This window comes from Aphelocoma coerulescens, unplaced genomic scaffold, assembly GCF_041296385.1.
Source record: "Aphelocoma coerulescens isolate FSJ_1873_10779 unplaced genomic scaffold, UR_Acoe_1.0 HiC_scaffold_171, whole genome shotgun sequence".
NCBI lineage: Eukaryota > Metazoa > Chordata > Aves > Passeriformes > Corvidae > Aphelocoma > Aphelocoma coerulescens.
The window spans coordinates 28539-137372 of NW_027183519.1; the positions used below are offsets into that span (position 1 = coordinate 28539).

At 45.0% G+C, this 108834-nt stretch overlaps 2 protein-coding genes and 1 long non-coding RNA gene across 15 annotated transcripts; 1 reads left to right on the plus strand and 2 right to left on the minus strand.

Moving 5' to 3' along the window:
- Positions 1-2836: 2836 nt before the first annotated feature.
- LOC138100939 (endomucin-like) lies at positions 2837-62405 on the plus strand. Of its 8 annotated transcripts, XR_011146975.1 has the most exons (8): positions 41190-41204; positions 41577-41609; positions 44316-44381; positions 45925-46020; positions 47711-47735; positions 48769-48830; positions 59373-59435; positions 60666-62405. XR_011146975.1 is itself a non-coding variant. In XM_068998768.1 (6 exons), exons 1-5 carry the CDS (start codon positions 2893-2895, stop codon positions 59429-59431), a joined length of 312 nt encoding a protein of 103 aa, XP_068854869.1. In that variant the 5' UTR covers positions 2857-2892; the 3' UTR covers positions 59432-59435; positions 60666-62405. The 8 variants fall into 8 exon arrangements, 5 of the variants coding, with proteins under 5 accessions (XP_068854867.1, XP_068854870.1, XP_068854868.1 ...); XR_011146973.1 differs by lacking the exons at positions 41190-41204; positions 41577-41609; positions 44316-44381; positions 59373-59435; positions 60666-62405 and adding exons at positions 2845-2962; positions 53186-53283; positions 53422-53527; positions 53672-53862; XR_011146974.1 differs by lacking the exons at positions 41190-41204; positions 41577-41609; positions 44316-44381; positions 59373-59435; positions 60666-62405 and adding exons at positions 2844-2962; positions 53422-53527; positions 53672-53862.
- On the minus strand, positions 17186-26243 carry LOC138100938 (sel1-repeat-containing protein YbeT-like). Of its 6 annotated transcripts, XM_068998764.1 has the most exons (6): positions 22782-23347; positions 22237-22309; positions 21108-21249; positions 20906-20951; positions 19262-19348; positions 17186-18181 (listed from the first exon to the last, which is right to left on the minus strand). In XM_068998764.1, the coding sequence occupies exons 1-6, from the start codon at positions 22784-22786 to the stop codon at positions 18085-18087; spliced, it is 450 nt and encodes a 149-aa protein (XP_068854865.1). In that variant the 5' UTR covers positions 22787-23347; the 3' UTR covers positions 17186-18084. The 6 variants fall into 6 exon arrangements, 3 of the variants coding, with proteins under 3 accessions (XP_068854865.1, XP_068854864.1, XP_068854866.1); XM_068998763.1 differs by lacking the exons at positions 22237-22309; positions 22782-23347 and adding an exon at positions 25770-26243; XM_068998765.1 differs by lacking the exons at positions 22237-22309; positions 22782-23347 and adding an exon at positions 21630-22230 and having other exon boundaries at positions 17187-18181.
- LOC138100942 (uncharacterized) lies at positions 28652-33141 on the minus strand. The gene is made up of 3 exons (XR_011146981.1): positions 32977-33141; positions 30849-30969; positions 28652-29866 (listed from the first exon to the last, which is right to left on the minus strand). It is a non-coding gene; the product is annotated as an uncharacterized lncRNA (long non-coding RNA).
- Positions 62406-108834: the final 46429 nt, after the last annotated feature.

A 108834-nucleotide genomic window follows, 5' to 3' on the forward strand; every position in this document is an offset into this window, starting at 1 on the left:
TTTTAGGTAATTGGCAACACATTGAGTGTTTAAGAATGGGTGGGGATGACTTCCCACTTTTCTGAGTCCAGTGTCTGGGACCTGAAGCACAGGCTTGTTCCGGTCATCATATTTGCATCCTTCATTTCTCATACTCAGTGCTTTGAGACCAGTAGGAGCTGCTTAATTATTTATGTATTAAATTCATATTTGGAACTGCTTTAGCATATTAGCATTTTCATGCAAAGTATTAAATCACCTTTAGGATTTTTCTTATCTAATCCTCTGCCCTTTGGACCCAACATTTTTGGAAAGCAAAAGTGTTTAAACAGCTGAGGTTGTCTGAGTGGACTCAGTACCATGTGCATTTTGGGACAGGACTGGATGGCTTTTAGAAGAAATGTGTCATCATGGGTAAGGGACAGGGGAGCACTGAGGAAGAGGGGCAGCTTTCAGTAAGTCAAACATTTGAAGGCTCTAGGGCTTGATCTCCCTCATCCCCACTGAACAATGGCAGCAGGGGCTGGGAGACCTTTACTGTCAAGCCCAACACTTTTTAATTAAAGATCCTATTGAAAATACTTATCGCTCAATGGTGAGAGGGAGAGAAATTTCCTGCCCCTTCACTGCACATCCCAGGGAAGCTGCAAAGGCCACATTCCTGTTTCATCTCCTCCCATGTGGGTCAGCTTTGAAGCAAGGTGTAAGACCTTTAAACACCCACTGCCTTTCCATTTCAGGAAGGAAGAAGTTTTCATCTATTACCTTCCAAAAATAAAAGATTATTTATAGCCAACAGCCTAAACTAAGCCCAAATTGAGCTGGCTTGGTATACTAATCACCTGGAGGTACAGCATCAGTGTTTTGCACATGATTAGCTACAGTTTGCCAGGAATTTTTGGCAGGAGAAGACACCTCAGGGAGTGAGAAACCCAGAGTTCACTGGACAGGGGTTGTCAGCTCTGTACTCTCCCAAGTCAGGGCTATCCTGAGGATCAGAGCAAGGGTCATGAAGTAATTTAAGAAGGGTGAATGTAGTATAGGATATTGTATATCAAAGTAGTCCACTGCAGGGCAATCACTGATGACAAGAAAACCTACAATGGCATGAGAAAACCTGCTTTCCACCCCAGCTGGATCAATGCTGCCTCTCTCTCTGACTCACTCTCTTTATTAACCAAAATTATTTTGATCTGAAGGTAGACAAATAACTGGATTCCACAAGGCAGCAGAGGTCCAGCGACGAGCCCAGTCCTTCAGTCCCATGACCATGGTTGTGGTTGCCCACAGGGGTCCTGCCCATGGGCAAGCAGGTTTCACTACCAGGCAACCCAAGTGAAAATGGGATGCATCACCCTCCCAGGCTGCCAGGGACATATGGTGGGTTATTAGTGGGAGGCAGCCAGACACCTGGCTTCCCACACAGGTTGGCACAGGAGCAGGTCTGCACTCTCTAGAGCAACCCTGCAGACCAGTCCCTCTAAATCCACCATAGGGATGCAGGGAAATAGCAAGGATTACCAAAAGAAGCCCCAAAAAGATTATATTCTTGAATAATGATAATTTTTACTAGTCTCACTGAGGATTGCATTTTACTTCACATGTCAAAATGTGCCTTTGCTTGACTCTAGCAATGGTTGTGACTTCAGGGTATGTTTCCTCAAAGTGCTGATGGATGGTCTATTAGAGAAATACATATTAACACTGTTCAGAGTAAGTAAAAACATTTTTTACCCTCCCTGATGGTAGGCAGTAGGGGATGGCTTGTTCTGCAGAACAAATATGTCTCTGTCTCTGATTTCCTTTGCTCATTTTTTTCTAATACTCCTCAAAGGTTTGAAATTCTTCCACAGAGTCTACATGGTCTTGAAAGCTGAGCAAGATTTGTAGCTTGCTCTGAATCTGAGACAACATCTATGAGTGTGCTTGCAGGGAAATGGGCTTTTCAGGCAGTAACGAAATGGGGAATGTTTTTCCATATATAGCCTATGTTGCTTGTTCATACCCCAGGCCTAACACCAGGAAAACTCATTTTCGTAAATTGCTTTCTTGTGAAGGCAGGTATCATAAAGCGTTTTATACAGCGTTAGGCAAAAATAATCTTTAAGAATTGGGTCACTGTGGTAACCACTTCTTATCTCAAAATCAAATAGCCGTTATGGCTGTAATTAAACAATATATGATTTCTACTAAGAATTATTCTGAATTATAATTCATTTTCTGTCACAAGCTGGAATTATTTTTATTGCCCCCAAGGGCATCAGCATTTGATCTAATTCAGCAGTGCAAAACTTCACAGAGAGAGACTATAACCTGCTTTGAATCTACTGTCAGAAATCATGGTCAATGCCTTCAATCTCTTAAATACTTCAACCAACTCCACAAAATATCAGTAATAATTTTTGAGGAAGGCAGAAAGTAAACAAGGTCTCCTGAATCTTGTGTTTCATTGCAGCTAGCCACATGTCCTGAGCCCAGTGGTGCACAAAGGGGCCAGGGCTGCTGCCGTACACAGGTGAGTGGACAGGCCACAAATTCAGATTTTCCCTTGGCTTAAGCAGAAACTTTATTTAAAAACAATAAAAAAATATTTTGAAAATAAGAAAACCTCTCCGTTTTTCTTCCTTGGGCATTTTTACCTGTCACTTCTGTTCTTGGGATCAAGGTCATGCACAGAAACCTTGGCAGACTACTGGGACACAGTAAACATCATTCACAGGTGAATCACTGTGACTGCCTTTAAAACCATAACATAAGTAACAGGAGCACGATGCTCCACGTGGAGCCCAATCAAGCTGTTTTTCAAATAAAGGGGAAAAACCCAGCCTTGTGATTAGGTGAGCTGCACCAGCTGGCTCTGATGGGAGTTGTCCACAGGTGGCTTCAGGGAGGAGCAAAGCCCCCACTGCTAATATGAACCATTTCCAAGGGAGTAGTGGTAGGGTGGTTCTGTTCTTTCCTTCTTGGTCTGGAGCTGTACCAGGTCAGGAGGCTTTTAGCAGGACTTTTTGGTACTCGCACCTGGGAGTCCTTTTTTTTTTTTTTTTGGGTGGAGGGCTGCAGATGGTTTGTTCTCTAGCTAACACATTATGGAGCAAATATATGCCTATGTTCTATGTAAATATTAATAGACTTGTTTGCCTGAATGTTTGGTTTTTTTTTTTTTTATCTCTCTCTCTCTCTCTCTTCAAGAGAGAGGCAAAACAAACATTTACTTTCCTAAAAACCTGTAAATTTTTGAGGCACTTGTTTCCCTATAATGCAGTTGTGAATCCCTGTGGGCTCCTGAGTGTTTTCTCCTGGAAGTGAATTTACTCCTTAGTGGCTGCAGTTATTCCAGAAAAAAAACATGGAAAGCCTTTTGGTGCTTAAAATGAGGATTTTTCTCTTCCTGGTCTGGAGGAGCAGTTTCCTGTGCTCCAGATGAGCAGCAATGTTAGTTTAATGAGCCATGGACTAGTATTTTTTATTCTTTTGGAGCTATTCTGGCCACCCATCTACCCCAATGGCTCTCAGTGGAAAAATATTTACAAATCATCAGGCTGCCTAAAGACTTTCAGGAAAGAACCCTGTAGAAAACCCCAGTCAACCAGAAGAACCCAAATATGTCTATGGGGCCTGAGCATTGCACCCAGGACAGTGGCAACCCTGCCTGCAGTGGCACAGCCACTGCTTGTGTTTTGGGTCTTGCACAGGGATGCTCTCAGCACTGACTACAGCCTCCCCACCACAAGGGTAACGCTGTGGGCTTTCCAGGTGAACCTTTTGAGTGGTGAATGGCTTCATTAAGCCTGGACTAATAAATAGTTTAATTTGCTGAAGCACAGCTCAACAAAGTGCAGTTCAAAGGTGAGTTAGCTCCAGCATGCTGTGCGGAGGGCAGTGGAGGACGCAGGCAGTGGGAGGGCTCTGCAGACTCCTGCAGTGGTGCTTCCGTAGGCATGGAGTGACACTGAATGGAGGGGCAGCATCAGAGGAATGCCCTTCGCGAGAGGGGCATTCCTGACCCTGCAGTTTTCCCTGTCACTGCTCAGGGACAGGACTAAGTGTAAGGCGGCTCCTGTGGCAGAGGGATTAAGCCTTCTGGCCTTGAGGCATGTCTGTGGCTTTGCCCTGGGCATCCATCCCTTAGCTCCACTGCAGAGCATCAGTATTTTGACCTTTCCTCTGTTGGCTTTTTCCAGAGCCTCCCTGTTGGTTTCTCTGTTCTTCTTTGACAGCTCAAGCTAATGGTTTTGTCCCCAAACCAGTGTCTGATTTTTTTTGTCTTCTCTCTTCAATTTTTTTGAAATATCCAGCAATTCTCCTTTTTCTCCTGAGCTGCTGCAAAAGAGTCATAGCTGAGCTGTGGTTCAAGCTATGGGAAAATATCCTGTGCCCACTCCCCACCCCAGCCCCCAGTGCAAGTAGGTTTTAGTGTCAAGCAGTGTCTTCAAGTGGGATATCATTGGCAGGGGCTGGATCTTTGCACTGCCATGAATTGTTAGCCTCCTCTGCCACCCTCATTTCTATGCTTGCTGGCATAGCCCTACCCTTAGATTCAAGAAATGAACTTGTCTGTGTTGACACTTGAGACTACACTTTTAGTTTTCAACAGAGGGTGTCTGCAGTGTGAAATCCTGCTCACTACCAAGGACGTGCTTCATAGTCCCAGCCAGTGGGGACAACAACTCCTCCCTTGTCAAGCTGCTTCATGAACAGTGGAGTTGAGATGTGCTGCAAGCAACACGAAAAAATGGTGTGTTAGTGCTGCACCCTTGAAACTGAAGAAAGGCCTTCTTTCTTTATCCAGCCTTCTTATTTTGAGCTGATCTTCCCTTCCCAACTCTCCCAGCAGCACTTGGGGTCAGAAAGAGTTTTGAGGGAGGGGACTCCTCTGCAGCACTGCAATTTTGGCAGTCCTCGTGCTGAACTCTGAGGAGCCCTTGGCAATAATAATTACTCAAGATTGCAGAGGCTATGTAATCAGAGCCATGCGAAGCTTGGAGGAGCCTACTTCAGTTTGAAGTACATTAGCCTGCTCAGAACTGGAGAGCAGAAACCAGCATGAGGCACCCTCATGCCATGAAGTGAGAAACAAATCCTGTTGTTTGAGCTGGCTACCAGGATGAGGTGGCCCTTCAGTTACCTTCTCACACTGAATTCATTTCCTCATCCTCTGGAGAGGGCAGGACACGATGGCCCTTGCCCATCAGAAAGGAGGAAAGAAGAGAGATTTGCTCACAAGACAGAAACAATACATTGCCAAGGTAGGAACCACCCATCACCTCTCTTTTGGCAAACAGAACATCAAGCAGAGAAAAACTCTCCTGAAATTCCAACATTCACTGCACTCATCCCCTACTCATTGTCTTAAAGATGAGGTAATGTTCTTAAAGGGCTTCCCTGTGCAGGAGCATCTACCCTGCAACCTGCTGGTAGAGCAGTTCAAGAAACTGGGCCTTCACGCTGCTTTTTCTTCTCAAAATGACATCCTGCCATGCTACGGCTTTAGAGACTTCTCTTAGGTATGGCAGTGGGCTGGTTAATGGGATTGGAGGAGGAAAACCAGGCTGAAAGAGGTGACCAGGAGATCCAAGTAATGAAATGTGACATCAGCAGGGTCCCTGCCTCTCAGCAGAGGTCCTTCAGCCAGGTGTACCTGTGAGGGAGAAAGGACCTATGGATGTATCTGTTCCTGGTGCCTCTGATAGCTGTTGTGTGTGAACAGATTACTTGCACTGAAAGATGAGTACCTGAATGGTCAGAACAGCCTTTACAGTTCCCTGAGTTTCAGACTTCAGAGGGGACTTGTTGGGGTACCCTCTCCTGTGTCTCCTTTGTGCCCAAAGTCTGTTTGCAGTTTCAGCCACTGCTGTATCAGTTTTACAGACACATCCCAGATTTCTGGTACCAGAATGCCTGGGCCACAGGCAACCAGGTGCTCTCTCTATAGCTGTGGGCATTAAAGCACCTGTAACTTCCTTATCCATTTACAAAAGAAGAGTTTGCTCCAGGCATCCTGGGTGGATTACTGTTGGTCTCATGGCATTTCTTTAGTTAATAAAATGCCCTCATCTGGGAAAAGCCCATGCTCTGTGACCCTGCAATGTAAACTATACATTCAGGCTGGTTTATTTAGAGAGCAGACACAAGCACAGGCCTCCTCTTGCAGCACCTTTATTCAAAGGTAGATAGTCAAAAGACATTTGCCACTTGCCTTTACTGAGGGAAGAGTCATTGTAACCACATGATGCTTCTGCTGAGGCTTAGAAAATTTGTAGTCTCTTGCTGTCTTCCCCTCTGCCCAAATCTGGTTTTCCCTGCTCTCACCAACATAAGTACCCTGTGCCTCTATGCTGAACAAATGCAAGAGGAAAGGGAACTCTAAAGGGTTTCCTCAGGCCAGTGTTTTCCTGCATCAAGCAAAAAAAAACCCCAACCTGTTGTCTTTTGCCACAGGGATGCAAACGGTGGTCAGAGCAAACCGGAAAATTGGGTGTGTTACTTTTGCAAGGCCTGAGGCAGCCGTGGCTGGTGTCCACGGCTTCTGGAGCAGAGGAGTGTACGCAGCTGGGAATTAGGAAGTACAATAATAGTTCCTGCACTATGATGTAGGGTGTGTATCTCATTCACAGGTGCTGCTGCCCCCCCCCGCCCCCGATTCATGCTGTGCTTCTGCTACACTGAAAACTGCCCTTGCTGTTATGTAAGAGGTAACAGGATGCCAGTAGATGTATCAGTGAACTCTGAGGTTTATGTGACTGCTGGTTTTAAGATGCTTAAAGCCTATCAGGGCTGTGTTATTTTGTCTGGTTGAATCAGGGCAGTGCCTGAAGTCCCCAGGTTACTGCTCAGACCTGCTACCTGCCAGGACTGGCTCAGTTTAGTGTTGATGTTATGGAGATGGGAGTTGCCTTGGTTGTTTTGTCTCAGCAAGTTAGATCAAGAAAGCTTTAAGAGGAGTTTCCAGCAAGCTTTAGGACAAATGGACGATAGATTTAGCTCTGCTCATCTGCTGCAGTGTGGTCTTGCTATTTGGCCAAGACACCTGGGTGCTACAGCAGTGGTGGTGAGGCAGAGAGAGACATACACAAAATTCCCATCCTCAGGAGCCAAGGTGAATACAGAAGAAATACCTGAAAAGAAATTTTGCACTATCTGAGCTGCCCATTTATAAGGTAGTGATCAGCTGGGATTGCTGGGTAAATGAGTGCTTGCCAACTTCCAGGCAGGTAATTTCTATATGTGAATGAGGATGGCAAAGGCAGGTGCCATCGTTGTATACAGGCAAGAAACCAAGGGATCTTCAGGGTCTTTGAGTGGCAACTTGTCACCGCTCCAGCAAAGTTTGCATGGAAACACATCACAGTGGCTTCGTATTTACTTATCCAACAGGATTCTGGTTTTTGGTTTGAATTTTATTAGCTATTAAATGGGACTTATGGAGCACCAGACTGCATCCTTGACAGGTTGTGAACATGCGTTTTATTCACAAAACTCATTCCCCTCGTACAGCCAGGTGTAAAGGTGGTCAGGAAAGGACCAGCTGGGCTGGCAATGCTGTGCCAGTCCTCAGTGGCACTGGAACCTTTCTTCCATCTCTCTGCTGAGCACTCATCCTTTGGATGATGAGAATTCATTTTAGCCAGCTTTTTCTAAACATTGGAGCATCTACAAAAGGCTTTTCACGCTACAGTTTTTCATCCATTATATACATAGGGGGAAAATTATCCCAAATCTTATCTTTCAATGGGTACAGGAAACTACTTACTGGTCTGGTTCCCACCTCATATAAGAAGGAGGATGTGTGCAACTGGGTTTTCTCCTCATCACTGAAAAGGTGAGTTCTGTTACAGTTGTTACTGCTGTTTTGTCAGTAAGCTTTGGGCAAACAGCCTGGGAACTGCTGAACATGCCAGAGACTCAAGGCCCTGACTCATTTGTTCATCCCACTTTGCAAAATAATTTAATAGAAAATAATTTAAGTGTGGACTTAGCTGTGTTGCTGAATTGAGACTTTGGGGTAAAGTCCCTGCTGGATTCAGTTCATCTTAAGCAGATATTTATCAGAGCTTGGGCAAAGCCACTGACATTTTGCTAAAAGTGCTTCATAAAAATGCTGCTGCTGCTAACTTGGACACAATCACATAGGCATTTTGGGAAACAAATGAGTACCAATCAGTGTTGTGCTGGATGAGTCATATGGGAAAGGGGGAAAATTGGCTGATTTTGCTGTTTTTAAGGCAGTCAGCCATACTGATGTGAGTGGCAAATAGGAGAGCCAGGCAAAAGTCATCTATGATGGAGTCTATGATAGCCTGCTATTCATTTTGGAGGAAAACTGGCAGTAAAAAGGATCATCAATGAGCTCCAGCAGAGTTTATTCTAATTTTGTCAAGCTGACTCCTTAATTAAATGGCTGTTTTATGGGGAACTGGAGAAGTATTGGATGTGTGGTAGCAACAGGTAGAGGCTGTCATCGCAATTCATCTATTTTTTCTGAACTCTGAGAAAACACTTTCCACCTCTGAGAGGCTCTTCTCCCAAAATCTACCAATCCTTCCCTGAGCAGACAAGATTAAAAGTGTGCATCTGGGGGTCCCCTTGTTTCTATCATAGCCACCTGCTGCTGTACCCCAGCTACAGAGGATAATTTTGCTTTTAGTTTCCAAACAGTGCCCAGACATTTTTCTTTTCCTAAGGGATAATTCAATTCCTTTTGTGAACTCATTTTGGGTCATACTGCGACTATACTTCAATCCTCTTATTAACCCCATATTGAAGGCAAGCATAGTACGATTGGAGAAAAAGAAGTACAGTTTGTTTATCTTTACTGAAGGTCTTGTTTCCTTCTCCCCATGCCCAGGGCTTTCTCTGGGTTTCAACTCAGCAGCCCCTCCATCTTAATGCTCTTCTAGAAGAGCCACAGGACATGCACCAGGGCACTTGGTGGAGCAGAGAAGAATGAACTGGGGGGTCCACAACTGCAGAGGTGCCACCTTCACAGTCGCAGCCAATTAGTATTAGTAACCTGTCACAGGTAGGTGTTTTCCAGACTCCTTGTGTGGCATGCAGTGGGTTTTTATCTGATCCCCCTGCCTAATCATGAGCAAACTGGAAAGCAGATGGCAATTATCCACAACACTAAGGGAGGCTTGGGGGGAAGGTGTTGTGCCTTTCCTTCCCGGTGCCTCAAGTGTGAAAGAAAGGTAGTGAGTCCTTGTTTACTGGGGTGAGGCAAAGCTCACAGCTAGCAGGGGTGCCCTGATCTCCGACTTGTGACTGAGAGAAAACAGCTGCTTGGAAATGGGTTTGAAAACATGGTGGTGCCTGGTTCAAAATGTCTAGCTTGATGACGTTGTGTTTTCAGGAAGTCCCAGTTAAGATGTATAACACTGGAAGATGCTTATTCTGCCTGCACTTAAGTCTTTCCCCAAACAGGTCTTGTTGATTGCTGAAGAGTATGTGTTGACATACCTGGTAGTGATAAATTTCACAGAGCTGGAGAATCACAGATGCTTTACTGCCTTTGGGAATACCCTAAGGATAATTGCATTTAGAGTTAGTATTCTTTATATATTTTACTGTCCAGTGAAAAACTCTGCTCCCTGAGGTGTGGATCCACACCTTTCTTCTGGTGAGGCAGAACTACAGTCTAATTCATTATAAAGATAATTTGGCAGCAGGAAACTCAGAGGCCCCTTGATAATATCAGGGAAACTGACACAACCTTAAAATATTTAGATTTTATTTTGTGATGGAGGCTTCCATGCAGCCTGGATTTTTACATTGCACTGCTTTTCCCCCCTGTACATCCAAGGCAGGGGATGAGGCCAGACACACCTTGGTGTTTGCTTGTAAGGCTGGGCTTGTGCTGTGGACTTGTGATGCAGAGCTGCACTGGGGCTGACAGTGCACTGCCAGCTCTTGAGAGCTGCAGCATCCCCTGAACCACTCAGCCTCGTGCCAAGATGTGTTCCCAGGGAGGCCTGAGGGCTCACACCCACCTTTAATTAACACTGCCCCATCCAGGCTTTGGATAACCTTGAGTAGTTTCAGGCCTTTGCAACTTTTACCATAAAAAAGAAAAAAAAAGGAATTTGCCAATGGAGAGGGGATGTTGCCAGGTGCTGTCCCAGCAGTACCCACTATGTGGCAGAGATGGTTTTACAAAAGGTCCTAAATCCTTCTGGGACCAGTTGCCAGGGAGCATCCCATGCAGAACATGAACCAAGTAAAAATGCAAAGCTCATCTTGCATCTGTCTTACCTTAAGAAATTCTTAGGGCACTAAGGACATAGTATTACAGTACTTGTACCTTTTTAATCCATAAGTGAAAGCGATGTGGGTTATCATATGTGGTAATGTTTGAGAGCTGAATGACAGAGCTGTCAGCTGTGGGACACTGAAATGACAGCCCTTTAAAGTGCTGTCAGGTCTTGTCAGACACTTTTACCATAACACTTATTTTAGCCTCTGGAAGACAAATCTATTGTGTCTTCCATTTCTGGGGGTCTCCTTAAAGCACTGCTATTCAGCAGTGGGATGTTTAACAAAATGGCTTTCTTGAAGCTGTCTGCAACTGTAGGTAAGATCTCCTCCCTTACCAGATACAGGAACCCCACCAATGCCATAGTCAGGGGCTTTGAGCAGGGTTCCCAAGACACAGAGACATTTTCCAGGCCTTGTGGCTTCCACAAAATGCAGAGATCTGTGTGCGATGCTCTGTGATTGCCTGGTGTTTGCATGTGACCTGCTTGGGCCTGCATGGGATCCCCCTGTCTGGCAAAGCCCACCACTTCCCAGGCCCCGACCTCTCTGGTGCAGAACAGCTTCATACAGCAGTGAAATCTGCTGGGGCTTGGCAGTGTGTTGGCCTGTGCACTCATTGGAGTGATAAGGAAAGAGGGGACACTCTCCATAATACCACCAGTGCTAAGGTGGGCTGGGCAGAACCTCGCTGCTCCCATCCAAACACGAGTGCCAGTGTTTGGCCTCGCCTTCTGCCCTCCTGTGAAAAACGAGGTTCACTCTCCTGTGAGAATTTAAAGGGTTTAATATAAAGGCAATAAGAGACACATAAAGTAAAGCAAAGGGGTAATGGCTGGGTGCCTTGGCGCTCTGCCAAGAGCACACCTGATGCTAGAGGTGAGTCCTTTTTATACCATTTTTACTGTCTGTTCTTCATCCATATTAAAACTTTTCCCGGAGTATTACCGCAGGCCTGGTTCCTATGGTATAGCACCGTGTCCCGCAGCCATAGGGAGGAGGAGGAGGAGAAGATCCAGCAGGCAGGAGTTGTGCAGCAAGATTGATTTATTTAATTATTTTACAAACTCTTTTATAGACTTTTTTCTTCATAGCCTAATTGGACAAAGGGCCAGCCACCCCTTGGGGGTGATTGGCTAAAATCCTAAAACATCCATTGTCAAAATATTTTTCTACTATACCATAAACAAGACTTTTCAAGGTTGCAGGTGTCTGGGTTGTTTACATTCCCTGCTACCTCTTCTGTGAGAGAGAAAAGTCTCTCACGGACTTAGAAAATAACAAGAAAATCCTCGCTAGCAGCATTTTTGTATCTACACCGGAGCTGTTCTGCATGGCCACTCCTTGGTTCCGCCTTTTTAGAGCATGCGTAGTCTTCTGCCTTGTGGTTTTATTTCTCTTGATTCTTGGGGTTGGGCCTGCTAGGCAAGAGTCGATGGTAGGGTGGATCTCTTAATTCTCCAGACAGTCAGGGCTGATTGCAGCTTTGGGCCTCTTCGTCTCTCCAGGCAGAGCGGGGATAGCAGCTCTCGGACTCTCCTGGCCACCCGTTCTCCGGGCAGAGCAGCCTTTGGGCCCTTTTGCTCCCTGGACAAGGTGTTGATTAGCAGCTCCTTGGGCGTCATCCTCTGTTCGCTTGGAGGTTATCTTACTTGTTCACACTTGCTAACATTCTTGCTAAAAAGAGAGAAAACTACATCCACACAGCAAAAAGCATTTCTAACATTATATAATATCGACCTTTATACTTTGCGAGAAGCCAATATAATATATGTTTAGAACACTCCCTTCCTCCATGTGGAAGTTGAGCCGTGGTCTTCATCTCAGTGCCAGTGAAGGGCCCGCTGTGTTTTGTATGGGGGGGCAGCTGGGGTGTCCCATGCCCTTTCAACATCTGATGGATGCAAAAAGTGCAAATGATCTGCCTAATCCCACTGCTGGCTCCTCTCCCACGGGAAGAGCCCGGCTCCTTGCCAGCTGGAGGAGGTTTGGTGCAGTGTGGCAGTGCCACAGCAGAGCTTCCCCTAAAGCTGCCCACGCCCATTAAGTCTCCATTACAGGACCCTGAATTCACTCTGCAAATGAAAGATAATGTCTCCTGAGGAAAATAAACTAAAAGCAGGGAAGGGGATTGACAAAACAAAAACAACTCTTCCTACTGCAGTAGCACTTGCAATTAAGAACAAAACGGAGCAGGAGGCTTTGAAGCTTGACTTTGGGCAGAAAGAAAAGGCCCTCTCCGAGAGCCCTGGGTTTCTGTAGGCACAGCACAGCGGCTGCTGTCTTCATTTTACGTCAGAGTGTTAATGCTGTTGTTTTGCCCCTGGTATCAACAGAGCTTGCCTGGTAGGTGGGTGGGGTATTGGGATTTATATTGTAGACAAATTCAGGAAAGCTTCAGCCCTTTTTTTCTTTTTTTTCCTTTTTTTTTTTTTTTTTTTTCCTAACAAAGCTTTTGAAAGTCCACTGGGGACCCCTAATGTTCAGCTACTGCTGAAGCAAGCGCTTCAAAGCCAGAGCTGCACAGCTTTTTTAGCCATGTATGGGTTTGATCATTCTAGTGGGCTTTTATTAGAGGCAATAACACTCCCTTCCCTCTGCTAAAAGTCATTTTTCTGGGAAGCTCTGAGAGCTCCTCAAAATGTTTGGTAAAACAGTATTTCTATGGTCAGCAAACATGCCAGCCAAATCAAGCCAGGACAGCCCTGGAGATGCTTTGGGAGGCAGAAACCTCTTAGCCACCTGCATAGCAGGTAGGATCCCTCCCTGCCCTGAGCTGTGGCAGCAGACACACCTTACATGCCCAACAGAAAAGTCCACAGAAGAAAAGTGGATTGAAGAAATGGTTATTGTAAAAGGGGTTGGGAGGAGTAACCCTGTGGAGATTTTTAAGGATGTCGGTGACAGACTGTGTTAGCCCTCCATAAACTCCCATTGCCTAGTCCCTATTCCCACACATCTCCCCATGGCTGCCTCCTTTGCCCCCCAAAAAAATCTCCACTGACCACTTTCTAATGCCCGTAATGAGTTAGGCAGCCTCCACTGATGCCTTTAGTTTTAACTTTTATATTTTTCAAGTTCTGTGCTGCTTGGTGTGTGACTCTGAAGTTTCTTGTAGCCTGTTAATTTCTGCTCTCTCGTGCTAGGTAGACATAACAAAGCCTCTCCGGCCCTTCTTTCCAAGGACACCAAGCCTGTCCTAGGCCCAAAAGTATAAACCAAAGAGCCGCTAAGGGGGGGGCAAGCTGAGGGGAAAACTGAAGCTTTAATTGGAGAATTAACCCTGATATGCAAATGAACCAAACCTATAAAAGAGTGAAGAACTTGTGACCTGTTGTCCATCTTGCAGTCCATCTTGAGAATAGCTTCAGGCTCCCCAGGGGGTACCTTCGAAGGCCTTTCAAATAAATACCTACTTTTATTCCCTTACTCCTGTCTAGTCTCTGTTTCTGGGAGGCCTCTTAAGGCATCACCATGACCAAAACCTACAGTCCTCCCATTGCCTTCAGCCAAGGCAGACGGGAATTGCTGTTACCACAGGGGTTTTTCTTGGTTTCCTAGTGCCTCCGCTGGTGGGACTAAATAGGACACACGGATACCTCCACAACAGCCTGGTTTAGAATTTTTTCTGCCAGATTCCTGGAGTCAGCTTTTGTCTCTCTTATGACAGGAATGTGTTGTCTTTCCTAGACCAGCATTAATGTAATTCTAATTTTGCCTCTCAGCCAAAGGCAACAGCATGGTCATTTACTGGGAGAGCCACACCAAATGCACTTGGAAGTCTGGGCAGAAAAGTGTTAGAAATGCAGCTGGAGTAAGTTACCTTCCTCTCTTTCATGTCTCCATCCCTGATTCCAAGTAAATCAGAAAAAATCGTGCCTTCTAAGTGGTTTCCAACATAATGAAAGTCAATTAGAGTGATGCAAAAGGAGCTGATAACTGCAGGTTTTCATCACTGACTCCGTGCTAAATATCTGCACTGTGGGGTTTGCAAGGAAGTAAGGGTGCATGGAGAGGAAAGGATGGGGTTTTTAAAAGCACTTAAATTACCTCTAATTAGCAACACAACTGTAGTCAAAACATAATGTGAGGATAATAAATTGATATTTGCATAATGGAAATACTACCAAACTGTACTTCAAATAAGATGAATTAGATTGTAATTAGAGCTGTGTTTTGGGAAAGAAAATCCTTCTAATTGCCTGAGTACAGGCAGTGCCAAGGAGGGGAGGGCTGGCAGCTGCCAGGGAGGTTCAGCCAGTGCTGTCTGGGACAAGTGCCCCACAACTGGGGGCCATTCCCTGAAGAGGGGACAGGGTGCCCACACCTACCAGGAGCCAGCACAGCCATGGCAAAGCAGGTCTGGGGAGAAAAAGGGAAAATGCAGGAGGAATGTGTATGTGTGCACTCTCAGTCATCAACTGCAAAACCATGAACTGAAAGAAAATCCAGGGTGAAATTGTATGGACAGCAATTAGGGTGGGAGGCACCTGTGTCTCAAGGGCAGGTGGTGCAAGGGTAAAAATGCAAGCCCTGATCCTGCAAATTGCAGGAAAACAGTGAACATCTTTTTCTGGTAAAATCTTATCTCCACATTGAGTTGCAATGGCTTCTTCCTGCTGCTGTTTTATAACTGACTTTATTAAAGTAAAAGTTGTTTTCTTTATGTTGAATCATATGCAAGGTTGCTTGTGATTTATTGTCCAGCTCTTACTGATCTTTATTACAAAAGAGGCCACCTGGAGAGCACTGGTCACTCTCCCATTGTACAAGACCATGTACACCAATAAGGAAATTACAGCTGATACCTTATATTCCAAAACAGCTTTTTTTTTTTTTTTTTTTTTTTTTTTTTTGAGAAAGCAAACAAAAGAATTATACCTTGTCACTGAAGCGAAGGCACCTTGAGGCTGGATTGTTGCCTGCTAGCTGCAGAATCTTATGGTTGGTGCTAATGGCCATTTTGATGCTGGGCAATGACATTGTTCAGGTGGAAAAACTGATGAGCATACAAAAGCCTACTGTCTCATTTCGGCTGGGGGACAGAAAAAGATGATTTCTTAAGTCCTGTGTGTACTGGGTTTGTGTGGCCATATTTTGATAGTGAGGGGGCTATGGGATGGCTTCTGTGAGAAGCTTCCAGAAGCTTCCCCCGTGTCTGACAGAGCCAATGCCATCTGGTTCCAAGACAAATGTGCCACTGCCTAAGGCTGGCCCACTCAGGAATGATAGTAATGCCTTTGTGATAACATATTTAAGAAGGGAAAAAAAAGTTATTGGACAGATGTAATTGTAGCCAGAGAAGGGAACTTTTCATGCACCCCATGAAAAGGGACCACACTGGAGCAGTTCATGGAGAACTGTCTCCTCTGAGAGGGATCCCACACTGGACCAGAAGGACTCCCCTCCCTGAGGTGGAAGCAGTGACAGAAACAGTTGGGCTGAACTGACCATAACCCCCATTCCCCATCGCTCTGCACCACTGGGAGAAGAGGAAGTAGAGCCACGGAAGGAGGGAGGGATGAGGAGGAAGCTGGTTTTAAATTTTACTTTTCATTATTCTGCTCTGATTTTTTTAGTAATAAATTTAATTAATATCCCCAAGTTCAGTCTGTTTTGGTGAGTGATGGCTCCCAGTCCTTATCTCAACTCATGACCCTTTTGTTATATTTTCTCTCCCCAGTCCAGTTGCAGAGGAGAGTGACAGAGTGGCTCTGATGGTGTCTAGCATCCAGCCAGGGGCAATCCAGCACACTGTGAAATGCAATGACCCTGCTCACCAGGCTCTCAGCATATTTGCTCCTCACATACTTAGGTTAGTACACCTTAGCTCACTGAGGTAGTGCCTTATGTCACATCTGGGCCACTAACAGCATCATCCTGGAGCCGGTGGCAACAGGAAAGGTGTGTGGATTTGGCCATTGCTGGTTGACAAAGTGTGCAACAGGATATGACTCTCTGCAACCACGCTTGGATGTCCCCCTGACATTGGCTGCTGTGGTTAGGGAGGATGGAGAAAACAAGGAGGATTATTTTGGGGGTAGAGGAGTGGCAGCACACACTGACTCTGGGTTTCAGTGGGGTTTTTGAGACAGCTCCTCATGTTACTCGCCGGGTGGGTGCTGTTTTGTGGAGACAAAGACAAGGTTTTCCTGCTCCCAGGCATGGAAAAGGATGCTTGATGCACTTAATTGGTGCATCTCTCTGCATATGAGACATAAAGCATAGGTCTAGTTTCCAAATCAGGAGCTACAGCTCATGCATGTTTACTATATGAGAAACAAAAGAGCAGGGTATGAGGCGTGATGCAGCACGAGCCTCACATCAAGGGAAATATTCCCCTGTCTTCAAAGGGTCCTGGCTCAGGGCACCAGTCCACAGCCACTGCAGAGGCCATGGAAATAAGCTCCTTTTTGAGCTGGCAAATGTTGTCTTGTTTTTCTACTTGAGGAGTAGAAAACAGAAACTCACCTAGAGCTCTGCTCTGCTGTGCAATTTGTGGTACCAGATTTAATAAAGGGCTGTGTGGGAAGGAGTGCAGAAGGGAAAGAGAAAGGAGATGAGTGGGGGGAGCAGGCAGCTGCACTGCACCAGAGAGCATTGGTCTGCAGCATGCTGCCAGGGACAAGTGAGAGAGGCAGGACAGCCAGGCCACAGGTCTCCTCTTTGGCTTCTACTGTTGGGAGCAAGATGCGGAGCTGGCCCTGAGGAGCCCAGCCTGGGGACAGCCAGGCAGAGAAGAGGCAAAGCCCGGCCATCCCTTAATGTGTGGCCACCACACAGCCTCCACCAGGCTCCACTGTGCAGGGTGCTGGCATGCTGTGCCTGTGGGATGCCCCTCAGTTGTTGCCAGGATCACCCTAGAAAGATACTGGGCCTGGCACCCAAGAGGGGACAGGAAAATGGGAGCATGGATAAAATCCTTCATCCCTTTGCCTACAAGACATGGCACAGTAGCAATTCTCAGAAACTGAAGTCTGGACCCCACCCTGGGCTTGCTCAGTGGCAGCCCCTTGCTTTTGGGCTCACCAGTGTGGCCTCAGGCATCCAGGGGGAGTGCAGGATATTGTATCATGCAACAAGTGAGCTGAATAATCATGGTAGGAAGAAGGGAAACATTGAACACCAACAAAAGCCCTGGGAAACTATTTTATTGCTAGCAAAACTCTGCCGGTCTTTGTTTTGTGAGTGCACTTCCCATGAAATGCAATTGCTCACTGTGGTTTTAAACTGAGACCACCCTGAAAAAGAAGGCAGCTTCCATTAAATTGAATCACTTTTCCCCAGAACTGGAATGACAGTGGTAATGTTGATAAGGAACAATAGCTGTTAAGTGAGAGCATCCTTTATATTTCCTATTAAATCACTGTCATTTCCAGCACAAATGGATCACGCATGCATGTCATGCTGATTTACAGTGATAAAGCCTTAGTCGTGATCAGTTATTGTAGTGCCTAAGCAGAGCATGAAAGGTGGCACAAACATGCAACTACACTGCACCAGGCCCAGACCAATATTTGGATCTAACTTAGCATTAGCAGATGAGCTGGTGCAACAGTGATGGGAATTTTTTCAAAAATGTTCATATGCCCATCATCAGTGTAACCTTGAAGGCTATTGATCTTCTCCATCTCCCCTTTCCAGCGGTCTTCAGAAGTGGAAAGGCAGGAAGCAAACGGAGAAGGAGCAGCAGCACATGACTGCCATAGATCTGACCATGGAGAGGCAGCACAAAGCAAATGTAATGTCCAATGAATGATTCAACCTAAAGACTAGACATCAGCAAGGAGAAAGTGGGGTTGCTGAGTGCAGAAGAAGGCAAGGTTGGACGAGCATCGGTGTTGCAGCAGTCATTCAGGGAAGGTTTCTTCTCTTGAGGATGTTTTCCAAAAGTTGCTGAGCTTCTTGGAGCCCATGGGCTGCTGCCACACTGAGCAGTTTCTCCACTTTCCTGAAGGACATGAAACCTTCATCAAGAAAATCTAGGAGGAAGTCCTAAATTCAGTCCTAGCTAAATTTTAATTACCCTGGCTTTTTTAAGAGGAACAGAGCTACTCAATCTGAAAACATCTGTAAAGTTAACTTTCCCTTATTCAGAAAATGATCTGATTTTCCTTCTGCTTTTTCCTGTGGTCTGAGCTCGTATGTTCTAGGTTTGGTGATTTTCTCTTCTTAGTTGAAGGACAAATAGCTTTGGAGTTCTTGAAATACCACCAATATGTGAGTCTGATCATGAAATATGCAGTGGAGACTGAAACAGAATTCACTGGCTTCAAATCACAAGGTTTACCCAAACAATGCTTTCTTAGCTTTGTTTAGCTTACAACTGCTCTTTTCAACCTCATTTTTAATTTTCAGTCTTGGAGCAAATGAAAAGACTCAAAATGAAACAATACACAAAATCACAAAAGGGCTGGGTTTCACTGTGATGGGATCAGTTGTTCCAGCTTCACTTAGCCCCAGAACAAGCCTCCACAGTGACTGTACAAAGCACAAGGCAAGTCTTCTTTGTCTGCAGGCCTTGCTGGGAGCACTGGTGTGTGGTGTGTGCACTTGCACATCATGGAGAGAAACTCATCCCAGGCAGTTTCAACCCACCCCCAGGCAGTCAGCAGGAAACCTCTCATTGACCCCACTGAATGGAAGGAGGGTGAAAAGGGAACTCCTTTAAAAGAGAAAGGCAGGTCTTTATAGCAGAAAATTCACATATCACTTCAACAGCTCTTTCTACACCAGTACAGATCTTGTCCCTTGCCCTCACTGGGAAATCATCATGGAAAAACATGTGCAATCAGACCACAGGCATTTTAGGTACTGAGACACCTAATTTTAAAAATGTCTTTGGACTAACTGTGGTTTTCCATTTCCCTGCTGCAGGTAGGGCTGCATTACTGACAATACAAAAAGAGGGCATTAGAAATGCTGGAGTAGCTTCATGCATGGAGTACCTAGAGCACCAGGTTTCCCTCCCTCCCCAAGAGGAGCTGGGAATTGAGATGTAATAGGAAGGAAGACGATTATCTCAGGTTACCCTTCTTCAAGTGCCATGGTCATGTTTCTGAGTGTCCCCACTGCCAGGTTGAAGGAGGAGTGGGGATGGCCCTGCCCCGCAGCTTGCCTACAGCCAGGAAGAGACAAGCACAGAAAATGGTAAGAGAAATACAGAAGAAAAAAACCTGAGTTTGAATGTTTTCAAGCAAGGTAGGAATTGCTTTTGGCTGAGAGAGTTACTTTTCTTCCTAGCAGCTGGTACAGTGCTGTGCTTTGGATTCAGTATGAGAATAATGTTGGTAACACACTGATACTTTGGTTGCTGCTGAGCAGTGCTTACCCTAAATCCAGGATTTTTCAGTTTCCCACGCTCTGGCAGCGAGCAGGTGCACAAGAAGCTGGGAGGGAGCACAGCCAGGACAGCAGACCCGAACTTGCCAAAGGGATATTCCATGCCATGGAGCATCATGGGCAGTGTATACACTGGGGAGGTTGGTCAGGAGCTGCTGACTGCTTGTCGGGGATGGGCTGGGCATTGGTCAGAGCATGATGAGCAATTGTACTGGGTATCACCTCTGTTTCTTGGAGTTTATTCCTCTCTTTTATTAGTATTGTTATTGTTAAATTTTACTTTATTTCAATTATCACACTGCTCTTATTTCAACCCATGGGTTTTACCTTATTCCAATTCTCCTCCCCATCCCACAGGACTGGGAGAGAAGGGGAGAAACCAGTGAGCAGCTGCATGGTACTTAGTTGCTAGTTGAAATTAAACCATGACAGAGCAAATAAGGAAAAAGTTATGTATCATTCACTTTTTGAAATATGACTCCTTTGAAATTTCAGGCCCTGATTTGGGAAACATCCTTATTCAGAAACGCATGAAGGCTTCAGCGTTTCTCTAGGTATGGATGTCTTTAATGATGCCTTCTTGATTTACACCTCCTGCTGCCACAGGCATAGTTATTTCCACCCTAACAGTCCTGCAGCTTGATGCTGTTCTCTGCCTTGAGCAGGCAGAGATAACATCCAATGTGCCTACTTCTCTCCCCTTGCTTTTTGGGTAGCATAGTAAATCTCCCTCTCCTTAATCCTTCCCATTTCTCACCAAGAATGGGAGTATTCTGGGAGATGCAGCCCAGGCTTCCACCGCGAGTGTAACTACTATGGGTACCACAGCAAATGCACACACAGGCATGGCTGCATCACTTACGTGGCAGAAGCCTCTTGGGAGGGTGTGCTGAGAGCAGGAAAATAATACACTGCTGTAACTTGATTTCCTGTTGCCTCAGCAGCTCCTGGCTCACTCCCATCCTGCACCTGTGCATTTTTTCTGCTGCCCACCTGCAGTGCAAACCTTCCCATAAAGCCACACAGCAGCACCAGGATCCCTCTGCACTCGCTGCCAAGACACTTCCTTTTTTCCCACTGATTAAAAAAAATAATACTAGCAGGTGGGGAAAGTGGAGCAAAGCGTATAATACAACCCACAGTGAGAAGTCAGGAGCTCCTACTGTCCCTGCTGCCACCTGTGAGCCTCCTTCCCACCAGCACAGGACAGCTCAGTGCAGCTTTCCCCCCAAAGCACTGCCAGCTTTTTCCTCCTCCCATACCACAGTAGCCTTTCCCCAGAAGAAGCCAATTTCCCATGGCAGGAATTTCTTGGGGGATTTTTGTGCCTCACCTGAACCAGTGCATGGCCATGTCCTCATTTTTTTCCACTCCAGCTCCTGGGTGTGAGACAAGGCAACAAAGTCACAGACAGGTTATAACATACAGTGTCCAAATCCAGCAGTGTGTTGGTACCACAAAGCCACATTTGTGGTTCTGGCTTATAAGCACTCACACTCTGGCAGCAAGTTAGCCGCGGGTTGGAGAAACATCACCTTGCAAATACCTCTGTCCCAGGATGTGCTGGGCATTGGGGTACCCCAGACGAGCATACACATGAGCCACATGGAAATGGAAATCCTCATAGCACAACGGGATGTAGAGCAGGAGGAGGCCAGCAGTGATTACAGCTGCCAACTGTAAAAGAGAGGAACAGTCACAATGCAAGGAAGAAAATAAGCTGAGGGCTAGCTACAGCAAATACTTTATCTGAGTTCTGAAGCCTCCCAAAGCTATTCCCCACAGAGAAATGGGAGGAAAGGCCCACACAACCACAGAAAATCAAAGTCACCTTTGATAAAGAGCCGGTTCCAGAACTTCCACTGAAGCTGGCAGAGAAGGCTCTGCTGAATTCAGTGAGCAGTGTATGAACTCCCGAGTTAATTTCCCCTTTAAGCTCTGCTACAGCAAAGGAAACTACAATCATTTAATTTTCTAGTGGTCCTCTTGAAGAAAATGGGGAAAAAACCCCTAAGGTGCCACCAGGCTTTTAAAAACAATTCATCAAAGACACATACCAGAAGGAGCCTCATTCTCCAGGCACCTGGGGACTTGTGGCCCATCACTGCCCACATAATTGTCATTCAGATGTGAACATTCACAGAATCACAAAATGGGTCAGGCTGGAAGGGACAACAGGGTGTCATCTGGTCCAACCTCCCTGGTCAAGCAGGGTCATCCTAGAGCACATTGCACAGGATTGCATTCAGACAGTTCTTGGATATCTCCAGTGAGGGAGATTCCACAGCCTCTCTGGGCAACCTGTTCCAGTGCTCAGTCACCTGCACAGTCAAGTTCTTCCTCATGTTCAGGTGGAAGTTCCTGTGCATCAGTTTCTGCCCATTGCCCCTGGTCCTACTGCTTGGCACCACTGAGAAGAGCCTGGCTCCATCCTCTTGACATCCTTCCTTCAGATACTTATAAATGTTGATGACTTCCCCTCTCAGTTGTCTCTTCTTGAGGCTGAACAGGCCCAGCTTCCTCAGCCTGTCCTCATCCCTTAATCATCTTCATTGCCCTGCGCCAGACCTGCTCCAGGAGCTCCATGTCTCTCTCTCTCCCTTTGTGAACATCTGCAGCTCCTAAATCCTTTCATTCTGTGTTAAAGTGAGGACATGCCTATACCTGACAGGAGAATAACCTTGAGTCTGAAACTCTTCTTGCATCCAAGGTATAAATCAGTGAAAAGTCTGATGAACTGCACCAGCAGGGAAAAAAATATGAGAGACCAGAATTAGACTGTTTGCTTTTTTTGGTGCCAAGTTGGATTTTCTTTGGTCAGTGAGCTAGCTATTAGATTCCAGTGAGAGGAGCTGGCAACTTATGCATCCGCATCTTGGCAGAGTCAGATATCCCTGGCTGGGGGAAGAAGAACATACTTAGGAAAAGGCTGTAGGAGACCCATGTGGAGCCTCCTGCCCGCAGAGGTTACCAGAAGCCCTTTGTCTCCCTGCAGGGGAATGCAGCGTGTCTTGCCAGTGGTTGCCAGCCCTGTAGAAGGTGAAACCCTTCCCTAGTACAGGGGAAAATGGAGACCAGGTACAGTCCCAAGTGGAAGACATGGTTCTTTGAAAACATCAAGGAGGCAAGTGCTGATTAGTCTCTCTCTGCAACTCTGTGCTGAAAGAAACCATGTCAGTGGTGTGGGATCTGGAGGAGACCACTCATACCTCATCCTTCAGATCTGTAGCTTTGGTGAAATAGTGATGGACTCTTGGACCTGATGTTTATGGGGACATGCTGAAGTGCCTGCAGGTGCTCTGCATGCCACAGTCCCTCCCTTGTGCATGCAGAAGGAGAGCAGACACAAGTAGCCCTTTTCAACAGCCAAGTCAGAAGTAAGCTCCAGGGCCTGTCCAATTGACCACAGCTGTTGCAGAACAAGGTCACTTTTTCATCTGGGCATAATTTCTTGCTACAGCTACTTGTGCATGGTGGCTACAGCATGTGTGTGGGTTTGTCACCATGTCGTGTTCAGAATGAGCCAAGGGGACAAGAAGCAGCTGCAAAGGATGACGAGATATAAGAGCTTTAATAGTCAGGGGCTCTTCTGGCCACTATGGATGGTTTGATGCAACTGATACAGACAGGTGCAAAAACCAACTCCCCCTCACTTTTTTGGGGGTAGGGGGAGAGGGTATAGTGCTCGAGATATACACAGACCATTGCAAAGTAAATGACACATTTAGATCCTGATCTGCTGCTCAGTTGTCTATATAGCTTGAGCACAGAGGTGATGTGGGTTTACAATTCCTTGCTGTTTCATGGGGGCTCCTGCGCTCCCACACACCACGATCAGCTACAGGGATTTCTGGAGGCAGCAGATTGCCAAGAGCTTGTTATCTCCTAATTGGGACCCAGGTCCTGGTTTGGGCCCATCCTTAATTGGGATTAGTGAATGCTGGGGATTAAATTAGCCTAGTTAGCTAATTAGGCTAAGGAGAAAAAATAGGTAAGCAATAATGACATACAAATGCTCCAACATTTGATTTTCTGACTGATAATCTTAGGGATGTAGGAAACTTGGACACACACACCCCCATTCAGCCTGTGTGGTGCTGTTCTGAAAGTGCTGATGGCAATGTAAATCCCTGTAAGCCAATAGCAAGTCCAAGAGGAAATGCAAGTCCTAGATCAAACTGGTTATTGCTGAATGCTTTTGATCATATTTAAAAGGAGGAAATTATACTCCTGGTAAGAAGTGCTTCTTGCTGGAAACATGGCTGATGTTAAAGGTCCAGCTCAGGCAAAGCTGAGTACAGACCTGTGGTGAAGGGTAGGACAGTGTTTCTGAAGCAGCGCAAAAGCTGATGAGTAAGGGTCTGGTTTCACACAGTGGCCGTGGGCTGTTACTGTGATATTTTGTCACTGTTGCAGTGGCTGGGGCTGGAACATGACAGGGAATGTTTCATGCAGCTGCAGGAAATAGGGTGCACCATATTGCAAGAGGCAGTGGCCATGCTTTTATAGGTGCAGATCTGTGACCTGCAAGATGCCCACAGCTGCGGTGTCTCCCTTGTGCTCCATGATAGGTTGTCTGAAGCCTCAGGAAAGGAGTAGGAAATGTGGCATTTTGGAGGAGCTGTTTCTATTGCAAGTCTGGTACAGCCAATACATGTAACAGCGAACAAATGACCAAGTCAGTGAAAGGGGAAAGGATATGGTGGGACAGGTGCTGCAGGTCACAGGGGAAACCTCTGTGACCATGCTCCACTGCCATGGGGGGACAGCCTGACATATATGCTCTCTGTGGGACACCACCTTTCCACAACGATGTCCATCATGATCAGCCATGCCCTGATGGCAGCCTCTACCCTCACTGCTGCAGAGATGCTGTGTCTGGCTCCTCTGAGGCAGGTGGCCCAGGAACCTCTGGATGTTCACTTTTTGTCCCAACAAAACGGAGCAGAGGGTAGGCTTTCAGCTTTTTGCAGTTGTGTAGGCACTGACATGTAGGGCAAGTTCACATTTTACAAGGGAGTTCCTTTAGAAATCCCCCACTGAGCATCCCTAATCTGATTTGCTTGTTTGTTTGTGTTTGGGGTTTTTTTTCTATTTTCTTTTCCTAAACAGCAAGAAAAACTGAGACCTATGCATGACAAAAGGCAGGTGCACAAAGTACTGGACTGCACTGATCCCAGCTCAGGAAGATGGTACCACAAACAGCTGTTGCTTGGCTGCCCACCAAATCTGAAAAGGCATCTGCAAGCACACAGCTAGTCCCACACAAGCAGAGACATTAGCAAAAATACTCCTTTGTCCTCCACTGTGGTTACATCTGAGTTCAGGTAAACGTTGTGCTATTTTAAGTGTCTCCAAGACCAAGAGAGGAAGGAAACACAGCTGCTGGTGGAGGGGGCACTTTGAAGTAAGGTCTCCCTGCAGAAGGGATGTAAGAAGGAGCTGCAAGTCCCCTGGGCTTCCTCCAGGTTGATTGTCTGCAGCACTTTGCCCTCACAGCCAGCACCAGGGACTAAAGGCACCAACAGTCCCTGATCCAAGAGTTCCTCAGGGACCCCAGCTGGGCAACAAGTATTACTCTACCTCAAATGCAGGAAGGAACATGGGCAACCTGTTGCATTGCCCAGTGCAGAGATGTGAAGCAGATCACTGCCCTGAAACAACCTTTGTAGTCTTGGGTGACAACTCTCAGTTGCTCATCAAACCCTTTTCTTCTGTGGTGACTCATCAGAGACTACTTTGCATGTTTGAACCCTGCATCCTTAGGGCTGCTCTAAAGCACAGGGAAGCCCAGTGGTATTGTTGGGGCTCTGCTGGGGAATCAGGCAGTGAGGGAGATAAATCAGGCCGTGCATGTGTATTTATGCAACCCGGTTCCTATGCAGCAGCTCCAGCACTTTGACTGTACCATCACCCACGTGCCAAAGCCAGGTGAACAGGATCAAAATTATGACCAAGAGGAATGCCTAAAAATCCCACCCATAATCACTGCCCTTGAAGATGCCATATTACTGTGTGCTAGCAAAAGCCTCTGCTCCTCAAACTGAGAAAGGCATCACCAGCCTTGCAATTCTGCGAGGCTGTGGTGCGCAAACAGCTCCTGTGGCTTTGACTCTGGCACCAGTGGCTTTCAGAGGCAGGGTGTGACATAACACCCACTGCCAGCACTCCCACCCTGAGCCCATCCCCACACTTACCTCCCAGCTGCTCCATGCCAAGCTCGGAGGGTGGGGGTTCCCACCCCCCAGAGAAGGATTTGCCCCACAGGTATCAGCTCTGCCCCTTCCCTGCTGTCGCCACCGCACTGCAGGCTTCGTGTCCCCCATCTCTCCCTCCCACAGGAAGTCCGAGCACCTCGTTTTAAGCTGCTCTGCTCTCTCTCACCAGGCACCACCACCACCCTGCCGTAACTCTTACCCGTCACCATCCCTTGGTTTTGCTCCTGATTTACAGTAGCAGTAGCCCAGCTGCTTCACTAAGATAAGAGGGATTGGATACACACCCCCCTGAAGTCACAGAAAAGAAGATGCTCCTGACGAAAGCCTTTCAAACCACCGATGTTTAACTCTCCCCGTGCTGAATATTTCTCTTCTTTCAGACTGCTCCCAAGTGCTGCAAGGCCTCACCAGTAAATTGTTGTATTTGACAAACTTGTTTGCATTTTTTCTGCTTTTTACATGCATGGATTTGGGACAAATGCAGGACCATGCAGGCCCAGGCCCAGGTGAGAAAATTAGAAGAGATGCAATGATGTATAATCAGAAAGTTACCAGGACATACAAAATCCCCACAAAATTTGATGGGATGGGAGGGGTTTTTTAAGCCAGAAAAGAGCTTACTTGTTAAAGTCAGTCATTTTATAGCTGCATAATTATGCCCCTATTCATCTGCAGCAGCCTCACCTAGTGAATTTTACATGCTAGATTTTGTTTTGCTTTCACATCTAAGAAAAAAAATTCTTTTTACCACAAGATCCCTAATGCATGTTATCTTTCCTGCTCCAAAGTCCTAGCAGAGGATCTTAACCAGATGGCTGCCAGGCAAGGTCCATCTCGTGTGAAATGCTGACCTTGCCTGGTCTCCTGACTGCGAAAAACAAAATGTTTTTCTTTCCAAATTTGCAGCAATATGAGTGCTGTGCTTTGGTTTTAACGGCAATCCCACCCCCAGAGAACACTGATACCTCTTTGGTGATGATGACTCAGCCTAAAAAACCTTATGAAGAGGAAACCCTTCATATTTTCGTATTTTATTTCTTATGTTATGCTGCCACCATTGGGACAATTTCATCTGGTCAGTCAACAGCCCCATTACAGCTGAAGAGATTCATCTCTATAGCCCTGATCAAAGTGTGACTCGTTTTCACAGTATATCAAATTTAATTGAGCAGTAATAGTCATACTGCAAGATCAAACACTTCCAAGTGCAAACCTCTGCACTAAGGAAAGTTGCAAATGTCCAAAACAAGGCCCTTCACTGCAGCAAACAATAAAGAAGGGATGAAAGAAGGTGAGGAGTCTACTTACCTACTTACCCTTTTTTTTCTTTTTTAGGTACAATTATTAAAACTTAAAGATAAATTTTAAAAAACAAAACCAACCTCTCTGGGAGTTACTCTTCTTGGGAATGAGATGCCCTTAGCTATAATCCCAAATTTTGGCAGAAGTGAACTCTGTTAATCTTATTGTTGTTTGTGAAGGTGCGTTGGTAACAGTTATATTTGTACTGACACCTCAACTCGCTCTGAGAACTCGTGATTTCTCAGTATAAAACAGGCCCTGGGGCTTGCAGTTCTTTGTTGCAGATGACTAAAAATGAGAACATATTATTAATTATGTATAATTCAGTGAGGGCTAGGCTGTCTGTGTCACAAGCCAGGTGTGGTAAAGGATCTCATTCCAGTTGTCTGTGTCACAAGCCAGGTGTGGTACAGGATCTCATTCCAGTTGTGAGCTTCAGTTACTTCTCTACAAAACCCAATTTACACCATGAGGAATAAATGATAGCTGTAGTAGCTGCCTCCTACCACCTAAGAATCCTTCTAAGATCCCTTCTACTTGCAATGACTTTGGCAAGGAAAGGGCAAGCCCCCCAGTGAATTTTCTCTCTGGACTTCCAAAGAGCAGATGGCATTTCTTTTTTCCTTTCATTTTTACAAAACAAGTTGTGTAGAGATTTTTCATTTTGTTTGAAAACCTGGAACAAGCCACCTTCAGGAAAATGCAATTTTCTTCCCATTTCTTTTTCACTTTTTCCAGGTTGCTTTCTTAGGAAAAGAAATTGGTGTAACAAATTTTCTACAGCCGGTAAAAGCCTATTTGATTACAATGTCCTCGGGACATAGGTATCACAAGGCAAATTAGATTCACCTGAGAGCTCCCCAACTTGAACATAATTGGAGTAGGCACTTGCAAATGACTTTGTAGCCAACACAAAATTCCAGGTAAATATAACTTCAGTTACTATGTTGAACAGAGCTCAGATATTGGTAAGGGGGAGGACCAAAGCAAACAGCAACAAGAGAGTGTTGAGGGATAAGTTTTGGTGTAAGACAACGGGAAGGATGGGGTTAAGGAGTTCTGGCTGTCACCATCTCTGACAGACTTCACCTTGCCTAACTAGCTGTAGTTTCCTTTCAGAACTGGCTAAACAAGACCAAGATAAAAATCTATTCAGGCTAGTCATTTTGACACTATTAATAGCAAATACAAGGGTGTACCATGAAAAGCAGTGTAGATGTAGGGGTAGTTCAAGTCTTTCTGAAATCAGTATGCAAGTGTTAACTGCAGAACTATTACAGAGATCTGTGTTGCGTTAAGAGTATAGACATTTATCAGAAAATAAACTTTCCTGTTTTCCAGCTAGTCCTTAGAGAGGCTGGGTGCAGCTAGGTTTAATTTTTTTATTATAACCAATTCAGCACTGTAAGTTAAGTTGCATTCATTAAGATCCCAGATGCACCAATAAAGTGGGTTACATCCTAAGTCTCATTCACAATCAGAGATTTACAAATAGTGAAGCTTCCCAATGAGACACTGTAAGTCTGGTTGGGTTCAGAAGAACTTGCATGAACACAGACTCACAAACAGGGCAGTTTATTGGAACAACAAGTTGTAGATACTTTTAGATTGGCAGTGATAGATTCACTAGACGTGCAAAATATAAATATATAGTACTATGTACAAGTGTTTCCAGGTATGTTCTAGAGGTGTAAATCTTACTAAAGAGGCATCCCGACTTTGGGGAAGGAGACAGGAGTAAGCCCTTTGACTTGTCTGCAAGGTGGTCGTATTCTCGTCCTCTGCCATGGAGTACATCAAATATGGAATTACATTTTTTTGTAGAAGTGGAGGTGAGAATGTAGTCAAATATTCTGTTAGCTGCTGTCACAAAGGGGAGGGGCAGACACTTTATACCTAAATGAGGAATACTGGGAGTTACAAAAAGAGAAATTACAAAGGCTGTGTGTCTTGGGCAAGGGCGGAACAGAACTGTGACACTTTAGTGTCCCTCCTTCTTCCAGCTGGATTGCAGTGATGAGAATCACCTGCAACCTATAGATAAACTATCACCCCATCGGCAGGCCATCATGTCTATGGTAATCCCTTCAGCACATATCTCACACTCTATCTCATTCCTACAATGAGTGAAGCTGTTTAGAGATAACAAACAGATTAATAAATGTATCTGTTAAGCCGAGCAATTGAAGCCATTCATCACTACAAACAATACAACAGAGCAGCCAGAGAGGGTGGGATTTTCCTGAATCCAAATACAGCAGCCAGCAGAGAGACCTAGCCGAGCAGAACCCTGTTATTTGATAGAGATCCTGGAAAAAGGCAGAAGGGAAGCTCTCTGCAATGGGAAAAAACCCCGGGGGCAAATACAAGTCATACTGGAATTCATCTCACCACAAAACCTAGAGCCTAAATTCATTTAAGTGGTGACTAAAAAAAACCCTAACAAACTATATTACTCACCTAAGGGGAGTTAGTTCAAAGTTCGGCATACTAAAACCTCTGACTAAAAACTGTATAGTAAAAACTAAACTGTGTAGCTGTCACCTAAAAAAATTAATTTCTCAAATACTTTCTGCTGCCTGGCTTTTGAAGTTCCACAGATGTCCTGTGAATACCATGGCAGAGCTGAGCACCTAGAAATGTGTCTTCCACTTAAACTTGTGCGGGATCCAGAAATTGTATAGCTCTGAAGGGTGTGGTACAAAGAGATTTCCGGGAAAAGCTTCATCGGTCTACTAAAGATGATCTCCACGACTTCTGCAGAAACTCAGATCCTGAAAAAAATTAATTCAAGAAAGTCCAAATAACATCATGTTCATAGTGAGGGGTGAGAAGTAGTACTTGCTTTAGAAAATGTGTTTCTATTTTGGAGGCAATTGGGAATAAGTGCTTTTGTTACAAAAAGGATAGGATATTGGATTTTAGAAGTAGTAAGGCTAAGGCTCTGCTAGGCTGTAAGGCCTCAGGTGTAGAAATAGTTCTCTTGGGAAACAGGAATGGAATGTGCTGGGTGGGGAAGTTAGGAGTAGTGTATTAGCTGGGCATGGAGAACATGTCTAAAAGTAAATAGTTCTGGGTCGATATATGTTGCATGCAAGGGGGATTTCAGTGGTGGGAGTTCAATTGAGCATTATCTAAGACTAGACAACCATGAAGATATACGGCTTGGGGTATGATTATCAATTGTTAATGTTTTGTATGTGTGCCAATGTTTGAAACTGTATAAAGAGCTGAGTGAAACGATAGGTCTTTGGGAAGCCTGATTTGGGACACCAGTCCCCAGGTCCCCGGGCCCTGAATAAAGCACCGCATAAACTGACTCTCTGTTGGTTTGTGTTTGTGGTCGGTGGGCAACAGTTTTCTGGCGACCCAGGTGGGACTCCGGGGGTCGTAGGGGCGGTTCGCGGGGTGATCTGCTCCGTGCCGGCACCAGGTGATTTCTGGGGAGACATCAGCCCGTGCCCGACCCCGCGTCCGACGGACAACCATGAGGTAAGCCCACAAGGTGCTTTTTTCCTTTTAAACCGGTGGTGGTAGCCTGCCCGGTAAGACGAGTCTCTACTCGCAGGGTTGGGGCATTGGTTTGGGATTATAAAGCCTAGGCGCTGGCCGTCAGACAGAGCGAAAGCTTTGCAGAGCCAGCCCTTGCTTCTCGCGGCGACGAGATAAGCAAGGAGGGAATTGGATATTGTGGTAATTGGTATTGGTATTAGTCTGTGTGTTATTAGTTGTGTGCGTTATTGTGTGGTTGCATACCTCTGGAATGATGCCGTTGCGGGTGTTTCGGGCTTTGTCAAGTTCAGATAAGGATATTCCGGAGGATTCTCCCCTCGGGTGTTTGCTAAGTCATTGGAAGGAGGGTAAATTGGGACGGGAACTGCAGAAAAGAGAATTGATTGATTATTGTAATAAGGTATGGCCTGAATATGAAACTGGGGGGATGCAGTGGCCGTGGAATGGCACTATTAATTCTGAAATTATAACCCCCATGATGCGGTATTTACGGGAAAATGAGAAGTGGGATGAGATACCCTATTTGGATTTGTTTTATCAGCTAATAGGAAAAAAGGACTGGCAGAGGAAATGTGGAATGATGGTGTTAGAAACGGAACCAGAGGAAACGGGGGCAGGGGAAGAAGTGGTTTCGGAGGTTTTGTGAATCAGAATGTAGGGAACCAGATGATGGGTAGGGGTAGAGGTAAATTGGGGCCCAATCAGTGCGCCCGATGCTTCGCCGAAGGTCATTAGAAGAATGAGTGCCCCCTCAATTTGGGGATGGGGACACCGATGAGTAACTTTCCAGGAGGGAATCCCATGAATCAGGGAATGAATGCGAATGATGGGTTAAACCCTTTCGCGCCAGGACCACAAGGTGTCGCTCAAGCCTTTATGATGGGGAGCTATCAAAATCAGAGCTGACTAGATAAAGATCTAAAAGTGGTCCTGGAAGTTGACGGGGGGCCCAGGGAATTTAGGGTAGATACAGGAGCCACTTTCTCTGCAATCAATGAACAAATAGGACCGTTAAGTGATTCAGTTGTGAAAGTAGTAGGGGTGTCGGGGGAGGTGGTGGAGAGGTCATTCTTGCGGCCACTGGAAATCAAATTTGGAAACAAAGAATTGGATCACCAGTTTTTATATATGCCAAGCAGCCCGGAATGCTTGTTGGGGCGAGATTTATTATCGGCACTGGATGCAAAAATCATATTTGAGAAAGGGCGTGCTAAACTAGAAATCCCGGAGGGAATCCGGCAAAACTTTTTGTGATTAAAGAGACAAAGACAGAGGAGATACCCCAGGAAATAGAGCAGGCAGTAGTCCCGTGGGTATGGGAAACAGGGACCCCGGGCAGATCCAGGGTAGCCGTTCCTGTGAAAATTGAATTAAAGGAAGGGGCACACCCGGTAAGAGTTCGACAGTATCCTATCAGTTTGGAAGCCAGGAAAGGAATTGCCCCAATGATCACGCAATTTATAGCATTAGGGATTTTACAAGAATGCGAATCGGAATTTAATACTCCAATCTTTCCGGTAAGGAAACCAAATGGGAAATACAGGTTGGTGCAGGACCTGAGAGCAGTAAATGCAATTGCCAAAGATATACACCCGGTGGTGGCCAATCCATATGCATTGTTAACATCGATTTCTGAGAATTTTCAGTGGTTCACAGTGATTGATCTAAAAGACGCCTTCTTCTGCATCCCACTGGCCCCCGAGAGTCGACACATTTTCGCCTTTGAATGGGAAAGCCCAGACACTCGCCGCAAGCGACAGTTAACATGGACCAGGTTGCCACAAGGATTTAAGTGTTCACCCACCATTTTTGGAAACCAGCTAGCAAAGGAGTTAGAGGAATGGAAAACTACCAAGGTAAAAGATTCTCCTTTTTCTTATGTTGTTTTACAATATGTGGATGACATACTCCTGGGAACAGAGGAGCGGGGACTGTGCTCAAAGTTAACAATTGAACTATTAAACATGTTGGGTCAGGCAGGATACCGAGTATCCAAGGAAAAAGCGCAGCTGGTGCAACAGAAGGTGATTTATCTGGGATGTGAAATATCACAAGGAGTCAGGAGAATAGGGGTGAACCGCATTCAAGCCATCTGTGCAATCCCTGTACCACGAAATAATCAGGAACTAAGATCTTTTCTAGGAATGGTCGGCTGGTGTCGCCTGTGGATTCCGAATTTCGGACTTATGGCCAAACCACTATATGAAACAATCAAGGAACCCGAATTCAAGTGGGGTAAGACACAGCACAAGGCCTTTCAGGAATTGAAGCAAGCACTCAAAGAGGCCCCCGCTCTGGGTCTGCCTGACCTGACAAAAGACTTTCAATTGTATGTGCATGAAAGGCAGAGATTAGCTTTAGGAGTACTCACACAGCGATTGGGGTCATGGAAGAGGCCCGTGGGGTACTTCTCGAAACAGCTGGACATGGTGAGCGGAGGGTGGCCAGGGTGTTTGCGAGCAGTGGCTGCTACGGTAATCCTAATTCAGGAGGCACGGAAACTGACACTGGGAAAACACATCACGGTATATGTACCTCACATATATGTACGTCTTGGAACAAAAAGAGGGGCATTGGCTCTCCTCCAGCAGAATGATGCAGTACCAGGCTCAGTTGCGGGAACAAGATGATGTTGAATTGAAAATAACCAACCATCTCAATCCAGCAGAATTCCTTAGGTCCACCCAAGAGGAAGGAGAACTGGAGCATGACTGCGTGGAGGTGATCGAACAAGTGTATGCCAGCCGTGAAGATCTGAAAGATGTCCCGATGGCAGATCCCGATGTGGAGCTGTTTACGGACGGATCCAGTTTTATGGAGCATGGAACCAGGTATGCAGGGTATGCTGTGGTGACACTCCAGGAAATAGTGGAAGCTAAAGCACTGCCTCCGGAAACTTCAGCGCAAAAAGCAGAAGTATGGGCGTTGGTAAGGGCATTGGTCCTTAGTAGAGACAGGAAAGTGAACATTTGGACTGATTCAAAGTATGCATTTGGTGTAGTTCACATCCATGGGGCTCTGTGGAAAGAAAGAGGACTTTTGACCTCTCAAGGCTCACAGATCAAACATAAGGAAGTAATAATTCAGTTGTTGGAAGCTGTACACTTACCTAAAGCAGTAGCGATCATGCATGTCCGAGGTCATCAAGCAGACTCCGGGAAGGAATTTCAGGGGAATCGGATGGCAGATGAAGCTGCGAAAAAGGCAGCCAGATTGGTCTGGACTCAAATGGCTCTGATACCGACAAGAGAAAATCCCGCTGCACCTTATTTGGAAGAGAAACCGTGCTACTCTCCAGAGGATGAACGGTTGGCACAATTCACTGGAGCAAGAAGGAATGTTGTAGGATGGTATGTAACACCGGTCGGACAAGTTATACTGCCAGTGGAATTAATGAAAGTAGTCATGAAAACTGAACATAACAAACTCCACTGTGGTGCAGAAGCATTGGTAGAACATCTAAAGAAAATAGTACTCTCTAATTCGATGATAACAATGGCCAAAAGAATAAATGCCACCTGCCCGATTTGCATTAAAAATAACCCGTTGGTTAGAAGACAGGTCCAAATGGGGAAAATACGTGTAGGGCCACAACCAGGGGATTACTGGCAAATAGATTTTTCCGAGTTACCAAAATCTCAGGCATACAAGTACTTACTAGTTTATGTGTGCACCTTTTCAGGATGGCCCGAAGCTTTCCCTTGCAGAACGAACCAGGCCAAGGAGGTAGTGAAAACCCTTCTCAAGGAAATTATTCCGAGGTTTGGGGTTCCTTTAGGAATATCATCGGATAGAGGACCACATTTTACTGCAGGAATCGTGCAGGAAGTTTCTACTATTCTGGGAATTCAGTGGCACTTACACACCCCCTGGAGACCTCAATCTAGTGGTCAGGTGGAACGAATGAATCAAACTCTGAAAAATCAAATTAAAAAGATTTGTCAAGAAGCTAAAATACAGTGGCCCCAAGCATTGCCTCTAGCCCTTCTGAGGATTAGGATTAAACCACGAGAAAGGATGGGGTAAGTCCGTATGAAATTTTGTACGGCAAACCATATCATGCTGTAACCTATCAAGGGGACCCACATGTAATTGGGGATCAGATGATTGTAAATTATGTTTTGTCTTTAAATAAGACCCTTGCAGCACTGAGATCCACGCTGGAGTGGAATTGACCGTTACCTCTGGACACTCCTGCTCACGACATTCACCCAGGAGACCAAGTTTATGTGAAGAACTGGTCGGTGGAGCCTCTGAAGGAAACATGGGACGGCCCCCATCAAGTGATAATGACAACTTACACCGCCGTCAAGGTCGACGGGATCAACAGCTGGATCCATTACACACGGGTCAAAAAGGTCCCCTCCCGATGGTCAGTGGAACCCCTATCTCCCACAAGAATGGTGTTCAAAGCCAAAAATTAATGCTGTTGTTGTTACTCTTGAGTAAAATAATAATTGTTGAAACCTTTGTTAAAATCACAATACCTGAATCAAGGGTGTGGGTACCGGAGAATTCAAATGTAAATCTCACATGTTTGTTTGTCGATGACCAGGGAGCTGGATGGGACAGAGTCGGGGCACGATGGAAATGGATCACCAAGGATCAAATTCAGGATAAAGGAGTAGAAACGGTCTGGGATGAGAAGCAGCAAAAAGGTAGGACTACCCTGCAGATATCCAATGTAACAAAGGCCAGAACAGGAAAATATGCTTGTATAGTTTGGATAAAAGGGAGTTATGATTATGGATTCGTAAATCTTGACATTTTAAATATCTCCCAAACAGAACCGGAAAATAAGGTCCAGGTGACTCTCCCAAATGGGAAAGTAGATATGTGGGACGGACCTCCTCTCAGAATAAAATGTACTCACAAAATTGAGACAGGGTGTCAGAAACAGATTGGAATGAAATGGTGGAAATGGAACACGACACAGGAAATGTGGAATCCACAGGTACAAGGGACAAGTTGGTGGACGCAGGGAAATGAAAGCAGAGGATGGTTGAATATAACGAACTCAGAGATTGGTAGATCGGAGGGTAAATACCTTTGTGTTCTCATTTGTGGTAATAGGGGAGGTTATGGGGTCAGGAAGGTAGAAGTGGTATTACAACAGGATCGAGGAATCAAGCCTGAACAGGAAATATATAACGCAAAGGAAGGGCAGGATTTGGTTTTAAGATGTAGGATACCAACTGAAAGCTACACTGAGTATGAATGGTGGTTTGGAGGACAGAACTTGGTGGCTCAAGGGAAATATCAAATTAGAAGAAAACCCCAAGAAATAGTGTTAGTAATTAAAGAGGTCCTGGAACAGCAAGATAATGGACAATACTGGTGTTGGGTTGCTCGAGATGATTGGTGGGCAACCGGGATGATTAGTGTTTATGTTGAAAGAACAAGGGTGACTCGGCAGGTACCAGAGGATGAAATCCGAACCAAACCAGAGAATCTGATTGTGGGTTTAATTAGGGATTTTGGGCAAACACAAAATGTATCAGCAATCACTGCATGTCTGCCTTTGCCCCATGCGGCAGGAGATCCTATACCATGGGGAATTATACCAGCTCCAGACATGCCTGCATCTAATCGAGCAGTTACCTTAAGTTGTACCCAGGAGACTAGGATCCGAACTAAATTGGTTAATTGGACAAATGTGATAAGGAAACGCTGGAAAACCCCGGGGAACCGAGCAGATTGTTACAAGCTTCCGAATGCTGTATTTACCAAAATCGGAAGATTCCATGGAGTAGGATGGTGTGAATACGATGAGAGGCAAACGCTAGAAGTCCCGGCAACTGAACAATATTTTGAAATAATATGCCAGAATGTTACAAACACAACTACCATGGAGCAATGGCAGACAATCTGGGGACCTAGTTTGTTAGAAACCTATCGTTACATAGGAACAGTTCAATGGTGTATTTATTGGAAGGGACGGAAAAATCAAACTTACTCAAAGACCTATCAAGGACAGGGTAGTTGGAGAAAAGATGCACCTGGAATGACCGATTGGAATTGCACTAAGGTCTTCACTTGTGACAGCCCAAGTGAGTCTGTGAGTCTACTGCCTGTAAAGGTACTTTTGAGATTTGGCTGTGAATGTAGGGGATATAACCACACGATAAAAGACAAAAATACAGAAGGAGAGTTAAACTGTAAAACTACATCAATCCGAGCTCCAGGAAATTTAGTTTGGGTAATGGGTCACGGACACTGGACCACTCATATGCCGGTAGACGGTCCAACTACACAAATTACTTTAGGAGTTCCAACTCTTTGTCCTTTTTGGAAATCGACAAAATTGACGGCCTCAGAAATACAAATGAGACATAAGCGAGATGTAAGTCAGGAAATTGGAGACATAGGGTTAGAAGAAGGGGAAGATTGGCATGGACCTTCTTCAGGAGTTAAATTTACCCACTCTTCAGGAGTGGGTATTAGAATCTCTCTTTGCACCAATATCATCATATCGAAACAGGGAAATGTTGTACAAATTGTTGGGGCAAACAGAAAGGTTGGCGGCTGTGACCAAGAAGGGATTCAAGGACTTAAATCTGCAGTTACAAGCTTCGTCTAGGATGACAATTCAAAATCGGATGGCTTTAGATATGATATTGTTGAAGGAGCATGGCATATGTGGATATCTGCATGGTAGAGATGATCATTGCTGCATTCACATCCCGAATGTTACACAGGAAGTAGAAAAGGATATAAGTCAATTAGAACAGATTGAAGGAAAGGTGAATAATATTCAGAAAGAGGCAGAACATAATTGGGTTGGAGAACTGTTCAGCTCCCTGGGAATTCGGATGTCCGGATGGATATCCTCAATTGTACAGTATGGAATCATGATTGTTATAATCATTTTAGTTGCCTTAATAGTATATAAGTGTCTTTTAGGAATGATTGTCAAGGAAGGTCAACACTCTCGGCGAATAATGAAGGCGATAATGCGAAGAGAAGTTCTGGCAGAACCAGCCACTCCACCTCCTGCTTATCGCGAAAAGGCAACATGAATTGTTGAGCATCCTTGCGAACCCAGAAGAAGCTCGAAGGATGCTCAAAAGGGGGGACTTGTTACAAAAAGGATAGGATATTGGATTTTAGAAGTAGTAAGGCTAAGGCTCTGCTAGGCTGTAAGGCCTCAGGTGTAGAAATAGTTCTCTTGGGAAACAGGAATGGAATGTGCTGGGTGGGGAAGTTAGGAGTAGTGTATTAGCTGGGCATGGAGAACATGTCTAAAAGTAAATAGTTCTGGGTCGATATATGTTGCATGCAAGGGGGATTTCAGTGGTGGGAGTTCAATTGAGCATTATCTAAGACTAGACAACCATGAAGATATACGGCTTGGGGTATGATTATCAATTGTTAATGTTTTGTATGTGTGCCAATGTTTGAAACTGTATAAAGAGCTGAGTGAAACGATAGGTCTTTGGGAAGCCTGATTTGGGACACCAGTCCCCAGGTCCCCGGGCCCTGAATAAAGCACCGCATAAACTGACTCTCTGTTGGTTTGTGTTTGTGGTCGGTGGGCAACACTTTTTTCCAAGGAAATATTACCAAGTAGTAGGCAGAGTAGAAAAGAAAGCAACACCACACCCCAGTTCTCCTGAGGTCTGAGAAGGTATCCAGGCGGTTGAAGGTCCTTCAGGTACAACTCTGTCTCCAAGGCAGAGGTAACCTTTACCCAGGAGCTCACAGTGCAAGGCTGGTGGCCTCTCAGCAAGGACCTGCCCCAAGCCGGCCCAGCAGGGCACCAGCAAAGCCACCCGGCTTCCCGGGGCAGGTGGGAAGTGCCGCGGTCCAGGACAACGCAGCAGCAGCCCGTCCGCTGGGCTGTGTGCGAGGGACTGCAGCAACAGCAGGTCAGGCACAGGCTACCCAACACAGGCAGCACTTCAGTGCCCACACAACATCTGTAGGAGAAGCACCAGAAAAACTTCGTAGTAATAAAGCAGGGGCACAAGGGCTGGGTAAATGATGCAAAGCCCTTCACCGCTGTGGCCTTCAAAGGAAACAAACAGTCGCTTGGGGATAGGCTTGAGGTACAAATACCATTAGGAAGATGGAGGTGGTTAAGTGCTCCCTTTGGCTCCTTTTGTGCATGTGGGATTGAGGTTGAGTTATTTGCGCTAACAGCTGGGTCTGAAGTTGCTTTGGGATTGTTCCTGTGTACCTAAGTTTGCTTCAATTTATCTCTTTGAACAACAGAGAGGGGAGTTCAGGTTGTGCTTGTGAGAGAGTCTTGTTAGCTGACATAGGGTGATCTGAGGCTAGTTTCATGTACTCTACCTGACATGTCCCTAACCTGATCTGTATGATAAATATACATCCTTGCTTTAGCTTAACCTTTGGTGTTAGGATGCCTTGCCTGGGTAATCCCGGCTGTAAGGAGCTCCGAGCAGCTGAAAGCGTGCAGCCAGAGGGAGCCGTCGGGAAAGCTCACGTGTGAACCAGGGAATGTCTGTGGCAGGGATTATCTCTATCTCATAGGAGGCCTTTTTGTTCCTCTTCCTAGCACTTCTGTGGACAGAAACCAAAGAGAAATTTTTTTTTTCTTCCTACATCTTGAATGGTGTTCCCACAGGGGTCTTATGGCCTGCAACTTGGCTCCCCTTTCCTGCAAGGTAAAGGGCAAATGGATTCTTGATTTTGAACAGAAATTGCTTTTAAACAGCATGTTGAATGAAATCTTAACTTCTGCAGGCTTTTGTAAAATGTTGAGGTTTGTTTTTAAACTTTAAAAAAAAAAACAAAATCCTTCAAACCCTCTTATCTTCTTTCTTGCTGAAGGAGAATAAAAACAACTGATGCTTCAAATAGACAGAAGCACCAGACAGTTACATAAAAACAAACTGCCAGATCCCTGCATGTAGGAGTGTCTGCTCTCAATTCAGTCCTGCCTCTCTGTGAATGTGCCTGGAAGTAGGTCTCCCCATCCTGAGGCGATAGCAGCTGGGACTACTAAATGCCCGAACTGAAACTGGGCGCTGAAGGCACTGATGATGTGGCCTTAGGCTGCATAGAGATTCAAGCAGAGTCCTTCGTAGCCAGGGGACCAAGTATTTGCAGTCAGACGTTGGAGAAGAGCCACAAAGTTTTAAATCTTTACTAGTTCTGTGAACAGCTCGAAAGACCTTTAAGCGAAGCTCTAGGGATCAGCACATATCCTCCTGTCTTAAAGCTTCTTAAAGTATTTCAATTGTTGTAGACCTGAAAAAACTGGAAAAGTTATGGCGAGGACAGAATCCTCATGAGAACTTTATGCCCTCAGCTCTACCTCCCTTTAAATGTCTGGTTGTAATTGTGCTCAGGAGCCTTCAATATCAAGGTAGAGGAAATACAAGCTACACCTACTAAAGTGGTGGGTTTGTGATCAGATTGTTAAAGTGCATGACAGATCCAGCTCATCTTCCCTCTGAAGAGCTATTCAGCCATCTAAGGGCCAGGGTTTCTCCCTGAGCTCATTGCATGCTCACAAATGGACAGCAAATCACTCAGATAACACAGGCTTACAGTGTTCTGGAAGAGCACAATGAATTGTTACTTTTTTGAAGCTGAAAGAATTGGATTAACCAAGAGCACCCTTGAGCTGAGCTCTGAGGTTAAATGATAATGTACTGAAAATGGCACCCCGAAAAACCAAGGAGGTTAAGGCTTCATTTTAGGGAAACACAGGCAGGGATTCCAAGTGCCCAAGATGAGGAAATTTGCACTGCATTGATTGTTACACTTGGAACAGAATTCATGATAAACTGCTTTTAACTGTAGTTTGTGAAATATCTGGCACCACAAAAGAGTCTGAGGCCCTAGGTATTGGTGCATCCCCTGCTTAAGATAGAGGTAAAAAGAAAAGTCAGCCCACGTGTGTAGAGTTGTTGGCACTTCCCCACCCCCGGAATCTTGAAGAGTTGATGGGAGCTTTATTCGACGCCCCTGGGCAGCCTCGTGTCCTCGGCAACGCAGTGCAAGAGCCCCTCATCCCAAACCCTGAAGGAAGATAATCTCCTTCAGGCTGCTCCTGGGGCGCTTAGCACACAAAAGCCAATTAACTCCATTGCGGAAAGAAGGCTTCGCCGGCAGTGCGGCGGCTCTGGTGCCATCTGAGCACACAGGCGAGGCTCGGAGCCGGCGCGGAACTTGGCGATAAAGAACCCCGGGGAAATGAGTGGAGTGACTCTTGGCAGGGCCTCTCCCGCCGGTGACCCCACGGAGCCCCATCCCCAGCGCAGGCCGGCGGCGCCTGTGAGGGGGCTGAAGCTGGAGAAGCCCCCACAGCGGGGGTGACAGGACCGAGACACCCCCTCAGCCCCGCTGTCTCTTTAAATGGGGGCGGGGCCTCTCCCGCTGCCCGCCTGGCGCGGCCGGCCCCGCCCCGCTTCGCCATTGGTTGTGCTGCAGTCTAGACACACAGAAACAGCAGCATGCTAACAAAAAATATGTGTTGTGCCCCAAAAACTTGTGAAGTAGCTAGGGGAAGCTGACAGTAATGAGACAGTAAGCGTCGTGCCCAGTGCTCTGTAAGGTCAATTTCTTCCTCATTACCAGTGCCTCTTACTCCTGCTGCTGGGCAGTCTGCTAGCCAAAAACACCAAGGTAATAAACAAAGATTTATTTTTAAAGGCTTTTGTGACTCTTGAAGATATGTCTCAATTAATTTCTTTTATTAAAACAACTTACTTCTCAGTTAAAGGTCAGCTATTCATTCCCAGGCACTTAACTTGGTTTTGAAAGGAGGAGTTCTTTAAGAATGTATCAATTAATTCAGGATTTTCTTGAGCAGAATAACAACCTAGCATAGGCTGGGCTTCGGATTCTGCTCCCATGTATAAGGGATGTCACAGCTCAGAGTTTCTGGGCTTGGGAATGGTGTTGGCATGTTGCTAGAGCCTGCCAGTTTGCATGATGTGAAGACTCTGGACGTCTAAAACAAATACTAACAAAACTATTCCTTCTGTTTTATTGCAGGCCTTCCCGTGAGCTCTCCAACAAGTTTAACAAGCAAGAGCAATAGAGAGTTTGCTCTATGCACACCGATGGAAAAAGGCTGGTGTGGGTGGGAGAGGGGCAGTCTGAGGAAAGGAAATGTTCAGGGAGCAAGAAGGATCTAGGGGAATAATGAACCTGACACACAGTACAGAGAAGCAGAAAAGTGATGTTCAGCTTGTAGCATTGAGTAACTTTGCTGTGATTTCAGCTGAGTACCATGTTGGACTAGCTGATACTGGAAAGAAAACACGGTGGGACCACAAAAAAAATCAGGCCTGGCATATTACGTGATGCCATGGGAAGCTCATATAAATAGTGTTTACCAAGGCACTTGTTCTTGCCAGGCTCTTGTTCCTCACCCTGTAGTTAGAAGCAGCAAGTCCCAGAGTAAGGCAAGTTTCCTGTGCTAATGAACCTGTATTGTCCTATTTTCCTTTCTCTGGGCTTATCAGGAAACAGTCTCTTCTGTACTGGTCTCTGCAGTTCTTGCTGCTGCTGCCTGCAGAATCTTGGCCCTCCTGTTACCATGATGGATGTATTTCTCCAATTCATTTTTATTCTGATCCCAGATTATTCCATAACTGGAAAATACCTTTGAGATTCAGAGAAACTAGACAGGAGTGGCTGACTTGTGAGACACTTTAATGAAAGAAGTGGGGAAATGAGCTTAAGGTTTTAGTTCCTCACTCTGTTTTGTTCAGTAATGTTTCTTTTCAGCTGTCATGTTTCTTATTGATGGTCACAAGTAGTTAAAATGCTGACCTATGTTTTTTTCTTTCCTTCATTACTCACATCTTGGTCCATTAACACATAACCAGGAAAAAAAACCCAGTGGATTTCAGTCCTCAGTTTTTCTCCTGAGGAGAGGCACACATCTCCTGCACAAATGCAGGGATACGTATTCCTGTTTTTCAGTGCAGTTTGTTTCTGTTGGCATTTCCAGTCAGTATCCAGGGTAACTCATTGCTGTGATAATTGCCTGCTTGCCCTCTATATCATGTAGTATAATAGATAAGGTAAAAAAAAGGCAGTAGTATTTCCTTGGGAAATCTGAAGCAATCACATGGAATTAAGAATTCATAGGAATTATTTTAGTCACTTGATGATGGCTCAGTTTCCAACCTTACATTATCACCCCTCAGCAGACAGGCACCGAGGGAAAGAGAATTTCTGCTTTAAAGAAACAGTCATTTTTCAGAGATAAAGTCTTGGGCAATGATTGTTTCCTGCACTATAGCATCAGAATGTCTCAGTTATGACTGTATTTTTTAGGCACCACACAAGCACTTAGTAAGTGATAATTTTTCCCCAGGAGGTTTCTGACTGTGTCCAGACAAATAAGGGTAGAAGAGTGGGGAAGGGGGAAAGAAAACAACCACAAAACCATTTTTTAATAGTGGGCATGAGTTTAAAATCAGTTTTGCAAGGAAGGGGAATTCCTACACGGTTGGGAAAAACAAACCTTATTTGTTACTGTAACTCCATGGATTAGAGTTACATGTACTGCCTATACAAAAGTTTCTGTAAAAACAGGGACGTGTCTTTCAGAGACTTAGTAGAACAAAATTGTATTCTAGACCTCAAAATGGCCGTAAGAAATTGGTTTTAATGACTTAACTAATTTCATAGCTTCCACCCAACAATTTGAGCCCTCTTCTGTTCTTTGGAAGAGGAACCATGCAATCCTACAGGTGTGGGTTGTGAGTAGGTACCTGAGTAACAAAACCTCAGTGGCTGTTACCATGTTCTCACCACTTATATATGGAGCTATAACCTCTGCTAGGACCCCTTTTCAAGAGATCACCTTCCCCAGATGCCTTTGTTTGAGAGCCACTTCTGATATTTAGCTGGGCAAGGGAAATGCTTGACCTTGCATCGCATCTGTCCAGCCAGTCAGCTCCTTCAGTGGCAGTGAGCACTTGTCTGCTCAAGCCTCCATCCAATATGGAATGCAATCCCATGTGTTATACATTACACCCAGGGAAACACCGATATATGCAGTTTCTGTTTTCTCTCTGGAAGTTTAGTCATTGTTTTTTCATAGGCTCTATGCAGACAGGTAATAAATATTTTGTGTTGTTGATACCTGACTCAAATTCACATTAGCACCTGAAGGTAGAAATGTATTCCTTTAAACCCAGCCCTAAAAAATGTCCCAGAGGCTCACAACAGTCACTCCAAATGTGGCAGAGAGCAGACACATTCATCTATAACAGCACTCAAGAAACTTGCTATCTACAAATATTGAACCTCTTTGGAATTCTTCATCTACTATTAGCACTTTTTTTTTTTTTTTTTTAATTAGCAGTGAATATTTTGGTCTTTCTTCTGTTGGAGACAGGTCTAATTTTCACTCTCTTTCATGTTTATTTACTTGTTAAAAGTTCTTTTCAATGTTGAACAGTACCATAACCTCCTCAAAGTGAAAAACTTTGTAGCTCACAACCTGTAAGTGGACAAGCAGATGATCCTAGGGAAATCTGCACCCATACAAAGTGTGTGTTTCTTCTAGGCCATGCTAGATAAACTTTTCCACCCCTCTTGCCAAGTTTTCCAAGTATTATTGAGAAGAAATATAGATGTGAAGCACCAAGCTGAAGCTCCAGAACTGGGGACACAGAAGTTGTTTTGGGAGGGTGATTCTTTCAGAGGGAGTTGTTTGGGGAATTCTGGCAATACACGTTTACCTGAAAGGCAATATTTCTTTTGCATGTCTAGCTTCTGGAAATCCTAAAAGCAGTTCTGGAAACCAGACTCAGACAGGGAGTGATATCCGCTATTCTAGTGAGTATTCTTACTTAACTGTATGGCTTTTGAGTTTTAGCTGGTCAGTTTTGCTTTTGATGAGTGATTGGCACAGCAGACAAATTAAACTGGCATTTTTATTTGTAGCCTTACTGGACTTAAGCCCTATCACAAACCACTTAAATGCTGGTTACAAAACTCCTCTCAAAGAAAAACAGAGCTTGATAAGTTGATACCACTCTCACTGTAGAGCAGCACAGGACTGATTCAGAGTGGTAAAATTGAAAAAAAAAAAAAGAAAAAAGAAAAAAGAGAGAAGAAGAGTCATCCCCTGTGAGAGAAGACACAAGGGATACAAAAAAGTTGCTCATATACATGTTGTACATATTATATGAGCGTGTTGTTGTGAATGTACGATACGCATATACTATTCCTATCGTCATGGGAGGGAAGGTCCAGGAGGCAGTCTTCTGCAGACCCTTTAAGCACTTGATATCTGTGTGATGCATGCTACTTAATCTTTCATTTTAATATTATGCATCTCTGGGGCAAGAGTGTTGCTGCAGATTTGCTCTTTCCTACCCAGCATACTGACTAAGCAAAATATGTTTGATGTTTTCCCCCTGTAAACGGTCTCCCTCTAGTTCCATAGATGCACAGACACATCTATATGAATATTAAACATTAATTGCATTGAGAGCCATTGAATGCAGCCTCCCCCTGACACAGGGCTTAGGCCAGCAGGTGGAACAGTGCCTGATAAGTTTGAATGTGGCCGGTTGCTGCCAGAGAAAAGATAAAAAGGGAGAAGCTGGGTTTATATGTTTCCCTGGGAAAGCTCTTCTTCATTACATAATTCTTTCTTTTTTTTTTTTTTGCTTCTTGGCTGGGAAACACCTGTCAGGAAATGGCAGATGGTGGGAAATAATAAAAGGAAAGAAATGTCCTCATTTTAAAAGGAGATCTTGCATTTTCTATCCCAGGTTGTAAGTGCTGTGGGGAATGTTACTGAATTATGTAATTCCTTGGTGTCTTTCTGGGTGCACAATGCTAAAAGCAAAACAATCACTTCAGTTGCTGAATTTCAGACAGGTCTCTCTCTCTCTTTTTTTTTTTTTTTTTTTTTTTTTTTCCTTGAAAAAGAGGAAAAAATAAATTGCATGTTCAAAAAATTTGTTTCTGGAACACGACTTTCTCACAAAACCTTTGGAGGCCATCAGCATTGGGGTTGAATGACGAGTGTTTTCCTCAAAATTAGGATGGGCCCAGTGGAGCAGGTGCTGAAACTTTGTTCTTTTACTGAAAAATGGGTGAAAGCAGTTCCACAGGGCAGCATGAGTGTCAGGGAAGGGGTAAGGGTGGGAGAAGGAAGATGCTTCAGTCTTCCCTCCCCAGAGAGTCCAAGCCTGAGGCTCAGTGGTTGCAGGAAGAGTAACAGGAGCAGCAGGTTACCCTGCTCCAGAGAAATGGGTAATGTTTGGTGAAATGGAGCTGGAGGTGCCTCTCAGTGTGTGTAAGTGCCTATACACAGAGGCAGTGTAAGTCAGAGGCAGCAGCCAAAATTGTTCTCCCTCTTTTGCAGATGTTATCTTGCCAATTGTCATCACCCTGATAGTCATTACCCTCTCTGTCTTCTCACTGGTGGCTTTGTACAAGATGTGCCAGAAGAAAACTCCAGGTATTTGGTTTGCTTTCTCTGCAGGGGATGGGGGGGAAATCAATGTGCTTTTCATTATTAAAAGATCTCTTTTAGATTACCTTAACCATCACTGTTGTGGCAGTCTGGTGGGAAAGCCTTTTGTATTTTGAAGTGTTTTGCCTAATGTGGGAAACTAACACTTCATTTTCAAAATCAGGAGGAAGAGCAGAGTGAGCAAAAATGATTTTTGGAGAACATATAATGCTGTAAAGCCTTTTGTTCGTGATTTTGCAGCTACAAAGAGCTAACAAACACCTGTGCTAACACAATGAATCAGATAGAAATAGACAGTGAAAACTAAATTTGAAGATGTTCAACAAAATCCCTTTATGTATTTTATCTTTCTTCTAGACACAGGCAAAGAAATATCAATGTTTTCTTTTGGGATATACCTGATACATACACACACACACACATGCACATGACACATGAGTAAAATTTTCCAGTTACAGTATAATGTGCAGGGAACAAAATCCCTGAGCAAACAGTATTTGCAGAAATAGTCATTTTGACAGAGCAGCTAAAGTCAGTATCTCTTTCTTTGTTGTCCATTAAATACTTAAGATAATGGGTTATAGTTCCATCAGAGTCCATTTGACGAATATTTCAGGGCTGCCCAGGCAGGCCACAGGTAAGTGTAAATCTCCATTAAGTGAAAACCCAGATCTGAATCCAGACTGTGGTTTTTCTGTCCCTGTGAGCTGGTGTGAGTTAGGAGACCTGTGCAGAGCTGTGAAATCACCCGGCCTTGGAAATACAAAATCACAACAGGGTATTGAAACTGTAAACCAAGACAAACAGTGTGTCACAACCAATTTAGCCAATGACATGGCAAAACAGACCCAGATAAACAGAGGAAGGTATGATCCTTACTTAGGGAATTACTGAATATTCAGAGTTGGGAGACAAAGATGTGAGATGGAGAACATTTCCTTACCAGCCTCCCCTCTGTGCAAATGTCATCAGGCACTGTATTAGCAAATTCATTTTGAAGATAGAGTAGATACCTGTGGTGCTTCCTGTAGGATTTGCCCAGACCCATCCAGTGCACTTCCCCTGCAGATGGAAAGCCCTGTACTTGGTGCCATGGAGTTGGTGCCGTGTCTCTGATGTAACCCCCGGCCCCTTGTATCTGCCCACACTTGCACGTAAGCATAAAATACATTCAGCATATGATTCATTTTGGAGACAAACCTGTTCCTCATCGATGGGGATGACAAACTCTGTTCTCGGATGTCGTGCCAGGTTGTACCCCACAGGGGGTACGGCCTCAGGAACACCCTTGTTCCCTCAGTCCCCTCACCCCGTATCTTTTAGCTCAGTTGTTGTGTACTCAAGAACCATCGCATGCTCATGTCCTCTGCGCCAGCTACCCAGGGATTTGGGAGCTGCAGGGAAAAAAACGTGCTTCTGTTGTGCTCTTGGGCAAGTCCTCTGTCATTCTCCCTGGTTTCCAGAAGTATCAGTAGGAGCAGCATCAGTTCACTTCCATAGATGACCAGAAAAATAACAATTACTATTCAAGCTGATTGATTGTGTGAATGAACTTAATGCAATACTGCAAAATTAGAACTGAGCCTTGTGCCAGCAGCTGCAATAGTCATGTCTAAATGTCTGGGGTTTGAGTTCCAGCAGTCAAAATGGTATTAACTTTTTTTTCTTCTTCCAGAGAGACAAGAGAACGGTGCTGAACAGTAAGTTGAATCCTTTTCATTGCTTTGAGATCTATCACAGGGCACTTGTAAATGTAGCAGATTTTGCATAGGATTTTCTTTCATCTTTCTCTGTTTAAACATAATAATCAGTTGCCAGCCCAAAGAGAAATATCCTGTTGAAAGTGCTGCACTTGCAGTTATTGTAGACCTGTATGCATGATAAGCAGCTGTTTCAGCATGGGTAGAAATGTGGTGACTCTCAACTGTTTTGCAAGTGGTCATTTTGAAATGGATAAACAGCTTATACTGTGCCACAGGACTCATTGGCCCAGTCTTTTTCTTTTTTTTTCCACTTTTTGCCCCATTGATCCTTCCCCTCTCCCCCCACATCTTTTCCCACTCCCCTTCTTTTGTTCATGTTTTCTTTCTTTTTATTGTGTTTCCTTTTTATTGTGGGTTATTTTTATATTTACTTATTTATATTTATATTTCTTTTGGTCCCCATTATATCATGCTCCTCTGTCCCATCTTGTTTCCACTAGACCATTTGCGTAGGCTCAGTTGAAATAGTAGCGGCATAAGGAGTGTGAGGAGAGGGAAACTGAGAAAGATCCATTAGAAGATACGTGCTAAAGGCCATTGAGCTTGGCAGTGGCCACTTCTATGACCAAAAGCAACATTTGGGCTGCTGATTTACTTGGTAGCCTTGACTCCCTGGGCATCTGAAGTGGTCCTTCTTTGCAATTCAATATGTCTAAAGGGCTTGCATTGACAGAAAAAATATGACTCCTTTTCCCCAGATGTATCTCCTCTGTGAAGTCCTAGATTAAGCCTGGAGTCATTAAACGTGATTTATTACATATTGTAAGAGAAAGGTATTTTCAGAGATACTGTTATATGGTGTTTTCCACCACCAAGATTTCCACTTCATGACCCCATGCAAAGCCTTTTTTAAGCCTGCCAGTGTAGACTGGAGTAGATGCTGCCTCCTTGGGACCATCATTTTAGAGTTTTGTTTGGCTGACCAACATGTGTGCTGACTGTCTGCTTAAATGTTTTCTGACTTCAACAGGGCCCAGTCAGACAAAGAAGGAGTCAAACTTCTTTCTGTGAAGACAACTTCTTCTGAGACTGGTGAGCGTTGCCTTTGTGTGTATGTCTGTTTCCCTGTCTGAGCTCAGAGAAGAGCAGTTTTTGGGATGTCATTTCTTATAGCAAGCCCATGTTCACTTCCTGTCAGGTCAAAGTCGCTGCAAACAATTCCTCTACAGTGCAAATGCCCAGACTGGGAGCCTGTAGAGCTGCAGTTCAGCTGTTCTGTGTGTGCTGTCAGTACTTGGGAATGAGAAGTAGGACTGGTTTAGGAAAACATTTTTTAAAATCATTGATGGTAAGCGATCTAGCGAGGCATGTTCAGGAGTAACAGTGATCACAGTATTTATCAGCTAGATCTGGCTGTAAAAGGAGGTTTGAGGACTGGTAATATCAAAATCACAGAATGTTCTGAGCTGGAAGGGGCCCTCAGGTGAATTTAAGTGAATGGCCCACATGAAGATCAAACCCATAACCTTGATGTGGTTATTACCATGCTCCAACCAACTAAGCTAATATCCCAGGGATCAAAAGGTTTGGAGTCAGTGCTGTATGTAATCAGGGTTCTGTTGGAGTTGGTGTCAGTCAGTGTACAGTGACTGAGCCCTGTACTCAGTCACCCTTTGCATTCAAAATCCTACTCTCATTGCAAATCCCTCTGTCCTGTGCTTCAGGTTCTTACAAAATAAGTGATATAAAGCCTAAAGGAGCAAAGGTTATTCATAACATGCACAAAAGAAAGCAAAGTCTCAAAGGAAAGAGATGGATGGAGTAATAGATTCTGCAAAAAAATGGAGTAGCACAAAATAAGACTGAGGCAGAACAAACTTCTGACTAATGAATCAAAATCCCTAACTCTCTCATGGTAGAGCTAGCCATGGTGATACTTCACACCTTCACCCAATGCTTTCTCAGTCATGTAGGTCCCCCCTCATCTGCAGAAGTCTTTCCATCGCTTACTTCCTACTTTTTAGGTATAAAGCTCTTTTTTTGTCTTTAAGCTTTTTGGCCATCTGTTTCTCCTACTGACATTTCTGAGGTTGACCAATCGCTGCTTTCTCCTTTTGTCCAAATCCTTGGGAAGTCCTCTGAAATACAGCACTTGATCTGAACTATCCTCTGCTTGCTGGAGAGGCACAATTTGGACTCTCCAGCCTTCTCTGCAACTCCCAGAACTTTTCATGCAGTCTAAAACACCTACAGGGCATCTCTGGCAGCCGTTGCAACAAATCAGAGTCGGGCAAGGTCCCTCCCCATGGCCTCATGACACAGAGCTAGGGGTAGAGTGGCACAGGAAGGGCCTGCTCCACCACAGGACACATAATTCTGCCCCACTGTTGGGTTTTTTTGTTTGTTTGCTTGTTTTTTAAACTGAATTAAGTTAGAAACTAATTAATGGACATTTTTTGATTGATTCTGCCCTCACGCCATTTCAGAAATAAAGTGACTTCATTGACAGTAGCAGAAATGTTTGTGGCTTACAGCAGGGTAAACGAGAAAAGACACAGGCTCACTTTTTTTTTCCCCAGATGAGCTCTGGTGCTTGTTAATCAGCTACTGGCTCACGGATTATCTGAGCATCTTCCATCCAGAGGATGCTTGATATTCCTTTATACTGAAGTATGATTTGTGCATGCTATAATTAGAAGGTTTGAGTCATAACCACTTAGAAGACAAGATTCTTGCCCTCTTCTCATTAATACAATTCATATTTAAACTAGCTGCCATTTTCTCTTGAATTCTTACATCATCATATGTTTCAAAATTAAACATGCTTTCACAGAAATTGAAGTCCTGCTTTGCCCAGGTTTTTAGACTCACTTACTTCTTAAATTAAAAGCACTCTGGCAGAGGGCTCTCTTTCTTCCAGAAATATCTGTCACTCATACAGGTATTTCAAATATGTTAGGATGCCTCCCCATTGGAATCAGATTTACTTGCTTCGTTAAAAGCTCAGGCATAAAGGCAAATATTTCTTATAGTACAGACACAAGAACTGTCTGACTCATGGGCCTTCTCACAGCTACTGACAACAATTGCCCTGCATAAAACTTCTTTGCCTGTGTTCTTTCCTTGGTCCAGCTGTTTAAAAAGTGTGTGTTGTGGCTGTCTCTGCACATACCAGCAAAACTACAAGGAGCTGTGAGTAGAAAGACTAAAATTAGAAAGATCTAAAGAGCAGCCTAAACTTTACAGGCAGGGCTACATCATCCTCTCACTATCAATAGGCAGCTCCTCCCTAAGGTCAAGCATATATACAGTGCAATTCTGCTTTGATATGTATTCAAATTAAGCTTTATTAGAAGTATACATTGGGGGTTTTTTTCATTTTTGCTTTTTATTCCAAACAGAAGACTTTGAGATTATATAATTTTGTAAAATATATACAGGACAAATACGGACCTACAAACTGTTCAAGCTAGCAACTTAGAAAGACCCTGTGTCAGTGTTGTGCATAGATCTTGATCAAAGGTTATGGTGAGTTTAATCTTGCCTTATTTTATCTGTCTAAAAACTAGGCCAGCTGCACATAGTTGAAAGAGATGTATGTGTCCAGAGGGCTGTTTATCCCATCTGCCTTGAGCTGGAACGGGCTGACCTGTGGCAGTCCATGGACTACTGAAGGATCCTATTTCAGGACTTCTAAAATTAGGTTCTGAATATGAAATGAAAGGAAAAGGAAAGACTCCATTTTCAGAGACACAGCTGAATTCAAGAGTATTATTTCAAATACCTACAATTAATGTGAAAAGAGTACAGGAAAAGAATGGTTTTCAATTAAGCCTGGACTTATGTAATGTTTTTAATGGTATTACACTAGGTAAAATGGAGCTTTAATATTCTCATTTTTTATAAGTCTTCTTAGAAAGATGGAATTGCTAATGGCTTTGAGCTCTAAGGCACAACTGGTGTAGAATTGATGTAAAGTAAAAAAACCTGAAAACTAAACTAGACTCAGTAAATTTTTCATGCATGTTTGTCAGTGAACTGCAACACCTGATGCAAGATAAGTGCCTCTTCTTGCATCTAACTTGAAAACTCGTCTTGGGTAAAAATGCTCAGGATGCTGAATCGTCTCAGAAGTTTTACACTAAAGTACAAATGCAGGACTTATGGCAGCCATTTCATGTTGGCTGTACAGGCAAATTTAGGGTGACTCTCCCTAGGGAGAATAAATGGTCTTCTACAATACGGCATTCTAGAAAATCTACCTGCAAAAATATTTATTTGAGATTCAACATAGCCCACAGAACTGCACATTTTGCTTGTCAGTGACAGTTATATTTCCTGAGAATATAAGATGAAGGGTTTTAATTGATGACTAAGAGATCAATACCATCAGGCATGAGGTTAAAGTATTGCCTGTCTTGAAAACAGACCTAACCTTTTCTGTAAGGGTTCTTGTGTATTACACTGAGAAACAGCAAGGGTATTGATCACCTTTTTAGGACTGATGAAAAACATCAAGGAATGAAAATTGTTCAGTTACAGAAAGGATAGTAAATAGAAAATTGGGTAAGGCTACTCCATACAGGTGTATGATGCGTGATAGAAGTATTGATACCTGAGTAATGACTTGACAATTTTGTTTTATGGCCCTTGCCTGGAATAACTATTCTAGAGCAGGTAAAATGTATGAAAGGCCTTTTAATGGAAGCACACCAGTTCAATATTCAATGTAAAGTCTTGCAGGGATGTGCAGGTGACATAATATTTCCGGCATGGGTATAATCTTGGCACCTAAGCATAAGCTGATCCAATAAAGCGTGATTTATGACCAGACTGAGCTGTTTTGAGGTGAAAGAGTAGGATATGACTTACTTGGCTTGTAGGGGTATTGCCTGTTCTGCACTGAGTTTGCTGAAAGGCACCTGAGGCTGGAGAAGGGTCTGTGGTACTTGTCTGCATTAGGGCTTCCAAGGATACCAATTGTGGACAAAAATGAAAATTCAAGTGTTGCTACTAAACAGAGATGAGAAAACGTACCAGGCAAAGATGGATATTTGGGAGACACTTAACCTGGTCCATTTGAAACCCCTTTAACCTATTGCAATCGTGCTGGGGAAAGAGACCGTTTAATACCTAGAGGTGCTCTGAGATGGCAGTGCAGTGCACGATAGCATGAACCGAGGAAGCAGAAAAACTTGCATTCTCCATACGCTCCACATCTCTTCCAAAAGCTGCTGCTGTTCAACAGGAATGATGGCCTTAGAGCTGTTATCTGCTTCTTCAACTGAATGTACCTCAAGACAACCCACTGTGGTGCTAGGGCTTGGACATGGAAAATCCTGTGATGTTCTGAAACAATGTGGTGGGATGACATTGTCTTTGTCACTGCTTTCCACAACCCTCCAAATGCTGAGACTAATTGTTCTGCCTCACTCATCAAACCACAGATGTGGTTTTGGAACAATGGGACAAATCAGGAGCTGGTGCAGACCTTGTTTCCTGTTATGTTGAGTACATCTAAGCACAGACCGTGACATTTAAGAAGGTAAGAAATCTTTGGGGCTTACCTCATTATGGACCCAACCAAGGGAAATTTACCCCTGTGAGGGGGTATAGTTCCATAGTGGGCCATGAGGTTTCTCAACATGCATTGGGACTTTGACCTCTTTTTCTTTATATCTAGGATCCAGATGTCTTTAGGAGCAGAAGAATCTGACCCCCTAGATGAGACACTCTGTCAATGGAAATTCCCTTCCCTCTTCCAATTACTTGCAAGATAAGCAGTGTAGGTCAGTGAAGAGCAGTCTGCTGGCATGCTGCATGCTTAGGAACAGTAAGAGTGGGTGTTCCTGCTAATGTAGGATATGATACTGATTTTTTCTGTTTCCTATTCTGAGATGTAGTTTCAGGGTCTCATGTTTTTCCCCCTGCAGGTAGAACACCTAGATGCCGCTTTGTAGGAAAGGTTCGCCTTGCAACAGAGAAAGATGTCAAGTACCTCCCTCCCTTTCCTTTTCTTTCTCACTTTCTGATACTCTATTTTTTTAACCTTGTATTGTATAATAGCCTGAAGTTGTGTTTCTTTCTTCACAGAAACTGTGGAATAAACTTTCTTAGCTCCTTACAGCTTGTGGTTGGACTCTGTTTGTGTTTACTCTCACCACCAAGTTCTGACTGCACACACTTCCAGCTGAAACTTTTGGACAAAACCATAGTCAAAAACATAGTCAAACTGTAGTTAAAACAGCATATGCTTCCTGCTGTATTTCTAATTTGACTTGTGAGCTGTGCACATTTTCAAGGGTTTTTAAAGCAGTCTTAGATTCAGACTGCTGAGGGTCAGGTGATGTTTTCCCCTGTGAAGCATTTGCTGACTTTACAGCCTGCAGTTTTCTGAGATGCTCCTCATGAGGGAGCCACCTCCCACTCTTTGCTGCCCATTCGGCAGCAATTGCCTTCCTGTCCTTCACCTGAACTTTTCCACACACCCTCTCTCTGCCATGGGGAATTTTTCAGATCCTTCTGTCGTGCTAGCCATAGCGAGGAGCAGTTTGCAGGGAAATGGTGAAGTGTGTGGCAGGGGAGCTGCAGTACATTGCAGGTGCTGGACCCACTGGCCCACATCAAACCTAGCTACTGGTTCCCAGTTAATGCTGTTCTCCAGCATCTGTAATACACCCCTCTTTCTTTTATTTCAGCATGGTAAAAACAGACATTTTTTTCCCTGTGTCTGCAGAGGTAGTTTTATACTTTTATAAAAGATAGGCTTCTGCAATCAGATTTTATGGAAAGCTTGCTTTAATTCTTTGCTCCAAACCTGAGTGCCACTTACCAGCAATTTCTCAGCAGCAGATATTACAGTGAAATAACAGCACAATTAATTTCTTTCTTACAGACAATGTAATTTGAGATGCGGTACAACCTATTTTTTATGTGAAAGACTGTTTTTGCATCCTTTTTCTTCCAGCTTTCCCAATAATGTCAGAGGGCTTTACCCAGGTCAAAGGCTTTCTGTACTCATAGTACTCAGTCTGTACTCTCTTTTATGTCATGATGTTCTGCAGTGTGTGTGTATTCTGAATACTATATTCAGATTCTGAATCAAATGTGGAGGGGCAGGGGAAGAGGGCCAGTTGTAGTGAGATTAATCCAATATCCTTTCACAATGGTGAGACAAAGAAATGTTTGTTTCAGAGCTTCAAAACTGACCTTATTGTAATCTGTAATTTCAGTTGATTGTACCCATTACTTATTCAGGTACATGGGCATCAGGATGCAACATTAATAGTTAGAAATGGATATATTTGTGAGGGAAAAATCAAAACAAATACTGCACAAGTGAAATTTTAATTAGGAATAAAACCCTGCATTTTCACTGCAGCACTATTTCTTTCCTGGCTATCTTTCAGCTTGGAACAGCCCTCAGTATCCATGTACTCAGTCTACCTTCCATGAACTCAAAACAAGTACGTTGAAGGATGAGGATTTATGAGTACAAAAGTTGTTTTTTTTTTCTTTTATGTCTTCCTTATCTTTATCCTTTTGAACCACGGCCTTGTTTTAGAGGAGAATGTGTGCAGGGTGTATCGGATCAGGCCCAGTGCTTACGCTGCCAATTTCTTTGGGTGGATCAGTGACCAAGGCTCTAGCAGAAGTGTTCAAAGGGTAGCCACATGGAAGCTGTGTGTATGAAAGACCTGTGCTGTATTGTAGTGGTTGCTGCAGCACTGACTCCTTTAGTACTGAGGCTAAGAAACCATCATCTGAGCCAGCTGTACCTGCTCGGACCTTGGATCTATGTAGCCTCAAATCCTGTCACTGAGGGTGGATCACATGAGGTGTGAAAGGAAGCGTGACAAACAGGAAAGGACTCCAATAGCCTGTCCTCCACCATAGTCTTTCAGCAGTCCGTGGCTTGGAGACATCCTGAATCAGACTTTGTATCCTTGGTGTTTCACAGATTTCAGTGGCTATTAATTCCACAAATTTGTCTGGTTTGCTGTGATATCTGCAGCCTCCTGCAGCAATGAACCTGATAGTTTGACTAGAGATCTGTCTGTTATATGACAGTAATAGTTAGAGACCTCATGATGCCTATGTCTTTGTTTTTGCAATCCAATTTCAGACAAAAATCAACAAACAGATGCAACACTGGAGTATGAGAGGGAGAATAAAAGGGGTAATGTGAGGCTTTGCATGTCAGCTAAAACTTCCACATCAGTATCTGACTTCATTTTCCAAATATTCTGCCTAAGGCCTCTTTCTCAAACTGTGCATCATTTCTTTCAGTTTTTGTAGAAGTGCGTGATATATGTGAGGTTGGCTTCTCACTGCCCTCTGCCAACCTATCTGAGCCCACAACTCCTCCTCCATCAGGAGAGGTGTCACAAGGCAGGACCACAGGTAAAGGGGGTCACGTAGCACTTGCAGCTGTGCAGTTGGTAGCACTTTAAATGCACCAAATACTTTCTTCCAGTTCCCTTCATCTCCCATTTTTCTGAGGCTGCACACTTACTTTTCAAGGTGGACAAATGTACAGTGAATTTTCAACCCATTATCAGAAAGTTATTGCCATACTATCCATCAAATTGGATCAGAATATCAGAACACCAACCAATACCTTTATTCAAGATGCTGAATACCTATATAGTGAGCAGCTGACAGTTCAGGTTTCTCCTGATACCTTCCATCTCCTGCTGCACAAAACTAGAGTTTGTGTATCATCTTTCTCTAAATGCATAATTCAGAATAAATAAAATCCCAGTTTTTCACTGACGATGTTGTGCAGCAATTTTGCTCTTGTTGGTATATTTTGTGGAACTGCACCCTTTCTCTTTCAATGATGGCCTCAAGTTGCACCAAGGTAGTTTAGATTAGATATTAGGGAAAAATTCTTCACAAAAAGGGATGTTGTTGAAACAGGCTGTCTAGGGCAGTGACAGAGTCATCATTCCTGGAAGTGTTCAAAAATGTGTAGATGTGGCACTTGAGGACATGGTTTAGTGGTGAACATGGTGATGTTGCTGGGTTGATGGTTGGACTTGATCTTAAAGGTCTTTTCCAAACTTAACAATTCTATGATTCTGTGACAGCCTTCAAAGGATCCAGGTAATCTATCTGGACTGGTTGAGCACCTCCAGTGCACCCTCTATTTTCTCAGTCACCAAAAACTTCAGTATGAAATAATTTCTTCAATCTATTAAAATGCCATCTGTTCTAACAAGCTACTGAACACAAGTATTTAGTTTTCATTTCCTTTCTGGGAAGCAAGGTTTAACCCATTTGTTTTGGTGGGTGATGGTTTGGGGGCAAGTTTGGGTTTTTTTCAGTCTTGGAACCTGTTTGTGTCAGTTAAGGCTGTTTTGAGATCAATATAAATGTCTTCTTACTTGCACCTAGTCTGAATGTTCTTCTTGGTTTGCTCTTTGAGTTGCATCTGGATATTTAGCAGAACATCAAACTGCTGAACCATTGAACTCCCAAACTGATCTGGACACGTCTCTGTGCAGTCTCCGGGCATACTGCAGCCCTGTATCTAAATCCATCCATTACCCTTTTATCTCTTGAACAGAGAGCATCTGTGACCACTTCTTCTCCAGTGTATAATCATTGTCTCATCGTCACTGAATTGTTGGCTGGCACTAATGATCACAGACCTTAGGACAAAAATATCTTCAGGCATATTTGCAACCATGGAGCAGCCATAACTTGGTTTCGTTTCACAAGTCTTGCAGGCTCCTGCCCTCTTGGATGTGCAAAGCAACATAGAGCATCCCTGCCTGCATCCATTCCTCACCAGACATTGATATTATAGGGGGACACTGTTCACTGTTCCAGGGATAAAGTGTGTAGCACCAGGAAATCTGGATAGGGCGTGAGTGTCTGTGTGCTGCAGTCTCAGGGTGTGCAGAAAGGCAGAGTCACCCTCCCTGGCCTGGCTACCGCTGTGGGCAGGTACCACTCAAACACTCTGCCTTCTGCAGCCAACGCTGCTTGCCCATTTCATACTCTGATCCAAGGTCTAGTGGCATAAATGGGATGTAATCAGGGAGCTACGTTGACTCTGGAGCCTGCCCTTAGACATGTTATTCTCCTGGGGTGCTTCCATGTGAATCTGTCTGCAGAAAAAACAGCTGAGAGTGGAATTGATAGAAAAGTACTGATATTTATTACCACTATTGAGTATCTTCTGCATGGTAATATATTTCACAATTAATTTCTCCATCGCCTTCTTTTTTAAATAGTTTTGCCAACTTCTCTCTTTCATTCTCTATTTAATCTTCTATTTCTACATATTAAGCAAGGAAAGTAGAGACATGCAGAAGGGGAAAAGAACTAAAAAAGAAATGAGCGTTCTTGAAAATATCATTCCTTTGTTAGTATAAAACTGTGCAATATTTGAACTGGTTCACTTTATTTTAGCTTTTCAAAACAAGATTTTTATCTAACAAAAAATATGCCTTGTTAAGATGTTTCAGTTTTTTTCCTAGAAGAAACCTGTGATTCCCTTTTCTCTACCTGAAATGTGACATGATCAGAACTTCTGAAGCTCTATCTTAGCAACACTTCAAAATTACTTTAAAATATTTTTTTCCAAAATTGAACCCTTGGGAAGTGAACACAATTCCAGCACATTATTGTTGAACAGTTTTTAGCAGATACCAAGTCTTGTACTCATCTCCAAAAAGCTGGACTAAATTAAAGAGCCTTTTTTGCTGTGAAGAAAAGCTGTTGGAAAACTATTGATAAGTCTTTTCCATTCTCTTCAGGAGTGCAACTATTTAATTTGGCTGCTAATCATTTAAATGCCTAATCAGTGAATTTTTCTATAATCCTAACTTGTATTACAATTTGCAACCCCAGGCCCTTGATCATTTGTAGCTTTTTAACACATATTCACTTCTCCTGGAATGTAATACATCACTTCCTTGCCTCTCATGTGTGCATGAGGAATTAAATTGTCTCCTGCAGGTGAGCAGGGAGGCAGAAGGCAGTTTCCTGGAGGCATTTGGGTTTTCCCACCCTCATGCCTATCTCCATGTGGCTCTGGACAGTCTGTGAATGCCACTCCCTGTTCATCTCCATGTACAAATCTCTGACACAAAGTAATTCCACTGCCATTCCTGAGTCATGCCCTTGGAAACGGGACATCTGTAAACACGTCCTCATCTGGATTCTTATTTGCCTGCCTGTAACTGCTGGTAGTGCCTCTGCTTCTCCAGGGAAGGAGGATTGAGAACTGTGTGAAGTTCTTAAATATTCATCCTTCTGCTTTGGAGGAACTGAGCTGATGTCAGTGTTACTGGCAAAAATTAATTTTATAGTTCTATCTTCTTATTTTTATAGTTCAATGTTCTAATCATAGCTATAAATTAATTAAAGTCTTATTCCTCTTCAACCTTGGAAAATACATTGTGGTAGTAACCCACCATTTTTGAGCAAATCACAGGGGAGATAATCGATAAACTAGGAAGAGTACTAAAAATCTATCGTGTGAACAATTTTTGGCATTAAGTAAATCTGACAAGGAGACTGGCTGGTTTGTACAGTGGTCAGTGATGTGTTCCTGCTAGACTCATTGGTCCTTTTGTCTTTCCATGTTTATCTGATGCAAATATATTTTCTGTTTCTTAGGAGAGCACTCATCTCATGGGAAGAATAAAACTCGGCAACTCTTCACATCTCAGCAATAAATATGTAAGTTCATAGCCTTTGTTTTCCATCCCATAACATTAGTGATTGTCAGTCCCTTTAATACTTTTTAGTCTCAGTATTGTGCCACATAACTAAAAAAAAGGGTTAAAAATGCAAACCAAAAAGAGCAATGACTTAAGTTGGCAGCAGCCTCAAGGAAAAATGTCTTAAAGAAAGCTCAGCTTGAGCACACCATCGTGACCAGATTCACAGGCAAACTGAAGAAGCTTCCAGCTCCAGAGACAGACCTATATAGGCAAGAGCATGTGACTTTAACTGTTCAGCATTTCCTGGATGTAAATCCCTGAGTGAATTTTCTTTCTGTTTGTGTGAGAAAGAATAGATTTTTAAAGGCAGATACCTATTAAAAAAAAATATTTGGTACCCAGAAATTTTTTGCTCCTTTTTTTTTCCATGAAAAATCTGAATCTTTTTCACTTCATGAAAAAAGCCAGCACTTTGATTGAGGTAGTTTATTACCTCTTGAAATCCTTGGTGGTTAACATACACAGCAAGTGCTGGATGCTATTTTTATGTGTGAGAGGGCAGAGAGCATCAGAGCACCTCTGAAACCCAGGTTTTGATGTGGGCACTGCATTGTCCTTCATGTATGAAGCTTTCTCAGGCACCACAATATCCACTTCCCATGGAGCTGCTTCTCTCGCTTGTGGAGAGCTGTGGTCCTTTGCTGAGGGAGAAGGAAGCAGCTGTGGGAAGGGTCCTATGTGACCAGGGTAGAGCAGGAGGTAAGGGAGAAGGATGCTCTGAGGAGCTGGGTGTCCCAGCATGTGTGGGATGGACCCAACAGAGGCTCTGGCAAAGCCCAGCCTCCCACCAGCACTGTAGGATGAAGCCCCTCTAGAATGGGTCCCATCACCCTCCACTGAGAAATACCTGGCTGACCAGAGATGTGAGGAACATCTTTGATGGTTTTGACCTATTCTCATTTCCTCTAGCATGCAGAGACCGAGCTTTCCTGATGCCAATAAAAAGGACAAAATTACCTCCTTTGTTCCTTGAATTAGAGCAGCAGAACGCAGTTTTGCCTACATTATTGAAAACCCAGAGGTGGTTCAGTATGTGTGGATGCAAGACAATGGCCTGGACAATGAATTTAATCCTTATTGTCTAACCCATATTGGATTTATTCTGTGTCTTCCATTTTAGCTTGCTCTTATGTTCCTGAACAACCTTACCTGGAATAATAATCCTGAGATACTCTTGTCATTTCAGATGTGAAGCAGCCTGTTTTATCACGATATCCAGGAACATCCCACCAAAGTTGCATTTCAATGGGAAATGTGGAGCAGCTGAAGCTTTTTACCATCAGGGCACTTGTGTTAATGACCAGGTTTTGACTTCTAAATCTCAAGCATCTCCTTTCCCTTCTGGAAAGACATGTAATTTTTTGATGGCTTAATTACTGGTATATCATATATATTTATTATTTTCACATATAGTAAAAGCAGGGAAACAGGTTGAAGAGAATGTAAAAAGAAGAAGGGTGAAGATAATGTAAAAATTAGGTGATGTTTGCATAGTAGCTACTAAAAATGTTTTCTGCACACAGAGGAAGGAATATGTCAGTATACTTTGTTGAACTTATGGTAGCTAGGGATCTTTTAATTGTATGTAGCAGAATACAAACAGGGCCTGACCCTTGAAACAGGACTGGGCAAACAGCCACTATGAAAATTAATTCAGTGTTTTCCATGAGACTCCTCACTGTAGCACATGCTTTGCTTGTCACAAATGTTTACAGGGTGGGATGCCCGGCTAAGATGCTGAAGTGTGTGCTTGTTTTCTGTGAAGGGAGGAATATACCTTGCACTGAGGCTCTTTTAAATTCTGTAAATTACTGAATATAATCCTTGTAATGTAGCAGGCAATAGTTGGTTTTCACCTGTTCCTTGGCTAATTGCATTATGTGTGCTACAAATATGACTCCCATATAGCCTGGGGCACACAGTGGGAATCAGCAAGGGAAGCAATTTCACAGATGAACCTTCGTCCCTGTGTTCTGAGTAATGCATTGGATTCCTGTGGGTTATTGAATAACTCTGGAAGTTTAGAGAGTGTTTCAAGTGCTAATTACAGTAGCTCTTAATTTGTACAGAGCTGGCAGTTCCAAAATATCAAGTAGTGCTTCTATCTGCATGTACCCTACCTTTCTAGAACTATAAATGTTTGAAAGTTATATTACTGTGAGCATCTGCTCAGTCTCAATCCACTGACTGGTAGCATTCCAAGAATTACTTTTTTTTAAATTGAAAATTGAAAGAAGACAACTGTTGGTCTAAGTGTAGGACCACGATCCAGGATGATCATCTAAGTTTTGTTACCTATTGATGCAACACTTTTGAGGAACTTCTCTCTCCAATTTCCTTCTCTGAAATATTAAAACTTGCCCAGCATTATGGTAAGAGACTGAGCAGATTTATTAGTTCATGTCTATAGACAAATCTGAAAAGTGTTTTTTTCCCTGTGCTTGGCCATTGCTCTTACTTCCACTTTGTTGGATCTGACAATCTTCTGTCTTAGTGGCACCATGGAAGACTTTTGATGAAGCTTGATCAAAGATGGGGAACAAACAAGTGTCCATGCTTCAGCTGAACTTACGTGGTTCATTCAGGTATTCCTGGATCACTTGTGTTCTTCAGGAGCAGAGGAGTCTTGGATGCCTACTTTGGAAAGGTCAGGCCATCTGAAATATGCTAGTTGGCATCTACAACTATTCTGGTTCCTGATTGATGAAGTTTCCTTCAAAAAAAAAGCAGTCACTGTGGATTTTCATGTTGATTAAAAACCCAAGATATTTTGTGGTATGTTGTACAGTGAAAGGACAGTAGAAAAAAGCAGAGAAAGATTGTGAAATACCTGTTTGTGTTTTTGTGCAAAATACTTTCAGAAAATACCATGTTGCGTCAAGAAAAAAAAAATGTACTGCCTATTAAAATGTATTATCTTTATTAAGTAGCTATCCTTTTCTGTTTGCAGAAATGTAATCCGTTACCCGTGTCTAGCACAACTATTGTCCATTACTCCACATTCCTGTATCACAGAATGAGCTGGACCCTTTCTGACAAGCCTGGAGAGCAGGCATTAGATATTCTGGGCATGGTGGTGGCAGGAGCGCCATGAAACCTTGCAGAAGGCATGCTGGAGGTGGCAAGTGGAAACTCCTCCTCATTACAATCAGTGATGGGGAGAGAGCAGGCCTCTGCAAATCCTGATGCTGGAAAAGTGAAAAACACCAAAACAGGGAAGGTGTTTGGGCCCTTCATGATAAGGGGCACGGCAGACAACCAACTCATCAGAAGGCTGGGAAACATCTCTCAAAGGGACTGACTTGTGCTGAGTGTGTATCAAGTAAAAGAGGTGAGTTTAGTGGAGAGCGGAAATAAGAGCCTGAGATCCTCTTAACCCCTGAAATTACAAAACTTGTAGTAAAGGGAGACATATGAACTTCCATGCTTGTTAAAAATCACAAGGGAATTAATGTTGGTATGAAGGAGAGAAGACAGATTTGCTTGAAGGATATCTGTAAAGCACAGAAAGGATTTGAAAGAATATTTGGGGCACTTCTGCAGGGCTGGAGGTGCTGGAATTGGCTTTAATGGGAAGTGATGAACTGTCTGCAGAGAGAGCTCAGTATTTAAAGAAGTTACATGCAATGGATCAGGTAGATGAAAAAGAAATGAAAAATCAATTCAGGTTGTCTGGCTCAACAGCTCCACTGTAATACATGTCTAAAAGAGCCACTACAGTTTTTCTAGCCACTAGTATGGCAAAAAAAGCCCCCAAAAGTTAAAGTTGGTTCTCCACTGTGAGTTTCGTCTGTATGAGAATACCAGGAAAATGGATCTATATTTGTAAAAGTCTTTTCACTAAAGTTTGGTTAAATCCTCTGTGGACAGTCCTATTTAAATTTTGTGTTCTTCAGCTTCTGTGTCCTAATTTGCTAAAGCAGTAAATGACATCCACTTCACTGTGGAATGAACATGCCCACAGAAATGATATTGAACTGGATCTGCTTACAAATTAGTTCAGCTCGTGAGTTACTTGTTGAACAAGTTTGTAGGTCGAGTATATAATTCTGATCTACATGTTACAATCCAAGACTAAAGAACGTATTTGGGTGGCAAAGACTTTGGGGTATCATTAATCACTGCCAGCAAAGTGTGCAGGGCTCAGTTTTGCCAGGAGAAAGTGTTTTCAGCACTGCTTATCTCAGGCTCAACTTGGGAAAGCAAGTCACTGTTTTCAAGCACAGAAAAGTTTCCCTGGGCTCTTCCCAGAGTCTAACCCTGCTCAGTAAAAAGCTTTGCAATATTTTGGGAGTGACCAGTTGCAGCATGCTGGGATTTCGGACCCAGCTCTAAACAAGACAAGTGGGCACTGAAGGAAAAGAACCAACCAAACAAAAAACCCCATGTGGCACAGTCTATTGACTATTGGCTTTCTACCCTAAGATGCTGTATCAAGTAACTTATCTGACTCACAGACAGAAAAATGCTTTTGTCATTATTTACAGGGAAAAGGTCTAGAAATGAGAAAAACAACATAGAAAAGTTGAAAATAATTATTTCTAAAAGGTAAATGCTGAAGAGGTAGGCATGAAATGCTTTTCAAGCACAAGCAGCTTATTAGCCTTCTAAGTACTTACATTTTATTCTCACACGTTTGGCCGAGGGCCTCATGTTGGCTGCTTGTGAATGGGCCAGTCTTCTGGGGTTTATTCTGCTTATTGGATCACAGGAATGATTCTGATCCTTGACACTCCATTGTTTGTGGACAGAATTATTTCACAGGCACTGCTCAGAAAGTTGTTTAAATGAAAAATATTCCTTGGCCTGTTTGTTGTGGGAAAGTTGTATGGCCTGCCAGCAAGGCTGTTGCAAGGGAAAGCAGTAGCCCTGTCAGGATACTTCACCTTCCATAAGCCCCAAAGGCACCTGTGGTTTTGGAATGACTCCACCCCACTGAAGAGGGGTGAACCATTTCACTGCATACCAGTGCACAGTAGACTTAGAGAAAGGCATAAAGCACATCAGTCTCACTGGCTCGGGACAGGGAGGCCATTGGCAGCATCTGTGACACTCCTTGGTTGTCAGCAGCCAGCAGATATGGCTTTTCTGCAGTGCCCTGTGGTGACAGCACTGCCTTCACAGCCGTCCCCTCAATTTCTGGGCAGAGTGCTGGCTATTGATTTGCTGTTGGATTTCTGCAGTGCTCCTGGGAGCTCACTCACCAGCGCTGAGTGAGCCTGGCCTCAATGCTGTGCCCCGGCATGCTGGGCATCTCCAGCACGCTGCCTGCAGCAAAGCACTCTCCTCAGGACGCTTTGAACATACATCTCAGGACCTCTCTGGCACCATTAATTACGGCCCTCAATTTTTTCCAATTAGAACCCTATATGTAATAAAATAAAAGAGCTTAAAGATTGCTCTATTGATTTCCAGTTGAGGCAGCTTTCCGTTTATAGACAATCTATAAAACACAGACTTTAATTAACCCTGGTGAGTGCAGCTGACATGAAATGTCAATACCCTCAAAATTTTCAGCATAGACAGCTGAAGGATCTTCTCAGCTCCCTCACATCCACTCTGCATGTTCCCTGGGTGGAGAGCCACAGTAGAGGCACTTCCCTATCAGGCTGCACTGGAACAAGGACAGAAACCTCTCTGCTACCACAAACATGTTTATTGCTGGCTGTGCTGGCCGTGCCTGTGGATGTGCCTCTGTCTTTGCTTCATCTTGAGGGCTGGACAAGACCTTAAAGGTCCCTTCCAACCCAAATCATTCTGTGATCTTCTCCCCCCATGGCTTTGCAGGTAGGCAAGACAAAGACCCACAAGTAGCCTGGTGGTGGCCTACAAGGGACACCCAGCAGGTCCTGCTGGGTCCTGGGGACCCTGTGCCATGGTGGGCAGCTCTGGGGCTGTTCTTCAGGCATCCACAGGTAACCCCTTCGTTCCACGGCTGTCACATTGTGGCCGCTGCGCTGTGCTGGGCCTGTTCCCTGGAACAATGTCCTGTAATTTAAAGGTGTTAAGCTGCATAGAGCTTAGTCTGTTATTTGAGGTCAAAGCTACTGAGGTGCCTCAATAGGGTAGCCTCATCAAGAGTTCTGATGCACTTCAGGACCTGCGTGGGTGGCAAAATTCCAAAGAGAGGAGCAGCAATCAGGACCTCTGGCTGGTCAAGAGTGAAACACAAACCTGCCTGTGGGAAACTGCCTCACTGCCTTGCATGGAGGGGCTTCTGTAGCAGCAATGTCAGCTTTTGGGGCCACATCATGGCACTCAAAGGAGCAGCACTAAACAGTGCAGCTACAGAACTCAATACCACAAAAAACCACGCTAAATAAAACTGGGAAGAAAGGTAGTGCTATGTGGGCAAGGAGCATTTCATCGGTTTCCATCTCTGCTTTCCACAGAGCATTTATTTTCTCCAGATTTGGTGCTTTCTGATAGAAAAGCAACTGTGTTACTGTGTTCTTTAGTATTATTAACAACTTTCACCTTTCTCATGTCATCAGTAGGACACTTCCCTGGTCAGGGCTGCTGTTTTTCTAATGAATGTGGCTCATTTGTCTGTTTCCCTCCCTCCCCGCTCTGCTTTTTGTCTGCTTGCTCTTTGGGTAGTAATTTGATGTATTGAGCTCTCACCACCTCCACTGCCCCCGGGGCTGAAGTTCTGACAATGCTAAACAGTTAAAATGCAATGCAATTAGAGGCAGTACAGAACAGCAGAGAATAAGCCAGCAAAAATTCAGTCGTGCATAACGCTGTGGAGACTGTGTGGCTGTCAGTCTCCAACTCCAGGAGATAATTTGGGCTTTTTAAGAAGCAATAATTGAGCCTTTTGCATATGCTGCGGTTATGAACTAGTCAAAAGTCTGTTTGCTCTGCACCCTGGAGTACCAGATGGATTGGATTGTCCCTGCAGGTCTTCGGGGGCTGCCAGCTTCATACTTCAAGACTTTTCTAGCTCCTGTACTTGTAAGTTGTTCTTCTGACAACTCTTATGCATACAAGCACCTTGTCTGAATTTAGCTGGCAAAGTGAGGAAGGAAGGGTGAGGAAGAGCATACCAAACTAAATCCACATAGCTTGGGGAGTTCAGAGCCAGAGCTGAACTCTGCTGCCACATCATCCAAAGAAAAGCTGCATGTGAGAGAGAAAACCACCTCAGACCTTCAGCCCTCAGAGTATGGTAAGTGCTGTGTGCTGCAGGTCAGGCTGCAGCTGTCCCATGCCAGCCAAGCTGGTCACACTCGGAATCTTTCAGTCCTATTTTCACAAATCCCACGTGCGCATTTCCAAAGAAGACTCGGTACTAGGAAGCTCAACAAAGAGCTGCTACTAGAAAAAAAGTAATCGGAGGGAGACTTTTCCCTTGGGATTTAGCAGCTGACCTCAGTGGAGCACGCACCTGATGGAAAGAGCAGAGAGCAGCAGCTGCTCTGCTGACGATCGGGGATGATTGGAGTTGCAGGTGAAATCCCGAAGGTGAGTTACAGAAATGTCTAAATGCCCCCCCCCCCCCCTCAGTCAGAGCCCCTGCTTATGGAATGGGGAGCAGGAGGCAGGATGGGAGGAAAAGCACCTACTGGGTACAAACCCCTTATCAGCCCCAGGCTTGCTGGGCTTGCTTACCACACTCTCCCTAGGTCGCTTCCTCACATCCCCAAACCTGTGGGCATTCGTTGCAGAGAGGGATAGAAAAGACTTAATCCTACTGCACTATAGTTTTAGTTCTGCTCAGTGCTCGGCATGAAGGGCCTGGCCTAAACCTCTGGAAGATGGAGATAAAAGGGGCCAGGATATGAACCAGATTGCACTTTCATGCTGCTTAAGCCAGGTGCTTTTAGGAGCCATGGCAAGCTGTCACACACCTGTGCCAGACTGTGCATGGCCAAGGGGCTGGGAGAGACACCAGGGGCCCACTCCACAGGGAAGCTGGCCCTGAGGCACTTGTGTTCCCCATCACCCCAATAATTTCTTTCAGGTGCCACTACTGTGTATTAACTGGGAAGATTTTGCCTCCCATCTCACCCTCCCTCTCTCCCAGGTAGGTTTCTTATTGTTGGGTCTGCTTTGCACCCTCCTAAATGCTTCTCTTGGCAGAGGATGGAGGCTTTGGGGCATCTTCCATCCTCCAAAAACCTGGACATATTTGGGTCCCCTTCAGTTGCCCAAGCTTGGCTGCCAGCTTAGGAGCAGGAAGGCTGAGCAGTGGGAGGAGGGGTTTGCTGGGGGTCTGTGCAGTAGTTCAGTACATTTCAGTTCCTAGTGCTTGGCACGGGATGATGATGGGTCTCAGTGAGGGGGAAAATTGTTACTGTCCTGTTGCCGCGTTCCTTCCCTTTGGAGAGGTGCTGCTTTCATCTGCTCCCTCAGGCAGGCCTCTTCTAAAAAACCACAGTGTTACAAAGGACAAAACATCCACCCCTCTCCAGGCTGTGCCTGCTGCCCTCACACAGCCATGAAGGTGTCTGCACACTGAGAAGAGCCCCCTCCACACGGCCAGCATCAAGCTCTTTACCTAAAAACATACGGTTCAAAACTCCATTTTAAGATTGGTGTTCAAGGTGGGTACCCAACTCCCTGTTCCCAGTGCCCAGCTTCAAAAACCTGTACATGATGCAATCCAGAGTGATGCTTGCCCCTTCAAACAGTTCCTCACAGCTCATAATTTTTAGACTTCTTTTAGACAGCATTTTAGCGGTTCTTTGAAACTTTGCTGGCCTGAAGCAGTAGCATGCACAGGACCGCAACACAGTGAAGGTGATGGAAGAATGTGGAATGAGAAGCATAAACAGGAGTTGGGCAGGTGGGGAGGGGCCAGCCTGCTGCTTCATGCAATGTCTTGAGAGCAAAGGTAAGGGGTGGCTTTTGATAAATGAAGAATGCCAATATGCTGCATCTCTGCTTTCTGGGCTTTCAAAGCTCCAAAAAAAACCAATTCTCCTGTGCCTACAGATCAATAATGAATGAGCTGTTTGGGGATTGTCCCCTTGGTGAGGTGTGCCCCACATACTCCTTGGAGGAACTTCCACAGAAGTCATCCCTGTGCCATCTGTAGTCTGGAAAACACATCCCAGCCTTCCTCCACGTGGCTTTGTTAAATACTGCCCTCTTCAACACAGCAGGGCTGGGTCAGCTGTGATGGTGCTTTGTGCACACACACAGTTTTCTACCTCCATACAGGTCATAAATTAAAGTATAAGGAGGAGGAATCCTGACACTGAAAAAGTCAGTGGGGTCCTGAATCCCTGGGGCAAGCGGGTGTGAATTTATGTACCTGTGCATCGTCTTGGGGAATGAAATTAAAGTGTGTCGCCCTCTATTTTCCTGGAGTGCACCAGGTGATCTGATAAGATTGTAGCTGTCTCTGAGGGACTGCAAGGCAGATGCGTGGGTCTGATGGGGAGATAAAGAGCCTTGCTTTCTTGCACTTGGAAAAAACTTGTCTGAAAAAACTGCAGCTTTCTGAGCCTTGCCATTGATTGCAGAGTGGAGGTGACTTCTAGATCCAGAAATGCTTGGTTTAAAATATTCCAGACTTTTTTTATTTCCCTCCTCATTAAATGAGGACACCTAATGTGCTGGTTTACTGTACCAGTTTTAGGAACAGAATCATTAGGATTCAGCTGCAGCACAAAGACAATGCACTAACTTCAGCTGAGCCTCAGTCATTAGGTACATATGGTTTCTATTTTCCATAGCTGTGTCTGACATATTAAATTAGTTATTTTGCCCCTGTGTGTTGGAAGCAGCAGGAATTAGTGTAGAGTTTAAACAACATGCCTGGTAGAGCGAAATAAGGAAAAGTTAATGACCACAACTACTGAAGAATTTTAAGTATTCAAGGTTGTGTTCAGGGAAGAAGAAACCCTACTATGGATCAAATAATCTCATGGCTTTCAGAGAACTCTTTCCAATAGAGCACATGAGTATTTAGAGTCTGTGTTTTGTAAGAGAAAATGAGTGACCTTATTCTCACGTTACCAAGGGAAAAAACAAGACTGAAAGTTCATCACGTTGCCAAGGCATGACAGGTGCCTGTGGTGGGGACAGGGACAGCTGCCATCCAAAGGTGACTCCTGTTTTGCTGTGCAGGTTTCATGTCCAGGGAAACACCTTTCAAGCCTGAAGTCCTGCAAGTGAAATAGAAACCAAGGGAAGCTGCAAGGGCCAGTCATCCAGGCTAATAGTGGGATAATGTTAACCCACCCTGTTTTATTTTTGTTTTTTTTAATTTAAATGTAATTTAACTTTTTAATTGTTCACCCCTCCATGTTTTTGTGGCTTACCTGAAGCTACATGACAGCAGGTGCCTTACCAGAAATATTTGGCAATCAAACTTGTTACATCAGCCCCCAAACTGCCTCTTGCCACCTCAGAGCATCAATGCCCCAACCACCACTCCCATGCCATTTGCTTTCATCTCCCACATTAATCAAAATTGGTTTTAGCTAAGCTGACTTGCAATCTCCAGCACACCATAGCAAATTGCTAGAGAAATACTGAAAACTTCTGGGGCAGGTGTAAAACAAGCAAACAAAATCAAAGCAGTGGTTTGGATCTGTTGGAAGAAGTAAATGCTCAGCACACAACCTATGAAATCTATAAACTTGCAATAGAGAACTAAAGAATTCTATCCTAAAAATACCTGTTAAAAAGTTCATTTACAAAAGGAAGCAGAGCTTTTTGTATTGGACAACTTGCAGCACATGTCTCTCTTTTAATCCAGAGAGACTAGAAATGTCAGTGTAACAAAGTAACCATCTTTTTCTTTTCTTCCTCCTCAAGCAGCAAGAAATTTGGTGTTCTGATTGCAAATGCCCTTAGATGAACCCTGGGTGCCCCACTTGCAGTGGTGGTGGGTAGGTAGCAAAGCCTGTGGTGGTTTATTTTTCCTTGGGGTTTCCGTCCCCTGGAAGTGAAAAGTCTGCTTATAAACTGAAGAATTTTTCAAGGGGAAATGCAAGAGGAGCCCTTGTGCAGGGCTGCCATGCAGGGAAGGATATTGCAGCAGCAGCAGCAGCCCCTGAGCTGTGAAGTACCATGGCCAGCTGGTAGATGGAGATGTTCACCAGCCCTGAAACCAGAGCTTGGGAAGTGTAGGTCTCACTTAGCCCTGCAGATAGTTAAAGAGCTGTGCCTTCAGCATGATGCTTTCTCCCAAATATATGGACAGGTACATGCCATTGGCACTTGCTGGCCATGTCCCATGTAACTCCCTGTGATGAATGGGGCCACTTGCTGCCAGCCCACATCAGCACCCTGGGTCTAGGAGCTGCTACTGGCTCCTTGTCCCCCCTGGAGACAATTTGCTTTTGCAGTGGGAAAGGTAAATGGTAATGGATGAAGATGATGATGATAGTGATGGTGACGCTGATGGTGGTTGCTTTATTTCTTTACCTCACTACTTACTTCTGTCTTCTGTTTTGCAGGCTAAGTGTGGAACACAGCAGTCTACACATCCATGTTCTTGTGATTGCCCTGAAGCTTACAGGCTTTTTAGAAGGGCAAAGAGCTTCAGAGAAGCTGGCAGTGCTCCTGTCATCAGCTGGCAGTTATCAATGGGATGCTAACCACAACATAATGGAGCAGCTTGGACCATAGAAAAGCTGTCTGGATACCTATTCTCAAAGAAAACTGTTTTCTTTGCATGCGTGCACAACCTGCTGTTCTTTCAATCTTCAGAACACCGAAATCATGACATTTTCACCAAAACATCCACCAGAGTCTGTCCTTAGAAATACAAGGCCTCACACCCCAGCAGGGCCTGTTTCTTTCTCCCCATACAACACACACTGGCCACAAGGACTACAAAGCTTATGTCTTTAGCACATTTCCCCCAAACCAATGACTACAGTGGGATGAAAAGAACGAGCTTCTGACTGCTCAAACCAAGAGCCTTATTTCCACCTGTTAAACAACATCTCTGTGTCAGCAGAGTCCAGCATAGAGGAGGAGACAGACTATATTTAAATCAATCATTTCTCATTGAATTAAATGAAACTATATACAGGAATAACTATATACATGAAGAAACAAGTCTCGACATCGCCTCTTCTCCAGGATCCATCTGAGTCTGTTCTGAGCAGCAGAAGTACTCATAGATAAATGGGATGATACAGTCCTGGACTGAGGTCCACCCTGCAGGTTGGGCACATGTCAGCATTCTCCAGGGCAATAGGGAGGCACCGACTACAGAAAACATGGCCACAAAGAGTTGACACAAGCTGTCGTTCACTTTGCACAATCTGGAAGAAAGAAAACCACAACATGTATTGGGAGGAAAGAATTTGAGTTTGCTGCTCCATTGGCACCAGGCAAATGAGACTTTAGAGCACCTGCAGTCAGAATAACCAGGGACCCACAGATTGCCAGTGCCATCTTGGCCAAGGCTTCTCCCTGTACGTTCACCACCAAGAAGGGACTTGTGGAGCTTCACAGCAAGGGCTCTGCTTCCAGCAGCTGCCCGCAGCATCCCACATCAGCCCACCGACTTGAGCAGCTCCCCTTCTGTCCCCTTCCCCCTCCCACAAAGCAGAAAGGATGACACTGTGTGGATCCTCACCTCTGAGTAAGTATCCATGCAAATTGGACACCTGATAACAACTCCTCTCTGGGCACTAGAGGGAACAGAACGAGAAAGAACATGCAGCTGTTAATATCACCACACTGCAGTGCTTATTGAGACATAAAAGCTCACATAATCCTGCAACTGCACTGACCAGCCATGACACATTTCCTTTGAAAAACCCTGCTGCCTTTAACTCTCTTTGCTGCACATGATGAGCAGTTAGGGTCTCCCTGCCCTGACAGAAAGAGTGTCCTGGTCTTTCACCAGGAGAAAGGTGCAGCCAGTCATTCTGCTCTGGGATTTGAAGTAACAGCAGTCTCTAGCAGTTTATGTATGGCAGCTTTGACTTCCACCAGGTCATCAATAACAGCTTTGGAACTACAGCATCCAGCTTTCCGCTGGGAACTATTCACCCCAGAATATTCATTCCAGGACCCAGGTCTAACGCTACAGAGTAACACGGCTCTGGCCAGCTCCAGCCCCAGGAAGGAGCCCTTGGTCCATGTTAAATGCTGCAGCACTGAGCTCTTTCAGCCTTACCTAAACAGAGCAGGAAGGCTCATTCAGTAACAGAGAAGCTTGAGACTGAAGGAACAAAGTATTCCTTTTTTATATTAATCAAGTGGTGGGATTTGTTCACCGACAGACTAAACAACCAAAACTTAAACATCTACAAATTCAATAGCAAAATGCATTATGGTTTAGAATAGAAGAAGCCCTTGAGGTGGCATATTTAAGACCTGACACCTAAAAGTTCCATACTCAAGTGCTCTCCTACGTTGCCTTGCCAAAAGGCTCAAAGCACACCAGCTTCATTAAAACCTGTGTCTTTCCCCCCCACCCCAAAGAAACACTTCAGAAAACCTTATACCATCATTCTCATCTCCTTTGTCTCCCCTAGTGACATGGACACCTGATTTAATTTCACCACTCTAATGCACTGCACCTTTCTTATCCTAATGGAGTTCTCCTACAGCAGGACTTTCCTGTTTCCCCCTGCAGAATGGGGCTTTTACTGTGCAGGCACCCAGCTTGGGCTGCAAGATCCCCATCACACATGCAAACAAATCAGGCCTTGTGACAGCCAGGACTGGCCATAAAAGCATGACCTCCACAACCGCCTGTGTGCAAGCCTGCCCTGGGAAGAAGGGCTCCAGCTCCAGGAGAGAGGCAGCCAGCTGATGCCACGTGTGAAAAAGCAGGGAATTTCTGCTGGAATTTGCCCAGCTGCTGCCTGCCGGTCCCATGATGCCAAGCCTCATCGATAACAATGGAATTATTTCCATATCTAACAGCGCTACTAGAGCTGGTCAGAAAAAGTAAATGCAATACATTATGAGCTGTGGCCAATCCCCCTTCCTTGCCATACCCCCGCACTCGTCTCTAAGGTTGTGTGCAAAGTTGTACATCTGCCTTGGGCTGCCCTTTTCTCCCAAAATGCAAAAGGTCTCATTTACTCATCATGCAACACGGGAGAAGGAGGGAAATAACTAGAGTAAGGGAAGGCTTCCCAGATAAACCAGGCACAGCAGTATAACTCAGTCCTGTACAGAAAAGGAAAAAAGGCACAGAATTCCGTGTTTGGTAGGGCACGAGCCATACGTACTCTGAACTTGCAGTGGCCTCCTCCTCTGCTCCCTCTTCTGCAGGGGCTGCATCAGCCACAGGTGCATCATTAGCTCCTGTTCCATGACCTGAGCCATCCACCTGCCCGTGGCTGTTCAGTGCGACATTTACCCTTTGCTGTTCATGCCCTGTAATTTAATTTTCGGAAGTTATATGTCATGCAAAATGTAGAATATGTAAAAGATTTCTTAAGGAAGGATACTGTTTGTATAGATATATTGGATCTTTGTATACTTTCAAGCCAAATCAACTAGAAGGGAGATTTAATCCATGAAATAGACAGCAACTAAGAGGCAAGCTCTAAGTGATTCCATGGGTTGGAAAAACAAATTCCTTGTTGGTAGAAGTGCCTTGTAAAGGTTCAGGGCTTGTCATGCTTCAAGGAGCTCACACCTAGGGGAAGGTTAACAAAGCTTGCCGAAAAGGATGCCCACTGAGAGTGGACACAAAGAATGCAGAATTGCTGCGCCAAAAGGACACCTGGCACAGCTCCTGAGACAAGGGAGAAACTGAAGAAAGCAAAAATCCCAGCTGTCCTGCAATCAGCTCTGGCCGGGAAAACTAATTCCGGCAGGGGGAGATTGCGACCACCGACTCATGGAGCAGCAACTCAAGAAACTCCCCAGCCCAAAAGAAGAGAGAGACTGAGCATGCGGACTAATTACCAGGAGAAGTGAGACAATCATTAACCAGGAGAAGACAGAATACTAACTAATAAGATAACCATGTAACTTGTAACCAATAATACTCATTCCTTTGTTTGCTAAAATTTATAAATAATGAAAAGTTTTGATAGTGGGTGTGCCTGACTTGTGAAATACCACTGAGCACCCAGACTTGTGCAAGGCTGGAATAAAAAATCACTGTCTGTCTCAAGTGTATAATTATTGACCTGTTGCACCCCAGTAACAAATTCAACTTTTGTGGACAACGTACTGACCAAGTTAAAGGGAGATCAATTTTTAATGGCCTGGTCAGATACACCCAAAGGGTCACAAAATGCTGTTTGCCTTTTACCCCTCAGAAACCACAGGCAGCAATGACCTCTGCAACTCCAGTGTCCGTGTAACACTAATCAATCACTAATCAATTAAAACTGCAGAAAGAGCCAGCAAATTAAAGTTCCTTCTGCATAAGTCTTCCGCTACAACTTTTACTGCAGGGATTTTCTGCCATGACTGATAGAGGCCATCACACACACATTGGATCCATTCTCTAAGACACTGGCCAGAGGCTTTAGCCCTGGCCGTTGCCGTTTGCTAAAAGTAGTTTCAATCCCTGCTGCTCGAGTTGCTTGGAAAAGAACAACAAAAATACCTATAAAACTTTAGATAAAATCCATTTTCAACTGTAAAACTTCAACTCACCTTGAAGAAGCTTCCATCGATGCATAAGGGAAGGGAGAGAAAAGAAGATACAATTAGGCTTTGGTGCGCACCCCCGTGCTGCAGGCAAACCTCAGCTCAGCAAGCAGCTATAGCACAGGAGGTGAGGAAGGCTGGCGTATCGCCCTCTAACTTTGGTTAAGAACATTCAAAGCAGTAGCACAAAGAGCTGCTGCCCTGAGAACAAATAAGTGGGTGCCACTGATTCTGCTCTCGCTGCTGCAACGGGGTAGAAATGGAGGCACTTAGGAACTACCTGAACACAGTACTCCCTGCTCCCCTGTATCAGTCCCTACTTGGATTGGGGCTGGAGCTGTTCCCTTCCCACTTTCTCCCCAAACTGGCTAATTCTGCTATGATAACCCTAAACACTTCATATTGGAATATCAGCAGCTGAAGAATGGAAACCACAGAAGGGATTTGGGACTAAAGAATTCCATCAGTCAATGCTAGAACTACAAGGAACACACAGATCTGCCGGTGCCATCCTGACAAGGGCTTCTCCCTCTAGGGATACCACCAAGAAGGGACGTGGAGGGACGTGCAAGTTGGAGCTTCAGAGCAAGGGCTGAGCTTCCAGCCAGCTGCCCACAGCATCCCACCTAAGACAACTGAGTTGTGCAGCTCCCCTTCTCTCCCCTCCCTTCCCACAAATCTGAAAAGACAACAACATGTGGATCCTCACCTCTGCGTTGTCATCCTCCCTAGTTGGAGTGCTAACAAGACCTCCTGGCGGTTCACTAGAGGGAGCAGAACCAGAAGAACATGCAGCCGTCAATTTCACAGTGCACAGAGGGTTACCAAGACATAAAATTGCAGAAATCAGAACACCCCCTTAGTCTCAGTTAGCAACATCCCAGCCCAGAAACACAGCCCGTGCAAGAGCTTTTATGTACTGCAAGCATTTCAGTCTGTCGCTATCCATAATGTAAGAAACATTCAAGAATGACTTCCTGAATGGAGAAGGAAGGTTTCTCCTGGATTTTGCTGGGTTTAGGGCTTTCTTTTCCATTACTTCTCTTCCAGACAGACCACTATGTTCAAGTCAGAATTCTTCAAGCAGAATCAAGCAAAACCCAAAAGATTGGCAAAATCCTGTGTCAACTGTATATCAGAAATTATGGATGCTGAGAAAGGCTAGCAGAGATATTTTTTGAGCTTTTTGCACCCTCTTGTGAAAGTCTCTGTTCTCACGCAAACTAGCTGAGAAACCGTTTGCTATTTTGTAAATTATTTTTGCAGGTGCAGGTTGTTGGGGAATACTGTGGATATTGTTATGGCTCATTGAGAATAGTATTTTGAGAATGGGTGTTGTAGCATTCAGCCAATCATTCTAGGAGGTGGATGGTCAAAGGACCAATGACCTCCAGCCACTCTTTTGGACCAAAGTATATGAGCTGGTCTGTAAACAAATAAAGGAAGCTATTCTTCCCTGGAATTATGTCGTGATTCTTGCCGCCGTCCCTGAGGACAACAGCGACAAGAAATTAGCCTTTGCAGAGACACTTTATCTGTCACTTACAATTCAGTATTTCTTGGCTCCAGAAAAAGGAATCTTGGCAGAGGTTCGGATGAAGTATCTGATGAGATGGAGCCGAGCGAGTACTGCTGGCTCCGTTCCCAGTCCTGTAGTGGGGTGAAAATGGAGACAGATTAGGATCTGCTTGAAGCCACTCCGTCCTGCTTCCCTGTTTCAGATCCCTGACTGGATTTGGGCTAGAACCTTTTCTTTCCCTCGTTAGCCCCCAAAAAGGCAACTTCTGCAGTCATAGCCCTAAACACTTCATGTTAGATGAACAGTTCCTGAGGAACGCAAACCACAACTACAGGAATTTGGGGCAAAGAATTGCAGATAGCTGCTCTATTTGCACCAGGTAAACAGAACTTGGAATATGTGCAGTCTGTCAGTCAATGCTAGAACTACAAGGAACACACAGATCTGCCGGTGCCATCCTGACAAGGGCTTCTCCCTCTAGGGATACCACCAAGAAGGGACGTGGAGGGACGTGCAAGTTGGAGCTTCAGAGCAAGGGCTGTGCTTCCAGCCAGCTGCCCACAGCATCCCACCTAAGACAACTGAGTTGTGCAGCTCCCCTTCTCTCCCCTCCCTTCCCACAAATCTGAAAAGACAACAACATGTGGATCCTCACCTCTGCGTTGTCATCCTCCCTAGTTGGAGTGCTAACAAGACCTCCTGGCGGTTCACTAGAGGGAGCAGAACCAGAAGAACATGCAGCCGTCAATTTCACAGTGCACAGAGGGTTACCAAGACATAAAATTGCAGAAATCAGAACACCCCCTTAGTCTCAGTTAGCAACATCCCAGCCCAGAAACACAGCCCGTGCAAGAGCTTTTATGTACTGCAAGCATTTCAGTCTGTCGCTATCCATAATGTAAGAAACATTCAAGAATGACTTCCTGAATGGAGAAGGAAGGTTTCTCCTGGATTTTGCTGGGTTTAGGGCTTTCTTTTCCATTACTTCTCTTCCAGACAGACCACTATGTTCAAGTCAGAATTCTTCAAGCAGAATCAAGCAAAACCCAAAAGATTGGCAAAATCCTGTGTCAACTGTATATCAGAAATTATGGATGCTGAGAAAGGCTAGCAGAGATATTTTTTGAGCTTTTTGCACCCTCTTGTGAAAGTCTCTGTTCTCACGCAAACTAGCTGAGAAACCGTTTGCTATTTTGTAAATTATTTTTGCAGGTGCAGGTTGTTGGGGAATGCTGTGGATATTGTTATGGCTCATTGAGAATAGTATTTTGAGAATGGGTGTTGTAGCATTCAGCCAATCATTCTAGGAGGTGGATGGTCAAAGGACCAATGACCTCCAGCCACTCTTTTGGACCAAAGTATATGAGCTGGTCTGTAAACAAATAAAGGAAGCTATTCTTCCCTGGAATTATGTCGTGATTCTTGCCGCCGTCCCTGAGGACAACAGCGACAAGAAATTAGCCTTTGCAGAGACACTTTATCTGTCACTTACAATTCAGTATTTCTTGGCTCCAGAAAAAGGAATCTTGGCAGAGGTTCGGATGAAGTATCTGATGAGATGGAGCCGAGCGAGTACTGCTGGCTCCGTTCCCAGTCCTGTAGTGGGGTGAAAATGGAGACAGATTAGGATCTGCTTGAAGCCACTCCGTCCTGCTTCCCTGTTTCAGATCCCTGACTGGATTTGGGCTAGAACCTTTTCTTTCCCTCGTTAGCCCCCAAAAAGGCAACTTCTGCAGTCATAGCCCTAAACACTTCATGTTAGATGAACAGTTCCTGAGGAACGCAAACCACAACTACAGGAATTTGGGGCAAAGAATTGCAGATAGCTGCTCTATTGGCACCAGGCAAACAGAACTTGGAATATGTGCAGTCTGTCAGTCAATGCTAGAACTACAAGGAACACACAGATCTGCCGGTGCCATCCTGACAAGGGCTTCTCCCTCTAGGGATACCACCAAGAAGGGACGTGGAGGGACGTGCAAGTTGGAGCTTCAGAGCAAGGGCTGTGCTTCCAGCCAGCTGCCCACAGCATCCCACCTAAGACAACTGAGTTGTGCAGCTCCCCTTCTCTCCCCTCCCTTCCCACAAATCTGAAAAGACAACAACATGTGGATCCTCACCTCTGCGTTGTCATCCTCCCTAGTTGGAGTGCTAACAAGACCTCCTGGCGGTTCACTAGAGGGAGCAGAACCAGAAGAACATGCAGCCGTCAATTTCACAGTGCACAGAGGGTTACCAAGACATAAAATTGCAGAAATCAGAACACCCCCTTAGTCTCAGTTAGCAACATCCCAGCCCAGAAACACAGCCCGTGCAAGAGCTTTAATGTACTGCAAGCATTTCAGTCTGTCGCTATCCATAATGTAAGAAACATTCAAGAATGACTTCCTGAATGGAGAAGGAAGGTTTCTCCTGGATTTTGCTGGGTTTAGGGCTTTCTTTTCCATTACTTCTCTTCCAGACAGACCACTATGTTCAAGTCAGAATTCTTCAAGCAGAATCAAGCAAAACCCAAAAGATTGGCAAAATCCTGTGTCAACTGTATATCAGAAATTATGGATGCTGAGAAAGGCTAGCAGAGATATTTTTTGAGCTTTTTGCACCCTCTTGTGAAAGTCTCTGTTCTCACGCAAACTAGCTGAGAAACCGTTTGCTATTTTGTAAATTATTTTTGCAGGTGCAGGTTGTTGGGGAATGCTGTGGATATTGTTATGGCTCATTGAGAATAGTATTTTGAGAATGGGTGTTGTAGCATTCAGCCAATCATTCTAGGAGGTGGATGGTCAAAGGACCAATGACCTCCAGCCACTCTTTTGGACCAAAGTATATGAGCTGGTCTGTAAACAAATAAAGGAAGCTATTCTTCCCTGGAATTATGTCGTGATTCTTGCCGCCGTCCCTGAGGACAACAGCGACAAGAAATTAGCCTTTGCAGAGACACTTTATCTGTCACTTACAATTCAGTATTTCTTGGCTCCAGAAAAAGGAATCTTGGCAGAGGTTCGGATGAAGTATCTGATGAGATGGAGCCGAGCGAGTACTGCTGGCTCTGTTCCCAGTCCTGTAGTGGGGTGAAAATGGAGACAGATTAGGATCTGCTTGAAGCCACTCCGTCCTGCTTCCCTGTTTCAGATCCCTGACTGGATTTGGGCTAGAACCTTTTCTTTCCCTCGTTAGCCCCCAAAAAGGCAACTTCTGCAGTCATAGCCCTAAACACTTCATGTTAGATGAACAGTTCCTGAGGAACGCAAACCACAACTACAGGAATTTGGGGCAAAGAATTGCAGATAGCTGCTCTATTGGCACCAGGCAAACAGAACTTGGAATATGTGCAGTCTGTCAGTCAATGCTAGAACTACAAGGAACACACAGATCTGCCGGTGCCATCCTGACAAGGGCTTCTCCCTCTAGGGATACCACCAAGAAGGGACGTGGAGGGACGTGCAAGTTGGAGCTTCAGAGCAAGGGCTGTGCTTCCAGCCAGCTGCCCACAGCATCCCACCTATGACAACTGAGTTGTGCAGCTCCCCTTCTCTCCCCTCCCTTCCCACAAATCTGAAAAGACAACAACATGTGGATCCTCACCTCTGCGTTGTCATCCTCCCTAGTTGGAGTGCTAACAAGACCTCCTGGCGGTTCACTAGAGGGAGCAGAACCAGAAGAACATGCAGCCGTCAATTTCACAGTGCACAGAGGGTTACCAAGACATAAAATTGCAGAAATCAGAACATCCCCTTAGTCTCAGTTAGCAACATCCCAGCCCAGAAACACAGCCCGTGCAAGAGCTTTAATGTACTGCAAGCATTTCAGTCTGTCGCTATCCATAATGTAAGAAACATTCAAGAATGACTTCCTGAATGAAGAAGGAAGGTTTCTCCTGGATTTTGCTGGGTTTAGGGCTTTCTTTTCCATTACTTCTCTTCCAGACAGACCACTATGTTCAAGTCAGAATTCTTCAAGCAGAATCAAGCAAAACCCAAAAGATTGGCAAAATCCTGTGTCAACTGTATATCAGAAATTATGGATGCTGAGAAAGGCTAGCAGAGATATTTTTTGAGCTTTTTGCACCCTCTTGTGAAAGTCTCTGTTCTCACGCAAACTAGCTGAGAAACCGTTTGCTATTTTGTAAATTATTTTTGCAGGTGCAGGTTGTTGGGGAATACTGTGGATATTGTTATGGCTCATTGAGAATAGTATTTTGAGAATGGGTGTTGTAGCATTCAGCCAATCATTCTAGGAGGTGGATGGTCAAAGGACCAATGACCTCCAGCCACTCTTTTGGACCAAAGTATATGAGCTGGTCTGTAAACAAATAAAGGAAGCTATTCTTCCCTGGAATTATGTCGTGATTCTTGCCGCCGTCCCTGAGGACAACAGCGACAAGAAATTAGCCTTTGCAGAGACACTTTATCTGTCACTTACAATTCAGTATTTCTTGGCTCCAGAAAAAGGAATCTTGGCAGAGGTTCGGATGAAGTATCTGATGAGATGGAGCCGAGCGAGTACTGCTGGCTCCGTTCCCAGTCCTGTAGTGGGGTGAAAATGGAGACAGATTAGGATCTGCTTGAAGCCACTCCGTCCTGCTTCCCTGTTTCAGATCCCTGACTGGATTTGGGCTAGAACCTTTTCTTTCCCTCGTTAGCCCCCAAAAAGGCAACTTCTGCAGTCATAGCCCTAAACACTTCATGTTAGATGAACAGTTCCTGAGGAACGCAAACCACAACTACAGGAATTTGGGGCAAAGAATTGCAGATAGCTGCTCTATTGGCACCAGGCAAACAGAACTTGGAATATGTGCAGTCTGTCAGTCAATGCTAGAACTACAAGGAACACACAGATCTGCCGGTGCCATCCTGACAAGGGCTTCTCCCTCTAGGGATACCACCAAGAAGGGACGTGGAGGGACGTGCAAGTTGGAGCTTCAGAGCAAGGGCTGTGCTTCCAGCCAGCTGCCCACAGCATCCCACCTATGACAACTGAGTTGTGCAGCTCCCCTTCTCTCCCCTCCCTTCCCACAAATCTGAAAAGACAACAACATGTGGATCCTCACCTCTGCGTTGTCATCCTCCCTAGTTGGAGTGCTAACAAGACCTCCTGGCGGTTCACTAGAGGGAGCAGAACCAGAAGAACATGCAGCCGTCAATTTCACAGTGCACAGAGGGTTACCAAGACATAAAATTGCAGAAATCAGAACATCCCCTTAGTCTCAGTTAGCAACATCCCAGCCCAGAAACACAGCCCGTGCAAGAGCTTTAATGTACTGCAAGCATTTCAGTCTGTCGCTATCCATAATGTAAGAAACATTCAAGAATGACTTCCTGAATGGAGAAGGAAGGTTTCTCCTGGATTTTGCTGGGTTTAGGGCTTTCTTTTCCATTACTTCTCTTCCAGACAGACCATTATGTTCAAGTCAGAATTCTTCAAGCAGAATCAAGCAAAACCCAAAAGATTGGCAAAATCCTGTGTCAACTGTATATCAGAAATTATGGATGCTGAGAAAGGCTAGCAGAGATATTTTTTGAGCTTTTTGCACCCTCTTGTGAAAGTCTCTGTTCTCACGCAAACTAGCTGAGAAACCGTTTGCTATTTTGTAAATTATTTTTGCAGGTGCAGGTTGTTGGGGAATACTGTGGATATTGTTATGGCTCATTGAGAATAGTATTTTGAGAATGGGTGTTGTAGCATTCAGCCAATCATTCTAGGAGGTGGATGGTCAAAGGACCAATGACCTCCAGCCACTCTTTTGGACCAAAGTATATGAGCTGGTCTGTAAACAAATAAAGGAAGCTATTCTTCCCTGGAATTATGTCGTGATTCTTGCCGCCGTCCCTGAGGACAACAGCGACAAGAAATTAGCCTTTGCAGAGACACTTTATCTGTCACTTACAATTCAGTATTTCTTGGCTCCAGAAAAAGGAATCTTGGCAGAGGTTCGGATGAAGTATCTGATGAGATGGAGCCGAGCGAGTACTGCTGGCTCCGTTCCCAGTCCTGTAGTGGGGTGAAAATGGAGACAGATTAGGATCTGCTTGAAGCCACTCCGTCCTGCTTCCCTGTTTCAGATCCCTGACTGGATTTGGGCTAGAACCTTTTCTTTCCCTCGTTAGCCCCCAAAAAGGCAACTTCTGCAGTCATAGCCCTAAACACTTCATGTTAGATGAACAGTTCCTGAGGAACGCAAACCACAACTACAGGAATTTGGGGCAAAGAATTGCAGATAGCTGCTCTATTGGCACCAGGCAAACAGAACTTGGAATATGTGCAGTCTGTCAGTCAATGCTAGAACTACAAGGAACACACAGATCTGCCGGTGCCATCCTGACAAGGGCTTCTCCCTCTAGGGATACCACCAAGAAGGGACGTGGAGGGACGTGCAAGTTGGAGCTTCAGAGCAAGGGCTGTGCTTCCAGCCAGCTGCCCACAGCATCCCACCTATGACAACTGAGTTGTGCAGCTCCCCTTCTCTCCCCTCCCTTCCCACAAATCTGAAAAGACAACAACATGTGGATCCTCACCTCTGCGTTGTCATCCTCCCTAGTTGGAGTGCTAACAAGACCTCCTGGCGGTTCACTAGAGGGAGCAGAACCAGAAGAACATGCAGCCGTCAATTTCACAGTGCACAGAGGGTTACCAAGACATAAAATTGCAGAAATCAGAACATCCCCTTAGTCTCAGTTAGCAACATCCCAGCCCAGAAACACAGCCCGTGCAAGAGCTTTAATGTACTGCAAGCATTTCAGTCTGTCGCTATCCATAATGTAAGAAACATTCAAGAATGACTTCCTGAATGGAGAAGGAAGGTTTCTCCTGGATTTTGCTGGGTTTAGGGCTTTCTTTTCCATTACTTCTCTTCCAGACAGACCACTATGTTCAAGTCAGAATTCTTCAAGCAGAATCAAGCAAAACCCAAAAGATTGGCAAAATCCTGTGTCAACTGTATATCAGAAATTATGGATGCTGAGAAAGGCTAGCAGAGATATTTTTTGAGCTTTTTGCACCCTCTTGTGAAAGTCTCTGTTCTCACGCAAACTAGCTGAGAAACCGTTTGCTATTTTGTAAATTATTTTTGCAGGTGCAGGTTGTTGGGGAATACTGTGGATATTGTTATGGCTCATTGAGAATAGTATTTTGAGAATGGGTGTTGTAGCATTCAGCCAATCATTCTAGGAGGTGGATGGTCAAAGGACCAATGACCTCCAGCCACTCTTTTGGACCAAAGTATATGAGCTGGTCTGTAAACAAATAAAGGAAGCTATTCTTCCCTGGAATTATGTCGTGATTCTTGCCGCCGTCCCTGAGGACAACAGCGACAAGAAATTAGCCTTTGCAGAGACACTTTATCTGTCACTTACAATTCAGTATTTCTTGGCTCCAGAAAAAGGAATCTTGGCAGAGGTTCGGATGAAGTATCTGATGAGATGGAGCCGAGCGAGTACTGCTGGCTCCGTTCCCAGTCCTGTAGTGGGGTGAAAATGGAGACAGATTAGGATCTGCTTGAAGCCACTCCGTCCTGCTTCCCTGTTTCAGATCCCTGACTGGATTTGGGCTAGAACCTTTTCTTTCCCTCGTTAGCCCCCAAAAAGGCAACTTCTGCAGTCATAGCCCTAAACACTTCATGTTAGATGAACAGTTCCTGAGGAACGCAAACCACAACTACAGGAATTTGGGGCAAAGAATTGCAGATAGCTGCTCTATTGGCACCAGGCAAACAGAACTTGGAATATGTGCAGTCTGTCAGTCAATGCTAGAACTACAAGGAACACACAGATCTGCCGGTGCCATCCTGACAAGGGCTTCTCCCTCTAGGGATACCACCAAGAAGGGACGTGGAGGGACGTGCAAGTTGGAGCTTCAGAGCAAGGGCTGTGCTTCCAGCCAGCTGCCCACAGCATCCCACCTATGACAACTGAGTTGTGCAGCTCCCCTTCTCTCCCCTCCCTTCCCACAAATCTGAAAAGACAACAACATGTGGATCCTCACCTCTGCGTTGTCATCCTCCCTAGTTGGAGTGCTAACAAGACCTCCTGGCGGTTCACTAGAGGGAGCAGAACCAGAAGAACATGCAGCCGTCAATTTCACAGTGCACAGAGGGTTACCAAGACATAAAATTGCAGAAATCAGAACATCCCCTTAGTCTCAGTTAGCAACATCCCAGCCCAGAAACACAGCCCGTGCAAGAGCTTTAATGTACTGCAAGCATTTCAGTCTGTCGCTATCCATAATGTAAGAAACATTCAAGAATGACTTCCTGAATGGAGAAGGAAGGTTTCTCCTGGATTTTGCTGGGTTTAGGGCTTTCTTTTCCATTACTTCTCTTCCAGACAGACCATTATGTTCAAGTCAGAATTCTTCAAGCAGAATCAAGCAAAACCCAAAAGATTGGCAAAATCCTGTGTCAACTGTATATCAGAAATTATGGATGCTGAGAAAGGCTAGCAGAGATATTTTTTGAGCTTTTTGCACCCTCTTGTGAAAGTCTCTGTTCTCACGCAAACTAGCTGAGAAACCGTTTGCTATTTTGTAAATTATTTTTGCAGGTGCAGGTTGTTGGGGAATACTGTGGATATTGTTATGGCTCATTGAGAATAGTATTTTGAGAATGGGTGTTGTAGCATTCAGCCAATCATTCTAGGAGGTGGATGGTCAAAGGACCAATGACCTCCAGCCACTCTTTTGGACCAAAGTATATGAGCTGGTCTGTAAACAAATAAAGGAAGCTATTCTTCCCTGGAATTATGTCGTGATTCTTGCCGCCGTCCCTGAGGACAACAGCGACAAGAAATTAGCCTTTGCAGAGACACTTTATCTGTCACTTACAATTCAGTATTTCTTGGCTCCAGAAAAAGGAATCTTGGCAGAGGTTCGGATGAAGTATCTGATGAGATGGAGCCGAGCGAGTACTGCTGGCTCCGTTCCCAGTCCTGTAGTGGGGTGAAAATGGAGACAGATTAGGATCTGCTTGAAGCCACTCCGTCCTGCTTCCCTGTTTCAGATCCCTGACTGGATTTGGGCTAGAACCTTTTCTTTCCCTCGTTAGCCCCCAAAAAGGCAACTTCTGCAGTCATAGCCCTAAACACTTCATGTTAGATGAACAGTTCCTGAGGAACGCAAACCACAACTACAGGAATTTGGGGCAAAGAATTGCAGATAGCTGCTCTATTGGCACCAGGCAAACAGAACTTGGAATATGTGCAGTCTGTCAGTCAATGCTAGAACTACAAGGAACACACAGATCTGCCGGTGCCATCCTGACAAGGGCTTCTCCCTCTAGGGATACCACCAAGAAGGGACGTGGAGGGACGTGCAAGTTGGAGCTTCAGAGCAAGGGCTGTGCTTCCAGCCAGCTGCCCACAGCATCCCACCTATGACAACTGAGTTGTGCAGCTCCCCTTCTCTCCCCTCCCTTCCCACAAATCTGAAAAGACAACAACATGTGGATCCTCACCTCTGCGTTGTCATCCTCCCTAGTTGGAGTGCTAACAAGACCTCCTGGCGGTTCACTAGAGGGAGCAGAACCAGAAGAACATGCAGCCGTCAATTTCACAGTGCACAGAGGGTTACCAAGACATAAAATTGCAGAAATCAGAACATCCCCTTAGTCTCAGTTAGCAACATCCCAGCCCAGAAACACAGCCCGTGCAAGAGCTTTAATGTACTGCAAGCATTTCAGTCTGTCGCTATCCATAATGTAAGAAACATTCAAGAATGACTTCCTGAATGGAGAAGGAAGGTTTCTCCTGGATTTTGCTGGGTTTAGGGCTTTCTTTTCCATTACTTCTCTTCCAGACAGACCACTATGTTCAAGTCAGAATTCTTCAAGCAGAATCAAGCAAAACCCAAAAGATTGGCAAAATCCTGTGTCAACTGTATATCAGAAATTATGGATGCTGAGAAAGGCTAGCAGAGATATTTTTTGAGCTTTTTGCACCCTCTTGTGAAAGTCTCTGTTCTCACGCAAACTAGCTGAGAAACCGTTTGCTATTTTGTAAATTATTTTTGCAGGTGCAGGTTGTTGGGGAATACTGTGGATATTGTTATGGCTCATTGAGAATAGTATTTTGAGAATGGGTGTTGTAGCATTCAGCCAATCATTCTAGGAGGTGGATGGTCAAAGGACCAATGACCTCCAGCCACTCTTTTGGACCAAAGTATATGAGCTGGTCTGTAAACAAATAAAGGAAGCTATTCTTCCCTGGAATTATGTCGTGATTCTTGCCGCCGTCCCTGAGGACAACAGCGACAAGAAATTAGCCTTTGCAGAGACACTTTATCTGTCACTTACAATTCAGTATTTCTTGGCTCCAGAAAAAGGAATCTTGGCAGAGGTTCGGATGAAGTATCTGATGAGATGGAGCCGAGCGAGTACTGCTGGCTCCGTTCCCAGTCCTGTAGTGGGGTGAAAATGGAGACAGATTAGGATCTGCTTGAAGCCACTCCGTCCTGCTTCCCTGTTTCAGATCCCTGACTGGATTTGGGCTAGAACCTTTTCTTTCCCTCGTTAGCCCCCAAAAAGGCAACTTCTGCAGTCATAGCCCTAAACACTTCATGTTAGATGAACAGTTCCTGAGGAACGCAAACCACAACTACAGGAATTTGGGGCAAAGAATTGCAGATAGCTGCTCTATTGGCACCAGGCAAACAGAACTTGGAATATGTGCAGTCTGTCAGTCAATGCTAGAACTACAAGGAACACACAGATCTGCCGGTGCCATCCTGACAAGGGCTTCTCCCTCTAGGGATACCACCAAGAAGGGACGTGGAGGGACGTGCAAGTTGGAGCTTCAGAGCAAGGGCTGTGCTTCCAGCCAGCTGCCCACAGCATCCCACCTATGACAACTGAGTTGTGCAGCTCCCCTTCTCTCCCCTCCCTTCCCACAAATCTGAAAAGACAACAACATGTGGATCCTCACCTCTGCGTTGTCATCCTCCCTAGTTGGAGTGCTAACAAGACCTCCTGGCGGTTCACTAGAGGGAGCAGAACCAGAAGAACATGCAGCCGTCAATTTCACAGTGCACAGAGGGTTACCAAGACATAAAATTGCAGAAATCAGAACATCCCCTTAGTCTCAGTTAGCAACATCCCAGCCCAGAAACACAGCCCGTGCAAGAGCTTTAATGTACTGCAAGCATTTCAGTCTGTCGCTATCCATAATGTAAGAAACATTCAAGAATGACTTCCTGAATGAAGAAGGAAGGTTTCTCCTGGATTTTGCTGGGTTTAGGGCTTTCTTTTCCATTACTTCTCTTCCAGACAGACCACTATGTTCAAGTCAGAATTCTTCAAGCAGAATCAAGCAAAACCCAAAAGATTGGCAAAATCCTGTGTCAACTGTATATCAGAAATTATGGATGCTGAGAAAGGCTGGCAGAGATATTTTTCGAGCTTTTTGCACCCTCTTGTGAAAGTCTCTGTTCTCACGCAAACTAGCTGAGAAACCGTTTGCTATTTTGTAAATTATTTTTGCAGGTGCAGGTTGTTGGGGAATACTGTGGATATTGTTATGGCTCATTGAGAATAGTATTTTGAGAATGGGTGTTGTAGCATTCAGCCAATCATTCTAGGAGGTGGATGGTCAAAGGACCAATGACCTCCAGCCACTCTTTTGGACCAAAGTATATGAGCTGGTCTGTAAACAAATAAAGGAAGCTATTCTTCCCTGGAATTATGTCGTGATTCTTGCCGCCGTCCCTGAGGACAACAGCGACAAGAAATTAGCCTTTGCAGAGACACTTTATCTGTCACTTACAATTCAGTATTTCTTGGCTCCAGAAAAAGGAATCTTGGCAGAGGTTCGGATGAAGTATCTGATGAGATGGAGCCGAGCGAGTACTGCTGGCTCCGTTCCCAGTCCTGTAGTGGGGTGAAAATGGAGACAGATTAGGATCTGCTTGAAGCCACTCCGTCCTGCTTCCCTGTTTCAGATCCCTGACTGGATTTGGGCTAGAACCTTTTCTTTCCCTCGTTAGCCCCCAAAAAGGCAACTTCTGCAGTCATAGCCCTAAACACTTCATGTTAGATGAACAGTTCCTGAGGAACGCAAACCACAACTACAGGAATTTGGGGCAAAGAATTGCAGATAGCTGCTCTATTGGCACCAGGCAAACAGAACTTGGAATATGTGCAGTCTGTCAGTCAATGCTAGAACTACAAGGAACACACAGATCTGCCGGTGCCATCCTGACAAGGGCTTCTCCCTCTAGGGATACCACCAAGAAGGGACGTGGAGGGACGTGCAAGTTGGAGCTTCAGAGCAAGGGCTGTGCTTCCAGCCAGCTGCCCACAGCATCCCACCTATGACAACTGAGTTGTGCAGCTCCCCTTCTCTCCCCTCCCTTCCCACAAATCTGAAAAGACAACAACATGTGGATCCTCACCTCTGCGTTGTCATCCTCCCTAGTTGGAGTGCTAACAAGACCTCCTGGCGGTTCACTAGAGGGAGCAGAACCAGAAGAACATGCAGCCGTCAATTTCACAGTGCACAGAGGGTTACCAAGACATAAAATTGCAGAAATCAGAACATCCCCTTAGTCTCAGTTAGCAACATCCCAGCCCAGAAACACAGCCCGTGCAAGAGCTTTAATGTACTGCAAGCATTTCAGTCTGTCGCTATCCATAATGTAAGAAACATTCAAGAATGACTTCCTGAATGGAGAAGGAAGGTTTCTCCTGGATTTTGCTGGGTTTAGGGCTTTCTTTTCCATTACTTCTCTTCCAGACAGACCACTATGTTCAAGTCAGAATTCTTCAAGCAGAATCAAGCAAAACCCAAAAGATTGGCAAAATCCTGTGTCAACTGTATATCAGAAATTATGGATGCTGAGAAAGGCTAGCAGAGATATTTTTTGAGCTTTTTGCACCCTCTTGTGAAAGTCTCTGTTCTCACGCAAACTAGCTGAGAAACCGTTTGCTATTTTGTAAATTATTTTTGCAGGTGCAGGTTGTTGGGGAATACTGTGGATATTGTTATGGCTCATTGAGAATAGTATTTTGAGAATGGGTGTTGTAGCATTCAGCCAATCATTCTAGGAGGTGGATGGTCAAAGGACCAATGACCTCCAGCCACTCTTTTGGACCAAAGTATATGAGCTGGTCTGTAAACAAATAAAGGAAGCTATTCTTCCCTGGAATTATGTCGTGATTCTTGCCGCCGTCCCTGAGGACAACAGCGACAAGAAATTAGCCTTTGCAGAGACACTTTATCTGTCACTTACAATTCAGTATTTCTTGGCTCCAGAAAAAGGAATCTTGGCAGAGGTTCGGATGAAGTATCTGATGAGATGGAGCCGAGCGAGTACTGCTGGCTCCGTTCCCAGTCCTGTAGTGGGGTGAAAATGGAGACAGATTAGGATCTGCTTGAAGCCACTCCGTCCTGCTTCCCTGTTTCAGATCCCTGACTGGATTTGGGCTAGAACCTTTTCTTTCCCTCGTTAGCCCCCAAAAAGGCAACTTCTGCAGTCATAGCCCTAAACACTTCATGTTAGATGAACAGTTCCTGAGGAACGCAAACCACAACTACAGGAATTTGGGGCAAAGAATTGCAGATAGCTGCTCTATTGGCACCAGGCAAACAGAACTTGGAATATGTGCAGTCTGTCAGTCAATGCTAGAACTACAAGGAACACACAGATCTGCCGGTGCCATCCTGACAAGGGCTTCTCCCTCTAGGGATACCACCAAGAAGGGACGTGGAGGGACGTGCAAGTTGGAGCTTCAGAGCAAGGGCTGTGCTTCCAGCCAGCTGCCCACAGCATCCCACCTATGACAACTGAGTTGTGCAGCTCCCCTTCTCTCCCCTCCCTTCCCACAAATCTGAAAAGACAACAACATGTGGATCCTCACCTCTGCGTTGTCATCCTCCCTAGTTGGAGTGCTAACAAGACCTCCTGGCGGTTCACTAGAGGGAGCAGAACCAGAAGAACATGCAGCCGTCAATTTCACAGTGCACAGAGGGTTACCAAGACATAAAATTGCAGAAATCAGAACATCCCCTTAGTCTCAGTTAGCAACATCCCAGCCCAGAAACACAGCCCGTGCAAGAGCTTTAATGTACTGCAAGCATTTCAGTCTGTCGCTATCCATAATGTAAGAAACATTCAAGAATGACTTCCTGAATGAAGAAGGAAGGTTTCTCCTGGATTTTGCTGGGTTTAGGGCTTTCTTTTCCATTACTTCTCTTCCAGACAGACCACTATGTTCAAGTCAGAATTCTTCAAGCAGAATCAAGCAAAACCCAAAAGATTGGCAAAATCCTGTGTCAACTGTATATCAGAAATTATGGATGCTGAGAAAGGCTGGCAGAGATATTTTTCGAGCTTTTTGCACCCTCTTGTGAAAGTCTCTGTTCTCACGCAAACTAGCTGAGAAACCGTTTGCTATTTTGTAAATTATTTTTGCAGGTGCAGGTTGTTGGGGAATACTGTGGATATTGTTATGGCTCATTGAGAATAGTATTTTGAGAATGGGTGTTGTAGCATTCAGCCAATCATTCTAGGAGGTGGATGGTCAAAGGACCAATGACCTCCAGCCACTCTTTTGGACCAAAGTATATGAGCTGGTCTGTAAACAAATAAAGGAAGCTATTCTTCCCTGGAATTATGTCGTGATTCTTGCCGCCGTCCCTGAGGACAACAGCGACAAGAAATTAGCCTTTGCAGAGACACTTTATCTGTCACTTACAATTCAGTATTTCTTGGCTCCAGAAAAAGGAATCTTGGCAGAGGTTCGGATGAAGTATCTGATGAGATGGAGCCGAGCGAGTACTGCTGGCTCCGTTCCCAGTCCTGTAGTGGGGTGAAAATGGAGACAGATTAGGATCTGCTTGAAGCCACTCCGTCCTGCTTCCCTGTTTCAGATCCCTGACTGGATTTGGGCTAGAACCTTTTCTTTCCCTCGTTAGCCCCCAAAAAGGCAACTTCTGCAGTCATAGCCCTAAACACTTCATGTTAGATGAACAGTTCCTGAGGAACGCAAACCACAACTACAGGAATTTGGGGCAAAGAATTGCAGATAGCTGCTCTATTGGCACCAGGCAAACAGAACTTGGAATATGTGCAGTCTGTCAGTCAATGCTAGAACTACAAGGAACACACAGATCTGCCGGTGCCATCCTGACAAGGGCTTCTCCCTCTAGGGATACCACCAAGAAGGGACGTGGAGGGACGTGCAAGTTGGAGCTTCAGAGCAAGGGCTGTGCTTCCAGCCAGCTGCCCACAGCATCCCACCTATGACAACTGAGTTGTGCAGCTCCCCTTCTCTCCCCTCCCTTCCCACAAATCTGAAAAGACAACAACATGTGGATCCTCACCTCTGCGTTGTCATCCTCCCTAGTTGGAGTGCTAACAAGACCTCCTGGCGGTTCACTAGAGGGAGCAGAACCAGAAGAACATGCAGCCGTCAATTTCACAGTGCACAGAGGGTTACCAAGACATAAAATTGCAGAAATCAGAACATCCCCTTAGTCTCAGTTAGCAACATCCCAGCCCAGAAACACAGCCCGTGCAAGAGCTTTAATGTACTGCAAGCATTTCAGTCTGTCGCTATCCATAATGTAAGAAACATTCAAGAATGACTTCCTGAATGGAGAAGGAAGGTTTCTCCTGGATTTTGCTGGGTTTAGGGCTTTCTTTTCCATTACTTCTCTTCCAGACAGACCACTATGTTCAAGTCAGAATTCTTCAAGCAGAATCAAGCAAAACCCAAAAGATTGGCAAAATCCTGTGTCAACTGTATATCAGAAATTATGGATGCTGAGAAAGGCTAGCAGAGATATTTTTTGAGCTTTTTGCACCCTCTTGTGAAAGTCTCTGTTCTCACGCAAACTAGCTGAGAAACCGTTTGCTATTTTGTAAATTATTTTTGCAGGTGCAGGTTGTTGGGGAATACTGTGGATATTGTTATGGCTCATTGAGAATAGTATTTTGAGAATGGGTGTTGTAGCATTCAGCCAATCATTCTAGGAGGTGGATGGTCAAAGGACCAATGACCTCCAGCCACTCTTTTGGACCAAAGTATATGAGCTGGTCTGTAAACAAATAAAGGAAGCTATTCTTCCCTGGAATTATGTCGTGATTCTTGCCGCCGTCCCTGAGGACAACAGCGACAAGAAATTAGCCTTTGCAGAGACACTTTATCTGTCACTTACAATTCAGTATTTCTTGGCTCCAGAAAAAGGAATCTTGGCAGAGGTTCGGATGAAGTATCTGATGAGATGGAGCCGAGCGAGTACTGCTGGCTCCGTTCCCAGTCCTGTAGTGGGGTGAAAATGGAGACAGATTAGGATCTGCTTGAAGCCACTCCGTCCTGCTTCCCTGTTTCAGATCCCTGACTGGATTTGGGCTAGAACCTTTTCTTTCCCTCGTTAGCCCCCAAAAAGGCAACTTCTGCAGTCATAGCCCTAAACACTTCATGTTAGATGAACAGTTCCTGAGGAACGCAAACCACAACTACAGGAATTTGGGGCAAAGAATTGCAGATAGCTGCTCTATTGGCACCAGGCAAACAGAACTTGGAATATGTGCAGTCTGTCAGTCAATGCTAGAACTACAAGGAACACACAGATCTGCCGGTGCCATCCTGACAAGGGCTTCTCCCTCTAGGGATACCACCAAGAAGGGACGTGGAGGGACGTGCAAGTTGGAGCTTCAGAGCAAGGGCTGTGCTTCCAGCCAGCTGCCCACAGCATCCCACCTATGACAACTGAGTTGTGCAGCTCCCCTTCTCTCCCCTCCCTTCCCACAAATCTGAAAAGACAACAACATGTGGATCCTCACCTCTGCGTTGTCATCCTCCCTAGTTGGAGTGCTAACAAGACCTCCTGGCGGTTCACTAGAGGGAGCAGAACCAGAAGAACATGCAGCCGTCAATTTCACAGTGCACAGAGGGTTACCAAGACATAAAATTGCAGAAATCAGAACACCCCCTTAGTCTCAGTTAGCAACATCCCAGCCCAGAAACACAGCCCGTGCAAGAGCTTTAATGTACTGCAAGCATTTCAGTCTGTCGCTATCCATAATGTAAGAAACATTCAAGAATGACTTCCTGAATGGAGAAGGAAGGTTTCTCCTGGATTTTGCTGGGTTTAGGGCTTTCTTTTCCATTACTTCTCTTCCAGACAGACCACTATGTTCAAGTCAGAATTCTTCAAGCAGAATCAAGCAAAACCCAAAAGATTGGCAAAATCCTGTGTCAACTGTATATCAGAAATTATGGATGCTGAGAAAGGCTAGCAGAGATATTTTTTGAGCTTTTTGCACCCTCTTGTGAAAGTCTCTGTTCTCACGCAAACTAGCTGAGAAACCGTTTGCTATTTTGTAAATTATTTTTGCAGGTGCAGGTTGTTGGGGAATACTGTGGATATTGTTATGGCTCATTGAGAATAGTATTTTGAGAATGGGTGTTGTAGCATTCAGCCAATCATTCTAGGAGGTGGATGGTCAAAGGACCAATGACCTCCAGCCACTCTTTTGGACCAAAGTATATGAGCTGGTCTGTAAACAAATAAAGGAAGCTATTCTTCCCTGGAATTATGTCGTGATTCTTGCCGCCGTCCCTGAGGACAACAGCGACAAGAAATTAGCCTTTGCAGAGACACTTTATCTGTCACTTACAATTCAGTATTTCTTGGCTCCAGAAAAAGGAATCTTGGCAGAGGTTCGGATGAAGTATCTGATGAGATGGAGCCGAGCGAGTACTGCTGGCTCCGTTCCCAGTCCTGTAGTGGGGTGAAAATGGAGACAGATTAGGATCTGCTTGAAGCCACTCCGTCCTGCTTCCCTGTTTCAGATCCCTGACTGGATTTGGGCTAGAACCTTTTCTTTCCCTCGTTAGCCCCCAAAAAGGCAACTTCTGCAGTCATAGCCCTAAACACTTCATGTTAGATGAACAGTTCCTGAGGAACGCAAACCACAACTACAGGAATTTGGGGCAAAGAATTGCAGATAGCTGCTCTATTGGCACCAGGCAAACAGAACTTGGAATATGTGCAGTCTGTCAGTCAATGCTAGAACTACAAGGAACACACAGATCTGCCGGTGCCATCCTGACAAGGGCTTCTCCCTCTAGGGATACCACCAAGAAGGGACGTGGAGGGACGTGCAAGTTGGAGCTTCAGAGCAAGGGCTGTGCTTCCAGCCAGCTGCCCACAGCATCCCACCTATGACAACTGAGTTGTGCAGCTCCCCTTCTCTCCCCTCCCTTCCCACAAATCTGAAAAGACAACAACATGTGGATCCTCACCTCTGCGTTGTCATCCTCCCTAGTTGGAGTGCTAACAAGACCTCCTGGCGGTTCACTAGAGGGAGCAGAACCAGAAGAACATGCAGCCGTCAATTTCACAGTGCACAGAGGGTTACCAAGACATAAAATTGCAGAAATCAGAACATCCCCTTAGTCTCAGTTAGCAACATCCCAGCCCAGAAACACAGCCCGTGCAAGAGCTTTAATGTACTGCAAGCATTTCAGTCTGTCGCTATCCATAATGTAAGAAACATTCAAGAATGACTTCCTGAATGGAGAAGGAAGGTTTCTCCTGGATTTTGCTGGGTTTAGGGCTTTCTTTTCCATTACTTCTCTTCCAGACAGACCACTATGTTCAAGTCAGAATTCTTCAAGCAGAATCAAGCAAAACCCAAAAGATTGGCAAAATCCTGTGTCAACTGTATATCAGAAATTATGGATGCTGAGAAAGGCTAGCAGAGATATTTTTTGAGCTTTTTGCACCCTCTTGTGAAAGTCTCTGTTCTCACGCAAACTAGCTGAGAAACCGTTTGCTATTTTGTAAATTATTTTTGCAGGTGCAGGTTGTTGGGGAATACTGTGGATATTGTTATGGCTCATTGAGAATAGTATTTTGAGAATGGGTGTTGTAGCATTCAGCCAATCATTCTAGGAGGTGGATGGTCAAAGGACCAATGACCTCCAGCCACTCTTTTGGACCAAAGTATATGAGCTGGTCTGTAAACAAATAAAGGAAGCTATTCTTCCCTGGAATTATGTCGTGATTCTTGCCGCCGTCCCTGAGGACAACAGCGACAAGAAATTAGCCTTTGCAGAGACACTTTATCTGTCACTTACAATTCAGTATTTCTTGGCTCCAGAAAAAGGAATCTTGGCAGAGGTTCGGATGAAGTATCTGATGAGATGGAGCCGAGCGAGTACTGCTGGCTCCGTTCCCAGTCCTGTAGTGGGGTGAAAATGGAGACAGATTAGGATCTGCTTGAAGCCACTCCGTCCTGCTTCCCTGTTTCAGATCCCTGACTGGATTTGGGCTAGAACCTTTTCTTTCCCTCGTTAGCCCCCAAAAAGGCAACTTCTGCAGTCATAGCCCTAAACACTTCATGTTAGATGAACAGTTCCTGAGGAACGCAAACCACAACTACAGGAATTTGGGGCAAAGAATTGCAGATAGCTGCTCTATTGGCACCAGGCAAACAGAACTTGGAATATGTGCAGTCTGTCAGTCAATGCTAGAACTACAAGGAACACACAGATCTGCCGGTGCCATCCTGACAAGGGCTTCTCCCTCTAGGGATACCACCAAGAAGGGACGTGGAGGGACGTGCAAGTTGGAGCTTCAGAGCAAGGGCTGTGCTTCCAGCCAGCTGCCCACAGCATCCCACCTATGACAACTGAGTTGTGCAGCTCCCCTTCTCTCCCCTCCCTTCCCACAAATCTGAAAAGACAACAACATGTGGATCCTCACCTCTGCGTTGTCATCCTCCCTAGTTGGAGTGCTAACAAGACCTCCTGGCGGTTCACTAGAGGGAGCAGAACCAGAAGAACATGCAGCCGTCAATTTCACAGTGCACAGAGGGTTACCAAGACATAAAATTGCAGAAATCAGAACACCCCCTTAGTCTCAGTTAGCAACATCCCAGCCCAGAAACACAGCCCGTGCAAGAGCTTTAATGTACTGCAAGCATTTCAGTCTGTCGCTATCCATAATGTAAGAAACATTCAAGAATGACTTCCTGAATGGAGAAGGAAGGTTTCTCCTGGATTTTGCTGGGTTTAGGGCTTTCTTTTCCATTACTTCTCTTCCAGACAGACCACTATGTTCAAGTCAGAATTCTTCAAGCAGAATCAAGCAAAACCCAAAAGATTGGCAAAATCCTGTGTCAACTGTATATCAGAAATTATGGATGCTGAGAAAGGCTAGCAGAGAGATTTTTTGAGCTTTTTGCACCCTCTTGTGAAAGTCTCTGTTCTCACGCAAACTAGCTGAGAAACCGTTTGCTATTTTGTAAATTATTTTTGCAGGTGCAGGTTGTTGGGGAATACTGTGGATATTGTTATGGCTCATTGAGAATAGTATTTTGAGAATGGGTGTTGTAGCATTCAGCCAATCATTCTAGGAGGTGGATGGTCAAAGGACCAATGACCTCCAGCCACTCTTTTGGACCAAAGTATATGAGCTGGTCTGTAAACAAATAAAGGAAGCTATTCTTCCCTGGAATTATGTCGTGATTCTTGCCGCCGTCCCTGAGGACAACAGCGACAAGAAATTAGCCTTTGCAGAGACACTTTATCTGTCACTTACAATTCAGTATTTCTTGGCTCCAGAAAAAGGAATCTTGGCAGAGGTTCGGATGAAGTATCTGATGAGATGGAGCCGAGCGAGTACTGCTGGCTCCGTTCCCAGTCCTGTAGTGGGGTGAAAATGGAGACAGATTAGGATCTGCTTGAAGCCACTCCGTCCTGCTTCCCTGTTTCAGATCCCTGACTGGATTTGGGCTAGAACCTTTTCTTTCCCTCGTTAGCCCCCAAAAAGGCAACTTCTGCAGTCATAGCCCTAAACACTTCATGTTAGATGAACAGTTCCTGAGGAACGCAAACCACAACTACAGGAATTTGGGGCAAAGAATTGCAGATAGCTGCTCTATTGGCACCAGGCAAACAGAACTTGGAATATGTGCAGTCTGTCAGTCAATGCTAGAACTACAAGGAACACACAGATCTGCCGGTGCCATCCTGACAAGGGCTTCTCCCTCTAGGGATACCACCAAGAAGGGACGTGGAGGGACGTGCAAGTTGGAGCTTCAGAGCAAGGGCTGTGCTTCCAGCCAGCTGCCCACAGCATCCCACCTATGACAACTGAGTTGTGCAGCTCCCCTTCTCTCCCCTCCCTTCCCACAAATCTGAAAAGACAACAACATGTGGATCCTCACCTCTGCGTTGTCATCCTCCCTAGTTGGAGTGCTAACAAGACCTCCTGGCGGTTCACTAGAGGGAGCAGAACCAGAAGAACATGCAGCCGTCAATTTCACAGTGCACAGAGGGTTACCAAGACATAAAATTGCAGAAATCAGAACACCCCCTTAGTCTCAGTTAGCAACATCCCAGCCCAGAAACACAGCCCGTGCAAGAGCTTTAATGTACTGCAAGCATTTCAGTCTGTCGCTATCCATAATGTAAGAAACATTCAAGAATGACTTCCTGAATGGAGAAGGAAGGTTTCTCCTGGATTTTGCTGGGTTTAGGGCTTTCTTTTCCATTACTTCTCTTCCAGACAGACCACTATGTTCAAGTCAGAATTCTTCAAGCAGAATCAAGCAAAACCCAAAAGATTGGCAAAATCCTGTGTCAACTGTATATCAGAAATTATGGATGCTGAGAAAGGCTAGCAGAGATATTTTTTGAGCTTTTTGCACCCTCTTGTGAAAGTCTCTGTTCTCACGCAAACTAGCTGAGAAACCGTTTGCTATTTTGTAAATTATTTTTGCAGGTGCAGGTTGTTGGGGAATACTGTGGATATTGTTATGGCTCATTGAGAATAGTATTTTGAGAATGGGTGTTGTAGCATTCAGCCAATCATTCTAGGAGGTGGATGGTCAAAGGACCAATGACCTCCAGCCACTCTTTTGGACCAAAGTATATGAGCTGGTCTGTAAACAAATAAAGGAAGCTATTCTTCCCCGGAATTATGTCGTGATTCTTGCCGCCGTCCCTGAGGACAACAGCGACAAGAAATTAGCCTTTGCAGAGACACTTTATCTGTCACTTACAATTCAGTATTTCTTGGCTCCAGAAAAAGGAATCTTGGCAGAGGTTCGGATGAAGTATCTGATGAGATGGAGCCGAGCGAGTACTGCTGGCTCCGTTCCCAGTCCTGTAGTGGGGTGAAAATGGAGACAGATTAGGATCTGCTTGAAGCCACTCCGTCCTGCTTCCCTGTTTCAGATCCCTGACTGGATTTGGGCTAGAACCTTTTCTTTCCCTCGTTAGCCCCCAAAAAGGCAACTTCTGCAGTCATAGCCCTAAACACTTCATGTTAGATGAACAGTTCCTGAGGAACGCAAACCACAACTACAGGAATTTGGGGCAAAGAATTGCAGATAGCTGCTCTATTGGCACCAGGCAAACAGAACTTGGAATATGTGCAGTCTGTCAGTCAATGCTAGAACTACAAGGAACACACAGATCTGCCGGTGCCATCCTGACAAGGGCTTCTCCCTCTAGGGATACCACCAAGAAGGGACGTGGAGGGACGTGCAAGTTGGAGCTTCAGAGCAAGGGCTGTGCTTCCAGCCAGCTGCCCACAGCATCCCACCTATGACAACTGAGTTGTGCAGCTCCCCTTCTCTCCCCTCCCTTCCCACAAATCTGAAAAGACAACAACATGTGGATCCTCACCTCTGCGTTGTCATCCTCCCTAGTTGGAGTGCTAACAAGACCTCCTGGCGGTTCACTAGAGGGAGCAGAACCAGAAGAACATGCAGCCGTCAATTTCACAGTGCACAGAGGGTTACCAAGACATAAAATTGCAGAAATCAGAACATCCCCTTAGTCTCAGTTAGCAACATCCCAGCCCAGAAACACAGCCCGTGCAAGAGCTTTAATGTACTGCAAGCATTTCAGTCTGTCGCTATCCATAATGTAAGAAACATTCAAGAATGACTTCCTGAATGGAGAAGGAAGGTTTCTCCTGGATTTTGCTGGGTTTAGGGCTTTCTTTTCCATTACTTCTCTTCCAGACAGACCACTATGTTCAAGTCAGAATTCTTCAAGCAGAATCAAGCAAAACCCAAAAGATTGGCAAAATCCTGTGTCAACTGTATTTTAGAAATTATGGATGCTGAGAAAGGCTAGCAGAGATATTTTTTGAGCTTTTTGCACCCTCTTGTGAAAGTCTCTGTTCTCACGCAAACTAGCTGAGAAACCGTTTGCTATTTTGTAAATTATTTTTGCAGGTGCAGGTTGTTGGGGAATACTGTGGATATTGTTATGGCTCATTGAGAATAGTATTTTGAGAATGGGTGTTGTAGCATTCAGCCAATCATTCTAGGAGGTGGATGGTCAAAGGACCAATGACCTCCAGCCACTCTTTTGGACCAAAGTATATGAGCTGGTCTGTAAACAAATAAAGGAAGCTATTCTTCCCCGGAATTATGTCGTGATTCTTGCCGCCGTCCCTGAGGACAACAGCGACAAGAAATTAGCCTTTGGAGAGACACTTTATCTGTCACTTACAATTCAGTATTTCTTGGCTCCAGAAAAAGGAATCTTGGCAGAGGTTCGGATGAAGTATCTGATGAGATGGAGCCGAGCGAGTACTGCTGGCTCCGTTCCCAGTCCTGTAGTGGGGTGAAAATGGAGACAGATTAGGATCTGCTTGAAGCCACTCCGTCCTGCTTCCCTGTTTCAGATCCCTGACTGGATTTGGGCTAGAACCTTTTCTTTCCCTCGTTAGCCCCCAAAAAGGCAACTTCTGCAGTCATAGCCCTAAACACTTCATGTTAGATGAACAGTTCCTGAGGAACGCAAACCACAACTACAGGAATTTGGGGCAAAGAATTGCAGATAGCTGCTCTATTGGCACCAGGCAAACAGAACTTGGAATATGTGCAGTCTGTCAGTCAATGCTAGAACTACAAGGAACACACAGATCTGCCGGTGCCATCCTGACAAGGGCTTCTCCCTCTAGGGATACCACCAAGAAGGGACGTGGAGGGACGTGCAAGTTGGAGCTTCAGAGCAAGGGCTGTGCTTCCAGCCAGCTGCCCACAGCATCCCACCTATGACAACTGAGTTGTGCAGCTCCCCTTCTCTCCCCTCCCTTCCCACAAATCTGAAAAGACAACAACATGTGGATCCTCACCTCTGCGTTGTCATCCTCCCTAGTTGGAGTGCTAACAAGACCTCCTGGCGGTTCACTAGAGGGAGCAGAACCAGAAGAACATGCAGCCGTCAATTTCACAGTGCACAGAGGGTTACCAAGACATAAAATTGCAGAAATCAGAACATCCCCTTAGTCTCAGTTAGCAACATCCCAGCCCAGAAACACAGCCCGTGCAAGAGCTTTAATGTACTGCAAGCATTTCAGTCTGTCGCTATCCATAATGTAAGAAACATTCAAGAATGACTTCCTGAATGGAGAAGGAAGGTTTCTCCTGGATTTTGCTGGGTTTAGGGCTTTCTTTTCCATTACTTCTCTTCCAGACAGACCACTATGTTCAAGTCAGAATTCTTCAAGCAGAATCAAGCAAAACCCAAAAGATTGGCAAAATCCTGTGTCAACTGTATATCAGAAATTATGGATGCTGAGAAAGGCTAGCAGAGATATTTTTTGAGCTTTTTGCACCCTCTTGTGAAAGTCTCTGTTCTCACGCAAACTAGCTGAGAAACCGTTTGCTATTTTGTAAATTATTTTTGCAGGTGCAGGTTGTTGGGGAATGCTGTGGATATTGTTATGGCTCATTGAGAATAGTATTTTGAGAATGGGTGTTTTAGCATTCAGCCAATCATTCTAGGAGGTGGATGGTCAAAGGACCAATGACCTCCAGCCACTCTTTTGGACCAAAGTATATGAGCTGGTCTGTAAACAAATAAAGGAAGCTATTCTTCCCTGGAATTATGTCGTGATTCTTGCCGCCGTCCCTGAGGACAACAGCGACAAGAAATTAGCCTTTGCAGAGACACTTTATCTGTCACTTACAATTCAGTATTTCTTGGCTCCAGAAAAAGGAATCTTGGCAGAGGTTCGGATGAAGTATCTGATGAGATGGAGCCGAGCGAGTACTGCTGGCTCCGTTCCCAGTCCTGTAGTGGGGTGAAAATGGAGACAGATTAGGATCTGCTTGAAGCCACTCCGTCCTGCTTCCCTGTTTCAGATCCCTGACTGGATTTGGGCTAGAACCTTTTCTTTCCCTCGTTAGCCCCCAAAAAGGCAACTTCTGCAGTCATAGCCCTAAACACTTCATGTTAGATGAACAGTTCCTGAGGAACGCAAACCACAACTACAGGAATTTGGGGCAAAGAATTGCAGATAGCTGCTCTATTGGCACCAGGCAAACAGAACTTGGAATATGTGCAGTCTGTCAGTCAATGCTAGAACTACAAGGAACACACAGATCTGCCGGTGCCATCCTGACAAGGGCTTCTCCCTCTAGGGATACCACCAAGAAGGGACGTGGAGGGACGTGCAAGTTGGAGCTTCAGAGCAAGGGCTGTGCTTCCAGCCAGCTGCCCACAGCATCCCACCTATGACAACTGAGTTGTGCAGCTCCCCTTCTCTCCCCTCCCTTCCCACAAATCTGAAAAGACAACAACATGTGGATCCTCACCTCTGCGTTGTCATCCTCCCTAGTTGGAGTGCTAACAAGACCTCCTGGCGGTTCACTAGAGGGAGCAGAACCAGAAGAACATGCAGCCGTCAATTTCACAGTGCACAGAGGGTTACCAAGACATAAAATTGCAGAAATCAGAACATCCCCTTAGTCTCAGTTAGCAACATCCCAGCCCAGAAACACAGCCCGTGCAAGAGCTTTAATGTACTGCAAGCATTTCAGTCTGTCGCTATCCATAATGTAAGAAACATTCAAGAATGACTTCCTGAATGGAGAAGGAAGGTTTCTCCTGGATTTTGCTGGGTTTAGGGCTTTCTTTTCCATTACTTCTCTTCCAGACAGACCACTATGTTCCAAATCAGAATCCTTCACACAGAATCAAGCAGAATCCAACAGTTTGGCAAAATCCTGTGTCAACTGTATGTAAGAAATTACACTTTGGAGAGACACTTCATGTGTCACATACCCATCGTTGTCTCTTGGCTCCTCTTCATTGTAACCTGCCCACAGCTCAGCTGAATTCTCTGCCTCCCTGGAACCAAGTGGAGACTGCTGGCTCTGCTCCCTGTCCTGCACCTCTGAGTTGTTGTCCTCCCTCGTCACAGGAATAGCAGGACCTGCTGGCCATGCACTAGAGGGAACAGAACCAGAAAGAACGTGCAGCCATTTATTTCACTGGGCACCAAGGGTTACCAACAAAGAAAACGGTGGTACTTAAAACCTATTGCCCTATTCTGATTAAGCAACATCCCAGCCCAGAAACACAACCACTGCAACAATTTCTATGTACTGCCAGCATTTCAGCATGTCGAGCCTTTCTCTTCTATACAATTATGGCTTCACAAACAGAGAAGAAACGCTTCTGCTGGATTTTGCTGGGTTTATTTTAATTCTCTTCCAGGCAGGCCACTCTATTCCGGGTCTGAAGTATTTGCACAGAAGCCAAAAGCTTGGTAAAAACTTATTCCTACCACATATCTGAAGTTGGAGTTTAGATAGTAGATACTTTCTCTCTCACATACCCATCATTTTCTCTTGGTTCCTCTTCATCATCCCTTGCCAGGGCCTCGGCTGAATTCTCTGATGCTCTGGAAGGATGTGGCTGCTGCTGGCTCTGCTCCCTGTCCTGCAGGGCGATAGAAATGGAGGCACTTAGGAACCACCCTGAACACTGTACTCCCTGCTCCCCTGTTTCAGTCCCTACTTGGATTGGGGCTGGAGCTGTTTCTTTCCCTCGTTCTCCCCCAAACTGGCTAATTCACCTGAACACTGCTTAGTACATGAAGAGCTGCTGAAGACATAAAACCCCATACCCAAAGCTGCTCTTCAGGAGATAGCTCCCATGCTATGTTTGCTGCATGTTTCTGCTTTGCACAGCAGCAGCGGCACCCCAAATTTGAGCAGACACACTGCCCTGTGGGCTGGATCAAAAATATTCTGAAACATGGATTTTAAAAGAAACATTAAGATTTTAGTTAAGGGATAGCTTTGTTGAAATTAGTTAAAGTAGATGGCCCAGCTGGAACTGATAAAGTGTTAATAAGTAGTTAAAGAGAGCCAGACCTGAAAGAAGTTTTTAGATGTAGGTAGCTAGTTGCCTGTCACTTTTCTATTTGTTTAGCTGTGCTTTTAACGAGAAACAGAAACCCTGATAAATAGATTCAAAGAAATGGAGACAATTTCTAATTTCCACCTCTGAGAGCCTATTCAGAAGTCACAAAAGGAGGAACTGGAAGTCCCCTAAGAGTGATTTGTATTGTCAAAAATCAGAAAGGTAGAAAGGTCAAAGTGAGGGAGAGTAGCTTTACTTCATCTTTTAAGACCACTCCCCAAATAAAGAGACAACCAACGCAATTCAAAGAACAAACTACGCATGCTTCATGACTTTCAAACTAAATACCATACGAAGAGGAGAATGGAAGGTGTCAATGTTATAAATATGCATTTGTATTTTGAATATTCAAGACCTCTTTAATTAAACAGACTCTGTGTTTGGCTAGTAATTTTGCAGTGCACATCAGGGAGCTATCCTGCACAGCTGCCTGGCACTGGAATAAACATACACTTTCTGACTCTACTCTGTTAGAGAGTATATGTCCGTCTTAGTTGGGTGTCGATATTAGATCAATACCCATATTTTGGTAAATCAATTCCTTCCAAATAGAAGGGGAAAATTTAAAAAAGCAAACAAACGTGACTCTGTTAAAGGCTTCTTGGAATAAGGAACAGAACTAGTTTGCACCCCAGTAAGGTGCAGTTGTGTTTTACACCTCAGTGGGAGGGGTACCTTAAACTGATGTTGCAGCTAAAACACTTCTCATTTGAGAAGTCAAAGACTTCCTGTGGTCTCCTTTAAATCACTGAAGCAACAACCTCTCTTAGGTTGTTCATCCCCTCTCTGCAAGCGATTCTCAGGGATGCTGATGTGTTCATGAGTGTGTTTGGGCTCGACTGGGAACTGTGTCTAATGTGGTAAATCAGAGCCATGTTCCAACCTTTGAGGCCAGGGTACTTAGTAAGATGCCAGAAGACAGGCAAGAAAACTAATTTGACTGCAAGATGGAGGGGAGTGTGCCATTCACTACTTACCACATCAGACTCATCGTCACTGATAACGATGACTTCAGGCTCAGAAGATTTGCCCGTGAGATCTATGACGACTTCTTCATCAGCTGAAAAACAGAACGTTAGAATCAAGATCAGAGATTGCAGAGGAATTAAAAGGGCTGCCAGTGTGGAGCAGGCTGAGGTTGGATTCACTGTGCCCTGGGTTTCTTTTTTTCAGGAGCACGTCCAACATTGCACTCAAGCTTTGCCCCAGCAGTCCACAGGGAGCACTACCAGCCCTGTCCTCTGAAGGGGCAGTGCAAGAGGAAGAGCAGCTGAGCCCCTCACAAGTTCTGTGGGATGTCAACAGCTATGGGAGCTTCACAGCAAGAAATGATTCATCTCACACAGGGGAATGTTTAGCACACAAAAGGAAAAAAGCAACCAACCAACACTAGAGGGGATCCTTTTTTTTTACAGTTTTACCATACTGTAGATTGTTCCCTTGAGGGATGGGGCACAGCTAAAGACAAACTTTTCCTTATCTTCATCCACTTTGGGAGATCCCAAACTCAGCTTGCCACCCTCCCCTGTGGCATCTATGGTGACCACCAGCTCATCAGAGCACACATTCAGGTGTTTGAGCAGCACTGGAGGACCTTTGCTGCAGAGCTCATCTCCCACGAGCAGCCAGTGTATTGAGCTCAGGAACAAACCAAAACAGTTGTCAGAAGGCTTGCCGTTAGGGATGCCATATCAGGTGCTTCCTAAACCCCAAGGTTTCCCTTCCTCCCCAGTAAAGGGCCTAGAAACTGGCAAAAGCACACATTCAAATGAACCCAAACCTTCCAGAGGCAACTGCTGTTCTTACCAGGCTCAAAAGCAAGTGTACCACTTCCTTCAAGGTCTACTATCTCTGCCTGCGAGGTTCCACCAGGACTGGAGGGCAGCAGCCTGCTCCGTTTCCGAGCTTGAGTGGAATCAAGCGGTCCTCCAGGGCGCTTTCGCTGATGCTGAGAGAGAACAAAGCCTTAGCATTTTCTGTGGCAGCAATATTAGCACGGCCCTCGGGTTCTGCAGCACCAATGACAGCACACGAGGATACCGAAAACACTCCCGCAAAGGCTGGAATATGCATCAAATGGTGCTATGGACCATTTTCACCTTAGCACATCGCATCAGGGAAAAGACATCGCCCCTCATCTCCTACATGTTGCCTCACCAACAAATAGCCTGTCCAATGGCTTGAAAATGAGGAGACCAGTTCCCAATTCCATCATGTTGTTACTCACACTGTAAGCATTTCTGAACTATTGCCAGCACCCACAGAGATTCAGAACCTTCAGTATCCAAAAGCGGGAACTCACAGGAAGTTTGGAAAGATTTCTGTTTCTGTGCATTTGCTCCAAACTCTTGAATTCTTTTCTAGAAGTCCCTTGCAAAATGTTTCAAGAATCAGATTTGCATTGAGTAGTAAAGTACTTACTGAGCTCATGGTGTTTTGTGATCTAAAACCACCAGCAAAGCAAGTGGGACTAACACCAAAAAAGGAATGTCAGGGAAGAGATCCCTTATGTTCCTCCTGGTAGCCCACTGCAGATTTTTCACAGTTCCGGAAAACTGTTCTTCCAAACCTATCAGAAAAGAAGAGATCAACTATTTGGAATGCCTGTTCTCTTGAATACCCCCATGCCCCAAGACTCCCACTCTTGAGTCTCCAGTTTCTGTCCATAACTGGAGGGGAAGTCCGTGACCCCAGTACTTGAGCCCACCTGCAGCCCATCCTGCAGCCCAGACCAGCCCCTCAGCATCAGAAGCCTTTTCAAGAATTGTCTGCACTCACCTGTATAGTCAGTCCAGATTTTGGCTCTCAAAAGTCAGCAAATCGTCTTTATTCCCACCTGGGATGGAGAAGACGGATGCTCCACGTCTGCTGCGCAGCAGAGAATCCGTCAACTGGCTCAGCAGACTCTGTGTCAACAGAAGCTTGGGAGCAGGAGTGCCCCTGGCAACCGGTGCCAACATTCCATGCCCCAGTAACGGGTCTCCGTTTCGCACACCCATGGAGCTCCAGAACGCCATGGAGGCACCTCAACGATCACCTGGTTCTGCTGCCACCCCCCCGATCAGGCTGCTCAGGGCCCTGTCCAGCCTGGCCTGGAACATTCCAGGGACAGGACATCCACAGCTTCTCTGGGCAGCCGGTTCCGATGTCTCAGCACCCTCACAGCTCTGCCAAACATCTGATCCCAATCTCCCCAGTCTTCTAGTCTGAAACCCTTGCCCTTCTCCCATCGCTCTCTGCCCGCTTTAGGCACTGGGAGGCCGCAGTGAGGCCTCCCCGGACCCTGCTCCTCTCCAGGCTGGACAGCCCCGGCTCTCCCAGCCTGCCTGCAGAGGACAGGTGCTCCAGGCCTCCACACATCCCCACGGCCTCCTCCGGCCCTGCTCCACAGGCACATCCTGCTGCTGCTGGGCAGAGCTGGACACAGCTCTGCACGTGGGGCCTCACGGGGCCTCGTGGGGCAGACCTGCACCTCCCTCCGCCTTCAGCCTCAGGAACCTGAGGATCACTGCAGCCCTTGGGTGGCAAAAGAAAGCCCACCCAAACACACCTGCCCAAAACAAAGAGAAATTTAAACTCTGCCTTAACCCTCCTCCTCCAGGTTTATTAGTCTGTTGCTGTTTTAACCCTTATGAGAGTGTTTTAACTTTAACCCAGGTAAACAGCAATTAAAATAAGTTTGTGGGGTTTTTTTCCAAACTGTTGGAAGTGTAGCCATTCAGATTGTTATTTCAAGTCTCTGAAGTCTTGATATTTTCAAATGTTCAACTATTCCTCTGCCAGAATTTTGTAATAGGGCTGAGGGGGTTTGCTCTGCTCCCAGGGACCGACCTGCTCTGTCACGAAAGGTAAAACAGCAAAAAACCAGAATTAATATTCAGTTTTCTTCTTGCCATGCTGCTGCTGGACCTGTGTTCAGAGGGATGGGCTGGTGCTCCTGAGAGCAACAGGGAACCCATCTCAGGCCTGCCAGAGGCAGGGCTGCTCCTCAGCCATTGGTCCCATGGGCCCTCTCTGGTGTGGGAAGAGGGGTGGAAATGCATCCAGTGCTGAATAAGGATATTTTAAGCTCATGCTTTACATGAGGAAGATCATTTCTCACAAAAATGTTTCCATTATAACTGTTGGTTTTAGGTAATTGGCAACACATTGAGTGTTTAAGAATGGGTGGGGATGACTTCCCACTTTTCTGAGTCCAGTGTCTGGGACCTGAAGCACAGGCTTGTTCCGGTCATCATATTTGCATCCTTCATTTCTCATACTCAGTGCTTTGAGACCAGTAGGAGCTGCTTAATTATTTATGTATTAAATTCATATTTGGAACTGCTTTAGCATATTAGCATTTTCATGCAAAGTATTAAATCACCTTTAGGATTTTTCTTATCTAATCCTCTGCCCTTTGGACCCAACATTTTTGGAAAGCAAAAGTGTTTAAACAGCTGAGGTTGTCTGAGTGGACTCAGTACCATGTGCATTTTGGGACAGGACTGGATGGCTTTTAGAAGAAATGTGTCATCATGGGTAAGGGACAGGGGAGCACTGAGGAAGAGGGGCAGCTTTCAGTAAGTCAAACATTTGAAGGCTCTAGGGCTTGATCTCCCTCATCCCCACTGAACAATGGCAGCAGGGGCTGGGAGACCTTTACTGTAAAGCCCAACACTTTTTAATTAAAGATCCTATTGAAAATACTTATCGCTCAATGGTGAGAGGGAGAGAAATTTCCTGCCCCTTCACTGCACATCCCAGGGAAGCTGCAAAGGCCACATTCCTGTTTCATCTCCTCCCATGTGGGTCAGCTTTGAAGCAAGGTGTAAGACCTTTAAACACCCACTGCCTTTCCATTTCAGGAAGGAAGAAGTTTTCATCTATTACCTTCCAAAAATAAAAGATTATTTATAGCCAACAGCCTAAACTAAGCCCAAATTGAGCTGGCTTGGTATACTAATCACCTGGAGGTACAGCATCAGTGTTTTGCACATGATTAGCTACAGTTTGCCAGGAATTTTTGGCAGGAGAAGACACCTCAGGGAGTGAGAAACCCAGAGTTCACTGGACAGGGGTTGTCAGCTCTGTACTCTCCCAAATCAGGGCTATCCTGAGGATCAGAGCAAGGGCCAT

What these genes read in the sequence shown, in the direction of transcription:
- LOC138100939 (XM_068998766.1), top strand. Translation starts at nt 2,893, where the DNA reads ATGAACCATTTCCAAGGGAGTAGTGGTAGGGTGGTTCTGTTCTTTCCT. An exon ending in TTGGTCTGGAGCTGTACCAG is followed by an intron (nt 2,963 to 45,924) that starts GTCAGGAGGCTT and finishes CCTCTTTTGCAG; the next exon opens with ATGTTATCTTGCCAATTGTC. An exon ending in GTGCCAGAAGAAAACTCCAG is followed by an intron (nt 46,021 to 47,710) that starts GTATTTGGTTTG and finishes TTCTTCTTCCAG; the next exon opens with AGAGACAAGAGAACGGTGCT.
- LOC138100938 (XM_068998763.1), bottom strand. Translation starts at nt 25,898, where the DNA reads ATGGGGGACACGAAGCCTGCAGTGCGGTGGCGACAGCAGGGAAGGGGC. An exon ending in TGGCATGGAGCAGCTGGGAG is followed by an intron (nt 21,250 to 25,769) that starts GTAAGTGTGGGG and finishes TCTCTTTTACAG; the next exon opens with TTGGCAGCTGTAATCACTGC. An exon ending in ATGGCCATGCACTGGTTCAG is followed by an intron (nt 19,349 to 20,905) that starts GTGAGGCACAAA and finishes TCCTGGCTGTAG; the next exon opens with GCAAGCTGCGGGGCAGGGCC.